Consider the following 126,746-nt stretch of genomic DNA (forward strand, 5'->3'; position numbering starts at 1 on the left):
GATTTCAATGCGGCGCAAAGATGTTAAATCCAGGAAGCCTTCCACTCCCCAAGCTCCGATGGTTTCTTCACCAAAGTTCGAGCTTATTGAGTCATCTTGACTGTGGAACTGGTCCCAGAGCAATTGGAGTCGTGTGCTGAAAGGTACTGCTTCCGGAAGGTGACATGGTCGATACAAGCCTAAAAGAGTTGCGATACGCGCTAAGTATTCTCACAAGCCTCGGTATCTTTACCTTGGCTTCACTCAAGTCGAGGCTCATATCTTGGAAGTATTCTGGACTAGACCTCGTGCCAAAGCCTTGGCATGGTTAGATCGAGGCATGCATACGTAAGAACTGCAGCTGGAAACGACTAAGTGTTGAAAGTACACCTCGGTGTAATGACCCCGGCGTGCATGCCGGACTGTGTTCTCCCAAGCACCTCGACATCATGACCCCTCGAAATTTTATCCCGAGGTCCCTTGTCACGAACCCAGAATCAAGAACAGAATGGCTCAAGAACATACACGTGAGGATAGATCAAAGACTAGGGTTCATGCATGTTCTTGACGTGTTCTTCACGAGATCTTCATCTGGATCCTGACTCACGTGCACGCCTCGGCATGAAGACCTCGGCTTCACTTTCCGACACAACGTGGCACTCACCCATCAACCCAAGAAGGCGGTTCAGTACCCGGTTTGTTCCGGGCTGACCCGCGACACTTTCCCTTTGCTATAATTACATTTTGAGACTAAAAACCTAGTTATCTTATCTCTTATCTGTTTTTAGCTCTAAGAACTTGCCTCTTTTGTGAAACTTGATTAATCTAATCCGATATCTCGTTTTTGCATCGGAATCTTGTTCTTTCTTTATTTCTTTTATCATCCAACATCAAACTCCTTATCATGACTAGCTACACGTCTTGCAAAGGACTTAGTGAGCTCGTTATGATCAGTGAGTAATCGTTTAAGCGGCTTTAGATAGGTAGATTAGGGTGCTTTCAAGGTGGATTAATGGGTTTAGGTGTCTAGTCTTGCATGTTTCATTCCTTAACCGACGAGATCTCTAAGCTGGATCCAAGCACATCACTTGAGGTTAAGATCTGAGACATATCTCGCATCAGAAGTGTTTGTAGAAATGTCTGAACCACTCGGTTAAGGGTTTAAGAGTCTTTCATCGCGAGAGTGATAGTTTGTTCTCTTAAATGACGTTTTTGAACCGATTCTTATTGCTGACTGATTCGTGCTTCTCAAAAGGGATTTTGGTATGAAAGAGGATCAGTTTAGACGTTTAATACTTTCATAAGAAGATTAACGTGCCTTGAGTTCAAAGTCAAATGAAATCGCTTGATAAAATGATTCATTAGCCCCTTAGTCTAACTTGGAAGCACCCGAGTCAAATATCCTGTCTAAAGCTTCTGCCTTTATCATTCATTACCATCATCTGAATCACCTGTTTGTTATTTGCATCTTGATTAGTTTAAATCTCTGCTTTTATTTAACTTTATTGCTCATTTACCTGTTAATCATCGTCACCAAACTTTTATCATTTTGTCTTGACTTAAGTAAACAAATGACATAGGCTAGTGTCTCGTTTACAAGCTTGGTTTGACACCCCTTATAATACTTTGACAAGGGGATTGATAACCCTTCTAAGAGCCTGAAAACTCTTAGTTATCAATTGGCGCCGTTGCCAACTTGTAGGAGTATTAGTCTCTTGTTTGTTCTTGAGTTCAAGCTTTTCTTTCCTTTGTTTTACTAACTTCTTTCCAAGTTCTTGTTTTGTTTTCAGGTGCATGAATACCAGGTCTCGGAGAACAGGATCGCTTTTCCCATACGACGATAACATCGACAGATTAGAAAGGCGAGCTCGCGAGAGAGAACGACACTTTGACAGACTTGGAATGGCAGAACAACAGAGAATGGAGCAACGGGCTCAGGCAGCCGAGCACCAGGCTCAGGCTAATCAGGCGCAGGCAGGAAGAAATGAACAACAAGCCTATGTTAATCAGCAACAAGCCTAAAGAAACGAACGGCTTGCTCAGCAAAACCAACACCAAGCGAATAGAAATGAACAACAAGCCCATCATGTTCATCCGCCACCGCCCCAAGTTCAGAGACAACATCCTCCAATCTGTGTGGGAGAGAATGACCGAGCTAATGCGCACCAATACCGAGCTGGGATTCAAGCTCCACCAGTTCAAAACAACAACTTTGAAGTTAAAGCTTCCCTGCTCAATATGGTGCAAAACTCAAAGTTCCACGGTCTGGCTGGAGAAGACCCTCTCGAGCATCTAGATCAGTTTGATCGGGTTTGCGACTTAACCAAGATAAATGGCGTCTCCGAAGATAGCTTCAAGCTACGCTTGTTCCCTTTCAGCCTCGGTGATAAAGCACACCAGTGGGAAAAGAATATACCGAGGGGTTCTATACAAACCTGGGAGCAGTGTAAACTGGCGTTCTTATCAAAGTTCTTTTCCACATCACGCACGGCTAAGCTCAGGAATCAGATCTCAATTTCACGCAGCACAATAACGAGAGCTTTAGTGAAGCTTGGGAACGGTTTAGAAGCTACACTAACCAATGCCCACACCACGGCTTCTCAGAGGCATCCCTCTTGAGTACTTTATACCGAGGTGCACTCCCCAAGATCAGAAACCAACTCGATACAGCTTCAAATGGGAATTTTCTTGGAAAAGAGATCACTGCGGCAATGGAACTAGTTGAGAACCTAGCCATGTCCAATGACACGTATGGAGAGGACTTTGATAGAGCAAACCGTACAGAGGGATCTAGTGATGAACAGCGCATGAAAAAGGATATAAGAGAGCTTCAGAGTAAGCTTGAAAAGGTTTTGATGGCGACTCAAAAGCCAATACACTTTGTAGGCGAGTTTGATGAGCAAGGGCCAAGTTTTGACAATGTCAATGAAGATGGTCTAACACAAGAGGAGCTGAATTACATAGGGAATCAGCAGAGGTATCAGCGGTTTAACAACTACAACAGTAACCCAAACCTCTCATACAGAAACCCGAATGTAGCTAACCCTCAAGACCAAGTGTACCCTGCTCAACAACAACAACAAAGCTATGCTCAAAAGGCTCCTTTTCAGAATACCTTCCAGCCCAAGCAACAGTTCAGTGGGCAACAGCACGGCTACACTCAGCAGAATCAAGCGGCTCAGAGTAACAACTTCAACAACCAACCGCAGCAACACAAGTTTCCACCAGGGTTCCATCCGCAGCCGATGGGTAATCAACAACAGATTCAGGGAACGGGTCAGAATCAAATGGGGAACGACGTCTGTGGGATACTACAGCAACTGTTACAGGGCCAGCAAAGGGTTGAGAGCCAGCACGCGACAATACAGCAAGATATCAGAGAGCTTAAGCAGAATCAAGCTTCTACATCATCAAGAGGCCCGGCTTTACCAGGTAAACCGGAGCCGAACCCTAAAGAGTATGTGAACGCCATCACATTGAGGAGTGGTAAGGAATTACAAACTCCAACGCCTAAGACAAAGCTCATTGAGCCCAATGAGCAATTAGAGGGGGAGGCAGCCTCAGACGATGCATGTAAAGAAGCGGTCTCAGAGAAGGAACCGATCAAGGACAAAGGAAAAGAGGTGGAAAAGACAACCGAGCTTGAAAAGCCCTATGTTCCACCACCACCTTATCAACCCAAGATATCGTTCCCAGGGCGTTTCAAAAAGAAAATCCTAGACAAGGCCAAGGCGGTCTTTGAGAAACACTTGGAGAACACACAACTCACCTTACCCATTATAGATGCTTTCTTAGCTATACCCCAGCTTGGGAAGTTTCTAAAGGACGCGAAACTCAACAAGACAAAGGAGCTCCAGGGTATGGTGATACTGAGCCATGAGTGCAGTGCCATAATACAAAGAAGATCTATACCAAGGAAGCTATCCGATCCGGGCAGCTTCACTTTGCCGTGTGCTTTTTAGGTCACCTGAAGTTCTCAAACTGTTTATGTGACCTTGGAGCTTCTGTGAGCTTAATGCCTTACACGGTGGCCAAGAGATTGGGATACAAAAGCTACAAGCCAGCCAAGATATCTCTTGTATTAGCTGATAGATCGGTTAGATTACCGGTGGGGTTGTTTGAGGATCTACCTTTGAGGATCGGTGAGATAGAAATCCCCATGGACTTCATAGTTCTTGAGATGGACGAGGAACCATTAGACCCTATCATCTTGGGCCGACCGTTCTTAGCAACCGCAGGAGCCATAATAGATGTGAGAGGAGGAATGATTGAACTACACATCGGTTCCGAGACTATGAAGTTCAACGTGAAGGAAATGATGAAGAAACCGACCATTGGAGGTCAGGTTTTCTATGTGGAGGTGATGGAGGAGCTGGCTGATGAGCTCCTTGAAGAGTTGAATGCAGAGGATCCGTTACAAGTGGTCTTAACGCGGGAACAAAGCGAGCACGGGTACTTGAACGAGGAAAGCGAGGTGTACAAGCGTCTTTTGGACCAACCGAGGGAACTTGGAGTTGAGGCGAGGTTTTTGGAGCTCCACACGAGCAGCCTCGACATTCTAGAAAGCGAGGAGTCAAAGGGAAAAGAAGAGACACCTCGGGATATCATGGCCGTAACAACTCATACCGAGGCCAATGGTAAACCGCGCGAGAATGAAGCAAAGGCCGAGGAAGCTGTTCTGGGCCAATGCAGCTTTGATGCCGATTGGAATGAGGTAGACGCACCCCCTGTTGAGCTCAAGCCTCTACCAACAGGGCTCAGGTGCATTCTTAGGTCTAAACTCTACTTTTCCTGTGATCATAAACGATAACTTGCTTGAGCATGAGGAACGTGCATTACTTAGTGAAATAAGGAAATTCAGGAGAGCCATAGGGTATTCCTTGGCTGACATTAGAGGAATCTCTCCTGATATATGCACCCACAGGATCCACCTAGAGGACCAAGCCATGTCCTCTATTGAGCACCAACGTCGACTTAACCCGAACCTCAAAGAGGTGGTTGAGAAGGAGATACTAAAGCTCCTTGAGGCAGGGATAATATATTCAATCTCTGACTCTCGGTGGGTATCTCCTGTACACGTTGTGCCCAAGAAAGGTGGGATCACGGTGGTGAAAAACAATAAGGATGAACTCATAGCCCAAAGAACTATAACCGGCCATCGCATGTGCATTGACTATAGGAAATTGAATTCTGCATCAAGAAAAGATCATTTTCCTTTACCATTCATTGATCAAATGCTTGAACGGTTAGCTAATCATCCTTATTTTTGTTTTCTCGATGGATACTCGGGGTTCTTTCAAATACCTATAGACCCCCGAGATCAAGAGAAAACGACATTCACCTGCCCTTATGGCACTTATGCTTATAGAAGAATGCCATTCGGTTTGTGTAATGCACCAGCCATTTTTCAAAGATGTATGATGCACATTTTCTCTGATCTAATTGAAGAGAAAGTTGAGGTGTTTATGGATGACTTCTCCGTATACGGCTCCTCTTTCTCCGAATGTCTTGCTAATCTTTCTTAGGTTCTCAAGCGGTGTGAGGAGCATAGGCTTGTCTTAAACTGGGAAAAGTGTCATTTCATGGTCCAAGAAGGCATTGTCTTGGGACACAAGGTATCAGAGAAAGGCATCGAGGTGGATAAGGCCAAGATCGAGGTGATGGTGAACTTACAAGCCCCGAATTCTGTGAAAGGAATAAGAAGCTTCCTTGGCCACGCTGGGTTCTATAGATGGTTCATCAAGGATTTTTCCAAGATAGCCAGGCCTTTGACCAGGTTATTGTGCAAAGAAGTGGATTTCAACTTTGATGAAGAATGTGAGGAAGCGTTCAAGAGAATCAAGGAGGCTTTGATCAGTGCACCGATTGTACAAGCCCCTGATTGGTCTTTACCATTTGAAGTGATGACCGATGCATCTGATTATGCTGTAGGAGCTGTCTTGGGACAGAAGAAAGATAAGAAGCTCCATGTGATCTACTATGCCAGCCGCACTTTGGACTCGGCTCAAGAAAAGTATGCCACCACCGAGAAGGAAATGCTTGCCATTGTGTTTGCATTTGACAAATTCAGGAGTTATCTAGTGGGATCAAAGGTCACGGTTTACACAGATCACGCGGCCTTGAGGTACCTGATGTCTAATAAGGACGCTAAGCCGAGGCTTTTGAGATGGGTCTTATTGCTCCAAGAATTTGACATGGAGACACTTGATAAGAAGGGCATTGAAAACAGAGCCGCAGATCACCTCTCAAGGCTGAGGATTGAAGAACAGGTCCCTATAGATGATGCTTTACCCGAGGAACATCTCATTTTAGTCCGGTCTTACTTAGAGGTGGAGGAAGCCAATACGATCAAGGAAAGAGGCCTTCCATGGTTCGCGGATCTTGTGAACTACTTGTCTTGCGGATTAGAGCCACCAGACCTTGATACTTATCAGAGGAAGAAGTTCTTTATAGATGTGATGAGGTATCATTGGGATGAGCCGTATCTTTACGTGCTTAACAAGGACCATCTCTATAGGCGATGCTTGGCCGAAGAAGAGATCCATCCAGTGCTACAAGAATGCCACGGCTCATCGTATGGTGGTCATTTAGGTGTGTTCAAGACAGTTGCCAAGGTTCTACAGAGCGGTTTCTGGTGGCCGACCATGTTCAAAGACGCCCAGGAAGTGGTCTCGAGGTGTGAAGCTTGTCAAAGGCACGGAAACATATCCAAAAGGAATGAAATGCCCCAAAACCCAATCTTTGAAGTAGAAGTCTTCGACTGTTGGGGCATTGACTTCATGGGTCCCTTTGTAAGCTCATATGGGAATCAATATGTCCTTGTAGCAGTGGATTATGTGAGTAAATGGGTTGAAGCAGTTGCATCTCCGACCAACGATTCAAAAGTGGTGGTAAAACTCTTCAAGAGTATCATCTTCCCACGGTTTGGAGTACCAAGAGTAGTCATCAGTGATGGGGGAAGCCATTTCATCAACAAGACTCTTGAGAGTCTTTTGAAGAAGCACGGAGTAAAGCACAAGGTGGCCACCCCTTATCATCCGCAAACCAGCGGCCAAGTGGAGGTTTCCAACCGTCAGATAAAGGCCAGTTTGGAAAGGACCGTGAACTCATCCAGGAAGGATTGGAGCAAGAAACTTGACGATGCTCTGTGGGCTTACAGAACCGCCTACAAAACCCCCATTGGAACCTCACCGTTTAACTTGCTCTATGGGAAGAGCTGTCATCTACCGGTTGAGTTGGAATACAAAACCTTGTGGGCAGTGAAACTTCTGAACTTTGACATCAAGACCGCACAAGAGAAGAGGGTTTTACAGCTTCATGAGCTTGAGGAGATCCGGTTAGATGCTTTCGAGAGCTCTAAGATCTACAAAGAAAGAACCAAGGCGCTCCATGACAAGAAGATACACAAGAGAGAGTTCAAAGAAGGGGACCAAGTTCTGTTGTTTAACTCAAGACTCAAGCTGTTCCCAGGGAAGCTGAGGTCTAGGTGGTCCGATCCGTTCACGATTCTTGAAGTAAGACCCTATGGAGCCGTGGTTTTGAAAGGAAAAGATGGACAAGGCTTTGTGGTAAACGACCACAGGGTAAAGCATTACTTGGCATCAGAAACAAGGGAGGGAGCTACCTCAGTTCCTCTACTTGAACCGGAATCAGCCTGAAAAGGTATGAAAAGTCAAACTTAGCGACGTTAAACAAAGTGCTCTTGGGAGACACCCCAAGCTTATCCATGTACATATTTCGTTTTTCATCTTCTTTTTCTTTTTATTTGAAGCTTTTTGAAGGGTTTGTTAAGTGTTTCATGAGTTAGACAGTGAACCTTGAGGGTGAAAGTAAGAGAAAGCTTGAAAAAGACACGGCCTGATGAATTAAGTCAAAGAGCATACATAGCCTCGGTTTCGACCCTCGGTATATTCATACCATGGTCATCTTTTACCTAGTGAAAGCTTGAGAACCTCAGCTAGATTCCTCGACTTAATTTCATCATGGTCGTGTCTGAGAAGTGCTATGGTAAAATAACTAAGTGTGGGGGAGGCTCACGGTGTAAACACCTCGGTATAAGTATACCGAGGGGCGATGTTCACTTAAAACGGTCAAAAACCTTGATCCGAAGCCGCGACCAGTTTACACCAAGGCCAGCTGTTTAAACCCCCAAGCCTCACGTGTTCTTTGCTAAAAACAAGTGACCTCGACATGATGCCCTCGTGGTGGAGCGTGCCGAGGCACTCAGTTTCAAGAAATGATCAAAAGCAAGAACACATGAAACACTTAGAACGAAGAAGAGGCTTTGCGAGGTCCAAAGAAAAGACGTGAAAGCTATGGGGATTTACTCGTTGGCATGGGCTCAGACAACTCGGCTTGGTACCCTCGAGGTGGAACAAGTCGAGGCAGCTCAGAGTAACACGAGAAAATTTGGCTTGGTCCATACAGCCCACATCATCCCCATACCGCGTCCATTTGAAGGGTTGCGCGGCATTTTGAATTTGAACACTCGGTCAAAGTAGTTTTTGGCGCGGTCAACGGCTGGAGCTGGAGCAGAAGGGGGGACCAGTCCCACAACAGTCCAAATGCCAGCTGGAAAGCGCGCTCCAGCCCATACCGACCTCCATACTTGGCCAAAACGCAGAGTTTGCCCTCTAGACTCTTTTCTCTGCATTTCACGAACACAACTCACTCATTTCTCGTTCATTTTGCGTGATTCCAAGCGTTCTAGACTAGTAAGGGTGTTGTCTACTCTGCATAAGCATCTCGTTCAGCTTAAATCTTGCATTCCCAAAGGTATTTGCATCTTAAAGAACTCATCTTTTTCCTTCATTCTTTGCGAGCTTAAATATTTGTAAAATGTGGAATCGATTCTTTTAGAGCATATCGGCCTTTGGGAACAATTTTGTAAATTCCACCAGGGTAGACCACACACGAAAAAACGGTCTTTGCATTTAAAATCACTTATTCTTGAATTTTTAAAATTCTTGAGAAAATGCGCTTGGAATCGGTCTTAATGATGATTTGTGTGTTTGAGCTGAAATGTTTAGATAACTTGTCTCTAATCGGTTGTTCTGGCTTGTTCTTACTTTCTTTGATGTTTAAAAAAGCTATGAATATCAGTTCTGCTAGAGAAAAAGTTTTGTACTTGCCAATCTTGAGATACATGTGCTTAACGATATACTTGGCTCTGACGGTTTCTTTGAGAATCTCCCTTGCAGATGACCGGAGACCGAACCGTTCCTACCCACGAGACAAACAGAAGTGCGGGCCAGAAGAGAGTTTTGAAGGGTAAAGCCGTTGCCGTGCCACGTAGTGGAGAGACCAGCAAGAAACCCTCGATGCGACCCGATGACGAGCCAACCCCCAAACGAGCAAGAAATACTGAGCTCACTCTGGCACCAGCTCTCGAGTCAAAGAGGAACGGGAAGAAAGCAGCCGTGGGATCTGATGACGACGAGCCCGGAGCCTTAGTCCCTTATGTAGACAACGGTGACAAAAAGTCCAAGAAAGAACCAAAGGCCGAGCCCGAGTATGAGCACTTCCCAACCACTGAGGAATACTTGGACCACTTTAACTCAATCAGAGTGGCTCAAGGTCGATTCCCTGACTTGGAGTTGCTGAAGAAACTCGAGATACTTGATGACGTGACCCTCATTTTTGAGAATATGGGCTTGGCAAAGTTCTTTGAGATGAGCGATGTTGCCTATGAAGGGATTACACAGCAGTTTCTTGCAACCTTGGAGGTCATCATCTACCCCAAGAGAGATCCAAAGCGTTTACATGGCAAAGGATTCGGCCACATTGAGTTTGAAATGGATAACGTGCACTACAAGGTCAGTTTCAAGGAGCTTGATGAAATCTTTGGGTTTGAAAGGAATGGAAGCTCGCTTGACAAGTTTGTGTACCCTCGTGATGAGTTGGCCGCCTTGTGGGAAACGATATCTTTTGGACCCTACCTCGGAGGCAAGAGCAAGACAAGCTGCATAAGGAACCCTGCGATCAGATACACAAACCGCGTCCTAGCATCAACATTCTTCTCGACCTTTAACCCTGGTGTTATTCACACGGCCGAGCTTGAACTATTGGGACTCGGACTGAAGCCGTTCATCACTCAAATGAAGAACAAGAAAGAGTTCCAAGGGCCGCTGCATGTACCATCATTGGGTGCATTCTTTGCCATTCAAATGCTCACTTATCGGCACAATGTATGGTGCGACCGCAAGAAGCGAGGAGCAAGAAGACTTCAGAACGGTTGGATAGTCACCAAGATCCTGAGGGCTCAAGGGTTTATATTCCCTGATTCACCGAAGAAGCCGAATCTCATTGATGAGTTATACCTAAGCAAAAGTGGTTTCTTCGGAGGCAAGTCAGGAGACAAATGGGTTTACAACTTCACCCTACTGCATAGAGACGGCACGCAGGTTCTACTGCCTAACCGAAGCCTCACCATGCTCGACAAGCAGTGTAACGTCTCATTCTACGTTCTCAAAGACCAGTTGTATAACCCAGCTCTCGACCCACCAACACGCAAATGCACCAAGGCAGCACCCAGAAAACCCGAGAACACTAATGGCCCAGAAGATTGTGATAACAAGGAGCAGAGACACTATGAGAGAAGTTAAAGCAGCTCACGAGGCCATCCTCACCGGATAAGAACTCAGCGACCTCAACCGCACCGATTACAGAAGAAGGAGTTGGAGAAAGCTCAAACGCGAGGAACCCGGAGTTTCCACCAGGCAAAGAAGACTGGATCGATCCAGCCACGGCTTTCCTGCCTGAACCCTCAGAAAGCAGCCCACCACGTCAGCCCACTCCATCCTGCTCAACAGCGAATCCCTCGCACTACTTGGGATCCGACCTCTCCGACTAAGGTATCGACTTCAAACCTTGTACATATGCATCTTGTATATATCATCTTGCATTCGTTCAGTTTGTCTTTTCATTTCTCTCACACGCTTTTATAACACAAGGGACTGTGTTATCTAAGTGTGGGGGAGGAGCTTTGTATTTTCTGATCTTGTTTTCTTTGTTCTTATTTGACTTTTTCATTCTTGAGTCTCATTTAGCTTAATACATGTGATAAATTACATCATTCTAGTTGCATCTCGCATTTTAAGATCGAGTCTAGTTGCATCATGTAGGATTGCATCAGTGCAAGGAGCAATGATAGATTTTTTCCTAGAGAGTAAATCACTTGAGAACTTGAACTAAATATGCTTGTGAAACTCATTATGTGCTTGTAAAGCTTGAAACGATTTGAATCTGAGAAGCAAGTCTGAATTACACTCAACTCTAGCTAAGTGATAACCCTGAACTTGAAATGAAAATATCTTTTGATGCATTGCTTAAATAGGCTTGTGGATACCGATATACATACTTGAGCTAGAATCGTTGTTTTTACCACCCTCCTTCCTTAGCTCAAGTAGCTGAATCCGCATCACTGATCAGTTCCCTCACCTTGAACCCATCTTTCTTTGGAGCCAATGTTTGTGTGAGAATTGTAAGGCCACCTTGGACTAAACTTAGCAGAAAGTGTTAGGTTTAGAGCGACAAGGGTTTGGCTCATTGAGTGGTATGTTCCAACATCAAGGAGCCAAGAGTATTGGTGAGAAATAAGTGTGGGGGAAAAGACTTGTTGGTGAGTGGAAAAAGGTGAGCTGAGTGGAAAAGTGAGAGTGGAAATAGCCAGGGGAATGAATGAAAATGAATTAAGTCTTGGATGTGAAAAGATAAGCTCTGAAACGAAAAGAAGCCAAAGGCTCAAGTGCTCTGAAATGAAAATGAAAGAGGCTATACGTTATGAAAGAAAAGAGCTGTGTGAATAAGTGAAAACCAAGGCTTGAAAATAAAAGAAAAAGGCGAGTCCCCTAGTGAAAAGAAAACGATTGTGAAGAGTGAGGATTCTGAGAGGGTGAGCAATTGAGAAACGCTTTGAGTGGAGTGTGGGGTGTGATGAGTCTTGCCCTTGTATGCATCGGTTGCTTTTTACCTTTAGCATTCTGCCAAAGTTCGGTCGTTCATAGAGAGATCCTTGTTGCATTGCACCCGCTTGAATATTGATGAGATCATTTTTATCTCATGACCTTACCCTAGCCAAGCCAGCCTATTTGAGCATTGCATCATTTGATTCACCGGTTACGAACTTAATGAATGTGAAAGAGTTGAATGTGATAATGACTTGTGGAGATTCCGTGTTTTAGTTGGAAAATATCCGAGTATAGCTTTGCATTGCATATTTGAGCATGAATCCGAGTTCTCTTGTGGTCACTTCTCTCTAAAAAGGAAATATGAGCTCCATCTGCATTACAACCTCTCTCTCTCATTTGTTCTTTTTGCTTGAGGACAAGCAAAGGACAAGTGTGGGGGAGTTGATATGTCTATATTTTACATCATTTAGATTGCATTATAGAGTCCTCATCATGTGTTTTCTCATGTAAATTGAGTCTTTAGGCATTAAAATAGGACTTAGGGCTTGCATTAGGTCCCAAAGAGTTTTGCATGTTTTGAAGTCTTTATCAGGAGCTTTGGAGACCAATTGGAGCCTAAGAAGAGGAACAGAAAAGAAAACGGTGAAGAAAAGGGTCAAAAATGGTGAAAACCGCTTGGAGGAATTTCTCGGCCAAATCTCGTACCGGCTGGTCGGAAACCTCGGCCAAAATGTTTACCGGACGCTCATTACCGGCCAAAAACCTTATCGATCGGCCAGAATCGAGTATCGAGTGCAAAAATACCACGGGACAAGTTTTTGACCGAGGCAAGAATTTTTACGACCAAAAAGCTTACCGCGGTACACAGCCCTCAGCCATTTTTCTTACCGCGGCAATCAATCTCCGAATTAAAGCCCATTTATCTGAAGCCCAAAGTCATTCTCAGCCTCAATTTCGGAACCCTAGAGATCATGGAGTATTGAAGACTATAAATACATGTCATTTAGGTCGTTTTTAGGGAAAGCAATACACACTTTACAGAAACCCTTTTCCTTTAGCCGTTTTTATGAGATTTTTGTAGAAGATTGTTCAAGTCCGAGTTCTTCAATAGAGAAGCTTTCTTTATCTCTTTTCTTTATTGTTTTTTATTACTTTTATTAAAACCGATGATGATGTCGACCTCAGCCATGTCTGAGTAGATTCCGAGTTGGGCTTAGGGTTCCCGAAAGGGGCTCTCATAATCGATTAAGACATCTAGGTTTATAGATCTGGATTTCGACCTGTTCTCTGTTTATTCTTGTTCTTATTGCATGTATGCTTGATTGATCACCTAGTATCTGATCTAGATAGTTAGTGTTGCCAAAGTTTTATCAGCCCTAGAATGAAACAGACGATTTTTCCGTAGGAGTGGAAACCTACCTGCGGCGAGATCGTGAGTATTGACGAGTCTTGTGCAGCTCTTGCGTTCTCTCCCTTCCAGGGCCAGAGTGGAAACCTACTGGTCAGGGTTGCGAGAAACAGTTGGTTATGATCACGACAGTGAAGTAGTCATACTGCCGTACTCTAGCTCTAGAACCCATATATCGTTATCTGTCAATCCCAATCTATTTACCCTAGTGTTAAAACCGATTATGATCCCTTAGAGTTCCCAAAAGCTCAGCGTTTTTAGCTATAGTTTACAACTCCATCGATTTTTATTGCTTTCTTAGACCTGCATTTCAATTCCCTTAGTTCGATATTTTACTTGCTTAATTTATCTTTCATGCGATATTTCACTTGCCTTATTAGTCTTTCATTCGATATTTTGCTTATTCTAATTGCATTTCATTCGATTTTCTTACTTGCTTTTTAGGATAGATTTATTTGCTTTCTTTGTTTTTAGTTTAATTCGAAAAACAAACAACCAACCTTTAAAACCAATTTAGTGTAGACATAAAGTTAAAAACCGTAGAAGAATACCAGGCACACAAATCTTTGTGGATTTGATCCCTAAATACTACAACCGATTAGCTGTGCACTTGCGGCTTTCATTTGTTTTGTTAAGGGTAAAACTTGTTCCCTCACGCAGTTGATACGACAATCAAGTTTTTGGCGCCGTTGCCGGGGATTTGTTTCGCTGCCTTTTGCTATTTTTCTTGTTTTAACTTCTGTTCTAGACACCTGATCTCTAGTTCTTTCTTAAAGTTTTGCTGAATTATCTTTCCCTTCTTTTGTTTTTCTCTGAATTGCATGAATACCAGGCGCAGACCTGTAGAAAACATTCCAATTCTAGACGAGATAGACAGACACGAAAGAGAACTTCGAAGACTTAGACGAACGCAAAGAATGGCCAACGACGACCAGCCTGGAGATCCTATAAACCAAACTTTAAATATGGACCAAGACGGGTCCAAACATGGAGAAAATGAAGAGAATGATCACAGAGGAGGTGATCATGCTCGACAAGATGAAGAGGAGGATGAGGTTCCTCCAAGAAACCACCAGAACCGAGAGAAAGAAAAAGAGAAGCGGAAAGCTTTTGCGAAGATCAAGATCATCATTCCACCAGATGCAACAGAACCTAGTGAGGATCAAATCCAGGAGCTGATCGAAACACACAAAAAGGGTTTTAAACAATGTTAAAGTCTAGAAGAAGAATAAAGGGAAGAAGACGGCTCCTCAAGGAGAAGAAGTAAAACCTCCAGCTACCAGAAGTAATAAGGGCACATCAAGTGGAGTGCCATTCAAATCAGCCTGATTCCTCATGCTTCTTAAAACAAAAGCGCTTAATGGGAGGCAACCCATTTAGGTACTCTTTCTTTTAGTTTTCTTTTCCTTTTTTACAATTTATACTTTCTTTTTCTTCTTAAGTTTTAGGTATTTTATAAAAAAAAAACACAAAAAACAGAAAATTAAGAAAACCAAGAAGAAAAAGGTAGGTTTTTAGCTGCTCGGCCCGGCAAAGACGAGAAGGTTGGACAAAGGCCGCAGGAGGAAGAGCCGCGGTCGCGACTGACCGACCCGCGGCAAAGGGAGCATCGACCGCGGCACCGTGAATGTGACTGCGGCCGAGCACTCGACCACCGCGGTCGCGCGTCTCCTGACCGCAGCCGTTGGTCGTTGAGGTGATTCCACGGATTTCTGCCGCTTTTCGGTGTTGCCTGGTGTTTTCCCGGTGTTGCCTGGTGTTTTCCCGGTGTTGCCTGGTGTTTGCCTGGTGATTCCCGGTGTTTGCCTGGTGATTCCCGGTGTTGCCTGGTGTTTACCTGGTGTTACCTGGTGATTCCCGGTGATTCCCAGTGCTTCCCGAAATGTTCCCGGTAAAACCCGAAAAGATCCTCCGTAAGTTTTAAACTTTCCTAATGTGCAAACAAGAAAGGTAAGTTCCCGTAAACTTAAAAATTTCTAGAAATTTTCTGTTTTTGCTACAAAAACGCTTTTTAAAGAAAAGAAACAAACTTTTTGGATCAAAACTCCTTCTTCTCTTCTCTTCCAAAAGATTTGGAGATTTAGGAGATAGAACACATTTTCAATTCTTAAGCTTTTTAAAAGATTTTTGGCTCAAACCTCACTCTTTTTCAAAGCTGATTCCAATTCTACAATCAAATCTCTCTATCCAGCAAGGTATGAACCTCAAACTCGCCATTTTTAATTGATTTCAGAACTTAGGGTTTTCGTAAAAAGCCCAAATCTCTGTTTATTGATGGTGGAAATAGCTTAAGAATGATAGATTATCCATTTAGGTTATCTAAAAATCGATTTTAGCACCTAGCTTAAGAGGAATTGAGATTTTTGAAATTTGGATTCTACATGCTTCATAAAAATCAAATTTCGAACAGCAAAATTGATGAGTTTGATTAAGTCTTGTGTGATTAGTGATTAGTATTGGGTAATCTTTAGAATTTACATGGAAATTGCTCATAAAAACCGATTTTTAGAAGATTTCTATGTTGAGAACATCAAAAATCCGAATCTGGTCAAGAACTACTTGATTTCTCTGATTTAATATCGATTTTGTTTGCTCATGGTTTTAATTAATCTATTTATGCTTGTATTAGTATAACAAATCTTAATGTGTTAAAATCAGCATCCATATTCACTCTTTTTCCAAGAACCATTTCGTTTTGCAGAAAAATGGACCAAAACAGATCCCGAAGGAGCCGTCGCACTGGTGGCAGCTCCGAGGACATACCCGATGATTTCTGCCTTCTGTACCTCGTCTACCATTCACCATTGGCCAATACATAGTGGCCAAGGCGAAGCGTGATGCAGCTGCGGCCCGTGCCCATTTTCAGCCATCTGTTTCGACCGGCCACACCTCATCATCTACATCATCTCACACTCATTCCGATCTGGAGCGCAGAGTTGAGAGACAGGGACGACGCTTTGAGCGCGTTGTCACCTTCTTACAGGAGCAGCACCAGTTCGCAGACGACACATCGGAGGATGAGTGATTGATCAGCACTTCACTACCATCACGATTCTATCATCATTTTCTTTTCTTTTATCTTATTTTATTTTGCTTTTATTCACCATCTTCTCACCAACTTTTTACACTGGGGACAGTGTGATTTAAGTCTGGGGGAGGATGTCTATCCGTACTAATCATTTTCTTGCTTTTGTTTTTAAATTCCAAGTACTTTTTAAATTTTAATATGTAACCTATTCGACATTAAGTATTTTTCAGGAATGTTTGACGCAAAACTATGATGATTTAGACCTGCATGCTTCTACACTATGCATGATAGGTCATTTGTGGTTAGCACTAGACTAGGCGGTAGCTAGAGTACTTGCACTACGAACTCCCACCAGAGGACTTCTATTCATGGAGATTCTTTCTGACAGGATATACTAGCTCATTTTATTTGGACTTAATATTGATATCTAATTTTCTCATCATTGATTTTAGGCAGGCATCGACATACACATCTAGGACGTCTTTTACCCTCACTTTTACCACTCTTTGTCGTCCTAGATGACCAGTTTATCTTTATCTGGTACCATACCCGAAACCCTTGTTTTCAATCCTCATGCATTCTCTCTTTAGTTTATATCAGCAGATATGTGCAAAAACGTCGGAGAGAAGAGGAGCGACACAGTTTTCAGTCACTCACAAAGGAGACTGAATGGAATTGGGAAGGAAGAGTATCAGAAACATCATGAAGCTTTACAAGACAGATATTGACTGGTAATTTCGTGCTCTCTAAGACTCTATATCTAAAGGTGTTCCCTTTCTCTAAAAAAAAAAAAAAAAAAAAAAAAAAAAAAAACGTGAAAAGAGAAAGGGAAACAAAAAGCCTAATGAGTCTTAGATTGTCAAAATTTGTGGGGCAATAAGCAACCACTATTCGGTTAAGGAGCTATGATTTTGAAAGATTTACAAAAATCTAAGTCTGGGGGAATTAGGAGAGAACCTGAGGAAGAAGACCAGGAATCTATGGCAAGAAGAAAGTGACTGAAAACTAAGGAAAGGAAATGAGAATCTAGAACCTAAACATCATAAATCAAACATCAAAGCACCCTAATCTACACACCTAGAAGCTTAAAAGAAGACTACTCACTAATCATGATGAACACACCATTTTCTTTGCAAGAAGTGATGTTAATCATGATTAGAAGCAAAGATAAGAAGATGAGATGATAAGAAACAGACTTAGATTGATTAAATCCTTGAGATATCTCTTAACAAACTCGTTTTTTAACAAAAGGGGAAAGAGAAACAAGAGAAAACAAAGCTTAAGTCTTGGAAAAAACCCTAAAAAGCATATATAGTGTCTCTTGCGGACCGGGTCAGCCCAGGACAAACTGGATACTGACCCGGCTTCAAATGGGTCATGTCTCAAGTGTGCGACATGGTCAGGTGCTTCCCAAGTCGCATGCCCAAGTCGCACAGCCATAGAAGCAGCCTTGTGCGCCATAAATCCCTAAGCCTTAGCCGCATGCCTATCTAGGTGTAAACAGCGAATGTTTGTGCTGCTCAGGCTTCCTTCTCTTCAACTCGCACAAGCAGGATGCATTATGGAGATAATATGTGTGCGAGATGGTCACTTCTTTGCCCAAGTCGCATGCCCAAGTCGGTGTAATTTGCGAACACATGTGCTACATGGTTCCACTTCATGTCCAACTCGCAGGTCTATCTCGCACAGCATTGTGGACTTACTCAAATTTGATTCTGGAAGTCTCTACCTTGCTCAGAGTCTCCTTACACTCATCTCTAAAGTCTCAACTTGTTTCCAGAGCATGAACGTTCAGGGGTGTGAGTTAATCAAGTCGCACACCCAAGTCGCATCATTTCTCATTTCCTCGGAGCACTCCACGTTTGATGCATCATAACTCCTGGAATACTACTACAAATGGCTTGATTCAAACTCCTGTGGTAAGGCAGCTCAATTATCTAGAATTTTGATGAAGCGTGCAAGTGCTTGAAAGGGATGTAAGGGTTCTTGGAGGATTGATCTTTGACGTGCATTGCACGGGTCCAAATTGGCTTCTAGACATGCGTCCATTCCGGAAACGTTATCGTCTTGCTCATAGCTCTAAATCGAATGATATTAAACGTTATGGAAAGAGGATTCAAATATCTTGAATCTTGATGAAGGCACTGTAAGCTGAATCGGTCTGGAAGTGCATCGTCCCTCGCAATCTTTGGAGCTCGTCGGGTTTCTCCGGAATTAGTGCGAGACCTGTTCGTCTTCTGGTTACCATATCTTTCAGCTCCGTGGTCCAAATGCCTTGATTCCAACTGTTCTAAACTCTTGACTCAATTATCTCTAACTTTTATGAAGACTACGACAGCTGAATTGGACGGAAAGACCTTCCGGTAATGTGATTTCCGAGATGTATCTGCACTCAAAATTTTTGGCCGAGAAACTTAACCGCGGTACGTGTTTTTGGCCGACAGATCTACCCGCGGGAAGGATTTTGGCCGAGAATCTTTGGCCATCAGTACAGCATTTTGCCGAGAAACCCAAAATTGCTCCTTTTCACCATTTTTATCATTTCAACTCCATTTCTTCATCTGAATCACATCCCCCACTCCAAATAAGCTCCAAAAGCACCTGTTAACACTCAAACCATGCAAAACTTTCTTGGACCTAATGCAATCTCCTAAGTCCTAAAACAATGCTTAAAGACCTAAAATATATGCAAATGAGACATAATTTGGACTTAAATATGTACACTAAATGATGCAATTTATGAATATATCAGATATACTCATATTTTGCAAAGATTCATAAGGGAGAGGAAGAAGAAAATGAAGCAGAAGAGGTGGAAGAGGGTCAATAGATATGGATAGTGATACTGTTTTGGAGCCAAAAACTAAGCAACATAGTTTCATATTTCGTGGCAAATCCAAAAACATCCATAGGCCGCTTATGAACAAGAGGGACTTATTAAATGCAAGGTCGATTACCAACAACAAGAAATCTTCATCTTAGAAGAACTGATGATGTCCGTCTTCTCTTAGAACACGCATGGGTTCAATAAGCCACATAAGCACAATATAGTTCACCAGTTGGGTATAAGCTACTAAGCCTTTTTTTTGGTTGTTTGATTGACACGAGAGTTAAAGAAGATAAGTATTGTTCTATTGTTGAATCATGTTTTCCTGGATGGGTCGTATTTAGGTTTGCTGGTCTGACTCGAGTTCAGTGAAACTGCTGCACAAAACTCCACAGACTGTTACCTGTGCAGTTCACATAGTTGACAACAATGATCATTTTTTATACTCATTTGTATACGCTTCGAATTTTTTACAAGAGCGACAACTCCTCTGGACAGATTTGCATGCAATTCTAGCTGCCTATGCGCATTTATCTCTCCCTTGGATTGTCCTTGGTTATTTTAATGAAACTCTAACCTCATCAGAGCACTCACGAGAAATGGAATATTCTGTAGATCAAAATGGTATGAACCAATTTCAAGACATGACAATAGATTGTGAGCTAAATGATCTTGCCTTTACGGGCCTTCACGACACATGAAGGAATGAAAGAGGTTTGAATCCAATTGGAAAGAAGTTGGACAGAGCATTAACGAATGGAGAATGGTTGTCCACCTTTCCTCACTCTTTTGCTTCTTTTGAAATTGGTGATGTTTCAGATCGTGCTCGCTGCTAGATTCAGTTGACTAGCCAATGTTCAGGTAATAAGAAGCCGTTAAGTTTTCCAACTACCTCATAGATCATGAGCTTTTTTCTATCCACAATAGCAAAGGTATGGGATGCAGCGAGCCTTTATTTCTGATATACTCATATTTTGTCATGTTTAGGATTGCATTTTTGTCCAAATATTGAGTCTCATGCATACATTTAGGTAGTTTTACATATATTTGTCTTTGCTTTTGTCTTTAGTTAGGAATTGCATTAGGTCCTAGAGTGTCCTGCATTTTTGGAGTGTTCTCAGGTCATTTGGAGACTTTTGGGAGCAACTTGGAGCTGGGATCATGGAGGAACCCTCACCTGTGTACAGCAACTCGGACAGATGGTTTGGTGCGGACAAAACCCTCACTTTGATCCCGTGGGACGAAGGACTTGAAATGCGATTCAACCTCCGGTGTCTTCATCAAGAATCAAGAGGAATGACTCTAGTTTCCCGAACACTTGGAATCCGACGATTTGGAGCCGTGAACTGGGAGATATCTCCATCGGAAGGAACACATGTCTCGGGGCCCGATCAGGTCTTATGCGATGCATCTCAAAGAACCGGTGGAACGGAGCCCTTTCAGACGTCACCTGAACCCAAACCCTTCACCAAAATTCGATATATTTGAGTTGTCTTTCCAATGCAGTTGAAATCATGCCATTTGGAGCCATATCCTGGAAGTTACTCTCCCCTCAATGCAAAGTTGTCCGAGAAGGCTTACGTTGTGCGATACGGTACTGCGACTTGATTAACTCGCACCCATGAATGTTCAACGCTCTGGAAACAAGTTGAGACTTTAGAGATGAGTGTAAGGAGACTCTGAGCAAGGTAGAGACTTCCAGAATCAAATTTGAGTAAGTCCACAATGCTGTGCGAGATAGACCTGCGAGTTGGACATGAAGTGGAACCATGTAGCACATGTGTTCGCAAATTACACCGACTTGGGCATGCGACTTGGGCAAGGAAGTGACCATCTCGCACACATATTATCTCCATAATGCGTCCTGGTTGTGCGAGTTGAAGAGAAGGAAGCCTGAGCAGCACAAACATTCGCTGTTTACACCTAGATAGGCATGCGGCTGAGGCTGAGGGATTTATGGCGCACAAGGCTGCTTCTATAGCTGTGCGACTTGGGCCTGCGACTTGTGAAGCACCTGACCATGTCGCACACCAGCCACCAGACCCAACTGAGCCGGGTCAGTACCCAGTTTGTCCTGGGCTGACCTGGTCCATTAGCACTTAGTATATATAGCTTTTTGGAGAAAACCCTAAACATCTTATCTTCTACTTAGTTTTCTCTCTAGTTTTCTTTTCCCCTTTTGTTAAAAACGAGTTTGTTAGAGATATCTAAGGGATTTGATAATTCCAAAGCTGTTTCTTATCATCTCATCTTCTTATCTTTGCTTCTAATCATGATTAACACCACCTCTTGCAAAAGATTAGGTGTGTTAATCATGATTAGTTAGTAGAGTTCTTTATAGTCTTTGGGCATGGTAGATTAGGGGATTTTGATGTTAAATCTTTGATGTCTAGGTCTTAATCCATAGTTTCCTTTCTTGTTTAGTGTTCTGAATGCTTGATTAGGCTAGAAATAGTTAATCAAAGGTCTTACGGAATTTCATGAACACAAGGTGTTTGATGAAATTCCCCAAAGAACTAAGCAAGAGTTTTTCATGATTAGCCTATGAGAATGGATGTCTAATGTGATTAATTAGTTAATGGAACTTGTTTATAATGCTTTTGATTGCTAATTTCACTAATGAGAGTTAGTTCTTGAATTTGGTAATTAACAAAGTGATTAGTGCCTTGAGAGAGGATTAGTTAAAAATAGAGTTCTAGACTTAAGGATGAGCACTTTTGTGAGTTTGTAGACATCATGGGTTATCATTAAACATCCCCTAATCAATTACCTTGCCCAAAGACTTGTTTTTTATTGGTTGATATTTGAATTTTCGTCATTGACTTTTGTTGACTTTTTATGTTGACTTTTGTTGACTTTTAAGTTGGTTTTTGTTGACCTCTTCTCTTTTTGATTTTTTTTTTTTTATTTCTTGTTAATCTTGGTTGAGTGTTTGATTGCTTATTTTAATCATTTGTTCAGTAGTTAATCAAACCAAAACCCCTGATTTGCTTAGCTTAAGTAATTTCTTGTATTCTTGGTGTGTTAATCTTAATCCCTTTGGATTGATACCTTAATATTGCAATGACATGAGCATATTAAGGAATTGATGTAGAAAAAAAAATCCTTTATCAATTTGGCGCCGTTTCCATGGGGATTTAGCATTAGCCATTAGGATTTAGATTCTACTTGAGACTAAGCTTTTATTTTTACCTTGTTTCCTCATCTTTGGTTGAGATGATGAGCTTATTTTTATTTATTGTTACTAACTTGTTTTCCTTAGTTCTCTTATGCTTTCAAAGGTACCAAAACAAGAAGAAGAGAAGTGAGAAGACAAGAGCATATGAGGTGTTGGAGGTGAACCATCAAAATGGTATTCAAGAGGATCCACAGCCTCAAGAGGTGGCTAATCATGGGAGCATAATTAATCTCCAAGCTCTAAAACCTCAAGAATTGCCACTACATCAAGAATTCGCTTCAAGTCTAACCCAAGCTCCAAAGAAAAAGCCAACAATTGGAAGCTATGACACTCCTTGTTGTCATGGAAAATGGTATGGAATCCACCCTCCTCCAATTGAAGCTGAGGCCTATGAGATCAAAGCAAGCTTGGTTAGGTTGATTCAAGACTCTAAGTTCTTGGGGTTAGGAATGGAGAACCCATATGATCATTTGGACTCCTTTGAGAGGTTGTGTGACACATTTAGAACTGGAGGAGTGCCCCAAGACAGTATCAAGCTCATCTTGTTCCCATTTTCACTTGCGGAAAAGGCAAGCAAATGGTAAAGAGCATTACCATCTCACTTGGTCAATTCTTGGGATGACTGCAAGATGATCTTCCTTCAAAGGTTTTACCCTATACAAAGAACTGTTCAAGCTAGGAAAGACATCTTGAGCTTCAAACAAGGAACCCATGAGAACTTTGATGAAGCATGGGAGAGACTTAAAGGATACACTAGAGAATGTCCTCATCATGGGTTCAAACAAGAAGCTATCCTTAGTATCTTCTACTGGGGAGTTGATATAGAGCATAAATGGACATTGGATGTAGCTAGCATGCGTTTTGAAAATCTTACCATAGAACAAGGAGAGCTACTTGTTGAGAATTTGGCCAAGAGTAATGAAAGATACAAGGAGCTTGATATTGAAGCTTGTAAAGATGGTCAAGGTGAGGTGGAGCTCTGTTTTCAGCAAGAGTTTGTTCCACAAGGGCAAGTTGCTTCAAAGCCTCAAGAAATGGAGTTGAACAGCATGTTCCAACAACTTCTCAAGGGACAAGATGAGATCACCAGAAGAGTGAAGAGTTCTTACAATGATCTCCACAACAAAATAGAGAGTTTAACCTCTCAAGTGAATCACATGGAGATCAAAGATCATGAAGCTGCTATAAATGAGATAGAACGTCTGCTCTATAGTCCACAACAAGACATTGCTCTTAAAGGTCTTTCTTCACAAGACAATGAGGACATTGAGCAACTCAGTAGGGAGGTGACCCTTGAAACTGAAGTTTTTGCTATAAAAGACGTCCATGGATCTTCTAGAAACAAGGTTCAGATTGTTGCTGAAGAGAAGGCCAAGCAAAAGCTCAAGAAGGAAGAAAAATCTATTGAGCGTCCAGCCTATGTGCCTCCAAGTCTCTGTGATGAGTTTCAACACTTTGAGATGAAGTATGTGGGGAATTGTGGAATGAAAGAGAAGGATCAGCCTCTTAGAGCTTGTGAGAAAAAGAAAGAACGCCAAAGAAAGCTTGATCTTGAGTTCATTGATGGTGAGAAGTTCTTTAGTGATGATGAGGATTGCTTGAAACTTCAATCTTCTACACAAATTAGGAAAGAAGTTTCTTGCAAAGTGGTTCAAGATAAAGGTGAAAGTCCTAAGTCTAAGATAAAGAAGCCTAAAGAAGCTCACTCTCCTATAATTTTCAAGAAGAAACCAAGCAAGACCAAGGAGGAAGAAACTTTGCTAGACAAATCCTCCACTATCACTCTCATTCCATTGACTCATCAAGATGGAGTGATTGAGTATAAGGTCAATTGTAGAGGAGGGTCTAAGCCATTTTCAAAGGTCAGAGCAGTTCTCACTCAAGGGCTGAAGGACAAAGGTGAAGATGGTATTGAGGAGCTCATGAGGAAAGTGGTGAGGCTTGAATTCAAAGAAAATCCAGGGAGTTTCTCTACTCTCTCTATCTCTCACTAAGCAAAAGGTATGGAAAGTCAAACTTAGTGACTTAAAACAAAGTGCACTTGGGAGACATTCACATGTCTATCATTGTATATACTCTTTTTATTTGATTTCCAATTTTAATTATATGTTTTGGGAGCCTTTTGATCTTTTTGTTAAGTGTGTGCAAGGTTATTTTTGAGAAGTGTTGAGAAGTGTTGGACAGAGACCAAGGACGTGCATCAGCTAGTCTATGGTGATGATTTAGTGTCCATCCCCGTCTCCAATTCCCTAAAAGGTCACACTCCAAACCTGTACATAGCATTCAAGCATCTAGTTTTTCATTTTCTTAGTCTATCTTTTTCATGTTTGTTTTTCCTTTTTCTCATGCTTTTATAACACAGGGGACTGTGTTATTTAAGTGTGGGGGAGGGGTTTTGTGTTTACTAATCATGTTTTTTCTTGTTCTTATTTTTATTTGCATCTTGAGTCTGCATCCAAGTGCGTATAAAAACCATAAAAATTGAAAAATCTGAAATTTTTTCACAAACAAATGCTCATGTAGTTGCATTCACATTTTAGGTTGAGTCTAGTTTGTATTTTCATATAGGTTGCATCATATGCAAATGGGAGTAATGATATATTTTTTTCTTGAAGAGAGCATCATTTTAAGAGCTTGGTCCCTTAAGGCATTGCAAAACTGGTATGAAATCAAGTGTGAACCATGCTTTGAACTGGTGTCTCAATACTTCTGTGCTAGCTGAATCAAGTTGTGAATAGCTTCAACCTTACTTAAGTGAGAACCCTTGAATTTGACATCTAGTTATCATGTTTGTGCATATCATTGTGAATTCATGGGTACCACATACATATTTGAGCTTTCTTATCCCTTTTTATCAATCTTGCTAGCTCAAATAGCTGATCTCTCATCTTGAGACAGTTCCCTGCCTTTAGCCAAACCTTTCTTTGAAGCCTAAACACCCTTCTTGTGTGCATGATTTGTGAGGCCTTGTTTCTAGTAGACTTGGTAAAAAGTGTTGGGTTTAGAGCGACAAAGATAGTGCTGCATGTAGATACTAGTCCAACATCAAGGGCTAGTCTAGGTTTAGGTGAAAGTGAGAGCATTGATTTTGAGTGTGTGAGCTGAAAAGAAAAAAAAATCTGAGTGATGAAAGTGGAAAGAACCGGATTGGTTAGGGGAATGAATGCTTAAATGAAAGAAAGTGAGTATGTGCTGAAATGTAAAGCTCATGTGTTGAAATGAAAAGAGTCTCATAAAAAGAAAAAAATAAAAAAAAGATTCAGAAAGAGGCTGAATTAAAGAAGAGCTTGTGTGTTAAAGAAAAGAAACTCCCTAAGTGGTTGTTAAAGAAAGCATTCTCCTAAGAGATGAAATGAAGAGAGTGATGAGAGCTGATTTGAGTGTCAAGGATAAAATGCCATTTGGGGTGAGTAGACTAGAGAAAGAATCTTGAGAGGTTTAAAGTTGAGTGTGAAAAGCATTTTGGGTGTGGGGTAGATGCAGTTCTATCTTTGTATGCATCCTTTGCTTTTTACCCTTAGCATTTTACTAAAGTCTACTAATTTTTGAGTGATCCCCTTGCATGGAATACCAGTTACTTGATTGAGATCATTTTAATCTCAAAACTCAGTCCCAAGCCAAATGAATTCACTTGATTTGCATGAACATGATCCACTTGAAACTTTAAATGAATGTCAAAAGATTGAAGTTAGGAATGCTTTCGAAGGTTTGTGCTTGAGTTTGGTTCATTTGGTGACAAGTATGGCTAATTTTTATGAGTAAACCAGTTTACATTGCAGTCTAGAATTGGTAACTTGAACAATGAGCTTTGAATTCTTTTAATGATGATCTCTCTTTAAAGAAATATGAACTCCCATGCATTCAACCTCTCTCTCTCATTTGTTCTTGTTTGCTTGAGAACAAGCAAAGGACAAGTGTGGGGCAGTTGATATACTCATATTTTGTCATGTTTAGGATTGCATTTTTGTCCAAATATTGAGTCTCATGCATACATTTAGGTAGTTTTACATATATTTGTCTTTGCTTTTGTCTTTAGTTAGGAATTGCATTAGGTCCTAGAGTGTCCAGCATTTTTGGAGTGTTCTGAGGTCATTTGGAGACTTTTGGGAGCAACTTGGAGCTGGGATCATGGAGGAACCCTCACCTGTGTACAGCAACTGGGACAGATGGTTTGGTGCAGACAAAACCCTTATTTTGATCGCGTGGGACAAAGGACTTGAAATGCGATTCAACCTCTGGTGTCTTCATCAAGACGATTTGGAGCCGTGAACTGGGAGATATCTCCATCGGAAGGAACACATGTCTCGCGGCCCGATCAGGTCTTATGTGATGCACCTCAAAGAACCGGTGGAACGGAGCCCTTTCAGACGTCACCTGAACCCAAACCCTTCACCAAAATTCGATATATTTGAGTTGTCTTTCCAATGCAGTTGAAATCATGCCATTTGGAGCCATATCCTGGAAGTTACTCTCCCCTCAATGCAAAGTTGTCCGAGAAGGCTTACGTTGTGCGATACGGTACTGCGACTTGATTAACTCGCACCCATGAATGTTCAACGCTCTGGAAACAAGTTGAGACTTTAGAGATGAGTGTAAGGAGACTCTGAGCAAGGTAGATACTTCCAGAATCAAATTTGAGTAAGTCCACAATGCTGTGCGAGATAGACCTGCGACTTGGACATGAAGTGGAACCATGTAGCACATGTGTTCGCATATTACACCGACTTGGGCATGCGACTTGGGCAAGGAAGTGACCATCTCGCACACATATTATCTCCATAATGCGTCCTGGTTGTGCGAGTTGAAGAGAAGGAAGCCTGAGCAGCACAAACATTCACTGTTTACACCTAGATAGGCATGCGGCTAAGGCTGAGGGATTTATGGCGCACAAGGCTGCTTCTATGGCTGTGCGACTTGGGCCTGCGACTTGGGAAGCACCTGACCATGTCGCACACTTGAGACATGACCCATTTGAAGCCGGGTCAGTACCCAGTTTTTCCTGGGCTGACCCGGTCCATTAGCACTTAGTATATATAGCTTTTTGGAGAAAACCCTAAACATCTTATCTTCTACTTAGTTTTCTCTCTAGTTTTCTTTTCCCCTTTTGTTAAAAACGAGTTTGTAAAGAGATATCTAAGGGATTTGATCATTCAAAAGCTGTTTCTTATCATCTCATCTTCTTATCTTTGCTTCTAATCATGATTAACACCACCTCTTGCAAAAGATTAGGTTTGTTAATCATGATTAGTGAGTAGAGTTCTTTATAGTCTTTGGCCATGGTAGATTAGGGGATTTTGATGTTAAATCTTTGATGTCTAGGTCTTAATCCATAGTTTCCTTTCTTGTTTAGTGTTCTTAATGCTTGATTAGGCTAGAAATAGTTAATCAAATGTCTTAGGGAATTTCATGAACACAACGTGTTTGATAAAATTCCCCAAAGAACTAAGCAAGAGTTTTTCATGATTAGCCTATGAGAATGGATGTCTAATGTGATTAATTAGTTAATGGAACTTGTTTATAATGCTTTTGATTGCTAATTTTACTAATGAGAGTTAGTTCTTAAATTTGGTAATTAACAAAGTGATTAGTGCCTTGAGAGAGGATTAGTCAAAAATAGAGTTCTAGACTTAAGGATGAGCACTTTAGTGAGTTTGTAGACATCATGGGTTATCATTAAACATCCCCTAATCAATTACCTTGCCCAAAGACTTGTTTTTTATTGGTTGATATTTGAATTTTCGTCATTAACTTTTGTTGACTTTTTATGTTGACTTTTAAGTTGACTTTTAAGTTGACTTTTGTTGACCTCTTCTATTTTTGCTTTTTTTTTTATTTCTTGTTAATCTTGGTTGAGTGTTTGATTGCTTATTTTAATCAATTGTTCAGTAGTTAATCAAACCAAAACCCCTGATTTGCTTAGCTTAAGTAATTTCTTGTATTCTTGGTGTGTTAATCTTAATCCTTTTGGATTGATACCTTAATATTGCAATGACATGAGCATATTAAAGAATTGATTTAGAAAAAAAATTCTGTTATCAATTTCCCTCACGAGATGCACTGTACTAGTTTAACAAGAAGTTAAAGTTGTTGATATTAGAACTGAGAGCGCTCAATCGATCTCACTTTGGTGATCTTCCGAACCGCACTAAGGCAGCCTTTGAGACTCTCCGCACATGTCAGGAACAAGCTCTTCTAAATCCAGATCCAGACACCTTTGTAGCAGCAGCGAAGGCTTCTAACCGCTGGCACCACCTTGCGTTAGTGGAGGTGCGCTTCTACATGCAGAAATATAGGATCAAATGGCTAATGTCTGGTGATCATAAAACCACATTTTACCATCGAGTAGCTCAGGTTAGGTAATAACACCGTATTTGTACTCATTTTCACTACTGATTTCAAATGCCTTTTCAAAGGTTTTAAATAGTTTTAGGAGTTCTTATTACCTTTTTTCTATATTCATAGTTTCAAGACTATTTTTAGGAAACTTGGGAAAGAACATGACAAAATGGAGGAATCCACATTTTTATCTCAGAGTCAAACCGTTAAAAGTTCTGTCTCAAATGACAACTTTCTCACCGTCTGATCCAGCTTAAATTTGTAGACATTCAAGAGGATCCAGCTGACTTTCCATAGCACTCTTCAGGACAATCCAATGGTGCAATCAAAAGATACATGAAGATCCGGGACTGGTGAAATGGTGCAATCGGTCCGAACTTCAGCTGACCCGCAGCAAAGCACCTTTTGGCCGCGCCCCACACTTCTCACCCGCAGTGAACCATCATTTCACCAGTCCCGGAAGACTCTCACCTAACATCAAGCCCATTTCGTCATTTCTCTTTGCAGAAGCCTTAAAGTAGACCTTTGATAGATAAGACTTTATGGGTCTCAGGGCTATCAATCCCCTTGTCAAAGTAGCACAAAAGAGGTTGTCAATCCAAGAATGTGGTGATAGACACTAAGCTATGTGATCAGTTTCTCAATTAAAGTAAACAAGTGAGGTTTTGATTGATTAATGACAACTAAATACTTGAAACAAGATTAATGACTAAAGAAGTGATCAAACAAGAACTAAGCAAATGACAAGTGATGAGAATGTATGTATGATGATGAGAAAGGTCTTAGACATGATAGTGGATTAGGGTGCCTTCAGTGATAAACTAGTGAGCTAATGAACCATATGATCAAGCAAACCATTCAACTTAAACATCATTAATTAAGTTAATTCTCTCATGAAGGTATCAACTTCTATGCCAAAACAGTTTCTAACCTAATCATCATTAGTGAAACATGAATTAACAAGCATTAAGAATCAGTTTAATCTGTCATTTAAGCATATAAACAATCATTCCCATGATGAATAACACTTAAACCTCTAACAACCTTGGTTCAGGCATTTCATCAAACACTTTTGGTGCATGAAATGCCCAGAATCTAGACCACATGTGATTTGTATGGATCTAGCATTAAGAACAGGTTGTAGAGAATGGAATATGCATGATCTAACCCCTAAGCCCACTAATTTACCACTTAAGCACCCTAATCTACATATCTAAGACCTTAATATGGAGATTACTCACTAATCATGATCAACACACTAGATCCTTTGCAAGATGTGTTGTTAATCATGATTAGAAGTGTGTAAATGAAGAGATAGATGATAGATTCAGAAGAAAACAGCTTTAAACACCAAGATCTCTCAAACTCTCTTGATTAAACACTTAAAAATCGATATTTCTCGTCTTAAGTGGAGTCTTTTCACAAAAAAGGCAAGAGACAAAGGGAATAAAGCTTAAGTTCTTTGGGAAAAAACCCTAAAATCTATATATAGTTCTCTAAAAACGAACCGGGTCTTGACCCGGCTTTATTGGATAAGGATGATGTTTGCCACGGGCTAGCAGGTTTTGGTCCAGCCGTGGCATGTGACCGTGTCAATTCCCGAAGCTTCTGTTCTTGGATGGATCTTGGTGCCACGGGTTCCCTCTGGTCGTGATGCATGGCCGTGTCAAACGCCGAAAGAACGTATAAAGTTGCCACGGCCAAGTCTAAAGCCGTGGTGTGTGGCCGTGTCAAGCGCTGAATGTCTGAAGGATCACAAGTGTTGTCTTGCCACGGTCAAGTGTAAACCGTGGCATTACCTCGTGGCAATTCCCGAATGAAAGTAAGATCCTGCCGCGGCCAAGTTTATCTTGACACGGTCAAGTGTAGACCGTGTTGTGGAGACCGTGTCAAACCCCGAAGAACTGCAATCAAGTGCCACGGTCAGATGTGGACCGTGGCCTTCCACCGTGCCATCCTTCCCTTAGCATAATTTCCATGCCCTTGATGCTCGCAGGATGTGTGTGTCTCTATTCTTCCGGAACTCACGCCTCGCAACTCCAAATGGAATGATCTCAACTGTTCTGGCAAGAGGACTCAATTTTCTCAAATCTTGATGAAGGACCTGTAGACTGAATCGGTCTGGAAATGCATCGTCCTTCGCAATCTTTGGAGCTCATCGGGTCGGTCTAAAATGGCAGCGATACGGGCGTGCCTTCCGACGAGCTTAACTTTCTGCTCACATCTCCAAATGGGACGATCTCAAGTGTTCCAGAAACTATACGTAATCCTCTTGGTTCTTGATGAAGACACCGGAGGTTGAATCGCATTGCAAGACTTTCGTCCCACGCGATCAAAGTGCAGGTTTTGTCTGCACCAAACCATCTGTCCGAGTTGCTGTACACAGGCCAGGGTTCCTCCATGATCCCAGCTCCAAGTTGCTCCAAAAAGTCTCCAAATGACCTGAGAACACTCCAAAAATGCAGGACACTCTAGGACCTAATGCAAATCCTAGACAAAGCTAGAACCAAGGACAAACTCTAACAAAACTAGCTAAATGTATGCATGAGACTCAATCTTTGGACTAAAATGCAATCCTAAATATGACAAATTATGAATATATCAACTCCCCCACACTTGTCCTTTGCTTGTACTCAAGCAAACAAGAACAAATGAGAGAGAGAGGTTGAATGCATGGGAGTTCATATTTCTTTAAAGAGAGATCATCATTAAAAGAATTCAAAGCTCATTGTTCAAGTCATCAATTCTAGGCTGCAATGCAAACTGGTTTACTCATAAAAATTAGCCATACTTGTCACCAAATGAACCAAACTCAAGAACCAACCTTCACAAGCATTCCTAACCTCAACCTTTTGACATTCATTTAAAGTATCAAGTGGATCATGTTCATGCAAATCAAGTGAATTCATTTGGCTTGGGATTGGGTTTTGAGATTAAAATGATCTCAATAAAGTAACTGGTACTCCATGCAAGCGGATCACTCAAAAATTAGCAGACTTTAGTAAAATGCTAAGGGTAAAAAGCAATGGATGCATACAAAGATAGAACTACATCTACCCCATACCCAAAATGCTTTTCACACTCAACTTTAAACCTCTCAAGACTCTTTCTCTAGTCTACTCACCCCAAATGGCATTTTACCCTTGACACTCAATCAGCTCTCATCACTCTCTTCATTTCATCTCTTAGGGGAATGCTTTCTTTAACAACCACTTAGTGAGTTTCTTTTCTTTAACACACAAGCTCTTCTTTAATTCAGCCTCTTTTTGAATCTTTTCTCTTTTTTTTTTATGAGTCTCTTTTCATTTCAACACATGAGCTTTACATTTCAGCACACACTCACTTTCTTTCATTTAAGCATTCATTCCCCTAACCAATCCAGTTCTTTCCACTTTTATCACTCAGATTATTTTTTTCTTTTCAGCTCACACACTCAAAATCAATGCTCTCACTTTCACCTAAACCTAGACTAGCCCTTGATGTTGGACTAGTATCTACATGCAGCACTATTTTTGTCGCTCTAAACCCAACACTTTTTACCAAGTCCACTAGAAACAAGGCCTCACAAATCATGCACACAAGAAGGGTATTTAGGCTCAAAGAAAGGTTTGGCTAAAGGCAGGGAACTGTCTCAAGATGAGAGATCAGCTATTTGAGCTAGCAAGAGTGATAAAAAAGGATAAGAAAGCTCAAATATGTATGTGGTACCCATGAATTCACAATGATATGCACAAACATGATAATTAGATGTCAAATTCAAGGGTTCTCACTTAAGCAAGGTTGAGGCTATTCACAACTTGATTTAGCTAGCACAGAAGTATTGAGACACCAGTTCAAAGCATGGTTCACACTTGATTTCATACCAGTTTTGCAATGCCTTAAGGGACCAAGCTTTTAAAATGATGCTCTCTTCAAGAAAAAATCTATCATTACTCCAATTTGCATATGATGCAACCTATATGAAAATGCAAACTAGACTCAACCTAAATTGTGAATGCAACTACATGAGCATTTTTTGTGAAAATTTTTCAGATTTTTCCATTTTTTTTATGCACTTAGATGAATGCAAAATGAGACTCAAAGTGAAAAATAAAATACGAGCAGAATAAACATGATTAGTAAACACAAACCCCCTCCCCCATACTTAAATAACACAGCCCCTTGTGTTATAAAAGCATGAAGGAGAAGTGCAAAGCAAAATCACAAAATGCAAAGAGAAAATAAGCTAAGTTATATGCATATTTACAAGGATGGAGTGTTTACCTCAATCGCTGAGGTCAGATCCCAGGTAGTGGGATGGATTGGAGGTTGAGCAGGATGGAGTTGAGTGTCTAGGTGGGCTGCTCTCAGGTGAGTCTGGTAAGAACGCTGTGGCCGAGTTGATCCAGTCTTCTTTTCCTAGCAGGAACGCAAGGTCCTGAGCTGCTGAGCTTTCTTCCACCTCTTCTATTGTATCTCGTTTTGGTGAGATGGCTGGAGCTGTGAGTTTCTTCACCTTCTTCTTTAGTTGCCTTGAGAGAGGATTAGTCAAAAATAGAGTTCTAGACTTAAGGATAAGCACTTTTGTGAGTTTGTAGACATCATGGGTTATCATTAAACATCCCCTAATCAATTACCTTGCCCAAAGACTTGTTTTTTATTGGTTGATATTTGAATTTTCGTCATTGACTTTTGTTGACTTTTTATGTTGACTTTTAAGTTGACTTTTAAGTTGACTTTTGTTGACCTCTTCTATTTTTGCTTTTTTTTTTATTTCTTGTTAATCTTGGTTGAGTGTTTGATTGCTTATTTTAATCATTTGTTCAGTAGTTAATCAAACCAAAACCCCTGATTTGCTTAGCTTAAGTAATTTCTTGTATTCTTGGTGTGTTAATCTTAATCCTTTTGGATTGATACCTTAATATTGCAATGACATGAGCATATTAAGGAATTGATTTAGAAAAAAAAATTTGTTATCAATTTCCCTCATGAAATGCACTGTACTAGTTTAACAAGAAGTTAAAGTTGTTGATATTAGAACTGAGAGCGCTCAATCGATCTCACTTTGGTGATCTTCCGAACCGCACTAAGGCAGCCTTTGAGACTCTCCGCACATGTCAGGAACAAGCTCTTCTAAATCCAGATCCATACACCTTTGCAGCAGCAGCGAAGGCTTCTAACCGCTGGCACCACCTTGCGTTAGTGGAGGTGCGCTTCTACATGCAGAAATATAGGATCAAATGGCTAATGTCTGGTGATCATAAAACCACATTTTACCATCGAGTAGCTCAGGTTAGGTAATAACACCGTATTTGTACTCATTTTCACTACTGATTTCAAATGCTTTTTCAAAGGTTTTAAATAGTTTTAGGAGTTCTTATTACCTTTTTTCTATATTCATAGTTTCAAGACTATTTTCAGGAAACTTGGGAAAGAACATGACAAAATGGAGGAATCCACATTTTTATCTCAGAGTCAAACCGTTAAAAGTTCTGTCTCAAATGACAACTTTCTCACCGTCTGATCCAGCTTAAATTTGTAGACATTCAAGAGGATTCAGCTGACTTTCCATAGCACTCTTCAAGACAATCCAATGGTGCAATCAAAAGATACATGAAGATCCGGGACTGGTGAAATGGTGCAATCGGTCCGAACTTCAGCTGACCCGCAGCAAAGCACCTTTTGGCCGCGCCCCACACTTCTCACCCGCAGTGAACCATCATTTCACCAGTCCCGGAAGACTCTCACCTAACATCAAGCCCATTTCGTCATTTCTCTTTGCAGAAGCCTTAAAGAAGACCTTTGATAGATAAGACTTTATGGGTCTCAGGGCTATCAATCCCCTTGTCAAAGTAGCACAAAAGAGGTTGTCAATCCAAGAATGAGGTGATAGACACTAAGCTATGTGATCGGTTTCTCAATTAAAGTAAACAAGTGAGGTTTTGATTGATTAATGACAAGTAAATACTTGAAACAAGATTAATGACTAAAGAAGTGATCAAACAAGAACTAAGCAAATGACAAGTGATGAGAATGTATGTATGATGATGAGAAAGGTCTTAGACATTATAGTGGATTAGGGTGCCTTCAGTGATAAACTAGTGAGCTAATGAACCATATGATCAAGCAAACCATTCAACTTAAACATCATTAATTAAGTTAATCCTCTCATGAAGGTATCAACTTCTATGCCAAAACAGTTTCTAACCTAATCATCATTAGTGAAACATGAATTAACAAGCATTAAGAATCAGTTTAATCTGTCATTTAAGCATATAAACAATCATTCCCATGATGAATAACACTTAAACCTCTAACAACCTTGGTTCAGGCATTTCATCAAACACTTTTGGTGCATGAAATGCCCAGAATCTAGACCACATATGATTTGTATGGATCTAGCATTAAGAACAGGTTGTAGAGAATGGAATATGCATGATCTAACCCCTAAGCCCACTAATTTACCACTTAAGCACCCTAATCTACATATCTAAGACCTTAATATGGAGATTACTCACTAATCATGATCAACACACTAGATCCTTTGCAAGATGTGTTGTTAATCATGATTAGAAGTGTGTAAATGAAGAGATAGATGATAGATTCAGAAGAAAACAGCTTTAAACACCAAGATCTCTCAAACTCTCTTGATTAAACACTTAAAAATCGATCTTTCTCGTCTTAAGTGGAGTCTTTTCACAAAAAAGGCAAGAGACAAAGGGAATAAAGCTTAAGTTCTTTGGGAAAAACCCTGAAATCTATATATAGTTCTCTAAAAACGAACCGGGTCAGCCCGGAACAAACCGGGTCTTGACCCGGCTTTATTGGATAAGGATGATGTTTGCCACGGGCTAGCAGGTTTTGGTCCAGCCGTGGCATGTGACCGTGTCAATTCCCGAAGCTTCTGTTCTTGGATGGATCTTGGTGCCACGGGTTCCCTCTGGTCGTGATGCATGGCCGTGTCAAACGCCGAAAGAACGTATAAAGTTGCCACGGCCAAGTCTAAAGCCGTGGTGCTTGGCCGTGTCAAGCGCTGAATGTCTGAAGGATCACAAGTGTTGTCTTGCCACGGTCAAGTGTAAACCGTGGCATTACCTCGTGGCAATTCCCGAATGAAAGTAAGATCCTGCCGCGGCCAAGTCTATCTTGACACGGTCAAGTGTAGACCGTGTTGTGGAGACCGTGTCAATCCCCGAAGAACTGCAATCAAGTGCCACGGTCAGATGTGGACCGTGGCCTTCCACCGTGCCATCCTTCCCTTAGCATAATTTCCATGCCCTTGATGCTCGCAGGATGTGTGTGTCTCTATTCTTCCGGAACTCACGCCTCGCAACTCCAAATGGAATGATCTCAACTATTCTGGCAAGAGGACTCAATTATCTCAAATCGTGATGAAGGACCTGTAGACTGAATCGGTCTGGAAATGCATCGTCCTTCGCAATCTTTGGAGCTCATCGGGTCGGTCTAAAATGGCAGCGATACGGGCGTGCCTTCCGACGAGCTTAACTTTCTGCTCACATCTCCAAATGGGACGATCTCAAGTGTTCCAGAAACTATACGTAATCCTCTTGGTTCTTGATGAAGACACCGGAGGTTGAATCGCATTGCAAGACTTTCGTCCCACGCGATCAAAGTGCAGGTTTTGTCTGCACCAAACCATCTGTCCGAGTTGCTGTACACAGGCCAGGGTTCCTCCATGATCCCAGCTCCAAGTTGCTCCAAAAAGTCTCCAAATGACCTGAGAACACTCCAAAAATGCAGGACACTCTAGGACCTAATGCAAATCCTAGACAAAGCTAGAACCAAGGACAAACTCTAACAAAACTAGCTAAATATATGCATGAGACTCAATCTTTGGACTAAAATGCAATCCTAAATATGACAAATTATGAATATATCAACTCCCCCACACTTGTCTTTTGCTTGTACTCAAGCAAACAAGAACAAATGAGAGAGAGAGGTTGAATGCATGGGAGTTCATATTTCTTTAAAGAGAGATCATCATTAAAAGAATTCAAAGCTCATTGTTCAAGTCATCAATTCTAGGCTGCAATGCAAACTGGTTTACTCATAAAAATTAGCCATACTTGTCACCAAATGAACCAAACTCAAGCACCAACCTTCACAGGCATTCCTAACCTCAACCTTTTGACATTCATTTAAAGTATTAAGTGGATCATGTTCATGCAAATCAAGTGAATTCATTTGGCTTGGGACTGGGTTTTGAGATTAAAATGATCTCAATCAAGTAACTGGTACTCCATGCAAGCGGATCACTCAAAAATTAGCAGACTTTAGTAAAATGCTAAGGGTAAAAAGCAATGGATGCATACAAAAGATAGAACTACATCTACCCCACACCCAAAATGCTTTTCACACTCAACTTTAAACCTCTCAAGACTCTTTCTCTAGTCTACTCACCCCAAATGGCATTTTACCCTTGACACTCAATCAGCTCTCATCACTCTCTTCATTTCATCTCTTAGGGGAATGCTTTCTTTAACAACCACTTAGTGAGTTTCTTTTCTTTAACACACAAGCTCTTCTTTAATTCAGCCTCTTTTTGAATCTTTTCTCTTTTTTTTTTATGAGTCTCTTTTCATTTCAACACATGAGCTTTACATTTCAGCACACACTCACTTTCTTTCATTTAAGCATTCATTCCCCTAACCAATCCAGTTTTTTCCACTTTTATCACTCAGATTATTTTTTTCTTTTCAGCTCACACACTCAAAATCAATGCTCTCACTTTCACCTAAACCTAGACTAGCCCTTGATGTTGGACTAGTATCTACATGCAGCACTATTTTTGTCGCTCTAAACCCAACACTTTTTACCAAGTCCACTAGAAACAAGGCCTCACAAATCATGCACACAAGAAGGGTATTTAGGCTCAAAGAAAGGTTTGGCTAAAGGCAGGGAACTGTCTCAAGATGAGAGATCAGCTATTTGAGCTAGCAAGAGTGATAAAAAAGGATAAGAAAGCTCAAATATGTATGTGGTACCCATGAATTCACAATGATATGCACAAACATGATAATTAGATGTCAAATTCAAGGGTTCTCACTTAAGCAAGGTTGAGGCTATTCACAACTTGATTTAGCTAGCACAGAAGTATTGAGACACCAGTTCAAAGCATGGTTCACACTTGATTTCATACCAGTTTTGCAATGCCTTAAGGGACCAAGCTTTTAAAATGATGCTCTCTTCAAGAAAAAATCTATCATTACTCCCATTTGCATATGATGCAACCTATATGAAAATGCAAACTAGACTCAACCTAAATTGTGAATGCAACTACATGAGCATTTTTTGTGAAAATTTTTCAGATTTTTCCATTTTTTATATGCACTTAGATGAATGCAAAATGAGACTCAAAGTGGAAAAGAAAATACGAGCAGAATAAACATGATTAGTAAACACAAAACCCCTCCCCCATACTTAAATAACACAGCCCCTTGTGTTATAAAAGCATGAAGGAGAAGTGCAAAGCAAAATCACAAAATGCAAAGATAAAATAAGCTAAGTTATATGCATATTTACAAGGATGGAGTGTTTACCTCAATCGCTGAGGTCGGATCCCAGGTAGTGGGATGGATTGGAGGTTGAGCAGGATGGAGTTGAGTGTCTAGGTGGGCTGCTCTCAGGTGAGTCTGGTAAGAATGCTGTGGCCGGGTTGATCCAGTCTTCTTTTCCTGGTGGGAACGCAAGGTCCTGAGCTGCTGAGCTTTCTTCCACCTCCTCTCTTGTATCTCGTTTTGGTGAGATGGCTGGAGCTGTGAGTTTCTTCACCTTCTTCTTTAGTTGACTAACACAGTCAACTAGCTTGTGGATCGTTTTGTCTTGCCATCTGCACCATTTCTGAAGGCTGTTAACTCTTGAATACAGCTTCTTTGTGTGATACTCAGGTTCACCCCAAACATAAGGATCAAAATGATACCGGCCTGCTCCCATCCTTCTGTCAAGATCCCTTGGCTCCTCATTCTCACAACCGGCAGCCCTAGCTGTGCTCTGCTCTTCAACTGGTTCTTTACCCTTGGATCTTGCGGTCCTCTTGCATTTGCGAATTGGAGGGTCAATGGCTGGGTTGTAGAGCTGATCCTTTAGAACAATAAAGGATACATTGTGCCTTTCTATGAGAGTGGTGATGGCTGGGTGTGGCAACAGAACTTGGACCTTCTCATTTTGTAAGAGCTTGAAGGTGTACAAGAAGTTTTCACCATTGCTTTCTGTTAAAAACCCAACCTTGGTGAGGGTTGCTTCATCAATCAACTCAGGCTTGACCTCAACATCATCAAAGACAAAACCTCTTGCTTTCAGAATCTTTGTCACTAACCATCCATTTTGCAACTTAGTGAGCTTCTGCCTTTTACCCTTACTCCAAGCAATGTCTTTGTATATCAGCATATGGCATGCCAAGAATGCACCATTAGAAGGGATGTAGTGTGGGAGATGAAATTCTCTCTTGCTCTTCAAATGACTGATGAGAGGATGTAGACCTATACCCAGTAGCTCCATGTCAGCTAGATGCACTACACCATCATTGTGTTTGGTAAAAAACATTTGGCAAAGCACTTTGTGAGCATAGCAAAAAACATTCTTATCCATGAACTCTTGCATCTTCCTCCTCCGAAGATCCCAAAAGCAATTGTATCCCACGGGTCAGTAATCATGTGATCAGGGTATGTGAACTTCAGTGTCTCATCCTGTGCAGGTCTTGGAAAGGCAAAGATCTCATCTAGTTCCTTGAAGCTTACATGGTATTGTGTACCATTGACTGTGAACTCTATGTGCCCAGGACCATTTCCCTCTTTGATCCTCTGATCTCTGGGGCCATATCCACAAACTTCAAGGGATGCAAGAAACTCTTGTGTTACTCCATCATGAGCCACATCTTTCATCTCAAAGAATCCACCAAATCCCATGTTGTTAAAAATGAGCTGAACTTCTTCAAGTAGGCCCATCTTTTTCAGCAGCTCCATATCAGGGAACTTGGTTTGCAACACCTTAACATCCTTGAACATAGCAAAGTAGTCATCAAAAGTTGGTTCTTTGTCTTCAGGTTCTGGTTTTGTCTTTGCTTTCTTAATCGGCTGCAATGCTACTTCAGGATCACTCTCTGTTTCATCTTCATCCTCAGCCACAGCCACCTCTTTTCCTTTCCTTTGAACAGCTCCAACCAGCGCCAGTTCTTTACCAGAATTCCTTGAAGCAGAAGCCTTGGTTTTCTTTGGTGCAGCCACATTCTTTACTTTCTTCTCAGCTGGATTCTTTGGCTTTCTTTGTTTCTTCTGTTTCTTAAAAACTTTATGCCCAAAAGGTATAATCTGATCCTCTGAAGCTCCAGCTCTTTCTTTTTTTCGATTTCTCCATGGCCGCTGTTCTTTTTGTTCCTCCCATCCTGCATTTTCTCAAACAGCTGTGAGCACCAAGGCAAGAAAACAACAAAAGTTTTCCAAAAGTTCACCAAGTACAGGGGTGGTACAGATCGATCTCACTAGAAAAGAATGTGTCTTTAGCTGGTTAAAAACTCAATAAACCCAAGGCAATGGCAAGAAGCAATGCACACAAAGAGTTCAGCTTGAAACACAATTTCTAGAAAAAAAAAATCGAAATAGAGTATGAATTTAAAGAAATTTCTCAAAAATTCCAAGAACAGGTCATTCTCAAGCAAGATCCATGTATTTCCTATCCATTCTACTTGCACAAAATGATTCAAAGGTATCAAGCGGCCTATTAAAATCGATTCCATGTATTTCAAGTTCATGAACAGTACATTAAGACATGGAAAAGGTTAGTTTTAACAGACAAAAATACCTTGGAATCTTCAAAGTTCGAATGAAAAACGAATGTGCAGCAAGAAACTAGACAGGATTACGAGTTCAATGCAGTTGGTATTCCTCAATTTGGTTCAAGAACGAGAGAGATATGAGTGTTTCAAATTCAAGAAATGAAGAGAAGAAGGCAAACTCGTGTGAGGAAGAAGACCACGGTGGGGAACAGCTGTAAAGGGTGCGTCTTTGACCGGTCAATGTCCGTACGGTCAAGGCTTTTCAAAATTTTTGCTGCGCCTTGTTGACCGTGGCACGTGACCGTGTCAAACACCGAAGATCTGCTTGTTTCTGCCGCGGTCTGGAGCGTCCCGTGTCATCTGACCGTGGCAAACCCCGAAGATCTGCTTCTTTTCCAACATGTGCCACGGCCAGGTTTTCTCCCCGTGCAAGCTGATCGTGTCAAACACCGATCCTTGGTTCCTTCATCTATGTATTGCCACGGCCAGCCTCAGGCTCGTGTCTCTTGGCCGTGGCAAATGCCGAAAAATGTGTCTTCTTGCCACGGTCACACTTCAAATCGTGATTTCTCTACCGTGGCTTAGCTAAAAAGCTTGCCACGGTTGAAATTTGACCTTGGCCGGCTACCATGCTCAGGGCCAAGCATAAACCTTTGCCCACTCCTTCATTCTTTTTCATCTTGGATTCATTTTCCAGGGTTTCAGACTCAAACCTGTAACCTGTAGACACTAAACAAACCCATCAAAACATCCTAAAACATAAAAAAGAAAGAAAGGAAAAGATTAAAAGCATATTTACAAAGGATAAGCTTGGGGTGTTTCCCAAGATCACTTTGTTTAAAGTCTCTAAGTTTGACTTTGGAAACCTGCTTAACAGGCTGGTGGTGGATCAAGAAGGAGAACTGATGTAGCTTCCTCCTTCCTTTGTGAAACTAGGTAGTGCTTGATCCTTTGGCCATTTACCACAAACTCTTGACCATTCTTGCCCTCTAACACAACAGCTCCATATGGCCTGACCTCAAGAACTTTAAAGGGACCAGACCATCTAGACTTAAGTTTTCCAGGAAACAACTTAAGCCTAGAATTGAACAGCAACACAAGATCACCTTCCTTGAACTCCCTTTTTAGAATCTTTTAATCATGTAGAGCTTTGGTCTTTTCCTTATAAATCTTGGAGCTCTCAAAAGCCCCAAGCCTGATCTCTTCAAGTTCATGGAGTTGAATGACCCTTTTCTCTTGAGCTGTCTTGATATCAAAGTTCAGCAACTTCACAGCCCACAAAGCTTTGTACTCCAACTCAACAGGAAGGTGGCAGCTCTTCCCATATAGCAGATTGAAAGGAGATGTCCCAATTGGAGTTTTAAAGGCAGTTCTATAAGCCCACAATGCATCATCTAGCCTTTTGCTCCAATCTTTTCTGCTTGAGCTAACAGTCCTCTCAAGAATGGCCTTGATCTGCCTATTAGATACTTCAACCTGGCCACTAGTTTGAGGATGATAAGGAGTAGCTACCTTGTGTTTCACTCCATGCTTTCTCAGCAATCCTTCCAAAGTCTTGTTCACAAAACGAGATCCTCCATCAGAAATGGCAACCCTGGGTACTCCAAATCTTGGGAAGATAATGTTCTTGAACAATTTTACTACTACCTTGGAATCATTGGTAGGGGAAGCAATAGCCTCAACCCACTTGGACACATAGTCCACAGCAACTAGTATGTACTGATTCCCATTAGATGAAATGAAAGGCCCCATATAGTCAATTCCCCAGCAATCAAAGATCTCAACCTCTAGTATTGGGTTTTGAGGCATCTCACTCCTCTTTGAAATGTTCCCATGCCTCTGACAGGCATCACATAATGAAACAACTAGCTGAACATCTTTGAACATTGTGGGCCACCAAAACCCACTCTCAAGAACCTTGGCCACAGTCTTGAATGCTCCCATCTGACCCCCAAAAGCTGAACCATGACACTCTTGCAACACAGGTTGCATCTCCTCCTCAGCAAGACACCTTCTATACAGTTGATCTTTGTTCAGGACATACAAGTAGGGCTCATCCCAATGGTATCTTTGGACATCTCTGAAGAACTTCTTCCTGTGGTAAGCATCAAGTTCAGGTGGTTCCACTCCACAAGCAAGAAAGTTCACAATATCAGCAAACCAGGGCATTTTCTTTTCTTGGATGCTATCCACTTCTTCAAACTCCAAATAAGAGTGGAGCACCATCAATGATTCCTCAAGAAGACTGTCATTAAGAGGGACTTCAGAGTCTACTCTCAACCTAGAGAGATGGTCTGCAGCTCCATTCTCTATACCCTTTTTGTCCTGTACTTCCATATCAAACTCCTGAAGTAGAAGAACCCATCTCAATAGTCTTGGCTTAGCATCTTTCTTGGTCATCAGATACCTGAGGGCTGCATGATCAGTATATACAATGACTTTTGATCCCACCAGGTAGCTTCTGAATTTATCAAAAGCAAAGACTATTGCCAGCATTTCCTTCTCAGTGGTAGCATACTTCTCTTGGGCAGAGTCAAGTGTTCTACTGGCATAGTAGATGACATGAAGCTTCTTATCCTTCCTCTGGCTAAGTACAGCCCCAACTGCAAAATCAGATGCATCTGTCATAACCTCAAAAGGAAGAGACCAGTCTGGGGCTTGGACAATTGGTGCACTGACTAATGCATCCTTAATCATCTTGAAGAACTCTTCACATTCAGCATCAAAGATGAAATCAACTTCTTGACACAACAGCCTTGTCAAGAGCCTGGCTATTCTTGAGAAGTCTTTGATAAATCTTCTGTAAAACCCTGCATGCCCAAGGAAACTCGTTATCCCTTTGACTGAAGTGGGAGTTTGCAGATTCACCATCACTTCCACCTTTGCTCTGTCAACCTCTATGCCCTTCTCAGATATCTTATGCCCAAGTACAATTCCTTCCTGCACCATGAAGTGGCATTTCTCCCAATTCAACACCAAGTTATGCTGCTCACATCTCTCCAAGACCTGTGACAAATTTGAGAGACAATCCGAGAAGGAGGAGCCATAGACACTAAAATCATCCATGAACACCTCCACCTTCTCTTCAATGATGTCAGAGAAGATATGCATCATGCAACGTTGAAATGTTGCAGGGGCATTACAGAGACCAAAAGGCATGCGCCTGTATGCAAATGTGCCATAAGGGCAAATAAATGTTGTTTTCTCTTGATCTCGGGGATCTATAGGGATTTGAAAGAAACCCGAGTACCCATCGAGAAAACAAAAGAAGGGGTGGTTTGCAAGCCTCTCTAACATCTGATCAATGAAAGGCAAAGGAAAATGATCCTTTCTAGAGGCTGCATTGAGCTTTCTATAGTCTATACACATTTTGTGTCCTGTTACAGTCCTAGTAGCTATCAGCTCATCCTTCTCGTTTTTAACCACTGTGATCCCACCTTTCTTGGGCACAACGTGTACAGGAGATACCCACCTTGAGTCAGAGATTGTGTAAATTATCCCTGCCTCAAGAAGCTTGAGTATCTCCTTCTTAACCACCTCCTTGAGGTTTGGGTTAAGACGTCGTTGATGCTCAATAGAGGACATAGATTGGTCCTCTAGGTGTATCATGTGGGTGCATATGTCAGGAGAGATCCCTCTAATATCAGCCAAAGATTATCCTATGGCTCTCCTGAACTTTCTTATCTCACTAAGCAATGCACTCTCTTCATGCTCTAATAAGCTATCATTGATGATTACTGGATATGTGGAGTTTAAGCCCAAGAAGGCATACCTGAGCCCTTTTGGTAGAGGCTTGAGCTCAACAGGGGGTGCATCAGCCTCATTCCAATCCTTTTCCAAGCTGCATTGGCTGGTATCTGATCCTTTGATAGCCAAAACTTCAGAGCCACTTTGTTCCAGTTCCAAAAACCTTGTTTCAGGACCAAGATCTCTAGCATTGTCCAAATACAGCTTGTACCCTTCACTTGCTTCTGCTAAGAGCCCATTGTCTCATTGTTCTTGGGATAGAGCAGCTTAAAGAGGGTCCTCAGTATTCAGTTCCTCAAGCAACTCATCAGCCAACTGATCCATTGTCTCCACATAGAAGCATTGACCTTCAATGGTGGGTTTATTCATCATCTCATTCACATCAAACTTGAGCTTCTCAGACCCAAGTTGAAGCTCTATTATCCCACCTCTCACGTCAATAATAGCTCCTGCTGTGGCTAGGAATGGTCTGCCCAAGATAAGAGGATCAACTAGTTCCTCATCCATTTCCAGCACAACAAAATCAGTTGGAACCTCAAAACCACCAATCTTGACAGGTAGATCTTCCAACATACCAACAGGCAATCTAACTGATCTATCTGCAAGGATAAGAGAGATCCTTGCTGGTTTGAAGACTCTAAAGCCCAGCTTCTTTGCTATGGAGAATGGCATCAAGCTGACTGATGCTCCTAGATCACAAAGACATCCAGAGAATAGTAGAGGTCCAATGGCACAAGGGAGTGTGAAACTCCCTGGATCAGTCAACTTTCTTGGAATGGACTTCTTCTGAATGATAGCACTGCATTCATGACTTAGTACCACCATGCCTTGAAGTTCTTTAGTCTTGTTCAGAATGGCATCCTTCAAAAACTTACCCATCTTTGGCATCATTAGAAATGCATCAATGAGAGGCATTGTGAGTGGTGTCTCATTAAGTGCCTTCTCAAATACAGCTCTTGCCTTGTCTACAAGTTGCTTCTTAAATGGAAATGGGAGCTTGGGTTGGTATGGAGGTGGTGGCACATATATCTTCTCTGGTTCAGGTTCCTTTGCTACCTCTTTACCCTTTTTTTTCCTTGATTTCTCAGCAACTTGATCATCTTTGAAGGCTGCCACCCCCTCAGTTTGATCATTGTCCTCAATGATCACATTGTCTTGCTCAATACCAGGTAACTCCTTTCCACTCCTCAGTGTAATGGCCTTAGCATATTCCTTGGGGTTGGGTTCAGGTTTTCTAGGTAGGTGGCCTTGGTTCCTTGAGCTTGAAGCCTGGTTTTGCTTCAATTCCTTGATTTCCTGCTGCATGGCTGCATTCTGGCTTGCAAATATCTGTTGACCTTGAAACAGTTGTTGCAGAATCCCAACCATATCTGACCCCATATGTGGCTGCTGCTGAACCTGTGGTGGCTGAAACTGGTGTTGAACCGGCGCTTGCTGCTGGAACTGCGGTGGACCAAACCCTGGTGGTGCCTTTTGCTGTTGCTGTGAACTGAAACCAGTACCCTGAAATGATTGCTCTTACTGACCAAAACCCTGATTCTGAGCAAACTGATTCTTGGGTTGAAATGACCCTTGGAAGTTGTTCTTGGGAACAAAGTTCTTTGGAGCTTGAGAATTGGGATAGACCTGGTCTTGTGGGTTAGCTACATTGGGATTCCTGTAAGAGAGGTTCTGATTGGCATTGCCATACTGATATTTCTGGAACCTCTGATTCCCAATGTAGTTAAGTTCCTCCTGGGTTAGGCCTTCTTCACTTATGTTCTCAAAGATTTGAGAAGGTTCCTCATATTCTCCTACAAAGTGCATTGGCTTTTGAGTGGTGAATTTCAACTTTTCCAATTCACTCCTCAACTCCTTAACTTCTCTGCTGAGCCTCTGTTCTGAGCTTGAACCTTCAGATCTATTTGATCTGTCATAGTCTTCACCATAAGTGTCATTGCTCATTGCTAAGTTCTCCACTAGCTCTAAAGCAGCATGAATCTCCTTGCCCAGAAAGTTCCCATTGGAAGCAGTATCCAGCTGGTTTCTAATCTTGGGAAGAGCTCCTCCATAAAGTGTGCTGAGAAGAGAAGCCTCACTAAACCCATGGTGTGGGCATTGGTTGGTGTAGCTCCTGAATCTCTCATATGCTTCACCAAAACTCTCATTGCTGTGCTGAGTGAAGCTAGAGATTTCATTCCTTAGTTTAGCAGTTCTAGAGGTGGTGAAGAACTTAGATAGGAAGGCTTGCTTGCATTGCTCCCAGGTTTGAATGGAGCCTCTTGGACAATTCTTCTCCCATTGGTGAACTTTGTCACCAAAACTGAAGGAGAATAATCTTAGCTTGAAAGTGTCTTCAGAAACTCCATTTATCTTTGTCAGGTCACACACTTTATCAAATTGATCCAAGGGTTCCAAGGGATCTTCCATTGCTAAATCATGGAACTTTGAGTTCTGGACCATATTCAACAAGGATACCTTCACTTCAAAGTTGTTGTTTTGCACAGGTGGTGCCTGAATTCCAGCTCCATACTGATGAGCATTTGCCCTGTCATTCTCTCCAACATAGACCTGTGCTGCTCATATCTCCTTTGCTGGTGTTGGAAGGGCTGATGTTGGTGGTGCACCTGTTGTCTTTGTTGTACATTGGCCTGATGCCTCTGCTGATGAGCTGGAGCTTGTCCCTGGTGGACATAAGCTTGCTGTTGATGCACCTGTTCCTGATGAACATTACCCTGATGTAACCCTTGACCAACTCCATTACCAGCTCCATTACCCTGAGCCTGTTGCTCCTGAACCGGTTGTTCTATGTCCACCACATGCTCTCTTTGGTCTTCCATATCGGCCTGATCAATCTGTCTTCCACGCCTGTCCCTTCTCCTCCTTGGTACCAAAAGATTAATGTTGTCGTTTAAGGGGAAAGGTGGACGACAGCTTCTTGATCTGGACCTGGTGTTCATGCACCTGAAATCACAACCAGAACTTGAAAATAATCAGTAAAAACAAAAAAGAAGAACTTGATCTCAAGAACAGATCAGAGCCTAATGCTAAACACTCCACAATTTGGCAACGGCGCCAATTGATAGATAAGACTTTATGGGTCTCAGGGCTATCAATCCCCTTGTCAAAGTAGCACAAAAGAGGTTGTCAATCCAAGAATGTGGTGATAGACACTAAGCTATGTGATCAGTTTCTCAATTCAAGTAAACAAGTGAGGTTTTGATTGATTAATGACAACTAAATACTTGAAACAAGATTAATGACTAAAGAAGTGATCAAACAAGAACTAAGCAAATGACAAGTGATGAGAATGTATGTATGATGATGAGAAAGGTCTTAGACATGATAGTGGATTAGGGTGCCTTCAGTGATAAACTAATGAGTTAATGAACCATATGATCAAGCAAACCATTCAACTTAAACATTATTAATTAAGTTAATCCTCTCATGAAGGTATCAACTTCTATGCCAAAACAGTTTCTAACCTAATCATCATTAGTGAAACATGAATTAACAAGCATTAAGAATCAGTTTAATCTGTCATTTAAGCATATAAACAATCATTCCTATGATGAATAACACTTAACCTCTAACAACCTTGGTTCAGGCATTTCATCAAACACTTTTGGTGCATGAAATGCCCAGAATCTAGACCACATATGATTTGTATGGATCTAGCATTAAGAACAGGTTCTAGAGAATGGAATATGCATGATCTAACCCCTAAGCTCACTAATCTACCACTTAAGCACCCTAATCTACATATCTAAGACCTTAATATGGAGATTACTCACTAATCATGATCAACACACTAGATCCTTTGCAAGATGTATTGTTAATCATGATTAGAAGTGTGTAAATGAAGAGATAGATGATAGATTCAGAAGAAAACAGCTTTAAACACCAAGATCTCTCAAACTCTCTTGGTAAACACTTAAAAATCGATATTTCTCTTCTTAAGTGGAGTCTTTTCACAAAAGAGGCAAGAGACAAAGGGAATAAAGCTTAAGTTCTTTGGGAAAAAACCCTAAAATCTATATATAGTTCACTAAAAACAAACCGGGTCAGCCCGGAACAAACCGGGTCAGCCCGGAACAAACCGGGTCCTGACCCGGCTTTAGTGGATAAGGATGATGTTTGCCACGGTCTAGCAGGTTTTGGTCCAGCCGTGGCATGTGACCGTGTCAATTCCCGAAGCTTCTGTTCTTGGATGGATTTTGGTGTCACGGTTCCCTCTGGTCCTGATGCATGGCCGTGTCAAACGCCGAAGGAACGTATAAAGTTGCCACGGCCAAGTCTAAAGCCGTGGTGTGTGGCCGTGTCAAGCACAAATGTCTGAAGGATCACAAGTGTTGTCTTGCCACGGTCAAGTGTAGACCGTGGCATTACGTCGTGGCAATTCCTGAATGCAAGTAAGATCCTGCCGCGGCCAAGTCTATCTTGACACGGTCAAGTGTAGACCGTGATGTGGAGACCGTGTCAAACTCCAAAGAACTGCAATCAACTGCCACGGTCAGATGTGGACCGTGGCCTTCCACCGTGCCATCCTTCCCTTAGCATAATTTCCATGCCCTTGATGCTCGCAGGATGCGTGTGTCTCTATTCTTCCGGAACTCACTCCTCGCAACTCCAAATGGAATGATCTCAATTGTTCTGGAAAGAGGACTCAATTATCTCAAATCTTGATTAAGGGCATGTAGACTGAATCGGTCTGGAAATGCATCGTCCTTCGCAATCTTTGGAGCTCATCGGGTCGGTCTAAAATGGCAGCGAGACGGGTGTGCCTTCCGACGAGCTTAACTTTCTGCTCACATCTCCAAATGGGACGGTCTCAAGTGTTCCGGAAACTAGACGTAATCCGCTTGATTCGTGATGAAGACACCGGAGGTTGAATCGCATTTCAAGACCTTCGCCCCACGCGATCAAAGTGCGGGTTTTGTCTGCACCAAACCATCTGTCCGAGTTGCTGTACACAGGCCAGGGTTCCTCCATGATCCCAGCTCCAAGTTGCTCCAAAAATTCTCCAAATGACCTGAGAACACTTTAAAAATGCAGGACACTCTAGGACCTAATGCAAATCCTAGACAAAGCTAGAACCAAGGACAAACTCTAACAAAACTAGCTAAATGTATGCATGAGACTCAATCTTTGGACAAAAATGCAATCCTAAATATGACAAATTATGAATATATCAACCTTAGGACCTAAAAATACATTTCTTATCAGTCCTAATCGGGTGTGTGCTCTTGTAATGAGTTTTTGAGCCACCAAACTTTGTTTCTTAGGGTTAGGCGAAGGAGATAGGGATTCTTCCCTTGAACCTTTGACCTATCTCCTTCTTTCTTTTTATCTATCTATTCTATTATCAGTTTATGCATCTTTCATATTTGTTTATCTTTTCTGCATCATGTTAGACTAGTTTAGTAGTCGAGTTTTAAGGACCCATCGAAGGGATCAATATGTTCGACTAGGATTTCTAGTTTTTCTCAACCATATTCTAGATCTCATCTCTTCTAAGTTAAATCTAATGCATGAGGTTAGATTCATGAACTAATCTATGAACCTACGATTGATTAGAGCCACAAGAGTGATGTATCAGATTGCCAGACTTTGCTTCAGAAGAACATAGTCAATGTAGGAGACGAAAGCTACATATAGAGAAGATGTGACCAAAAACGAATTCTATTAGTAATGCATGATCTTACTTGTGGCAAGAGACGAAAGCTATTTGTTGAGTTTAAGTGATTAGTTGGTTAAGATGACGAGAGTTGGTTAGCCATACAAGTGCCTATTCTAGTTCCATGCAGATCCTAGAAACATATTAAGATATTCTACCTGAGACTAGTCGAAAGATACTTAGGTATCGATAGGGTAAACAGGGGAAGTCTGCGTCAACCTCTCTGAGTTTAGAATCATAGTTTAAATCGAGCGTTGAGAACACCGTATTTGTACTCATTTTCATTAGAGTTTTCTTATGCTATTTCAAAAAATTTTAACTACTTTCAAGTGCTTTTATCTATTTTTTCTCATATTTATAGTTTTAAGACTCTTTTCAGGTTACTTATGCAAAAACAGTGCAAATTGGAGAAAAATCCACTTTTGGCCAATTTCGGACCGTCAGAATTTTCACATCCGATGAAGATCTTCTCACCGTCCGATCAAGCTCAAATTTTGATAAAAACTAGAGGAGACAACCAGCTTTCTAATGCAATTGAATTGGACGTAATACAACGGTTGGATTATAAGTTATACCCAATTTACTAAATATTTGTCCTGCAGTCTCGTGAAAGAAGCAAGAGAAGGAATGAAGTTTGGACATCATAAGCCAACCACCGCGGTCCAGGAGCTCGTGACCGCGGTGAACACTATCCTGGCTGCGCCTCAGAACCTTCCAACCGCGGTGAACCATCATTTATAGCCCTGGAGAGACTTCATTCTGCGACAAGCTCATTTTCGGCTCAATGGCCCGTTTTCAAGCCCAACTCATTCTCTCTTCAAAGAAAAGCCTAAGGACGGCCAGAAAGACTTGGAGACCTATAAATATGTATTTTTGAAGACCTAATTCGTGTGTGCTCCTTTCCCCTTGTTAGGGAGGCACCCAACTTTTGTTTCTTGGGTTTAGGTTAGAGAGATAGAGATTCTTCTCTTGAACCCTTTTTATTTCTTTTCATCTATCTATTCAGTTTATGCTATCTATTTCTGTGCTTATGCTTTCTTTAATTATGTCAGAGTAGTTTGGGTTTAAGGGATCCATCGAAGAGGGTTCCATATTCGATTAGGATTGTTGCTTTCTTAGCCATATTCGATATCTCAAGTCTTCTAAGTTATTTATACTGCATGAGGTCAGATTCATGACCTAATCTCTGAGTCTAGGATCGATCAGAGCCACGAGAGTGTTGTATCAGATCATCTGTACCTAGCTTCAGAAGAACATAGTCTCTGTATGAGTCGAAAGCTACCTATAGAGAAGATGTGAGCAAACGAATTCATTTGTGATTGCATGATCTTATCACGACATGAGAGATAGTAGGTTTTTAGCCTACTAAGATTAGTTAACCTCTTGTGTTGTAGCACTTGAGTGTCGATCCAAATGGAGAAATTCTAGACACTATAACTATGATGGAACTATCTTAATCCAAGTCTAATTAAACAGATCAGACTAAGTGATCTAAAACATAAAACAAACAAGAAAAAGCAGTAATTAAGAACAAGCAAACAAGAGAAACTAAAAAAAAAGACTCAAATTCAAATAAACATAAAGCTAAAACCTCTAGATGTGATCATTGATCAGGGTGCTTTCAATGCTTAATTCATGATTCTAAGCAAACAATGCAACACTTGCAATTCTTTAGTCTAGACTTCTAATTCATATTAATTCATTGCCATGATAAATATCTCTTTGTTAACTACCTAGTCAAGACTAATTCCCATCAGTGAATAAGCAATTAACAAGCATAAGGTTCCAAGTCTAATATGACCAAACAGACTCTTTGTGCATCAAAATAAGAGCTAAGATAGACTGAATCTTATATAGAAAGACATAGCAAGCATTCGCATGCTCTCAAAATCCAATCAACTTAGAACTCAAAGCAAGATCATTTCTTTCCCAAGATAATGATCACTATATTAATCAGAATTCAAATCTAACTCTCATTAGTGGTAATGATGATCAATATGCACTAGTAAAAAGTTCTTAAATGTCATTTATATTTTAAACAAACATTCCCATGGAATTCAAAACATAAACCCTTAAGTTAGTTCTTTCACACATTCCATCAAACACCTTGTGGGTGGAGAAATGTCTAAGTTCTAGATCAAGCTTATAATGAGAGATACAGCATTAAGAGCAGCTAACTAAGGAAAGGAAATGAGAATCTAGAACCTAAACATCATAAATCAAACATCAAAGCACTCTAATCTACACACCTAGAAGCTTAAAAGAAGAGTAATAACTAATTATGCTTAACACACCTAATCTTTTGCAAGAGATGATGTTAAACATAATTAAAAGTAAAGATAATAAGATAAGATGATAAAAAACAGCTTTAAATTGATTACAACCCAAATACATCTCTTAACAAATTCGTTTTTCACTAAAGGGGAAAAGAAAACAAAAAGAGGAATCAAAGATGCTTAGGGTTTTAACCCCAAAATGTATATATAGTGTGAGCTTTGAGCCGGGTCAGCCCAGGACAAACTGGGTACTGACCCACCCTTTCTGGGTTGCTGGAGTAAGGCCTCGGCCTCCTGAATAACATTCATACCGAGGCCACACACTGAGGGGTATTGAATCTGGGTTGAAATGTGACGATTATTTCAAGAACATGTGTGAGTTTTGGTTTTGATCCAGCTAAGGTGTTTGAACCGTGGAGCTATCTGTTTATTGGTCTGGTATGTCACAACATGAGGACTCGGGGTCAGGTAGGTCGAGGCCAGAGGTCGAGGTGTTGATTCATTTCATTTGGTGAAGACATGTGCAGGAGGGCCTTGGGGTAGTGTATGTCAAGGGTTAATGCCGAGGCTTTGGGCATTTCATTCGTGTAAGTGTGCCTCGGTGTGGAAAAGGTCGAGGCGTTACACCAAAGGGATGGCCAAAAGTTTCGTAAATCTGCCTCGGTGTCAAGATATACCAAGGGGTTACAACGAGGCACAAGAAAATACTTAGTACCCAGCAAGCTCTTTTGAACCCGGAGTGATATGCTTGTATTCTGTTCTTAGTAACTCTCCGCTCAATGATCTAAATGACTCAGGACAAAGTCCACAGGATAGATGACTTAACCAGTTCAAACTTTGGATATTTGTCCTGAGTCATTTGACTCAACCAGCTGGTTATAGATTTCCTCCATTGTGTCATGTTGTTCCCTAAGTTTTTTAAAAAGAGTCTTGAAATTACAAATATAGAAAAACAGTAATAAAATATCCTAAAACTAATTAAAACCTTTGAAAAAGCATTTGAAATTAATAGTGAAAATGAATACAAATATGATGTTATCAAAATTTATACATTTCCTGCCACAAGGTGTCCAAACTCCTGATAGTTTCTACAAAGACAATTACGAGGAAGGAGAAGGGACAAGATTCCCTGGATGCCCAAAAACTTTTATACTCAACACGCAAAATCCAGCTAAGTCTTCTTTCACTTTTATCTCATTCTTCTTTTACTTTGTAAATTATAATACTTCACCTCCTTAGTCATACAAATATGCTCGCTACGATTGCTCTTATTAATCGCAAACAAAATAATTTTGTTAAAACGCTATAAACACGCATTTGGACAACCAAATATTTAGGGTCGTAGCTTATAAGGCATAACAACACATCATAAGTAAGGATAAAACCCCTTTCTGCCAGGGAGGAGCCTAAAATCAGGAATAATAAAATAAAATGGGACATACGAGAAGAACATAATGTTGAGAAAGCATCCAGACTGGAAATGCAGCAAATCACCATGGACATGAATTTAATGCCTTATGCTTACACCTGATAGGAGAAAGTGGCAATATTTGTGTTATAGGGAAGAGCAACAATATATGAGATGCCCATACCTCGCTTAACATTGTACTCTGAGAAGGATAGCGACACAACAAGGCGCATCAGGAAACGGGCGGATACTGCCAAGGAAAGTAGGTGAGAAAGTCAGACGAAGACAGGCGTATGTCATAATCATCAAACCCGAACGAGATCGAATCCGACCCAACAACCAGACAACCAGGATCTGACCCGATATACTAACCTGAGCCACGTAAAACTCTATAAATACTTCCCATCCTCAAACGTTAAAGGAAATTTGATTCCACTCTCTTGATTCACCCTTCTTGACTCATATTATCACATATATATATTTGTGAGGAAGTAGAGTACTTCTATACACTTAACACTTCTTATTTATGAGATCTCAAGTCTCTTCTCCGGCCAAATTCTGATCATCTTCATGGCGGATTCCTAACTTTCATATTAACATATAGATCACTGTGAGACTAAGGAGCTTTAGAGATATTTTCTTCTAAACACTCAGCTTTCCTCACTTCCGAGACTAAGTCTCATTTTCTCATGGGTCACCTTCATGGTTGCTCATATGCCGTAAAGCTCATCTAACCCCAAACTCTTACACTTTTTCTCTTTTCTACCTAAAAAAATCCACTAAACTCAGGTCCGAAAAGACTCACCCTTTTTTAAGAGCTTTTGGCCGGCTTTCCTTTTCTGTTTTCTGATCTTCTTTCCATCTCTCCAATTTGCCACTTATGGTCATTTCTTAAACTGTTTTTGACTTGAACTTCGGAGAGACATCGGAAAACACCATTCCATCGTGTTTTCCGGGCTTTCACGTCTTTTCAGAGCATACTTAAAACATAACTAATTGGCTGCCTACGCCATACGCAGACACAAATGTTTTAACTACTTTTAAATATAAAATGGCTATTTATATGAAAAATACATAATTATAATTACATATTGAATTTATTGATAATTAAATTATACAATTATATGTTAAAATTTCAATATTTTGTAGATTTTTAAATGATGATTTTTTAAAAAACTTATATCACATGTTCCTAAACAATAATAATTTTAATATTCTGTAAAAAGACTATAAACATTCGCTATAATAAATTATTGATCTAATAGGAGTAATTTTTTAAATACATATATCACATTTTCTTAAACAATAATAATTTTAAACATATATTAAATATATCATCAATTTGCAGATAAAATTAGAGAATACGTCATTAATCCTTGGAACCTTCTCTCGCAACATCCCCACACACACTAGACCTGAAATGAGTTTGGACCGTTTTACTCCATACCCAGTTATGATCTACGACTGGGTATTTTAATTGTTAAAGGGGAAAATTTCTTTTTTATTTATTTATTAAATTTCCTGTTAACTCACAGAATAGTTAAATAAAAAATACCAATTAAAAATTTCGTTTAAGGAAAGTAAGAATTGTCTTCTAAGTCGTTGGCTAAGATTCATCAATTTTTTATAGGACTGACAATAAAGGATGCTAAAAGCTCTATCACTTCTAATACACAACAATATGATTTGCAAAACTCTAATTCAGCTTCTAAAAACGGAAAACTAATTTTAAAAGTAATTAATATGTTGTCTACAAAAAATTAATTTGATTACCTATAACTATATTACCGATAAATTTCTAGAAGCTAAAGCAACTGATCCTATATACACTTCAGAAGGAGGGAAAAGTAATCACAAACCTTAAAAATGATTGGACGTGGATAGTTCGTTCTTCATCCGAATTGATTCCGCCGGGGATTGCATATTTCGTTTATATAGTGGAGGATGAAAGGGTGGTGCAATTTGAAGACCCATTACATTTCTCTGCAGTTTCGATTTAGACATAGTGGCATTTACAGTAAAAGAAGGTGGAGAATTGATATAGTGTACGTGGTGTGATTTAAGGCTACCATGTTTTTGTAACGGCAGCTGAATTGGAGAAGGGAGGAAGGGGAGTGGCTTCAAGGTCACATGGATTGTAAGTTGGGCTGTTATGTAAACTTTTGGGTTTTTCTATTGGGCCTGAATCCTTTCACCTTTTGTTGGGCTGTAGTTTGTGGTGGTTAGATATTTGCTGTAACGTTTTGATAGAGGATTTGGAAAAGTAATTTCTGAGATGTCTATTTGAGAAACTCTGATTGGAGGAATATTTTGGTGATTATTTTTGCTGATGTGGCATAGCTGAGAGACTAGGAAATCAATCCCTTTTATATAAAGGAGATTCATATATAAATATATCACTCATATATATATAGCCAAATACTAAAGATCAAATTATGACTTCATCTAGCTCAGTTTTTCATATAATCAAAATTACCAAAAATATGTAAAGAAAACCCACGCGTAGTGTGGGACGACACCTAGTGAAATTAATAAACCAAGAAGATGGTCAGGTTTGGTTTCTCCGCTACAAACTGTAAACAATCATCCAAAATTTTTTAATACACATTCACTTCCCAAAGGTTCAAGGCCATCAACCAAATACTCGTATGGAAAAATATCTATAGAAATTAAGAAAAAATCAGAGACGCACATCATAAGCTGTGAGAATTTCCAACCAAAATTGCATACAATGCCAAACACACAAACGAAAACGAAATACCTCATAAGTAAAAACATGAGCCAATACCCGAGTCTCTCCAAGGCCAGAGTTTCACTGAAAATGTATAATAAGCAAAATTGCTTAAATGATAAAGCTAAATTATTCCATTGCATAAATTTTGTTCAATAAAACGAAGAAACATTGACCAAAGTTAACAAAGTATGTATAGAAAAATCAATCCATTGCCAATCACAATAAACCATACCAATGATGACTCCGCCATTTAAAATCAGTAACCGACATTTTTTTTTCTTCAGCCACCTGTACGATCAAACACAAAAGATAAATTATTCATTCATATGTTTTACTATGAAAAAGTGTGCTATGTGATAGTAAATTTTTTGGCTTAAGACTCAACATTAGTTCTTAACAATGAGGCAGTTGATGAAATGATAAGCATCTTACATTTTTGCAATTCCATAAACTTTTCATTGGTAAGCTTTTCCAAAGATAACGCAATTTCATAGTAAGATGGAATATCAAGGGTGGAATATTTGGAACACCATAGCTATATAGACGTAACTTACTAAGATATATATATATATATTACTTGCAATATTATTAAACTCCTACTACAGTAAAAATGCATCTCCCCATGCATCTCCCTTCTCCTCGTGATCAAAATCGAAAAAGGGCATCAAAGTAGACTATAGCTTCACTATTCCATCATAATTGTTCTGAATCTGTCTATAACCTGATAGATCTTAATTTGAAACTACATCTGGAACTCCATAAATTTTTTGATCTCGCTCTTCAAGACTGAAATCATTAAAAAAACTTAAATATGACTTTATTGTTTGCCAAAATATGACTTTATCATTTGGTTTTTAATATATTTATAACTTTTTAATTTTAATATATGTTAATTGGTTTTTTATTTAGTATAATTAGAGGAAATAATAAATTTAGAGAAGGTAAATATCAAAACTTATTTTTGATATTTTTTCTATAATTGGATAATAGATAGGACTTGATCATTCTGCTCTAAAATATTTACTTACACATAAAATAAAATATCTTTTTCGGATTTGAACAAACAACAAAGTCAGTTTTCTTTTTTTATACATGAAAATCCATTTTCTAAATATGATAATTGAACAAATGTTTTTTTATTTTTTATTAATTAAATCAGATAAATTGATTTCAAAATAGAGGAATGTGAAAAAAAAACTTGATTAAATTAGTTCAAGGTTCAAACTTGCTACCTATGATATAAGAATTCAAATCACTAACCAACGCAGCTTGTGTTATTTTTTTGTTAACCAATCAACAGCTAAGTATATATTTTATTATCGGCAAAACTGGTATTTGACCATTTATTTTCTGTCATGAGTTCTGGTCCATATTTTGTTGGGTCTAAACTAGATAAGATTTCTTTTAATCAGATTTCTTTTTTTTAATATAGAATAATCAACTAACCAATCAAAATAGAGTATTTTCATTAGTGGCATAAGTATAATTTAACACACACAGAAAATAATAATTAATTAACATCAATCAATTAGAATATAACGTTAACTGATCAATCAAAACATAAAAATTTTATTAATCAAAACGACATTCATCTGAATTTTGGACCATAGTCCAACTCACTTCACAAATGAAATAATATAATATATTACTTTAGTTTGAAGGCTTACAATATGGATAAAATATCCTCAAAATTTAAAATCTCACTGAAAATTACTTAAAAGATTTTTTATGCGATTTTCCTGTAGAATCACTTTTGTTTGTAATTGCTATGCAACATTATCCAACAATGATCATATATGTCAACAAGGGCTATTAACAAAGCATAAACCAAAAACAAATTAAAAAAAATATATATTGATTCAATTTTCACAATCCTCAGCTATTTGCTCACCGTGGACCCGACACTTCCTGAGACGCCACGTATGAAGAAGAGAGCCTAGAGCCACCACTATTAGAGCTTTCTCGCCGGTGAAAAACCATATTTTCACTCTCCCCATTTTGACCTTCAACCATAGAAGACTCAGCGAATCTCAGCCCATAAAACCTCAAAAAATTCAGTGATTCCATCCTCGGATTCCCCAACGGTATGGTCCCTTCGAACATCCCGACAACCGCTGCCATCGTTGGCCTCAGAGCCGGCTCCTCGTGAACACAACATAAAGCTATCCGAACCAACTTCCCAATTTCTTGGCTCGTCACCCGACCCTCTAGCCTTGGATCCGCCAATTCCATATACCTCCCTTGTTCATGCATATCCAAAGCGTACAACGGGAAATACACCAAGCCAGAACTCGAAGTCGTTGTCGACGAGCACTGTTGATGATTCTCCTCCGTCACACTATTGCTCCGAGACCGGAACGAACAGTTTTTCCTACCACTCACTAGCTCTAACAACACCATTCCATAGCTATACACATCAGCTTTCTCAGAGATAGCAGTGTTTGTTATCCACTCGGGAGCTAAATAGCCTCGAGTACCTCTCATAGTGGTGAACAAACTTGACTCTTCTTGGCTCAAAAGCTTTGATAACCCGAAATCAGATAACTTCGGCTGGAAATGATCGTGCAATAAGATGTTTTCGGGTTTCACGTCACAATGTATAATCTTTTGGTCGCAGCCACTGTGGAGATACGCGAGCCCACGAGCCGTCCCGAGAGCTATATCGAACCTTTCTTGCCACTCAAGAACCGGACCGTTGGCTCCGAACAAAGTCTTTTCTAACGATCCATGGTTCATGTACTCATAGACTAAGAGTAATTGCCTCCCACGAGCGCAGAAGCCTCGAAGTTTCACTAGATTTGTGTGTCGGATATTTCCAATTACTGCGATTTCCGTGCAAAACTCTTGTCTACCGTGAAGTCCATGGTTTGTGATTTTCTTGACGGCAACAAGTGTTTCGTCTGGGAGAGTTCCTTTGTAGACTGCACCAAATCCTCCTGATCCTATTTGCATCTTGAAATTATCGGTTGCTTGTTCGAGCTCTTCAAATTCGAATTTCTGAGGTAAACCCGGGATATGGAAAGATCCTAGATCTCCTGATCCGAAAGAACCAGGTCTAGTTACTTGCTTCTCACGTATGCTGCTGTATCTCATTACGGCGCATCTTCGCCACCAGAGAAACCCCAATGCGATCAGAAGGAAGAAGCCAGAGCAAGGTAAGAGCACAAGTGCTATCAAAGGAAAATTAGATCCTCTGTTTTTGTTTCCAGGAGATTGAGCAATCGAATTTTTGTTGAAAGACAACTTGACGTATCCGATAAGGTCGTGATTATCTGGTGAGTTCTTGACTAGAGACAAAGAACCAAACGAGTCCTTTACCAAATAACAAGACCGAGACGTGTTCTCGTAGAAAACACCGACGCATGAGCAATTCTTACTGCAAAGATCATGACAAGCCGATAACTCGAAACCGTGTTCCACAGGATCTGTGAAATGAGTAGCGAAGTAAGACACACCGAGCTCGAGTTCCAAGTACGAAAATTTACTTTCTTCACAAGAAACAGGTAAACTCAATGATTGGCTAACAGGAACGCATGTCTTCTTCCCCGCATCCAATTGCATCTCATCCGGACATGAACAACTCTTGTTTTCTGAATCATTATCAAGATGACAAATCCCGAGCGTACCGCACACGAACGGAATCTGACATAGATCCGTCGGACCAGAGAATTCAGTCACCATTTTCTTACCGGAGAATCTTCTAATGATGAATTTCCCAGAGGAATCCATTTTTGCTAAACGAAAATCAGACGACGGTGGTAACGCCACGCGGATTATCACCGTCGTCCCGTTCTGACCCATAAGAGCCAAACCAGAAGTAGTGACCGTTAGAAACTCAACGGGAAAATTGGAATCGACGTTAGCTCGTGTATGCATCCTTAGCTTCCAATAATTATGTCCCTTCCACATCATAAAACCGCCGGATTCAACAACAACAAATTTATAATCTCCCGTCGAGAAATTGTACAGTGAGGTGGATCCCGACAAGGACATCCCGAGCGGGAGTTTTTGTCCAAGAACGATCGTGTCGGTGGGAAATCTGAAGCTTTCCCATATAGAAGCGTTGAATCGATCGAGCAAAAGCAGATTTCCGGCGTCGGTTAACCGAAGAGAGTAAACCGGAGAGGCTAAAACCGGCGTTGACCAAACGGGTATTTGACCTTTACCATCTTCGATAACGGAGAGTCCTAGAGGGGAAAGATTCATTTTCCCTGAGCTTGAAACAGGAGAATCGCTATTTGAAGACCAGATTGTGGAATCGGAATCGACGTGGATGATTGAGAAGTAGAAATGGGTAGAGGAATCGCCGCCGGGACTGAACAAACCGGCTTTGAAGATTGAATTACGGGAGAAGAGGAAAGCTCCATTGGAGCTGTCGATGAATCTGAGGTTAGAAGCGGTGAAATTTGGATAGACAAACTCTGTGAAAGAGGCACAAGAAACAGAGACAAGGAGTAGATAGAGACAAAGAAACAACACCAGAAACTTCGATCTCATAGAGAACTTTCTTTGTTTCTGTTGGGTTCAATTATTACATGAATAGGATCATCGGAGATGAGTTCTTGTTGTTTTACTTCTGAATCTCTTTGTGTTCTAAAGAAATCGTGGGTTTGACCAAAAGCTGTCTCTTTCTCTCTCTCTCGAGGCATGAGAACCTTATTGGTGTGGTGTCAATTATCGCCTTTATTTGACTAGCTAGATTCATATATTATTGTTTATTGTTTTTTTGTATCATCAATTTACTTTTGTTTAGACTTTAGTGTTCAGTTTTTAAAATTATTTATAGGATAGTATTTACGGATAATGAAGTGAATAACTAATCTCAATAAAGTGTAAAGAATATATTTATGGATATACTAAAATCAAACAAGTAACAATTGACCAGTTTTTTGGATGATTTTATTCTCTTTAACACACACATAGACAGTCTATATACAACATATATTATTATCCCATAAATTTTATTTTTTTTTCTGTTAATTAATTCAATTTTGTATATTTACACAAAAAATACTGATTTATTTTCACATTTAACATAATTTAAATTTTTAAAAACTAACACATTTTTTTTCCATACGTGAATAGTATCACCAATAACATAACAAATCTATTTTTATCAATAAAAAGTTTATATTTTTTTTTAATCAAATATGCCGATTCACTGAAAATCCAAAATTTGTTGTTTACTCGACAGTAAATCTTAGAATCCACTTTTTGGAGCTTTTCTAGTTGATTGAGAAATAGCTCACCATTAAACAAATAAACTGATTTTTGATGATACTAGTGATGGAGCTAGTCACTAAATAGTTTTTCTTAAGAAAATAAATGTTCTATACATATTTAAAAACTAGCAAATAAAAAATAGCAAAATTGCAAGTTATATAGATTTTCCAAACAAAGAAAAAAAATATGTACATAAATTTTTGAACATTTTGTTCATCCATATATTAAATCATCATTTACAATGTACCAATATATTATTCTACAAAAAATTTGATTTAATGACGTGATAACTTAGCTAATAACGGACAATGTTCTATACATCAAAAATAAATTTTCTATAAATAAAAATAGAATTTCTATACAAAATATTTTTCAGCTGCTTCTTGAAGAGCTAACACTGCTTGTCTGAATATTAGATCCGTCTACAATTCAATTTGATTCAATATCTAGATCCATATATTAAGGTCCATCAATTTAAGAATCACCAATTGCATAACAAGGGTTTCATAAGAGGGTTAACGTCTTTGTCGATGGAAAGAATCAGGAGAGAACGAGCGAGGCCGTAAACGAGTTGAAGATTATCAGAGGAGGAGGCAGATGAGGTTGATGATGGATTTTTTTCTGGAAAAGGATCAATGGATTTAATGAATAAGAAGAAAAATAGTTTGAAGGTGGAGCCCCACATATACAGAAGGAATTGGCTCAATCGGGACCTTGGATTTAAGGGAGGATGGAGCTGCCAGACGATTTGAGTCCACAGTGAGGAAACTTGACAAGATGCAATGGAACGGCAAGATGCTAAGCAGCAGTGGCGAGACAAGAGAACAACTGATTGGATGAAAATAATGATGTTCATACCAAAATCGATTACATTTCCGTTATTTTCTCTCTTTTCATGGTTGGGATCAGAGAAATTAGTGGAGGTGGTGATAATCCACTCTTCTCATCATCAGATGCCTTAATATTATAATTGAGATCCAACTGAGTTTTATTAGAACCTAGCATCGCCCGTATCTGTGTGAGGGAGAAAAAAATATAACAGAAGAGATGAAAGAGAATGAGGGTATATGTGTGGTTAAATTTAAAGTTGATATTAATAATATTGGTTTCAGTTTATTTTTTGGTTAGTTTATTAATTGTAATTTTTTTATGGATATTGAATGCAATTTTCTTAGTATTTAATGTGCCGTAAGTGAAAAAGTATTTACAAGAATCAACGACATACATTGAAAAATCGTCTGAACAGTTTATTTTAATAACTTCTAGTGAATAATTCAGATAGGTCAATTTTATTAGTCCATATTAATACCTAAAATTAAAATATTCAAATAGGTAAAATATTCAGTTTTAAGTTGTTCAATTTGTTATTTTATTTTTTTAAATTTGTATGTATTATATTGTACCGATTTTGCCTACTTAATTATAATTAAAACAAGTAAGAATAAATATATTGAAACTGAATATAATCATACAAAAATAATTAATATATATATATGATATATTCATTGGAAAATAGATATAACAAGAATAAAAATGAACATAATAATTTTTTTTTTTCATTCTTATTAGAATAGATGATGTATAATCATTGAAAAATTATTTAATTAAAATTTTACACAACCAATTGACAAAAATATATTAAATTCACAATTTTTGTGTGATTTTTCATTTATTTTATATTGAGCTATTGTTTTAGTTTCAAATTTAATCTTGTTATTAATCTCAAAGCAAACATTTTATTTATTCATTTTTTAAAAATTAATATATCAAAATAAAAATTTGTACTGGTTAAACAAGAGAAGAAAAAGATTAAATTTTAAATTTCTTATTTTTATTATTTTTTAAGAACACATATATAATTGGAATAAAAGTGAAAATGATAAAAAAATTATCTTCATGATTCAAAGAAGTGTATGTATAATATTTTATCATCATGTCAATACTATATTTAAAAATTAGTATTTGATTAATTTCTATAATTTTTAGTTGGTTTGGGTATATTAACTTATAAGTATTTAACCAAATAAAATGTTTTTAAAATATGACATAATGTATATATAGATTCAAAACAAAAACCGTTAAAACCTCACAATTTACATAAAAATTATTATCCATAATATTTTATATTTTTGATATATTATTAAAACACAAATATACAAAATTTCTATATTAATAAATAAAATTGATTGTATATTATTTTTTATGAACAAAATACCTACGTATAACGTAGGTGCATAATCTAGTGATACTAATAAAAATAAAATAAAATTCGTCATTGACCTTTTCGTTCTGATGACTAGTGAATATCTTCACTTTATATACTACATGTATTCGTACTTTTAAAGAATAAAAGAAAAGAAAATCTTTAACACAAAAAAAAAATCGAATATTGTGAAAACTTGTTTTGCCTAACAGGCTAATAACAGCAGACCCATTTTTGATTAGTGAAAATGTGTTAGACATCTTCCATATTATTTTTGATATATTACTAAAACACTAATATATCAAATTTCTATCTTAATAAATATTGATTGTATATAATTTTTATAAATAAAATATCTACATGTAACGTGGGCACAAAACCTACTAATATTAATACAAATAAAATAAAATTAGTCATTAACCTTTTTGTTCTGATGACTAGTGAGTACCTTCACTTCATATAATACATGTATTCATATTTAAAAAAAAAATAAAAGAAAAGAAAATCTTTAACACAAAAAATCTAATATTGTGAAAACTTGTTTCACCTAACAGGCTAACAACGGCAAACCTATTTTTGATTAGTGAAAACGTGTTAGACATCTTCCATCCACGTAATATCTAATTCTATATGAACTAGAATATATATACACATTTATAATATTGTGTTAATAAAAAAAATATTCAAATATAAAAATTATAAGTTCAGATTTTATTAGTACAAAAATTCAAATTTTGATTGGTAACCCATATGTTTATTTTGGATTGATAACTCTTCTAAAAAACTGTATTGCACCATCATACACTCTATTTCGTAAAACAATCATACTATCTCTTCCATCATACCAAAATCAATCTATTATATTAAAACATAAGCACATTTAGTACTTGCTTCCAAACACTCCCAAAATTTTTTAAAAAATATTTTGAAAAACAGTTTTAAAATTATCCTAAATTATTGTAATATTATTTGAAAACATTTTTTATATTAAAAAATTCGAAAATTAGATATAAATTTAGATAACTAAAGATTTCCTTAAATATAAGTCATATTTAATTTAAAATTCAAACTATTTTTGTAATTAAATTTAATTCTAAAAAATGATATTAATTTAAATTATTTTATACTTCTTTAATTATAGGTCAGATTTAATTTAACATTTGAAAATTTAAATAATAGTTTTAGAAAAACAAATATGATTAAGAGAAGACATTATTGTATTTTTTAATTATATTCAATCAGAATAAAATTTCACATATTGAAAACTAATAAATATTAATATTATATAGTAATTTGATAGGGTGGATTAGTTTTTTTTTTTTATAATTTCAGTCTTATATTCAAAATATGCAAGATATTAAGATAAATATTATTTCAAAATTAGTAAATAATTATATTATATAATAATATGACGGACGGGTTAGAATTATGGTTTAGTAAAATCTAGTATATCTTTGAAACAGATTATATATTTTTTGACATGCTTGGTGAGAAATCGAGAGAATGAAAAAAAATTTATGTAGAGGTGAATAATTTTTTTTTCTCCTTAGAATTTCACAACGTATTTTTTTTATTTTTAGGTTCCTTTCTTTTATGTTTATTAGATTTATTTTTTTTACCTTTGTTTTCTAATCAGATCATTATTAATTAAAGATCAGGGGTTTAATCCTATTCAAATTTTCATACATTATTAATTAAAGTTCATGAGTAAAATATGTGATTCGTTTAACAAGCCTACGGAATGTGCAAAGAGAAAGTGGACCAAGCAATCGAAGATCTTTTATTAGTATGTTTCGTTTACAACAGTTAAGAGAATGAGCGGTCAAGATCTTAGAGGTCTAGGGTATAAGGACGTTGGTCGCTGCTGCTAGGGTTCTCGCTTTGAATTGCTGGAACTTCTCTCTGTTGTAAACTCTTTTAATGTGTCTGTTGGGTTCTTCCTCCCCGTTATTTATAGGGTTCGCGTTTAGGTTTTCCTATTCTTCCTTCGTGTAGGAATTAGCATCTTTATCCTTTTCCTCTTAGGAATATTCTCTTTTTTGTTGAATGTTATCGCTGCGTGCGATTTTTACGGCCAGCCCTCGATGCGTATCTCGCAGACCGTCTTAGTTATTTCTAAACTTTAATCATATTGGACCAAGCCCAAATAACTAGATTTTTCCCAACAACTTGCCCCCCACTCTCTAATTTTTATTAATATAAACTAGAGAGTAGCAAAACATAATCATTTTGGTCAGGATAACACGTACCTCGGCATTCTCGTGAACTTTTTATGGGAATGAAGTTCAATTTAATCCCATTAATATTATTTCTAAATGTTATGACTTTTTGTGAGCTAAGCGCATGATGAACGCTCTTGCTAGTAAACTCCACACATGATCGGACCGTGACTTTATCGGAGATGTTATTTTTTGTCGTTATTCTGAATTTGTCAGGGACGTTCTTGGCATGTTGTGGTTACTTCTCTTATTATTGCCATTATTTCCACTTTTTCCATTAGCTTTAGATGAGGTAATTCATGTTGTTTTACCATGACGGTCATGAATTGCATTGATGGTTCATTTCTCATGCTGTTTTAGCTTTCCGCGTGGAGCCCATGGACTCACTGCTTGATTTGCATGCAAGCCAGAGTTTAACATCCTGTCAAGTCACTCATGCAGCTTTAACCAATTGCCGTTTCACACCGCAGTTAGCATCCTACACGCCTTTCGAACGTGGTGTTTTCTGCTGCATTCAACATAGAAAGATCAACGCACCTTTTTATCCTTGTATGGATGCTTGAGTAATTCGCGAGATCCTCTTCTTGTGGGTTGCCCCGAACAACTAGTGGAATTAAGTTTCGCATAGGCGTTTTGATACCTCACGTAACTAATTGTTACATGAAAGATGTACATCAGGTGCTGTACGCAGTCCGAAAAAATCCACATACTCAAGCAGTCTAAAATTTAGCATGCGTTTTAGCAATCAGAAAAAATAACATGCTGCTTGAGTAGTTTGTAAAACCAACATGCTTTATAATCAATCCGAACAATTAATTAGATGCTTAAGCTGTCTGAAAAATTAGCATACCGTTCAAGCAGCATACGAAATTAGCGTGCAGTCTTTTAAAATTGTACGCTGCTTTTTGCAGCATATTTAATTGTCATGCTGCTTTTGCAGTCTATTTAATCTTGGGCTCGATGTGATCTATTAATTTACCGTAGCAGTTTGAAATTTTGTGCAGCTCTTTGGCAGCCTGTAAAATTTTGTATACTGCTATTGTGCAGTCTATTAAATTGATGTGTTGCCGTAGCAATCTGAAATTAAAATTTTGCGCAGCTGTTTGGCAGCCTGCAAAATTTCTAGGTGCTGCTTTCTGCACTCTATTGGATTGATACGCTGCTATAGCAGTCTGGAATTGAAATTTGCGCAGCTGTTTGGAAGCCTGCAAAATTTCTGGATGCTGTTTTCTACAGCCTATTGGATCGATATTGCTGTTATAACAGTATGAGATTTTAACTTCACGTAGCTGTTTGGCAGCCTGCAAAATTTCTATTTCATCATGATTTTCTTTGAAAATCACCTTTATTAAAACATTCTGTGTAATCATACGGAAAAGCCAAAAAGACAGTAGAAAACCAAAACTAAAACTTTGGACTGCGTGTAGAAAAACCATAAATTCCTAATTGAACGCCTATCAAAGCTCTAAAGCCTAACCAAAGAAAAATAGCATATAAAAGTAATAGGTTTTTAGATGCAGTGCATCCAGCTGTTAGGGGGGGATCTTGTCCTCCCTATCTTGCAGCTTATATGCTCCTGATTCACATACCTCTACGATTTGATATGGTCCTTAGCTGTCCTTTCGTTTCTCATCACGCGCGAGTCAAAACGATGTTAGTGTCGTTGATCGTAGGCAGGATCTTCTTCCCACCTAATTTGTGCCCACGCTCTAGAGAGCACGTCCTCCATTGTTCTGCATTGGTACTTCGTTAGTTCCTTGTACAGATCGCCATTTTGTAGCAAGCCTCTTATGAAAACTGAGATTGCCGTAGACGTCACACACGATGGTATAGACACTTTTTCCTTATTGAATCATCCCACAACTGCGCAACGACTCTCCTTTTCTCTGTATGACTTCGTAAAGATCATCAGCCGTTTTTTCTAGATATCTGCTGCTTCCAAACTGCTCAACGAAGCGGTCTGTTAGTGACGCAAAGGAGTCGATCGAAGCGTTTGGTAAGTTTGTAAACCATTGAAGAGCTGCTCCCGTGAGACTCGAACCGAATCCTTTGCACATGGTAGCCTCACGAAGTTCTTTTGCAATGGCTGTTGTAAACATTCTCTGCTTGTATTGTGCTATGTGGTTATCCGGATCTGTGGTTCCGTCGTACATCTTCATTGTGGGAAGTGTAAACTTCCTTGGCTTCTCCACCAGCGCGATTGGGTCAGTGAAATGTGTATCAGCGTAAGAGTTAGGAGCCCTTTTCGTGATTGGGGGAGCTACTCCTGGAAGCCGTCCGATTAAGGCTTCCATAGCTTCAAGTCGCTTCGAAATCATGTGATTTAGCTGGACGTCTTCTGTTGGATGAGATTGATAACACCGGATTTTGACCATTTTTATGGATCACTTTAATATCTTATACAGGTGCTTTTACTCCATTTTCAAAGGTTTTCAAAGGATTTCTATGTTTTCGGATTTTAAAAGACTTTTCAGGTAATTTGGGATAAAGAAGCACAAATTAGAACAAAAAAACTCTTTTGGATAAATGCAGACAGTCAGAACTCTCATGGAGAGACGAAAACCTTCTCACCGTCTGATCACCCTCAAAATTGGACAACTTATAGAAGAATCAACCAGCTTTTAAAATGCACTTGGTTTGGAGACATTCCAACGGTTGGATCTCAAGATATTCCATTAGCCCCGGAGCCACTCGAAGACGGCCAGCAAGTTACGCGATCGCGGCCAACAGCCCATTTCCCGCGGTCAAAAGCCTCCCGACCGCAGCCAACCACCTATTCCCCGCGATCACGTCACTCCCGACCACGGCCGTCAAACTCCGAACTAAAGCCCATATTTCTGAAGCCCAAAGTCATTCTCAGCCTCAATTCCGGAACCCTAGACACCGTGGAGTATTGAAGACTATAAATACTTGTCATTTAGGTCCTTTTTAGACAGGACCCTACATACTTTACAGAAACCCTTTTTCCTTTAGCCGTTTTTATGCGATTTTAGTAGAAGATTGTTCAAGTCCGAGTTCTTCAATAGAGAAGCTTTCTTCATCTCTTTTCTTTACTGTTTTTGATTACTTTTATTAAAACCAATGATGATGTCGACCTCAGCCATGTCTGAGTAGATCCCGAGTTGGGCTTAGGGTTCCCGAAAGGGGCTCTCATAATCGATTAAGACATCTAGGTTTATAGATCTTGGATTTCAACTTTGTTCTCTGTTTATTCTTGTTCTTATTGCATGTATGCTTGATTGATCACCTACTATCTGATCTAGATAGTTAGTGTTGCGAAAGTTTTCATAAGTATCAGCCCTAGAATGAAACATGCGATTTTTCCGTAGGAGTGGAAACCTACCTGCGGCGAGATCGTGAGTATTGACGAGTCTTGTGCAGCTCTTGCGTTCTCTCCCTTCCAGGGCGAGAGTGGAAACCTACTGGTCAGGATTGCGAGAAACAGTTGGTTATGATCACGACAGTGACGTAGTCATACCGCCGTACTCTAGCTCTAGAACCCTATATATCGATATCCGTCAATCCCAATCTATCTACCCTAGTGTCAAAACCGATTATGATCCCTTAGAGTTCCCAAAAGCTCAGCGTTTTTAGCCATAGTTTACAAACCAATCGATTTTTACTTGTTTATTTAGATTTGCATTTCAATTGCCTTAGTCCGATATTTTACTTGCTTTACTTGCTTTCCATTCGATTTTTCTACTTGCTTTCTAGGATAGATTTATTTGCTTTCTTTAAGTTTTAGTTTAATTCGTGATAAACAACCAACCTTTAAAACCAATCTAGTCTAGACATAAAGTTAAAAACCGTAGAAGAATACCAGACACACAAATCTCTGTGGATTCGATCCCTAAATACTACAACTGATTAGCTGTGCACTTGCGGCTTTCATTTGTTTTTGTTAAGGGTAAAACTTGTTCCCTCACGCAGTTGACACGACATCAAGTTTTTGGCGCTGTTGCCGGAGATTTGTTTCGCTGCCTTTTGCTATTTTTCTTGTTTTAACTTCTGTTCTAGACACCTGATCTCTAGTTCTTTCTTAAAGTTTTGCTGAATTATCTTTCCCTTCTTTTGTTTATCTCTGAATTGCATGAATACCAGGCGCAGACCTGTAGAAAACATTCCAATTCTAGACGAGATAGACAGACACGAAAGAGAACTTCGAAGACTTAGACGAACGCAAGGAATGGCCAACGACGACCAGCCTGGAGATCCTATCAACCGAGCTTTAAATATGGACCAAGACGGGTCCGAACATGGAGAAAATGAAGAGAATGATCACAGAGGAGGTGATCATGCTCGACAAGATGGAGAGGAGGATGAAGTTCCTCCAAGAATCCACCAGAACTGCGAGAGAGAAGAACGTGAAGACCTTGATGCACCTATCAATGCAGCCGATGGTGACCACCAAGGAATGCAGCCGAATGGACGCGTTAACCGCCCTGTACAGCCTGCAAATCAACACCGAAGACAAGCCAGGAACCATCGCATAACTGATTTCGATGCACCTACTCAAAATTTTCAGAACCGATCTGCAATCCAAGTTCCATTTCCGAACCGGAATGAGTTTGAAGTCAAGCCTCAAATCATCTCATTGGTGAAACAAAACCAATTCCATAGAGTTCCTTCCGAACACCCAATGGACCATATCGAGCTCTTTGAAGAAATCTGCAGCATGATGAGAACAAACCAAGTTCCAGCAGACTATTTAAAGTGTAAGTTGTTCCCTTTTTCATTAGCAGACAAAGCTCACCGTTGGTTGAAATCTTTGCCTGCAGGATCGATTACTAATTGGGAAGAATGTAAAACTGCTTTCCTGAATCACTTCTATACTAAGTCAAGGTCAAACCAGTTGAGAACAAAGATCTCAAGCTTTCAACAAGGCCCGACTGAATCTTTCTATGAAGCCTGGGAACGTTTTAAGGAGTATGAACGTGATTGCCCTCACCATGGATTTCCTGGATCAAGCCTGCTGAGCACATTTTACCGAGGTTTGCAACCCAAATACAAACTTTCACTTGATACAGCTAGCAATGGAGATTTTGGGAAAAAGACGATAGCCCAAGGGAGAGCCCTCATCAAAAATTTGGCTCAAGCCAGTAGCAATGATTGTCCTGAATACGATCGATCGACGAAGCAAACCGGAACAGACAACAAGGAGATAACTGAATTGAAGAACATGATGAGCCAGCTTCTGAAGAGCAACAATCGCCAAATCCATGCTTGTGAGACCAACAATGGCGCAGAAGATGAAGGACCTAGTGATATTGATCACACTAATCAAGCCTTTCAAGAAGAAGATGTGAACTATGTAGGAGCACTAGTACCGTATCAAAATCGCTTCAACAATGGCTTCAACAACAACTTCCGGAACGCAAATTACAACAATCTCTCTTACCGCAATCCAAATGTGGAGAATCCTCAAGATCAGTACTACCCACCACAGCAGAAATCCTTCCAAAGCAAGTTCCAAGGTGGGAACTTCGGAGGGACAGGACCATATCAACCGTGACAGCCATATAACTACCAAGGTACGGGTTTTAACAATCAATTTGTACAACAGCAAGGAGTCACGACGAACCAGCTAGCTTCACAAATCGGTAGATTTGAACAGTCCATCCAACAGCTCGTTATGACGAACGAAAAAACATCTAAAGACATGAACGTGAAAGTTGACTGCATGTACAATGATCTGAACGGGAAGTTTGAAGCTTTATCTTCGCACGTCAAAAAGCTAGAAGTGCAAGTCGCCCAAACAGCCGACTCTATGAAGAGGCAAAGTGGAGTTCTTCCAGGAAGAGTTGAAGATAACCCTAAGAGGTTTTGCAACGCCATAACCACATTGCCCGAAGAAGAGGCCAGAACCGATGGAAAGAAAGAAGAAACCCCAATCTTTGTACCACTGTACAAGGATGTCGATGCCAAGCAGCCACCATTTAAGGTACCTGAACGATCACCGTTTCAAAGGCTTACAAAAGCCGACGATCCGGGACGTTTTGTTTTCCAATGTTTTATTTCAGGAATCAAATTCACAGACTGCCTGTGCGATTCCGGAGCCAATGTCAACATCATGTCGAAGACATTTGCCGAAAAATTGGGCATAAAAACTTTAAGGACATCGACGGTTAAGGTTATCTTTGGAGATTCATCTCAAAAAGATACTGAAGGGGCAATTCATGATCTACAAGTTCTAGTGGGAGACAAGATTGTTCCAGCAGATTTCCAAGTCCTGGAGATGGATAAAGACAAGGAGAGGCCACTCATTTTCGGGAGACCATTCCTAGCCACCGTAGGAGCAGTAATCGATCACGCAAATCAGCATGCTGTTTTCCTCAATGTGGATCGCAGAAGGTACTACCCGACTATCCTAGACGATTTTCCAAGCAAAGGGAACAGGCCAAAAGAGAAAGAAAAAGAGAAGCCGAAAGCTTTTGCAAAGATCACGATCATCATTCCACCGGATGCAACAGAAACTAGTGAGGACAAAATCTAGGAGCTGATCGAAAACACAAAAAAGGTTTTAAACAATATTAAAGTCCGAAAGAAGAGTAAAGGAAAGAAGACGGCTCCTCAAGGAGAAGAAGTAAAACCTCCAGCGACCGGAAGTGATAAGGGCACATCAAGTGGAGTGCCATTCAAATCAGCCTGATTCTTCCACTACAAGAAAGATCGGGTTTTACGTCGGCAGATATCGACGTAAAATCGACGTAAAAGGGCATTTACGTCGAATAAGCGACGAATGAAAAATCGTCGTAAAAAAATCGTCGTAAAATAGAATTCGTCGTAAAATCGTCGTAAAATTACCAACCCAGAAAAATTGTCGTAATATCGTCGGAAACTATTCATCGTAAAGTCGACGTAAATTTTCCAACGAAAGTACAACGAAATACGTCCATCATAACAACGATTTAACAACAATTAAGAGACGACCTTTTTCAATTAAAGGAAATTAAGTTTTTAGTTATCGATGTTAATTCGTCGTAAATGTTCGACGTAGATTCGACGTAAACATATTCGACGTAAATTCGTCGTAAAATGTTTGACGTTAGTTCGACGTAAAGTTACGACGAATTTACGTCGATTTATAAATTAATTATTTAAATTCGATTTTAATTTAATTAATGAATTTTTAAAATAATCAAATAATTGAAAATAGAAAAAAACATTTTAAATTAAAATTAAAATTCGAAAATAATTTATAAAAAAAAAAAATTAAATACAAATTGTTTTTTACAAAACAAAACCTAATCTACAATGTGATTTCATAATCGTCGAGGTTGAGATTGACGTCTCGAGGAGGCTCTCCGTCTTGGCCCTCCGTCGCTGCTGGACCGTCGTTTCCCATCTGCACTACCGGAGCCGAAGTCTGACCCTGCGTCTGCTGGTTTGATAGTCCACCGGAAGTACCACCCACAAAGATCCCTCGTGCTCGCCGTGCTCGCCGTTGCCTCTCTCGGATTGCGGTGGCCAACTGCGGAACCGCTTCCGCAATGATTGTCGAAGAGGCCGTGCATCTCGGTGAGCTCCTGCTTCTGGGCCACTTTCTCATGCCGTAGAGTGGTGATCTCAGCGTTGGCCGTAGCAAGCTCCTGGCGAAGATGACTCGGATCCTCCTGCGTGCGGAATCCGGAAGCCGAGGCGGCGGGACAGTCTCTAATAGAGCCCATCCCTAAGGTGCGGCCCTTCTTCTTCGGAGCGACCTACAAATAAAAATAAAACCGTTAATTGGATCATATATATACGTACAGATAATTAAGTACTAAATATAATAAATTTTAAAAATTTTGAAATCGATCATTCCTCCTCGAAGATCTGGTCTTGCTCAGCGACGGTCAACTGTACTTGGATAGTACCGTCACGTGTGACCTGAGTTTCCCGCTCGGCGATCCGCTGAATAGCGGCATTGTAGATCTCCTCTGACCCAGCATCTACAAAGGTCCCGTTCCTCTTCCGGTGAGTGGTCTCGAAGAGCTTCGTCATTGGAGAAAGTTCTCCTCCGTTCTCCTCGGCCTACCAAATAATATTATTCAATTAAACATTAGTAAAAATATATTTAATAATATCTTACGTAAATAAAAATAATTGAAAAATAGAAATAATTAAATAATTAAGATTACTTACCATCATTAGACGTCTTCCCGCAAATGATATTTGGCCAGAAGTGTGCGGGGTCACTAACTTCTGACCGTCAGGACCGACCCGGTTTCGGACGGCCGAACACTTAGCACAGTGGTTTGGGCATGCGGGTCCAGCCAATATGCCTTCAACCCGTTCCAACAGGAAGTGGGCATCGGGCTCGGCTTTGCGTCGTCGCCGTCGGTCTCCCACTTCCGCTTCCAATCGGAAACGGCGTTGACTAGGCGTTATTGCGCCTTCAGACGGAATGCTTCCCGGACCGTCTCGTTGATCCCGATGTCCCAGTTCCACCGTTGCTGCAAAATAAAACAAAAAATTAAACAATATAAAACTAAGATTAAATTTAAAATAATTTTAAAGGATAAAAAAAGATTTAAAAAACATTACCGCGAAGCATTTGTACCAGGTGTCGAACGTCTCTTGCGACACCTTGCTCCAATTGTAGTGCGGCTCGACAAAATGGCTCTTAATTGTGTCGGAAACGCTCCGGCCGACACAATTATCCAAGTTAAACCTATGAAACAAAAAAAAACATATTATATTAATAATTAAGTATATTAATGCATTAATTTAAAAAATATAATATAAACAAAAATTTCACTTACTAATAAGAGCCTGGTTCCGCTTTTCTGGGGACCAGACGTCGTAAAGCCCCCCGTCCCGGTAGGGCTAGTAAGTCCTCAACCGTAAATTGGGCATACGGTTGAGGAGGGTGGGGTTCAGGAGCCGCGGCCGGTGGTGGACGTGGTGGTGGAGGCGGTGGTGGAGGTGGTGGAGACTGCTCCACTGCAGTATTCGGAACCTGGGAGGCTCCGGAAGATGACGGGATATCGGTATTTCCCGAGGAAGACGCCCGGGAAGAGTGTCCGTCCGCCATGAAGTTGATGTAGTGCGTCTTCCGTCGAGGCATCGTCTGCAATACGGAAAACATTAATAATAAATCTAACAAATTCCGAGCCTAAACTAATTCCGATCCTAAATCTAACAAATTCCGAGCCTAAATTAATTCCAGACCTAATCCGTTTGAATTTCTAAATTAATTAAGAATAATTAAATATTAAATAATTTTTAAAAAAATTTACCTCAATTTAGGAGGAAGGCGAGAGAGATAGAAGATGAATGAGCGACGAAGTGAGGAGGGGGTGCGTCCATATACATAGAATTTATATTCGTCGTAAATTCGTCGCAGAGGTCCCACCGAGCCAAAAACCAAATAAGACAAACACACGTGTCTGTATTTGGGTTTTGCGACGGTATTACGACGACCTGTGTTATTCGTTGTAAAATCGTCGTAATATTACGACGATTTTACGACGACATTGTATAAGACATAAAATTATATCGGCTGCGTATCTACATTTCGTCGTAAAATCGTCGTAATATTACGACGATTTTACGACAATTTTTTCAAAAAATGATGAATTGAAAAAAGTATACATCCATAAGCACCTACAAGCATCCTTAAACATCATATATGTGTTCTGTAAAACTTCTAGCATGTTTAGACAATTAAATGATGAATTTGGTAAGATCTAAGATAAATCCTTACATCTTTCCATAAATGTATATAACCCCTTAAGATTACTTGATAAACACATATATGTCAAAATTGGAATTTTTTTTTTTTTTTGGTTTAGGAAGGTGTATTACCTTATGAGATGGTAAGCCATATCATTCTCTTGATCTAAATTCATCATGAACCTCAGAAAAATTGATTATAAGATTTAGGGGTTACATTTCGTCGTAAATTCGATGGTATATTACGACGAATTTACGACGAATCATACCCATTCGTCGTAAAATCGTCGTAATATAAATTACATATCTACAAGTTCTTTAATCTTATACTACTAAACCTTATATAATACATGAGCTTACTCAGGAAAATGCACCAAAAAACCATTCTATAAGTTGGGAAAGCGAAACCCTATAGGGTTTAGGGTTTGACCTTTACGACGAATTTACAACGAATCACACCCATTCGTTGTAAATTCGTCGTAATAGTCAACATATGTCCAAGTCAACACTTAAACAAATTTTCTTTTGAATAATTGTCTTCCCTTTTTAAAACATTTAAAGTTTAACAAATTTATCAAATTTAACAAATGTTACATTTAAACGTTTAAAACATGCAAACAAATGTCATCGTGTTTAATCTTCAACATTTCCTCGTTGTCCTCATTATCTTCATCACTGCTTGTTTGAAATTCGTCAGCATCTTCTTCAGTTTCGTCCCCATGGAGATCTTCAACTTTTCGATTACGTGGATCAATTAAAAGAACATGTTCTTCAACCTCAGGTTCCGTAATGTCGACACAATCATCTTGTTGCATTGGCGGGAGATCCACACCATCAATTATACCCCTTGGAGCAACTTTGACAACCGCCAGCCATGAAATTCCCGTACTTCGAACTCGAGGATATGGAACAAAGGTGACTTGTTCTGCTTGAGATGCAAGTATAAAAGGCTCGAACTTATTGTATCGCCGAGATGCGTTTACATCTACCACTCCGAATTTGTTAATACGCACTCCACGACCCACCGTTGGATCAAACCAATCACAGTTGAATAGAACAGTTTTCATTCTTACTAATCTGGGGTATTCCACTTCAATTATCTCTTTTATGATCCCATAAAAGTCCACTTCACCTCGTACACAAACTCCATAGTTCGTAGTTGCCCGTTGAGTGCCATGACTGTAAGTATGAAAAACATAGCCACGTGTGAAATACATAGCTGCAGTAGTTATCTTCGATATAGGACCATGGAGCAACTCATGAAACCATACTGCATATGTCATGTCATCATGCTCAACCTGAGCTTTTAACCACATTGCATAATGTTGGTATATCCGCTTGTTAATTTCATCTTCTGAAACACCGTCAATGCATTCTCGGACTTGACTGACAAAAGTGATGAAATTTGAAAACATTGTTAAGGACATCGTCTATTCAATCAAAATATAATCATGCATGCTTATTTGTATGTACCTCTAGTAAGGTGCCAATTCCTCGCAATTCAGAAGTATATATGTATGTGCGCTGTGGAGGTCCTGTTCGTTTGACCAACAAGTTTCTTTTAGTTTCCCACTTAGACGTCCAATTGGTGAGAATATATCAGGCACACCTTCTACTGCGTAACTTTGTCCTACACCCCCATCGTCGTAACGTCTTGGAGCCCGTTTGCGTGTACGAACCTTCGGAGCAAAATAATAAGACGTGAAATGAGAAGTTTCTTCTGTCAAACTTCCCGCCACGATAGACCCTTCAACTTTTGCTAAGTTTTTGGCCTTACCCTTTAAATGCTTCATAAAGCGTTCAAACGGATACATCCACCTAAACTGAACAGGTCCTCACAACTCTGCTTCATGAGGGAGGTGTATAGGTAAATGTTCCATAACATCGAAGAAAGCAGGTGGGAATATTTTCTCTAAATTGCAAAACAATATTGGAATATTTGTAGACAGTTGGGCAACTACATCTGCTGATAATGTCCTTGTACTTAGATCACGAAAGAAAGCTCCAATGCCTCCTAGTGCCTCATGGACATGTCCCGGTAGGAGTTCAGCAAACGCAAAAGGAAGTAGCCATTGCATAAACACATGACAATCATGACTTTTCATCCCTGAAAATTTTTGTCCTTTATCCACAGATTTAACCATTTAGATACATACCCATCAGGAAATTTCACGGCTGATGATACCCAATTAAACAATGCTGATTTTTGTTCAGCACCCAACCGAAATACAAGAACTGGTGCTTTCCCATTAATCACCATATTCAACTTAATTCTGTTACATATATCGGGCAAATCCATCCGTGATTTAACGCTGTCTTTGGTTCTTCCTTGGACGTTCAAAACCGTATGCATGATGTTATCGAAAAAATTCTTCTCAATGTGCATAACATCAAGATTATGTCTCAGCAAATGATCTTTCCAGTATGGCAGATCCCAAAATATACTTTTCTTGTGCCAATTATGATGAACCCCATATCCTTCAGGCATATTCGCTGGAGTGTGCCAATTTCTCGGGGGACCATTTCAAGTCCACCCCAATGATCTATTTGCGCTTCAATCTCTACCCCAGTTAGGTACACTGGTGGAGGGAGACGAACCAAATTTTTCTTTATAAACAAACGCCTGTTTCTTCTATATTGATGGTTTGGTGGTAAAAACCGACGGTGGCAATCAAACCAACAGGTTTTCCGACCATGTTTAAGCTGAAATGCATCAGTCATATGAAGACAACAAGGACATGATAACCTCCCATGCGTTGTCCAATCTGATAGCATTCCGTATGCCGGGAAATCGCTTATTGTCCACATAAACACCGCTCGCATCGTAAAATTTTTACCATTCGAACTGTCATATGTTCGTACTCCAACATGCCAAAACTGGTTTAACTCATGTATGAGTGGTTGCAAAAACACATCAAGGGACCGCTTAGGGTGATTTGGACCAGGGACTAATATACTTAGAAACAAAAACTCCCTTTGCATGCACATATCTGGAGGAAGGTTATATGGCGTAAGAATCATAGGCCATAATGAATATTGCCTACCGGACATACCAAATGGACTAAACCCGTCAGTGCAAAGACCAAGATAAACATTTCGCTTAGACCTAGCAAAGTCTGGATGTACGCTGTTAAAATGTTTCCAAGATTTCCCGTCAGACGGGTGAGTCATTTTGCCATCTGTTTGTGAATATTCTGCATGCCATCTCATCAACGCAGCTGTCCGTTCAGATTGATATAGTCTTTTTAACCTATCAGTGATAGGAAGATACCACATTCGTTGGTAAGGAATCTTCTTACGCCCAACAATTTGCGGTCTATATCTTGGCTTTTGGCAGAAACGACATTCTTCAAGCTTCTCATCATCTCTCCAACAAAGCATACAATTATCAACACAAACATCAATAATCTCAGAAGGCAATCCAAGACTAAAAACCAGCTTCTGAATTTCATAATACGTTTCAGCAGTTAAATTATCATCTGGAAAATACTCTTTAATAAGATCTGCGCAATCGTTCATGCAAACTTCAGATAGATTGTGATCAGTTTTTATTGTCATCATCCGAGCTGCCAATGATAATTTTGATAAACCTTCCCTACATCCCTCGTAAAGAGGCTGTTTTGCTGCGTTTAACATATCATAAAAGCGTTTCGGATCTGCATTGGGCTCCTCAACAGTATCAGCATGTGTTTCATGAAATGCATCAGTAACCATTTCATGCATCCTTTCATGATCTTCACCCTGAACTTGACTATTTTGATAATCATTTGACGCTTCAAAATCCCCATGTTCTTGATGATTACTACTACTCCGTGCAGCCATCTGACCACTACTTTGACCATATCCCTCTCCATGCTGATACCAAATAAAGTATTGGGGCATGAACCCTCTATTCAATAAATGCTGCCAGACAGTGTCAATAGGAATATGTTTTCTATTTTTGCATTTCACACAAGGAAAATACATTTTGCCGCTTTCAATTACAGTTTGCATAAGGCTGGCCTGGTACATGAATATTTCCAATCCGTTTTTGAAGTTTTCAGTCAACGACCCATCACCATTTTTGGGCGTATACATCCACTTTCGTAGATCGTATATAGACATTTCAAAAACAAATAAGTGACTTTTTGTTTTTGAAATTTGATATAAATTTCAACTACTAAAAATTTTACTTAAACATTCAAAGACTCAAAAAATTTGAGTCTTTATATGTTTTTTTGGGTTGATGGAATAATGAGAGAAGAAAGGGTATATATAGATTTTTTGTTTGGTTACCAACATATTACCATTGCATATTTACATCAAATTTATGTCGAAATAAAATTTACATTATATTTACATCGATATTACGTCAATTACGTCGTATTATCGATGTCAATTTTACAACAACATTACGACGAAATATAATTCGTTCTTTATTCGTCGTAATGTCGTCGTAAATTTACGACGATTTTACGAAGGTAATTTTTTACGTCGAATTTACGACGAAATTTGTGGACGTCGTACATACGATGTACTTTCGTCGTAAATTTACGACGACCGTAAATCGTCGTAAATTTACGACGACCGTAAATCGTCGTAAATAATTCGTTGGAAAAGTCCCTCTTTCTTGTAGTGTTCATACTTACGTCGAGCTAATGACTTAAAACAAAAGCGCTTAATGGGAGCATCCCATTTAGGTACTCTTACTTTTAGTTTTCTTTTCCTTTTTACAATCTATGCTTTCTTTTTCTTTTAAGTTTCAGGTATTTTATAAGACAAAAACACAAAAAAAATCAGAAAATTAGAAAAACCAAGAGGAAAAGGATAGGTTTTTAGCTGCTCGGCCTGGCAAAGACCTGACAGTTGGACGAAGGCCGCAGGAGAAAGAGCCGCGGTCGCGACCAACAGACCCGCGACCAAGGGTGCATCGACCGCGGCACCGTGAATGTGACCACGGCCGAGCCTTTAATCGCTGCGGTCGCGCGTCTCCTGACCGCGGCCGTTGGTCGTTGAGGTGACGATGCAGATTTCCGCCGCTTTTTGAAGTTTCCCAATGATTTCCGGAGCATTCCCGGTAAAGCACGTTAAGATTCTCCGTAAGTTTTAAACTTTCCTTGTGTGCAAGACAAGAAAGGTAAGTTCCCGTAAACTTAAAAATTCCCGGAAATTTCCCGTTTTTGCTACAAAAACGCTTTTTAAAGAAAGGAAATGCACTTTTTGGATCAAAACTCCTTTTTATCTTCTCTTCCAAAAGACTTGGAGATTTAGGAGATAGTACACCTTTTTCAATTCTTAAGCTTTTTGAGAGATTCTTGGCCCAAACCTCACTCTTTTTCAAAGCTGATTTCAATTCTGTCATCAAATCTCTCTTTCCAGCAAGGTATGAACCTCAAACTCGCCATTTTTACTTGATTTTAGAACTTAGGGTTTTCTTAAAAAGCCCAAATCTTGGTTTATTGATGGTGGAAATAGCTTAAGAACAATAGATTATCCTTTTAGGTTATCTAAAAATCGATTTTAACACCTAGCTTAAGAGGAATTGAGATTTTTGAAATTTGGATTCTACATGCTTTATAAAAATCGAATTCGGAACAGCAAATTGATGAATCTGATTAAGTCTTGTGTGATTAGTGATTAGTATTAGGTAACCTATAGGTTTGACATGGAAATTGCTCATTAAAACCGATTTTTAGAAGATTTCTATGTTGAGAACATCAAAAATCCGAATCTAGTCATGAACTACTCGATTTCTTTGATTTAATCTCAATTCTGCTTGCTCATGGTTTTAATTAATCTCTTTATACTAGTATTAGTATAACTGATCGACATCATCGCACACATTCTGATCTGGAGCGCAGAGTTGAGAGACAGGGACGACGCTTTGAGCGCGTTGTCACCTCCTACAGGAGCAGCACCAGTTCGCAGCAAACACATTGGAGGATGAGTGATTGATCAGCACTTCCCTACCATCACGGTTCTATCATCATTTTATTTTCTTTTATCTTATTTTATTTCGCTTTTATTTTCTCACCAACTTTTTCACACTAGGGACAGTGTGATTTAAGTCTGGGGGAGGATGTCTATCCGTACTAATCATTTTCTTGCTTTTGATTTTAAATTTCAAGCACTTTTTAAATTTAAATATGTAACCTATTCGACATTAAGTATAGGAATGTTTGACACAAAACTATGATGATTTAGACCTGCACGCTTCTACACTATGCATGATAGCTCATTTGTGGTTAGCACTAGACTAGGCGGTAGCTAGAGTACTTGCACTACGAACTCCCACCAGAGGACTTCTATTCATGGAGATTCTTTCTGACAGGATATACTAGCTCATTTTATTTGACCTTAATATTGATATCTAATTTTCTCATCATTGATTTTAGGCAGGCATCGACATACACATCTAGGACGTCTTTTACCCTCACTTTTACCACTCTTCGTCGTCCTAGATGACCAGTTTATCTTTATCTGGTACCATACCCTAAACCCAAACCCTTGTTTTCAATCCTCATGCATTCTCTTTTTAGTTTATATCAGCAGATATGTGCAAAAACGTCGGAGAGAAGAGGAGCGACGTAGTTTTCAGTCACTCACAAAGGAGACTGAATGGAATTGGGAAGGGAGAGTATCAGAAACCTCATAAAGCTTTACAAGACAGATATTAACTGGTAATTTCGTGCTCTCTAAGACTCTATATCTAAAGGTGTTCCCTCTCTCTTCAAAAAAAAAAAAAAAACCAATGAAAAGAGAGAGGGAAACAAAAAGCCTAATGAGTCTTCAATTGTCGAAATTTGTGGAGCAGGAAGCATCTACTAAGCGTTTATAGAGCTATGTTTTTGAAAGATTTACAAAAATCTATGTCTGGGGGAGTTAGGAGAGAACCTCAGGAAGAAGACCAGGAATCTATGGCAAGAAGAAAGTGACTGAAAACTGTGGATACCAAAGCTTCACTCTCTCTTGCGGTTTTGCATAATATCCTACATCCTCCAGATCTTCAGGTAACCCGTAAACACTTTAAGCCTTACCCATAAAATAATCCTTTTTGACACCTAGCCTAGATTTTCTTTGATGAGAACCACCGAGATTTTTAATGAATGTTAAGAGCTAGTTGACTGGAAGTTAGATCTTAGTGCATAGATTTCTGCATGGCGGATTAACGGACTAGTTATGCCTGTATTGCTAGTGAGAATTTTCTAGGCTATTCCCGATTGATGCATACTGATTGATATTGGTCTAGAAGTTTGGTCTCTGAGATTTTGTTTAGTTCCTACGTTTTCAAACCTCTCGCCGAGATTTAGCCTTTGTTTTGTTTGAGGACAAACAAAAGACTAAGTCTAGGTGATTTGATAACACCGGATTTTGACCATTTTTATGGATCACTTTAATATCTTTTACAGGTGTTTTTACTCCATTTTCAAAGGTTTTCAAATAATTTCAATGTTTTCGGATTTTAAAAGACTTTTCAGATAATTTGGGATAAAAAGGCACAAATTGGAACGAAAAGACTCTTTTGGATAAATGCAGACCGTCAGAACTCTCATGGAGAGACGAAGACCTTCTCACCGTCTGATCACCCTCAAAATTAGACAACTTATAGAAGAATCAACCAGCTTTCAAATGCACTTGGTTTGGAGACATTCCAACGGTTGGATCTCAAGATATTCCATTACCCCTGGAGCCACTCGAAGACGGCCAGCAAGTCACGCGACCGCGGCCAACAGCCCATTTTCGCGGTCAGAAGCCTCCCGACCGCGGCCAACCACCTATTCCCCACGGTCACGTGACTCCCGACCCGCGGCCGTCAAACTCCGAACTAAAGCCCATATTTCTGAAGCCCAAAGTCATTCTCAGCCTCAATTCCGGAACCCTAGAGACCGTGGAGTATTGAAGACTATAAATACTTGTCATTTAGGTCGGTTTTAGACAGGACCCTTCATACTTTACAGAAACCCTTTTTCCTTTAGCCGTTTTTATGCGATTTTTGTAGAAGATTGTTCAAGTCCGAGTTCTTCAATAGAGAAGCTTTCTTCATCTCTTTTCTTTACTGTTTTTGATTACCTTTATTAAAACCAATGATGATGTCGACCTCAGCCATGTCTGAGTAGATCCCAAGTTGGGCTTAGGGTTCCCGAAAGGGGCTCTCATAATCGATTAAGACATCTAGGTTTATAGATCTGGGATTTCAACATTTTCTCTGTTTATTCTTGTTCTTATTGCATGTATGCTTGATTGATCACCTAGTATCTGATCTAGATAGTTAGTGTTGCAAACTTTTTCATTAAGTATCAGCCCTGGAAAGAAACAGGCGATTTTTCCGTAGGAGTGGAAACCTACCTGCGGCGAGATCGTGAGTATTGGCGAGTCTTGTGCAGCTCTTGCTTTCTCTCCATTCCAGGGCCAGAGTGGAAACCTACTGGTCAGGGTTGCGAGAAACAGTTGGTTATGATCACTACAGTGACGTAGTCATACCGTCGTACTCTAGCTCTAGAACCCTATATATCGATATCCGTCAATCCAATCTATCTACCCTAGTGTCAAAACCGATTATGATCCTTAGAGTTCCCAAAAGCTCAGCGTTTTTAGCCATAGTTTACAAACCAATCGATTTTTACTTGTTTATTTAGATCTGCATTTCAATTGCCTTAGTCCGATATTTTATTTGCTTTACTTGCTTTCCATTCGATTTTTCTACTTGCTTTCTAGGATAGATTTATTTGCTTTCTTTAAGTTTTAGTTTAATTCGTGATAAACAACCAACTTTTAAAACCAATCTAGTCTAGACATAAAGTTAAAAACCGTAGAAGAATACCAGGCACACAAATCTCTGTGGATTCGATCCCTAAATACTACAACTGATTAGCTGTGCACTTGCGACTTTCATTTGTTTTTGTTAAGGGTAAAACTTGTTCCCTCACGCAGTTGACACGACATCAGAGATCCATCAGTTTCTTGCGTGCCGTTTTTATTGTTGCTGTATGGATCTGTTATCCGTTATTCGAACAGTGCCATCCAATGGTAACATTGGAGGAACTCGTGTCCGAAACCTGGCGCGAGGATCTACATTGGTGTCACCATTCAAGGCAGCGTTTGCTTCTTTCAATGAAGCGTTTTCTGCTTCAAGTTGTGCAAGTCGTTCTTCATTATGCCTCATCTGGGCGGTGAGTGCCTCCAGTTGAGCAGCGTAATTAGCAGGGATGTTGTCAGTAGGATCTGCTTGGTTACCTTCGTCGGTCATGTCTCACGTAGTTAAAACTAGATCCCCTCTCCGAAGCGCCAAACTGTTTGGGGTAAAATATGTGATTCGTTTAACAAGCCTACAGAATGTGCAAAGAGAAAGTAGACCAAGCAATCGAAGATCTTTTATTAGTATGTTTCATTTACAACAGCTAAGACAATGAGCAGTCAAGATCTTAGAGGTCTAGGGTTTAAGGATGTTGGTCGCTGCTGCTAGGGTTCTCGCTTTGAATTGCTAGAACTTCTCTCTGTTGTAAACTCTTTTAATGTGTCTGTTGGGTTATTCCTCCCCGTTATTTATAGGGTTCGCGTTTAAGTTTTCCTATTCCTCCTTCGTGTAGGAATTAGCATCCTTATCCTTTTCCTCTTAGGAATATTCTCTTTTTTTGTTGAATGTTATCGTTGCATGCGATTTTTATGGCCAGCCCTCGATGCGTATCTCGCAGACCGTCTTAGTTATTTCTAAACTTTAATCATATTGGGCCAAGCCCAAATAACTAGATTTTTCCCAGCATAATTTGCATTATTTTTGATGGTACAATTTTTATTTAATTGATTGTACAGTTTCTTTATTTAATCAATTGTACAATATAATTTAGAACTATTCAAATGTACATAAGTCAAAGTTTTGTAAAATTTTTTTTTGTGTGTTGAAGTCTTATCAACTGATTTACAAGTTACAAACTTACAATCATGTTAACATGACACTCTATTTCATAACATAGCTGTTTTTCTATATTTTATTCTTTCATTCGAAGAACTGTGGAATACAATATATCAACTTCAAACAGAAGCATGCAATCCCAAAATAATTTGGATATAATTGAAAGATAAAATGTGCGAGTCTTAGAAATAATATAGAAAAGTTGTGAAAAAAGCAAAACTTTAACAAACATCGAACCAACTTTGAAGGAGATCATGGAGTCTCGAGTCTCGGGTTGCTGGAGTAGTTCAGCGAAAATATTATGTTTCGAATGAGCTTATCAATGTGCTTATTCAACTGAAGGATGTCGCAAAAACCAGTTTTGTGGATACACGGAGTTTCACACTTTTCAAACATATTAGATCATAGTTTGAAAAGCAAGCCATATGAGAATTGTTATATTTGAATTTCTAGAGAAACTTACAATATCATGTAGTGTATATGTCCAATCCAGGACTTGCCTATTGCCATGGAGCTTCCCTGCTATGCTAGACAACACGGTGAACAAGTATAGACATGCAAATAATAGGTGGTCGTGTGTCTCATCTGGTTCTCCACAAAACACACAGGGCTGATACGCTCCCTACTTTCTTATTTGATCTCTCGTTGTGAGCCGATTTCAAATCACTAGCCAAGTGATGAATTTGCATCGTAGTATTCACTGATTAAACAAAATTATTCTCCACCAACTCACTGTCGGGTTATGCTGTCTCACATAGTCCCAAGTGTGATATGAGGAAAGAAGTTTTTTTTTTAACTCATCTGAATTTTGTGGCCATAGAAATCTGTCCATTTCTTTACGGCTGTTTGGAATCGGCTGAGCTTTGATCATCTCAGTTAGACGATCAAGATGGCTAACTATATGTAGTAAGACAAATGAGATGTGGTTTTCTATCAACCAAGTGTTATGACAAAGGAGATGTGATTTATGTCAACATATCTCCATATTGTCGTTACTACAAAATATTTTAGGTTTTCTCAAACTAAGCCAAAAGAATATATATATATATATATATATATATATATATAATTTGGTTTTAGTTATTCCAACTATATACTAGGAAAATTTTTTTGATTAAGAATGCTTTCATAAACTAGTAAGAATTTGTAATTAATAAAACCGTATTTGTTATAAAATATTTTTTATGCTATTTTATAAATTTTAATTAATTTTAAGTATTTTTATTATGATTTTCCTATATTTATAGTTTCAAAATTTTTTAAAAAAAATATTTAAAGAAAAAATTGTAAAATAGAGAAAAATCATATTTTCAGCTTATAGTCAAATCATCAGAAGTTCAGTCTCAATTGAAGACTTTTACACCGTCTGATCCAGCTCAAATTTGGAGACATTCAAGAGAATCCAGCTATTTTCATTGCATTTCACTTGAGGACAATCCAACAGTTCAATCATAAGATAAATGAAGATCAAGATGTCCACTCAACCAGCCCGAAATTCAGCTGACCTGCAGCAAACAGCCTTCTGGTCATGCCTCACACCTCTCACCCGCGGTCGACCATCATTCCACCAGTTCTGGAGGATTCTCACCCGTGGTGCACGTTATCTCGGCCTTGAGGCCCAACATGAAGCCCATTTTGCAATTTACCTCGCCCGAAGGACTTCCTAGAAGACTTAAAGACCTATAAATACATGTTTTAGCAGCCTTATTTCGGATGTGTGCTCCTGTAATGAGTTTTTGAGCCACCAAAATTTTATTTCTTACGTTTAGGTTAGGGAGATAGAGATTCTTCCCTTGAACCGTTGTTATTTCTATATATTTATCTATTCAGTTTATGCATCTATCTATTATGCTTTTTTTTTTTTTGGCATCATGTTAGAGTAGTATAGTAGATAGGATTGTTATTTTTCTTAACCATATTATAGATTTCATCTCTTTTAAATTGTACTTAATGCATGAAGTTAGAGTCATAAACTAATCTTTGAACCTAGGTTTAGTCAGAGCCACGAGAGTGATGTATCAGATTGTCATATATAGTTTCAGAAGAACATAGTCGTTGTAGGAGACGAAAGCTACCTACAGAGAAGATGTGAGAAAGAATGAATTCAGTTCAGTTAATGCATGATCTCACTCGCGGCCAGAGACGAAAACTACTAGTCGAGTTTGAGTGATTAGTTGGTCAAGGTGACGAGAGTTGGCTAGCCATATTAGTGTCTATTCTAGTTCCATGTAGATACTTAGAATTTGATTAGGACATCCTACTTGTAGGATAATTAGAAGATACTTAGCTAATGATTACGAAGTTTACGAAGAGTCTGAATCAAAACCCTATGAGCTTTAGAGCCCAAGCATAAATCAAGCACCCCCTAGATATCTTTGTCATCCCAACTTCTCTTTTATTTTTAAGCCCATATCGGTTAGGTCTAGTAAGTTTCTTTATTTTTATTTTACTTTTTCTTTTCCATAACACCAAAAAAACTATAAAAATCCCTTGATTTTATTAATCCGTTTACTAGTCACAATTTGAAATTTTTCCAGATAAGACAACCTTCCTGTGGGTCGATACCCTAAGTACTAGACCACACATCCTCACATCCCATGATCATCTTACATGGAACATGGAGAACGTATTCTTCTAGGTCTTGTCCAGTGTTTGAAACTTGATCTCCTATGTTGACAAGGACACCTTCTTTAATGTTGTCTCTTTCAAGATCAAAGGAGGAAAACGCCCAAAAACAAGTGCTTTTGAAGAAAAAAAACTTTGGAATGATGAAGAATCTGCTAGAGAGAAGAAGAGGATCTCGAAAAAGACTTGTCTTAGGACAAGATCTTCACTAGACTAAACTAGTCACTTTGCCAAAAGTCTAACTTACAACTATAAACAAAAGCGCTTGATGGGAGGCAACCCATTTTTAGGTGTCTATCTATTAAGTTTTTTTTTGTTTTTCTATTGATGTTTTTTTCTTATTTTTATTACATGTTTTAGTATGCATTCAAAACTAAAAAAAAAACAGCGTTACCGTGGCTGCGAGCTTTCCACCCAGCTTCCCACCCACGGTCGAGCTTTTTTTTCACCGCAGCCACACCCGTTTCACCCATAGCCCGCCTCACTTCCACTGCAGTTGCGACTCCTTCACCCGCGGGCGATCACCTTTGGCCAACATTGGCCAACTCACTTCTACCTTGGCTAAATCAATCAGCCAATCAGCCAAGTACCACTTCTACCTCAACCATTAGACATCATTTCACCACCATATCACCTCCATTACGGGTCCACAATCCATCTACCACCCAAAATACTATGTAAGTTTTCTTTTTATTTATCTTTTCAATTCATACATACTCTATTTCTTATCCTTACTCGAAGTATTTCTCATCGGGGACAATGTGATTTAAGTCTGGGAGAGAATTTCTGTAACGTCTGCGTCCGGCGAACTTACAATGGGCCGATTTGTTTTAGGGAAAATAATGGGCTTGGGTCATATCATGGTAATGATCATGAACAAGGAACTATATTGCAAGAATGATAAGGCTTATTCAAAGTCGAGAAATGGACCGAATGACTTAGCCGGGAAAAATGGGCGAAAAAAAATTAAGCAAAACTAGCTGGACAAGTTGAAGTAGCTGAAATCCTTGTATATACAATAAAAACTCAATAAATTAGTATGTCAGGAAACAAGAGAAAAAAATAGTAATTTGTTACAAACCGCTTTATCTCTCTCATTGACGATTCTCCAGGCGTTTAAGAGAAAATTGCTTTTTTTGTCACAATCTCCGACGCTGGCTCCGGCATCAGCTATACTCTTGTTTCTCCTTTTTAAATATTATTAGGATTTCTGTTTTTAATAAAGTTCAGATAATGATTACCAAGGATATATTTTTGGTGATTCATCTTCAATACCTCTGCTTTCTTCTCGCTCTGAAACAGAGTGATTCTCCAACGGTTAGATCTTCAGATACTCCCGGTGCACTAAAAACAGAAAATGCAGTCTCAGAGGAGAGCACAAGCCGGGACCGCGGCCAAGCTATGTTTCCCCGCGGGTACAAGCACCCGACCACGGCCAGTAGTCACTCACCTCCCTAGATGACCTAATTAAAGTCCAAGTTGATCCTGTCATTATTTTTGAAGCCCTAAACGTCCAAGACAACTCAAAAAGCTATAAATACCCCCTTTAGGTCATTCTAAAGGGTAAGAAGTGTGTGTGCACGAATTTTACAAAAACCCTAGAAGAGAAGCCGTCTTCAAAGAGGAGCCGTCGAGGAGAGCATCATCACGCCTCCATCTGCAACTCTGTTCTTTGTTTCTTTTCTTTGTTTTATTTAATTTCCAGCAACTCTAAATACTCTATGATGCTTTGTTACAATATGTTTGAGTAGTTTTCCAGTTGGGTTTAAAGGGATTTTTCAAAGGAAATTTCGTGTGTATTTATTATGAATCGCTAGATTTAGGATTAATAGTCTTCTAGGTGTTCTTTGTTTACCTTTATTCTTACTGCGTGATTCTCTGCTTGCCACTTAGAATTCGATCTGGAATGATATGTTGCAAAAGTTTTCATTGATTGCCTGACCTAGGGTGAAGCGAGCAATTCTACCATAGGAGTGGACACCTACCTATGGGTGAGCTGTGAATGTTCATGAGTCTTGTTCAATCTATTGCATTTACTCCCTTCCAGGGCCAGAGTGGAAACCTACTGGTCAGGGTTACGCGAGATAGTTGGTTAGTGCTGCGAAAGTAGGCTAGTCATACTACTGTGCCTCAAGTTCTAGAACATATGTAGTCGATAACCTTTATCATTTATTTTTGTCATAGTTTAGTCCATGAATCCCTGCGAATACCTTTAAGCCCAGCGTTCGTTTTTAATTGTAAACAACCTTCGATTTTTACTTGCTCTTACCTCCTTACATTTTCAATTGCCTTTTACTTGCTTTCTAGTTTAGATTTGGTGACATCCAAAACCAAAAACCCAAATTGTTTAGTTCTAATCTGATTTAGGAATTAGCATGGAGTCGTAATGAAACAACTAAGTCTCTGTGGATTAATACCCTAAGTACTACAACACACATCTGTGCACTTGCAGACATTTAGGGGTTATAAATTTAGAACCTGAAGCTTAGTAAAACCAACACCCCATTTCTTTGCATCAGTAGACTTCACATCTTGACTTCACATGTTGACTTCATGAGCAGACTTCATTATATTTGGATTGTGGTTTTCTAGCTTCGTATACAGAGCTGTGTTATTTAGGCATTGGCGGATATGTTTGTAGTGTGGGATGATGAGCAACAAGATGACAAGATTTTTAGTATTGTCAACGCATTGTTTAACCCTGAGTTCAAGTGGAAAAGAGAGCATTGGGCTCTGGAAGGTGTTCTGAAATCACACACTGTCAAGGCAGTTTTGAAACATCTGAAACACATTCACACAGTTTTGAAAAAAAACCATTCCCATGAAGCATCTTCTTCACCGTCTAAAATTCCAAAGCCAAAGGAAATATCTGAAAATTACCATGTTATGCGGTTGCCACTAACATAGTATCTTCATATTTCACAGTTAGATGACACCATCCACCACAACAACTCTTCTAAGATACTGAAAACTAGCTGTCGATGTTGCAAAGGCCACAAATAGGTATTTATTCCCTGAATCAACATGAAGAGCTGTTACAGTTCCTGGATTGGCTTTTTTAAGTGAATGTAGATAGGCTTGGAGACTCGCATATCCATCTTTATCTGTTCTCCTCACCAATTGTTGGGCATAATACCAAAAATCTGTATGAAGTAGTATAATCCGTCTTGATGCCAAACATATGCTTCATTGAGTCTTGGACATGTTTGGTGTAATTCCATCAATTATGTCCAAATGGCTTATAAACAGCCTCTCAATATACTTCGGAGTAGACGTCCCACGGTGAGCCATCCGCTCTGCTACAGAACATGTGTGGACTTTCACATACTTTGTCACCCAAAACGTGTTTGCTTCATTCTTCACACTCGCTCTAACCATCCACCCAGATCCTTCCACCTGACATTTAGCCACAAGCAGGATCTTTGTAGACTTATGTGTTTTAAAAGCAAATTTTAACATTATCACTGTCAATCGCAACTCTGATAACAGCTTTTTCTTGCTAGTAAAACTTGTCCTAACATAGATATTGTCAGACCATGACATGGAAATTATTCCTGTTGACCAGATCCATTTATGATATTATCAATACAGACATCATCTTCATCTTTCACTTTACCATAGACACTGTAATCTTCCTCGTCAGAGTAAACTATTGGATCTGCTACATCTGCTCCATCAGCTGGATCTTTAGTATCTACATTCGTCATCAGTACTATGTTCTGCATCTTCATCAGACTCCTCACCCTACACCTTCAGCTGAGTCTTCCTGGATCTCTTCAGTATCCATCTCCACTTGACTGAACACACAAAGACGTACCATATGCACTCTACTTAACTCAATCAAGCTTCGAACTTGTCTCTCATTAGTGACATGCATTGGAGGGGTATCTAGAGCCATATTTTGCAACATTGAACCCGGTAGTGAGTAGGATAACTCCACCAGCTCAGTCTTCTTGTCTAGATTATAATCATCTTGTGCCATTTCAGTAAGTTCTCCAAAGGTGCAATCAACCCTCAAAAAGAACATTCTTCTTCTTTTGCCACTATCCACCACAAAATGCCATGATTTCTCCTCCATCTTCCATTCTCCGTAAACAATAGGCATTTGAACCATTTTCTGAAAAACACAGAGAAACCATATTAGCAAACACATACAACATAAATGTTTCTAGTTATTAGACTTTGTTCACATACAACATTCATAACTGCAAATGAAGTCTACTTTTATAAGCTAACTAACTTATAAATAAAAAAATTGGATTCCATAATAAATATCGATTTAAATCAAATGAAAATCATTGAGTAGTTCTACCACTTGCTAACACGCATGTCAAAACCTAAAACATAAAAAAAATTAAATATATTTTTAAAAAAGCATTTTTAAAATAAATACAAAAGGTAGACTTTCCAATTAGACTTCATAAGTAGACTGCAGGAGAAGTCTATTTTTTTTCACTTGAAGTCTGTGAGAGAAGTCTCCTTATAAAAATGGTTATTTTTGCATTTGACCAAAAAGTTGACTATGTCATATTAGACTTTACTAGTAGACTTCCACCGGAAAATGTTAGTTTTGCATTTGACCTTTGGAATAGACTTCAAGAGACTTCTAGAGAAGTCTACTTATATTAGTAGACTTCTCCTGCAGTATACTCATGAAATCTTCTAGCAACAATAGAAGTCTACTAGAAAAATAGGTTAGTTTTGCAATTGATTGTTCATAGTAGACTTCATTGGAAAGTCTAGTAAAAAATTTTTACTTTTGTGTTTGACTTAAAAATTTCAAAGTAGATTTCTCTACTTTATTTTTTCCTAAAAGTATACTGAAGTCTACTTCATTTTTTGGAAATTTTTTTAATTTGAATTTTCGTCAAACACAAAACTAACCTCAATAATATTGGTCCAATACAGAAATAACTTAAAAGAAGACTTCTTGAAGTAACTTCTAAACCAGACTTCAGGAGTTAGAAACTATTAAAAAGTTAAAAATTTGGTCAACTACCAAAATAATTTTTTTTTTCTGGACACTTTGCGACGTCAAAAAAGTCTACTAGGCTTTTTGTTCAAAGGATAACGAGTAGACTTCTCTTGAAGTCTACTCGTTCCAAATTTAGAAAAACGTCAATTTCCAAACTAATGTTGCGTTGACTAGTAGACTTTGCGATACAAAATGGAAATGGGAATAAAATGAAGTGTATCATTACCTATATCGGTTTTGAGCTCGATTTCAGTTCTCTCAAGCACCCAGAACTCAGAATTTCACCGAAAAGATGCAAACCAGATCGTGGTTATGCAAAAATCACCGAAAATGCATAACCCATGACATTGTAGATGGGTTATGAGTATATGAGCTCTGATATTTAGTTATTACATCTTTAAAATCGGTTGAGAAGCATTTGAAGCATTTTCGTGGTTGTTAATGGTGGTTGGAAGTATTGAAGAAGATGGCATTTTTGTTATTAAGAGGGGTTTTCGAGGTCGGTATGTGTGATCTTTGTGTTATAATATAAAAATCAAAAGAATTGATGTATAATGGAACTTTCGTAAATATATATAAGTGAGAACGATAAAATTGTGAGAAAATGGAAAAATAGAAAAGAGAAAAAAAGTTATTTTGATGTTTGACTTTTCAAATTAGGTTATATCAGCAACTCTCCTTTAAAAAATTCACAACCAAAAACACTTTAGCTAATCCTTTTAGTTCATAAGCTACCAGTAGTTTTTAATTTTCTGTTACTCATGTTTAGTTAATACTTTTTTTTTTGTCAACAACCTAAGTACTTAGAACGGTTCAGTGATCCAAATCGGTGGTACCGAGTTAACATACATAACATCATAAGGATAGATTCGTGCAATTTGTGCCAAGTTGTCGGCCTTCATGTTCTCTGCGCGTGGTATATGAGTTATCAAAAAATAGGTGAAAGCTTCCCTGCTTTTCGCAAAATCCTCCAAATGTAATCCAAAGGCTGGCCATTCGTCAGGTGTTGACACCATCTTCATCAATTCAGAACAGTCTGTTGCGAAAGCTACCTCCGTCTTCTGATTCGCATTCATGCAAAGCATTGCCTAGTTAAGAGGTTCTAGTTCGGCATGAAGTGGAGTTAAGCTACGCCGTACATTCCTTTCTCTTGTTATATTTTCTCAATTCCATCTTTAAAATAGTACCACCCTAGACCAGATGTCTTGTCCGTTGCTTTCCAGGATCCATCTATATAACACCACCATCCCCCATAGTGGGGGCTTGTGGAGGGGATACTTGTTAGTGGGAAATTTGTTTCCACCTCACTTTGTTGTGCCTCTTCCCAAAGTACTGCTTATGTTTCCGCAATTCTTAATGCAACTTGTGGGTCTTTGTCCGTATTTGAATATAATTTGTCATTCCTTGCTTTTCAAATACACTACACTGTCCATGGAAAATGTGAATTTTTGTATTCTTTTAGAATTCTCCAAAAAGATGGTCAAAATTTGTAAATACCGACATTGTTGGGAAAACCCCTGTAGGAGTAGGTATCTGTGATAGGGCCCATACTTGTAATGCTAGTGGATATTCAAAAAGAGCATGATTAATTGTTTTCTCCTCTGCACCGCAACGAAAACATTGTGTAACACATTGAATTCCACGATTTTTAAAAATTTTGACATAGGCAAGCATCCCGTTATTGCTTGCCAAGTGAAATGCCTTAGTTTCGGAGGACATCTCAGATCCCATGTATGTGCTTGTAGCTTTTTACTGTCCAGTCCATAAGCAAGCTCTTTATCTGTTCTTAAGTCTTGATTTTAGACTTGATAATTAGATTTTACCGTATATCGTCCTGATTTTGTATAATCCCACCCGAGAAGGCCGGGTTTATACGTACTACTTATAGGTATACCGGGAATTAGTTCCACATCTGCAGGCTCTATAATTGCGTTGATTAAGTCCAGATTCCATGTATTTGTTGCTGGGTCAATCAGGTAATTAACCTTTAAACTCGGGTAGTAATTGTAATCCTTACTAATGGCAGACCTCGGGCAAGAAGAAGGTATCCTAGGATCATTCCATACAGAGATGGATGTGCCTGAACCGACTCTTTTGATTAGCCTTTTTAACCAGAGATCGTTTCGAAAGAATGCTACGCCATCCGTATGACGGAGAGTACAATCTGATAGGATCGAGAGGATCAGCATTCCGAAAATACCGCCTTTTAGAAACTTTTGCGAAAAGAGACTGCAGTTTGTCTATTAATTTCCACAACTGTTTTGCTAGTAATGCTGTATTTACATCAACCGATTGTGGAAACCCATTCCTCCTTCCGACTTAGGTCGACACATTTTATGCCACGCCAACCAATGCATTCCTTTTTGATTACCACTTGACGACCACCAGTATCAAGATACCATAGTATTTAATTTTGTTGTAACTACTTTGGGGAGACGGAAGCATGACATAACAAAGGTGGACATTGCCGATGCCACTGATTTAATTAAAACTTCTTTACATCCTTTTGATAAGAACTTCGATTTAATTAAAACTTCTTTACCTTGTCTTGTTGCCTTTCTACTACGTAATTAAAGATCTAGCTCTTTTCTCCACCGAGGCTTTCCGGGAGTCCTAGGTAGTATCCCATTCCTCCAACACATGATATTCCTAAATGGTATTTCAGCTTGTTTTGCACCGTATCAGGAACCTTATGGCCAAATTGTACTGACGACTTATCAAAAATATTTTTTTTTGTCTTGAAGCCTTCTCATACTGACTAAGTATGTTTAGTTAATACATAGAATGTTGTTATAATAGAGTAGTTATGCAGAACAGTAATGCTTTAATTATTGTAGTCATATTATTTTGTTTTTAAATAAATTTGATAAGAAAACGAGAAAAATCTATATTTCTGTAAATTTTATTAGACAAAATTCTATAGTTGCTTCATAATCCTAAAAAGTAAAAGAAAAAGTTATGTTTAAAAACAGATAATTAGTACTTCTCACATTTATGTTTAAAAAATTTACAAACCATAAAACCAGTTTGATAGTTCTTCAAATTTACAATAAAAAATTACTATAATATTTGGTCTAATTTTGTTTTTATTTTTTTCACGGGTTAAAACTATAACTTACAAATCGGTTTATATGCGGGTACTTATCTAGAAAAAATAGTAAATGAGAATAATTTCAAAAATTAGAAGAAATTGTGGCAACTAGTATTGGTGATGAAGTTGGGGATACTACTAAAGATGCATATCTAGAAAAGATGCATATCTAAAATTCACAATTAAAGATGCATATCTAGAAAAGACCACTATGAGTTTTTTTATCTAATAAAAAGTTAGAAATAAATTTTAGGAAAAAAACTCAACTCTAGACTCATACTTTAGTAAATCGTCTTAGACATATATGCATAACTTTCTAGAATTATTTATTTATGATATGAATAAGACCACATATTTATACAGATAATGTTTTTTAAAAAAAATATTATCTTAATATTTAATCAATTTTTGCAAATATTTATACAAGCCCGACTCTAGAGTACTAGAAAAAAATTATTCTTTAATTTTGTTTATTAATTTACTGGGTATGAATTTATAGGTATTTTACTGTATGTAGAAAAAAAAATTTCTAAAAAAAAACATATATTTATAAAAAAGGTTTATAAAAAAGTAATCATCCAAATATCTCAAATTATTATGGCTATAAATAAAATGTACAAATGAAAAAGTTAACATGAATATAAGATGGCTGATTCTCTCCAGCAGGTTTTCATCTCAGCATTAGAGAGATCACCACATGTCACTTAAAAATATATATATTCCACTGGTCCATTGTTCACTGTGAGTATCTCTGAAGATAACATTAGATTTGATGTTGAAATGACACTAAATTTGGTGCTTTGGTATTTCACTTTATTTTTATCTCTAATCACAACACCAAATCTCACACAAAAAACATTTACTATTATTATATAGAATTTTCTTTATTTTTTAATAGTTTTAATAAATACTAATAATTATTATGACTAACTAATTATAATTTAAATATAGGATATAAATTACAATAGTGAAAAGATTACATTGTACTACTTAGAATTATTATATTCAGACAACAAATGTTCAGTTAATGCATTGTGGAGTTCAATATGAGCTTTCTAGTCCTTGATTTGTTTGTGATATGCTACAAATTCTTGAAATCGAGCATCATTGTCACCCACCATCTCAACTTCTGCAACTAGAAATTTGTTCTTCTTTAATTATTACATCAATATCGTGTTCATCCTCTATAATCATATTGCGTTCATCCTCTATGATCATATTAAACACTGTGATACAAATTGTCATTATATCATGTAATACTCTCTTACTCCAAATGTGTGCTGGTCCGGCTTGCAAATCTTGATTGCAATACTCCAAATGCATGTTCTTCATCTTTTCCACATGCTTCTTGCTTCTTTGCAAATAATTATTTTTGGGACCATGTGGATCATGAATTGTTTGAACAAGTGGATATATACTATCAGATAGATAATATCTCGTATTAGAAATTTTCCAATTCATAACATAATAAGCGCCTAGAGCAGTTCTTTGAGCTAGACTAGAAAAAAGATGAGATGTCTCTAGCACATTAATATCATACTAACATCATACTAGAGCAAAATATGTATAATAGTAGGTGATCCACTACGACCTGTATTGTCCTGATTTCATTGCATACAAGATGCACAAGAAATTCAATTTCAATGAGTACAACTTAACATACAAGAAAATACAATAGTATAAACTCCTAGAAATACAAAGACTACTCACTACACATGATAAATCACTTGTAGACTTTTCAGACATGCCAAACTTAGAAATAAATATGATGAACGAGTTTCAAAACTCTTTACTATAGCATAGTTAAGCTACAACACTGATGAGCAAGAAAGAAAGCATGGTAGACTATAACAACCTAGTATTCAGAACAAAAGCCAGCACATATTGTGATAATGGCTTCGATAAACAATGCAGAAGACAATCTTCTCTTTGTTTATGAGCCTGTAGGAACATAGAAGACATATGTGTACAAGAAAAAATCTTCATACTACCATTTAAAAAAAAAAAAAATCATACTACGAGTAGCTACTTTGGTATAGCTGCAAAACTGTACTAGGTTGTAAAACAACTTACTTCCGCTTCAAAATTCTGATCGATTTTCACGAACATTCAATGTGAGATATGAAACCAACACAATGCGCAGAATTTATAGAAAAAACATCATTGATTATCTAGGAAGAATTATGAAGAGATATCACCATATATTAACCGTACAATTTAAAATATCATGAGCAACAAAGACCCATTTTTTCAGAGAAAATATCTAGAGGAATTAAAGTGTTGCTAGGAGGAAATTTTTACATGTAATCTCACAAGGTTGTAGGAAAGATACAGTAAGAGCAGCAATAAACCGCTCTTACCTTAAAGAATAAACGAAATATTTCTATCCTCAAGCAAAACAAGCGATTACAACCAGAAGAGAAAATGTCGTTAAGTATGATATTGAAAGTTGGTGATGGAGTGGCAAAATAAATACAATCAACATCTACACATAGGTATGAAACTATGTTGTAGAAGTTTAAAAGGAACTTTAGTTACCTACAACATGACTACTGAATCATGAACTACACATAAGGCACAAAACCCCAATTAATACTTTTGTTGCTGAACATCTACCAGAAAGAAGGCTTGTGCAATGGTACATGGTTGTTGTTAGCATGGTTAGGAGAATGAATCCTAAAAGCCGAAATTATAATTAGGGTTTGCATTGGAAAAAAAATTATAAAACTCATGATAATTATGGTTACATCAAACCAAAATACTTGAACAAGATTGATAGGCTTCAATTCCTATTGCGTGCTTGTTACACAATGATGAGTAACAAAAACCAAGGAAAAATCTTGGAAAAGATAGGCTTATATCTAGCTAAATCAATTTTCAGTTATGGACAATTGTGTTTTGTTTTATCAAAAGTGATAAAAGTAGAATGCTTGAGAATCTTGAATAGTGAATCTAAAGCAAATGCAAACACTAGCGTTACATGTTCTACAAAGAACAAATTCACCAATATTTCTTCACAAGTCAGAGGTAAATTAACTAACTACATTTTTGTCGATGAGTTTGATGATGTTTAATGGCAGTAGAGGCTGTTTTTTTTTTCTCTCCAAATATGGTATATTGCTACCTCAAATACATATTGGAATAAGAACAGATTGGTGCAATCAAGACATGTGTTGTGCAATTGTGCTATATTGTAATCCCAAAGCATGGTGTGGTTGATGTGGATAAGCCCATTTGCATGATATCTTAATATTTTCGATGAAAAATTACATTAAAAATAATGAATTCTGGTGGTGAAATAGTGCGAAGGAAACTTTAAATGCAGTAAAAAAAATGGAGGAGATAAAATGTAATATTCTTTCGTTGCAAAATTTTCATTTTTCTCTATTTACCGATTATGTTTCTTTAAGTGTTTCTCTTTATCACCCCATAACCTTATGTGGCCTCATATCAGTTTGTTGTGGTGTGACAATCTTGCCTCTCGGCTTTTTCATACTATCAACAGGTTCTATTTTTCAAATGTATGAGTTTTTCTCTGGTTATAGAAGCTTTATATTCAACAAAACATTTATGACAACCACTATGCATAACTATTACGATTTCCGACGGAATTTTTGATGGGTTTTATTGCCTTCGGAATTTTTCGACCGAATTCCGACGGAAATCGTCATTTTTGACGGAGTTCCGACGGATACTTAAAATTGTTGGTTTTTTAATATTCTGTCAGGAATCCATCGGAAAATTTCTGACTTATTTCCGACGGAAATAATATAAATATTTAAATTTTAACATTATATTATTTCAGTCGGAAATCCATCAGAAATTTCGGAAAGAAATAATATAAATATTTAAATTCAACATTTGTATTATTTCCGTCGAAAATTTTTCAGAGATTTCCGATGGATTTCCAATGGATTTCTGATTGAAATAATATACGAAAATAATTTTTAACATTTTTATCAAATGAGTTGGAAATTTGTCGGAAATTTCCGACGGATTTCCGACAGTAATAATATACAAAATTAAATTTTAAAATATTTATTAAATGAGTCGGAAATCCGTCAGAAATATTATCAACTTCCCGACGGATATGGTAGATTCTATATTATAGCCGTTAATGTATCCGTTGAACTAGCTATTTATAGACGTTTGAAATTTGGTCGAAAATCGGTTAGAAATCAATCAGAAATTGGGGTCAGATTTTTCTATAAGTACTTCCTCATTTTCATTCATAGCTTACAAAACAAGGGTAAACCCCGTCTTCTTCGAACCCAAACCCCTACAATTACTATGAATGGATAAACCCTGTCTTGATCCAACATCGAGAAAACCAACTGATGAGTATGCAAGTGGTGTTCAAGAATTAACTACCCTTGCGACAAAGAATAGTGAGAGATCTGACAAAATATTTATTGTCCTTATCTTTAATGTCAGAATAACGGATTAGGCTCTGTTAGAGGACTATGAAATCACTTGTATAGGAATGAGTTTATGCCGGGATACAAGATTTGGTATATGCACGGAGAAACTTATTCAATGGTACATTATCATAGTAGTGCTTCTGGTGCGATAAAAGAACCAATTCCAAAAGTTCAGATGGTGAATGATGCAAACCTAGTTAGTACTGTTGAGATAGTGAATGACGTATTTCAAGAAAACGTAGCATCGTATGTTCAGGATGGTAATAGAATAGAAGAACCTAATTTTGAAGCCTGGAAATTTTTTGATATGCTAGATGCAGCTAAGCAACCTTTGTATGGAGGATGTAGAGAGAGTATTTCACATTTATCATCTGCAAGCAGGTTGATGACTATAAAGACGGATTTTAATTTGGCTGAAGATTGTGTGGATGCAATAGCTGATTTTGTTAAATATATTTTACCTGTAGATAATATCTCACTGGCGTCATATTACGAGATTAAGAAACTTGTAGGCGGGCTTGGATTACCGTATGAAATGATAGATGTCTGCATCGATAATTGTATGATATTTTGGAGGAACGACGAACATCATTTGAAGTGCAAATTTTGTCGCAAATCTCGGTATCAAGAAACAAGTGGTAGAGTACCTGTTCCACATAAAATGATGTGGTATTTTCCATTAAAGGAGAAGTTGAAAAGGTTATATCAATCTGAGCGAACAGCAGCTCCTACGAGATGACATGCACAACACAACTCAGATGGAGAGATTGCGCATCCTTCAGATGTTGAAGCGTGGAAACATTTTCAAGAGCTCTATCCTAGTTTTGCGGTTGAGCCGAAGAACGTCTACCTTGGGTTATCTACCGATGGATTTAACTTATAATTTGCCATATAGTTTATGCATAAAACGAGAGTTTTTGTTCCTCACGATACTTGTTCCTGGACCAGAGCACCCTAAGAGATCTCTTGATATTTTCTTGCAGCCACTAATTAATAAGTTGAAGTTGTTATGGAAACATGGCGTTAACGCGTTCGATGTTTCTCTACAACAGAATTTGTAATAAGAGCGGTTCTTATGTAGACGATAAGTGATTTTCCGGAATATGGTATGCTATCTAGATGGTCCACTCACGGATGATTAGCATGTCCGTAATGTCAAGATAACACTGATGCATTCCAATTACGACATAGACGAAAGACTTCTTGGTTTGATTGTCATCGACGATTTCTACCCTCCGATCATCCATATCAAATGAGCACGACATTGTTTAGGAAGAATAAAAATTTTATGATGCTCCACCTCTAGAGCCTGCAGATTTAGATATAATCCAACATTTAAGAGATTTTGGTGCTGACAAGATGGTTTCATGTGGTGGGAATGGTCATGTTCCTATTCAAGGGTGTGGAGAGTACCATAATTGGAACAAGAAAACTATTTTCTTTGAGTTTCCATATTGGAAGGAACATCTACTTCGGCATAATTTTGATGTGATGCACATTGAGAAAGAAATTTATCAAATTAAGACTGTTTTCAGCATTTAACAAACATATATCCTAAACCCTTAAAAGATAACCTTAACTTCTATATATATGTATGATGGTTATATGTTTGTCATTTGTATATTTCGAAAAACCATCAGAAATTTTGTTTTATGTTGAGTTATAAGGTAACAGTTGTTATATGAACATAATCATGTATTTTAAAGAATACTCCCATTAAATTTTTGAAATTTCATACTCTGATCAATATAATTTCCTACTGATTTCCGATGGAATAAGAAAATTTGATGATTTTACAATTTTTTGGTACATACTAGATTAATACGATATATTATGATGATTTTTTAATCTAAATTTATGAAATATGATGTATTACTATGATGATTTACAAAAAAAAATCATCATTTTCCAATTTCCGTCAGAAATCTGTCGAAGTTTTTGACGAATTTCCAACGGATTGTGAAATTTTTGCATGTATATACGTGGGGAACAAAAAAAAATATTTCTAGTAAACCGTCGGAACCGCATAATATTTCCTCACAAAATATTTCCTAAATTTTTTAAGATTTCTGACCGCATCTTACAGATTTCCGACTGAATCCCGACTACATCCTTTTTAATTAATCCTTTGATTCTTCGTGTCCCTTATCTATTCTTCTTCTTCATTCTTTATTCTTCTTCTTCTTCACCTTGCAGACTTCGACGTCCAGATCCAAGATCTGCTACATCTTGCCGTCGATCTGCTATTCAGCTCTGAGGTAATTTCTTTTTTCATCTCCTCAGCTTTTATTTTCTTCTTTCTTATCTTCTCCTCACCTTTTTCCGTGGTTTTATTTGCAGGTTCAGTCCGCCGCCGCCGATCCTTCTTGCCATGCCACCGGTTCTGGTCCACCGTCGACCCGCCGGACCTCCCTCAATAGCCACCGATCTGCTTCCACAGCCAGAAAATGTAAAAATTTTATTAATAAAATTATTTGATTTTTAGGATGTTATTTCTGAATTTGTGAATTTAGGATGTTATTTATGAATTTGTGAATTTAGGATGTTATTTGTGAATTGATGAATTTGTGAATGTGTTAAAATTTTATAAGAATTTATTCTAGATTTTGTTAAAATTTTGGAAAAAGTTAGATTTGTTTGTTAGAAATTATTCTAAACTAGAATTTGTAAATTTATTTTTTAGAATTGTTAGAAGCAAATTGTTATATTTTTCTATGATACATTTTAAAATTAAAATTGTAAAATATTATCTATTAAAATAATTAGATTTCTTAGATATACTGGTATATATTAAAAAAAGAACAATAATATTTTAATATGTATATAAGCAATAGAATCTGTTTTAATTAAATTACAATATATATATTTTTTAATAAATCTGTTCTTATTTAATTATAGCTAATTAAAACAAATTAATTTTGAAATTTAAGTTCTTATTATGTTAGATTAAGAATTATTTTAATAGATAGTATCAACAACTTACTTCTACAGCCTGGACGAGAGTTATGCACGATGCTTGATCCTTTCCGAAAAAGAAACGTGACATGGTAAATCAAAAGTTTAAACTTTTTAATTTTATTTTAATTTATTTAATGAAAATAACAATTTTTTTTTTGTAATATAGGTTTGGATATTCAAACAATGGGATCAGCAAATGCATTTTATGAATGCTGCTGCATTCAATGCTCGATAAGCCCTACCCAGTGTTTTCTGATTTTCCTCTCGAAGAGAAAAACATTTGGTTCAAAAAATTTGCGGTAAGTTTTTAGTTATCAAAATTATAACTAACAAAATTTTTTAATAAGTACTATTTAACAAGAACATGTTTTAAATTATTTTTAGCAAGAGTTTAGTTGGCATAGGAGTCGCACGGTAGCTATCGAGAAGTTGTTTCTAGACTAGTGTGCTACGCAATACTCTAACCACATGTACGAGTGAAAACAGAAGTGAAGGAAAGGTCAACGAAAACCAAAAGGTTGAACCTCTCTGTCTGGCAAAAATTCATCCCATATTGGCTACAGCCAAAGATAGAGAAGACGTCGCAAAGACAATCCAAAAAACAGAAGAGTCAACGAGATGGCAAGGAGAAATTGATAACACCGTATTTTGACCACTTTTATGGATCATAATTGTATCTTATGCCGGTGTTTTAACTCTATTTTCAATGATTTTTAAAGTTTTTTCAATGTTTTAGAGTTTCAAAAGACTTTACAGGAAACTTGGGCAAAAGATATGCAATTTGGAACAAATGAGCAATTTTGGATAAATGCAGACAGTCAGAAGTATGGCAAGCGGTGAAGACCTTCTCACCGTCTGATCACCCCAAAAATTTGAGACAACATAGAGGATCCAACCAGCTTTCTAATGTACTTGGTTTGGAGACAATCCAACGGTTAGATATTCAGATACTCCCGATGCAAGAATGACAGAAAATGCAGTTCCAGAAGAGAGCCACGAGCCCGGACCGCGGCCAACACCTATTTTCCCGCGGGTAGAGCCACCACGACCGCGGAACTTGGTCGTTAACTTTCCAGACGACTTAATTAAAGCCCATATCAATTCCTTTCGTTATTTTTGAAGCCCTAAGTGTCCAGAACCACTCCAAAAGCTATAAATACCCTCTTTAGGTCATTCTAAACGAGGAGACGACATAAGATAGAAAGAGAGAGAGATTTCGTGTAACCCTAGAGAGAAGGAGCCGCCATCTTTGAAGATGAACCGCCATCTTTGAAGATGAGCCGCCGCAGAAGTGACCATCGCACCTCCTTCTGCTTCTCCGTTCTTCGTTTTTCTTCCCTCTTTTCTTTAATTTCCTGTAACTTTCAATACTCTGTGATGATTGTTTACAATATGTTTGAGTAGTTACCCAGTTGGGTTTAAAGGGATTTTTCAAAGGGAATTTCGTGTGTCTATGTTTATGAATCGATAGGTTTAGGATTTATAATCTTCTAGATGTTCTTCGTTTGCCTTTAATCTTACTGCGTGATTCTCTGCTGGCCACTTAGAAGCCGATCTGACATGATATGTTGCAAAAGCTTTCATTGATTGTCTGAACTAGGGTGAAACGAGCAATGATTCTTTAGGAGTGGAAACCTACCTATAGTTGAGTTGTGAATGTTGATGAGTCTTGTTCTGCTATTGCATCTTCTCCCTTCCAGGATCAGAGTGGAAACCTACTGATCAGGGTTGCGAGAGATAATTGTTTAGTGCTGTGAAAGTAGGCTATTCATACTTCCGTGCCTCGAGTTCTAAAACATACGTAGTTGATTACCTTTATCACTTGTTTAAAATCGACATAGCTTAGTCCATGAACCCCTGCGAGACCCCTTGATGCCCAACGTTTGTCTTTAATTGCTTACAACCTTTGATTTATTTTCTTTTCATTCGCTTATTACTTGCTTCCATTCTACTTTCATTCGCTTATTACTTGCTTTCATTTGCTTTCGTTTTTCAATTGTTTTTAATTGCTTTATAATTTTGATTTAGTGACAACCAAAACCCAAAACCAAAACCTAAATATTTAGTTATAGTCTGATTTAAGCATAGCCTTAAATTCGTACTGAAACAACTAAGTCTCTGTGGATCGATACCCTAAGTACTACAGCGCACATCTGTGCACTTGCAGACATTTAGGGGTTATAAATTTAAAACCTGAAGCTTAGTAAAACGAAAACAACAACCCCGCTTTTGCTCGCAATCAAGTTTTTGGCGCCGTTTCCCGGGACTTTGATTTGTTTCATTGCGAATCCCAGTTTAAATCCATTAGAACACTTGTTTACTTTTACTTTTTCTTTTGAATTCTTCAGGTTTCTCTGCGATGAGAGACCGGGAACATGTTCCCGGGACTCTTGGTGATCCACCATATCGTGTAGATGGTGATCCAAGCGACGATGACCTGACTGATGATGAGTTTGAAGAACCGATCTATGATGACAATGAGCTGATCGGATCGACAAAACATGAAGATGATGATGAACTGATTGGAAGTTTCTATTCACTCGAGAAATTCTTGGGAGATCGAAGAGCTATTCAACCAGCCTTACCAGAGGATGGCGAAACCAAAATTAAGGTACCCTATATCTATTTAGTTCAACAAAATCAATTCCATGGTTACAATTCCGAACACCCGATTGACCATATCGAGACGTTCGAAGAATTATGTGCAACCATTACAGCAAATGGAAATTACCACAAGTGTAGTATTTTCCCATTCTCTTTGAGAGACAATGCCAGTAAATGGCTAAAATCTTTGCCACCTGCTTCACTAAAAACGTGGGCAGCGTGTAGAACTACTTTCCTAAATCGTTTTTACCCTAGAAATCGTTCAAATCTCTTAAGAAACAAGATAAGAACTTTTAAACAAAAAGAAGATGATGATCTTTTAGATACTTGGGAAAGATTTAGGGAATACCAAAGAGATTGTCCACACCATGGATATACCGACGAATACCTGCTGGGTATCTTCTATCGCGGTATAACTCCAGAGTTACGGCACTCTTTCGACACATCAAGTAATGGAGACTTCTCAACTAGATCTGTAGAAGATGCTCATGTTTTCATCACAAATTTTGCAAACAGCATCCATAATCAAGCAACCTTTGGTAATTCTGCACTTCCTGAGAAGAAGGAAGAGATCTCACAAGTTATAAAGTGTCTCCATCACATAATGAGTCATCTTGGATTGCAACAACCAAACAAGACACACAATACATGTAACTTTGACGGTTGGGACAACTCAATGGACTCTTATGATCAAGGGATGGTGAACACTGCAGAAATCTACCAAATTCAAAATTTTCCATTCGTTTCTGATCACCGCGGGTCCATTCATTCAAACCGCGGCAATCAAAGCTTTCACCGTGGTCGCGGCTGTTCTGACCGCGGCCAAGATCTGGTTCACCGTGGTCACGAGCCTTCTGACCGCGGGAAACCGTCTTCCGAGCTTGACTGGAAACCATCTTCCGAACCTATCTTGGCTATTCAATTTAATCCCATTCCTATATTCTAGTTTTCCCTCTTCTGAAGCTGAAAATCTAAACAAAAGAATTCTAGAGCTTGAAAAATCTAGGTCACAAGAGATTATTGATCTTAGATCTGAGCTAAAAATGATGCAAGAGGATTTCAATGAAAAATTTTATACCCTCCTTAGCCTGATGATCAAAACTAACTCTAAAAACTTAGATAAACCTGAGGAGGAGCCAAGTGAAAATTCTTTCGAAAACTTAAGTGAAGCAGATCCCTCCGATGATGTGAAAGCTATCACACTTAGCAGTGGATTAGCTTACAAAGAGCCTGAATTTCCTAAAGATCTCGAAGTTGAGAAAAAGGGTAAGGAAAATGAAAGGGAAAGAGAAAGAATCACGATTGAAGATGTTGAAAAAGAAGTAGTAGGAGAGAAGGATGGAGAAGAAGTAAGAGAAGATACATCCCGGGGAATCCTCGGAGAAGACCCTATTCCACCTCCACCAACTCGTGTTTACAAGCCTAAACCTCCATATCCTAGAGCCTTAAGAGCCCCTAAGAAAGAGAAAGAAAAAGCTAAGCTGAAAGAGCTAATCGATCAGTTAAATGTGAGATTACCTTTCGTAGAAGCCTGTGCTATGATTCATGCTTTAAGAAAATACATGAAGGGTATTCTAACAAATTCTTTGACTCTTGAAGAAGGCGTTATGATGATAGTCCATGAATGTAGTTCTATCCTGCAAAGCCGAAACCCTGAAAAGAAAAACGATCCTGGAAGCTTTGTACTTTCTTGCACCATCAATGATGTCGCTTTTGAGTGTGCTCTCTGTGATTTAGGATCTATCATAAACATGATGCCTCTTTCAGTAGCAAAACATTTAGGACACCACACTTTCCATCCCACTAAAATTTCCTTAGTATTAGCTGATCGTTTAGTTAGACAACCCGTAGGTATCCTAATAGATGTTCCCGTAGAAATCAAAAAATGTTCCATACCAACTGAATTCATAGTTCTAGAACTTGAAAGAGAACCTAAGGATCCACTTATTCTTGGACGACCATTCCTATCTACAGCCGGAGCCATAATCAATGTCCCGGAAGGAAAAATCGACCTTTATCTAGCCGGTCTAGTTATGCAATTTGACATGAACAAAAGTTTCGATAAACCTACTTTGGATGGCAAAATTTGTTGGATTGATGAGTTAGACGGAATTAATGAGGAAGTCTATGAAGATCTGCTTCTAGACGACCCTTTAAGTGTCACGCTTTCACCCGAAAAAGATGAACGCAATTTCCTTGAAGAGATTTCGAGTGAGTGCGCACGTATGCTTGATAAATCCAAAACTTATAGGAAACCTCTAAACTATCTAGATCTTAAGGACCAAACAAACATTCCTACACCTCCTAAAGACACCGCTGCAGCAATTAATGATCCTTGGAGCGAGCTTAAAGCCCCTAAAGTCGAGCTTAAACCTCTTCCCGTCGGACTTAAGTACGCCTTCCTTGGACCAAATTCAACTTATTCTGTCATTATCAACTCTGGTCTGACAGAAGAAGAAACCACAATGTTGTTGACTGAGCTGAGAAAGCATAGAAAAGCCTTAGGATATTCACTTGATGACATACTTGGAATTTCTCCAGATCTTTGTATGCACAAAATTAATCTAGAGGATAATGCTAAAAACTCAATCGAAAGTCAAAGGAGACTGAACCCTAATCTCATGGATGTTGTCAAGAAGGAGATTATGAAGCTTTTAGAAGCTGGAATAATCTTTCCTATCTTAGATAGCACTTGGGTTAGCCCAGTTCATGTTGTTACAAAGAAAGGAGGAGTCACTGTCATTAAAAACGATAAAGATGAAATGATCGCTACAAGAACAGTAACTGGACATCGTATTTGCATCGATTACCGGAAACTGAACACAGCAACTAGGAAAGATCATTTTCCACTTCCCTTCATAGATCAAATGCTAGAAAGGTTAGCTAATCACCCTTACTATTGCTTCCTTGATGGATACTCTGGATTTTTCCAAATTCCTATTCGCCCGGAGGATCAAGAAAAAACGACATTCACTTGTCCATATGGCACATTCGCTTACCGACGTATGCCTTTTGGATTGTGTAATGCACCTGCTACCTTCCAGCGGTGCATGATGTCGATCTTCACAGACTTTATTGAAGATTTCATGGAAGTATTCATGGATGATTTCTCTGTGTATGGATCTTCTTTTGAAAAATTCTTAGCCAATCTTGGTAAAGTTCTGCAAAGATGTGAAGATAAGAACTTAGTATTAAATTGGGAAAAATGTCACTTCATGGTACGAGACGGAATCGTGCTTGGGCAAAGAAATTCAGGAAAAGGAATTGAAGTTGACAAAGCTAAAATCGAAGTCGACCAGCCTAGAACCCCATACAAACGTAAAAGGCATCCGTAGTTTCTTAGGACACGCAGGATTCTATAGGCGCTTCTTAAAAGATTAGACCTCTTACGCGTTTGCTTTGCAAGGAAACGAACTTTGAGTTCGATGATGAGTGCTTAGCCGCGTTTCATAAGATCAAAAAAGCCCTTGTTTCCGCTCCAGTCGTGCAAGCACCTGATTGGGAACTCCCATTCGAAATCATGTGCGATGCAAGTGACTATGCAGTCTGAGCAGTGCTTGGCCAACGAAAATATAAGAAACTGCACATAATCTACTACGCAAGCAGAACTCTAGACGAAACTCAATGCAATTATGCAACAACAGAGAAAGAACTTCTAGCTGTCGTATTTGCATTTGAGAAATTCCGTTCTTATCTCGTATGATCTAAGGTCATAGTTCATACTGATCATGCTGCAATAAAGTATTTAATGTCTAAGAAAGACGCTATACCTCGGTTGATAAGATGGATCCTCCTACTGCAAGAATTCGATATCGAAATTTAAGATCAGAAAGGTGCAGATAATGGAGTTGCAGACCATCTTTCACGAATTCGAGTTGAAGAAAGATTGCCTTTAAATGATAGTTTGCCAGAATAAAATATCTATGCAATAGATACTACCCCCACCAATGCCAATACCGCACCACCACGTCAACTCATGCGACGAGCAGATGCTTTCAACATCCCATGGTTTAGGCACATAGCAAATTACCTAGCAGCTGATGTAGAACCACCACAATTCTTTGGTTATAGGAAGAAAAAGTTTCTGAAAGACGTAAGACATTATTTTTGGGATGAACCCTATCTCTATAAGAGATGTGCTGATGGGTTATTCCGAAGATGCGTGGCTGAAGAAGAGATGGAAGAAATTTTATTCGGATGCCATTGCTCGTCTTACGCAGGACATTTCACAACCTTCAAAACCGCTTCAAAAATTTTACAAGCTGGTTTTTGGTGTCCTACTTTGTTCAAAGATACTCAAGCTTATATATCGCGATCCGATAAATGCCAAAGAACATAAGAAAAAGAAATGAGATGCCTCAGAATTTTATTCTCGAAGTCAAAATTTTCGATGTCTGGGGAATAGATTTTATGGGACCCTTTCCTACTTCTTTTGGAAACCAATACATCTTAGTAGCAGTAGACTACGTCTCTAAGTGGGTTGAAGCAGTTGCTAGTCCCACCAATGATGCAAAAGTCATCATGAAGCTGTTTAAATCTGTTATATTCCCGCGTTTTGGAGTTCCTAGAATTGTGATAAGCGACGGAGGATCACATTTCATCAACAGAGTTTTCGAAAATATTCTTAGAAAGAATGGAGTTACGCATAAAGTTGCTTCTTCATACCATCCCCAAACCAGCGATCAAGTAGAAATCTCAAACAGAGAAATCAAGTCGATTTTGCAGAAAACAACTGCAGTTCATCGCAAGGATTGGTCTACCAAGCTTGACGACGCATTATGGGCATACCGAACAGCATTCAGACACCGTTAGGAACAACACCATTCAACCTAGTTTATAGAAAAGCATGTCACCTTCCAGTAGAACTCGAGTATAAGGCGCAATGGGCTATAAAGGAGATGAACATGAATCTGAAAACAGCTGGAGAAAGAAGACTACTTCAACTTAACGAGTTAGAAGAAATCCAACACAATGCTTACGAAAAATCGAAGATCTACAAGGAGAAGACTAAAGCATATCATGATAAGAAGATTATTCATAGAACTTTTGCTCCTAACGATAAAGTTCTTCTTTTCAATTCTCTGTCTTAAGCATTTTCCAGGAAAATTACGAACGAGATGGTCAGGACCCTTCACGATAAAGGAAGTAAAACCATACAGACCCATTGTCCTGTGGGACCAAACCGGAAATTCATTTACAGTGAATGGACAGCGTGTAAAGCCATATCTGGCTGAAGAAAGAGAAGACGAGAGAGAAGTGATGTTTTTGATTGATCCATCATCGACCAATGATGAGACCAAGGAGTGTTACGACCCCGGTTAAGTCTAATCGAGCAACAATGTCAAGCTAACGACTTGAAACAAGCGCTTAGTGGGAGGCAACCCACTTGGTATTTTATCTATTTCCCTTTGACCTTTATTTTCTATTTCCATTGCTTTGCTTCTGTTTCATTTAATTTCAGGTTTTCAATAAGGAAGAACAAACACAAAAGACGAGCAACACTCTCCAGCACGATAAGTTCCCTTAAACATTTCAACTTTTTTTATTTTCTTTACCATTCTTTCCAAGATTTATCACACTGAGGTCAGTGTGAAATAAGTCTGGGGGAGGATGTTCATCTGTTATTAATGAAATTTGATTTGTTTTGAGTTTGTTTTGGACACATAAAACTTTCCCATATATTTTTTCAAAATTTTTCAAAAATTGTTTTCAAAATGTTTTTCAAAAAGTTTTCAAACCAGGAACACAATAAACAATACTAAGATGAATTAGACTAGTGTGCTTCTACGCTATTTCCTCATTTTTTGCTCTTTTTGTGATTTAGGCCTAGACTAGGAGGTAGCTAAGTACTTGCATTACGAAATCCCACCAGAGAACTTCTATTCATGGAGATTTTTTCTGACAGGATATACTAGCTCATTTTATATGGACTTAATTTTGACTTAATTTTCTCATTGAAGCGTTAGATCAGGGAAACAAATCATACATTCAGGACTCCTTCATCCTTTTACCACTATTTGTTGATCCTGAATGGCTAGTTCATCTTTAGCTAGTTCCCCACCGAACCTAATCTCTTTCAAAACAACATGCACTCTTGTTTTTCATTGTCCTATATGCAGATATGTGCAAAAACGTCGGAGAGAAAGAGGATCAACGCGGTTTTCAGTCACTGAAGACGGAGACTCGCGATTTCATTGGAATGATTCAACAAAAGGAGAAAACTCAGTTTGCCTTCGAAAAACTCCAAAATCTTGGTACAATTTCGTGCCTTAGACTCTCTCTCTATAAAAGGTTATTTCCCTTTTTTTTTAAAAAATCCGAAAGGACAGGAAATTTAAACCTTAGAGAGTCTAGGAGGATCAAATTTTATACTTGAGGCAAGCTTGAGTCCGATTTTATGGAGTTTTGGAGATTATCTTTATGATTCCCGAAAAAGACCTAAGTCTGGGGGAACAGCTGTTTACAACAAAGGAGGAAGATTATGCAACAACAACTGGCAAAGGAGAAGTGACTGAAAATCTGCGGTCATCAACAGGTCCTTCTCTCTCTTGCGGTTTTGCATAATATCTTGCATCCTCCAGATCTTCAGGTAACCCGAAACACCTAAACTCCACCACTTAAATAGCCTTAATGCCAAACGCCGTCTACCCTGAATAATGTCTTTGATGAGAATCCACTATTACACTTAATGAATGTAGAGAGCTAGTTGACTGAAAGTTAGATCCAAGAGTGTAGATTTTCGCATGACGGATTAACGGACTAGTTTAGCTTGTATTTTGGTAAGAATTTTCTAGACTAGATCCAAATAGATGTTTCACGATAAGTTATGGTTTAGAAGGACAGTCACTCAGATATTGTTTAGTTCCTGCGATTTTAAAATTCTTTCCTGACTTAAGTTTGTTTGAGGACAAACAAAAAGGTAAGTCTGGGGGAGTTGATAACACCGTATTTTGACCACTTTTATGGATCATAATTGTATCTTATGCCGGTGTTTTAACTCTGTTTTCAATGGTTTTTAAAGTGTTTTCAATGTTTTAGAGTTTCAAAAGACTTCACAGAAAACTTGGGCAAAAGATATGCAATTTGGAACAAATGAGCAATTTTGGATAAATGCAGACCGTCAGAAGTATGGCAAGCGGTAAAGACCTTCTCACTGTCTGATCACTCCCAAATTTTGAGACAACATAGAGGATCCAACTAGCTTTCTAATTCACTTGGTTTGGAGACAATCCAACGGTTAGATCTTCAGATACTCCCGATGCAAGAATGACAGAAAATGCAGTTCTGGAAGAGAGCCACGAGCCGGGACCGCGGCCAACACCTATTTTCCCGTGGGTAGAGCCACCACGACCGCGAAACTTGGTCGTTAACTTTCCAGTCGACTTAATTAAGGCCGAGATCAATTCCTTTCGTTATTTTTGAAGCCCTAAGTGTCCAGAACCACTCCAAAAGCTATAAATACCCTCTTTAGGTCATTCTAAAGGAGAAGACGACATAAGATAGAAAGAGAGAGAGATTTCGTGTAACGCTAGAGAGAATGAGGCGCCATCTTTGAAGAGGAGCCGCTGCAGAAGTGACCATCGCGCCTCCTTCTGCTTCTCCGTTCTTCGTTTCTTCCCTCTTTTCTTTAATTTCCTGCAACTTTCAATACTCTGTGATGATTGTTTACAATATGTTTGAGTAGTTACCCAGTTGGGTTTAAAGGGATTTTTCAAAGGGAATTTCGTGTGTCTTTGCTTATGAATCGATAGATTTAGGATTTATAATCTTCTAGATGTTCTTCGTTTGCCTTTAATTTTACTGTGTGATTCTCTGCTGGCCACTTAGAAGCCGATCTGACATGATATGTTGCGAAAGCTTTCATTGATTGTCTGAACTAGGGTGAAACGAGCAATGATTCTTTAGGAGTGGAAACCTACCTATAGTTGAGTTGTGAATGTTGATGAGTCTTGTTCTGCTATTGCATCTTCTCCCTTCCAGTATCAGAGTGGAAACCTACTGATCAAGGTTGCGAGAGATAGTTGTTTAGTGCTGCGAAATTATGCTATTCATACTTCCGTGCCTCGAGTTCTAAAACATACGTAGTTGATTACCTTTATCACTTGTTTAAAATCGACATAGCTTAGTCCATGAACCCCTGCGAAACCCCTTGATGCCCAACGTTTGTCTTTAATTGCTTACGACCTTCGATTTATTTGCTTTTCATTTGCTTATTACTTGCTTCCATTCTACTTTCATTCGCTTATTACTTGCTTTCATTTGCTTTCGTTTTTCAATTGGTTTTAATTGCTTTCTAGTTTTGATTTAGTGACAACCAAAACCCAAAACCAAAACCTAAATTATTTAGTTCTAGTCTGATTTAAGCATAGCCGTGAATTCGTACTGAAACAACTAAGTCTCTGTGGATCGATACCCTAAGTACTATAGAACACATCTGTGCACTTGCAGACATTTAGGGGTTATAAATTTAAAACCTGAAGCTTAGTAAAACGAAAACAACAACCCCGCTTTTGCTCGCAATCAGAAATACGTTCACAACTCCGGTTCAACGAGTTTTTTAAGTCGAGAAGACCAAATGGTAATATTATTTTCCCTTTAATACTTTTGTAAATTAGTTCTTTCCTTTAAAATTATTATTTATAAGTTTTTTTTTTTATAGACAAAGGCAGCAGGAGGAGAGCCTCCAAATCATCTAGACCTGGTTAAGGCGTGTCACACAAACAAGAACACCAAAGTAATTCAGGATCCTCTTGTAGCTGAAATTTGTTACAAGTTGGATGAAGAGATCAACCAAGAGTCACAAGGTGATTCTTCCTCTAGCGTCATTCTCCTGCGCGAGGAAATCAACCGCTGGATTCGCGAAGTAAGTTTATTATTTTTGTTTCTCCTTTATAATTAAATTATACTTTGTTTTATAATTTTGTTAATTAAAAACATTTGTTTGATTTTTGAAGGTACTTCCAATAAAAAAGAACGTCAACGTGTTCTCGAGAAAGTACTATACAAAGAGGAAACATTGGGCGTTAGCCAGGTTCCTGAAGATCTTATCGAGCAGAACTATGTGCTCCTGGAGAAAGTAGAGGCTTTCCAGGAAAAAGTAGAGGCTTTCCAGGAGAAAAAGTGGCGGCTTTGGATAAAGCTACGCAAAATACAGAGATGAAGCTAGGCACTACGCAAGAGGAGCTTGCGACCATGTTGAGCTGGATGAGGTCGAGGTTCCCTGATTTTCCGGGAGAAATACGGGGACAGGCGGAAGTACTGGAACATGAGGAAGTACGCGAGCAAAATTATAAATAATTTTTTTATTTTTGTAATTTGGATATTTAATATTTTGTATGAATTTTATTTTTATTTATAAATTTCAATTTCGAATTTAATTTAAATTTAGCATTTTAATTATTTACAATAATTGTTTTATTAAAATACAGGAGCGATCGGAAATTAGTCGAAAATTAAAAAAAAAGCATTTCGTTGGAAATCCGTCGGAAAATAGAACAACTCTTCGTTGGAAATCCGTCGGGAAATTGAACCCGTCGGGAATCCGTCAGAAAATGACAAAATTGGAAAGCTATCCGTCGGAAAACATATGGCCGACGGAAAACCGTCGGGAATACTATATCCCACAAAATTTGGTCGGAAACGTTACGCCTGTCAGAAATCCGCCGGCGTATAGATTTTCTCAAGAATACGTCGGAAATTTCTGACGAATATCCCACCGATTTTTTTTCTGACAAGGTGATTCCGACGACCATTTTTTGTCGGAAAGTCATCGGAAAGGCAATTTCCAGACCGATTTTTGACAGATATGGTCGTAAGAAATCACATGTTTTCTTGTATTGAACACAGACATTCACCTAGTAGTTATAATAAAGGGATGCAATCTTTAGTTTAAGGGCCAAGAAGAAGAATATATGGAAGATAGTTTTTGGGTTAGGTATCGTTATATCATGTTAAAGTTGGTCTAGGTTTGGGTTTGGTCCGGTTTTGTTACATTAATCAAGTATTCTGAAATCAGTGAGGAATTAAGGTTGAAAACTATTTTTTATATGGAAATAGATTAAGAACTAATACTGGATGTGATTTAGACAAAGACTCAAACTTCAGATGAACTGAGTGCTATAATATATTATGAATTTTTTCGAGGAGAAAATATATCTTCAAACTATTTTAAAGGAATTTGTATAAGGGGAAAATATATCTTCAAACTATTTTAAAGGCATTTGTATAATATGGTAATTGTAAATAAAATAAAATTTGTTGTCAACAACAGTTAAATTGAAACATATCAAAACAGATTGACATAACAAATTGCAAAAAAGGAACAAGAACAGTGGACAAAATAAACCTAGACATTTGAATATTCATTCGGATTCAAGTGGGTTTTATCGATTTTTTGGGTATTTTTTGTACTAAATGTCTTTAATTCATTCGTATATTTTTTTTATCGGGTTTAGATCAACTTTGGGTACTCAAATGTTTTCCCAAAAATCCAAAATATAATAAAATATGGTCTAATCTAAATGTATTGGTTAATTTTTTAGAAAAAAAAATTGTTTAATTTTGACAAAAAAACTAACTAAAATTTTTAGGATATTTCAGCTATTTTAGTTATTTCAGTCTCAATATAATTAATATATTCGGTTTATAAATGTTATTTTGATTGTTTTGATCATTATAATTCTAAATATAAAAAGGGTTTTCTGCAAATAAATCCTTCAAGTGGTTTTTTTTTTCAGGACAAACCACCACCTCAGAAAAATGCAGGTCAACCCCCACGTGAGAGTAAAACCGCTAAACGACATTGTCGTTAACCTCTGTCATATAAGAAACGAATATTAAAACGCTGTGCATTGGAAGGTGCATTGTGATATACTCATAATTTACATGTTTAGGATTGCATTTTTGGTCCAAATATTGAGTTTCATGCATGCATTTTAGATAGATTTGCATATTTTTGTCTTTGCTTTAGAGTTTTAGGATGTTGCATTAGGTCTTAGAGTGTTTTGCATGTTTTGGAGTGTTTACAGGTGATTTAGAACCTGTTGGGACTTGAAAAGATGAAGCTAGGAAGAGAAATGGTGAATGGAGCTTTAAAAATGGTGAAATCAGCCTTTTGGAGGTTCTCGGCGATAGCCTGTACCGCGGGAAGCTTTTTCTCGACGATTGTCATGTATTGCAGGTAGATTTCTCGGCCAAAACACGTACCGGTTGTTCAAGATTCTCGGCCAAAAATCTAGGGTGCGGATACATCTCTAAAATCACGTTACCGGAGGGTCTTGTCGGCCGATTCAGCCTACGGGATCTTCAGCAAATATCAAGATAATTGAGTTCAGATTTCAGAAAAGTTAGAATTGATGAATTTGGAGCAGCGAGCTGAGAGATACGATCACCGGAAGACAGACCTGTCTCGCATCCATTCCAAAGCAATCCGATACGTCTGAAAGATTACCTGTCCGGGGAGTTTTAACCACCGATTCAGCTTACAAGGTCTTCAGCGAAGTTGGAGATGATCAGGTCACGGATCCAGAAAAGGTAGAATCATTGGATTTGGAGTCGTGAGCTGAGAGTTAAGCTCACCGGAAGACACACATGTCTCGCTACAGTTTCAAGACCGATCCGATGAGACACAAAGATTGCGTGGGACGATGCCTTTCCAGTCTGATTCAGTTGCCGGGGTCTTCATGAATGTTCAAGTTCTTTGAGTGCTCTTTTCAGAACAGATGAGATCATCCAGTTTGGAGTTATTTGCTGAAATATACCGTCTCCGGAGTAAACACTAGTCCAAGAACTTCTCTTTGATCGTTTCAATGCACTGCAGAGATGAGCTATCCGGGGAACCTTCCACTCCCCAAGCGCTGATGGTTTCTTCTCCAAAGTTGGGGCTAAGTGAGTTATCTGTATACTGGAGCTAGAAAATCGGGATTCTGAACAGTGGTCAGGAAGTTGTGATGGTTTATGTATGGTGAGTTCCTTGACACCGGGATGAACACCGGGAAGATTGAGCTCGGTGTTGGACTTACCTTGAGAGTTCTGTGCTTAGAGATCAACACCGAATCCCACACCGACCAAAGGTACCTCAATGTATTTTTTGCTCGTTCAACACTTTAGCAACACCGGGCACAACATGGAGGAAAAGCTGCCCGGTGCATTTCCACTCGTTCCAGCCTATCGAGCAACATCGACTCCAGCCTCGACCATTCAAGCCTCGGTGTAGATTCCACTTGTCCCATCCTCTGCACAACACCGGGCACAGCATCGACCTAAGGCTGCCCGGTGCATTTCCACCCATTCCAGCTAAAACTCCAACACCGGCCACAACATTGACCAGAAGCAAGCCGATGCCAGCTTCATTGTCAAACCCATACTTTCAACACCGGCCATGACATCAAATTTACAGGCCCCGGTGCTAGCATCCACATCCAAGACAGGCTTTACAACACATCCACATCGAGCACAACATCGGGCAAGTGAACCTTGGTGTAGATGTGTTGACGTTTTTAAGTGTTTTCTCTCCTGGTCAACACCCGGTTTGTCCCGGGTTGACCAGAGACTTAGGGAATGACTATAAATACTTTTTTAGGGTTTTACCATAGGGACAAGCTTTATTCTCCTAATTTCTTTTCGTCTTTTGTGAAAGACTCATTTGAAGAGAAATATCCCTTTTTGTGAGTGTGAATCAAGAGAAATCAAAGACCTTTTGTGTGATTAAAGCTGTTTTCTTTCTCATCTATCATCTCTATCTTCATTCCATCCATTAATCATGCTAATCTACTCTACTTGCAAAGGTTTAAGAGAGATTAGTATGATTAGTGAGTAGTCACCTTAATGAGGTTCTAGATGTGTAGGTTAGGGTGCTAAAGTGCTAGTTTAGGAGTGCTTAGGGCTAGATTCATGATTTGATCTCTCTAAAAAGCTGTTCTCTAAGCTAGATCCTTGCACATCACTTGTGATTTAGAATCTGGGAATTTCATGCACCAAAAGTGTTTGATGAAATTTCTGAAAGAGCTGTATTAGAGGTTTATGCATTAGCTGCATGATGATTTCTTGTTATTTGCATAAATGATGATTGGGTATGTGAAATAACTTGATTTATGTCTTGATGCTTGGGAAAGATTAAGGCTTGATTAGAGTTCTAAATAATTTGAATCATGTTTCATCATTGTCATTAGCATTTCTAGTTAAGCACCAAAGCACCCTAGCCAACTATCATGTCTAGAGTCTCATCCTTCCATCATTCCATATTCCTAGTTTAATTGCTTGCTTGTTTAGGTTACTTAATCACTTGTTCTTGTTTTAGTTTTAGTCTTGTCTTAAGCATTAGTCACCAACAATCTCCACCATTTGCTTGAATTAAGAAACTGTCTTATATTCTAGTGTCTACCACACATTGGATTGATAAACCCATTATGCGCCGTTGCCAAAGTGTGCTAGCATTAGTCTTATATACTTTCTTGAGATCAAGTGCTTTCTTTTTGTTTACTGATTACTTTGTAAGTTCTGTCTTTTTTTTCAGGTGTATGAACACCAGATCAAGGTCTAGAAGTTGTGGTCCACCATTTCCCCTGAATGACAACATCAATCTGTTAGTGCCAAGAAGAAGAAGAGATAGACGTGCAAGGGAAACTGATAGAGCAGCTGATATGGAACAACAGAGAGAGCACCACGTGGTTGACATTGAGCACCATGTTCAAGAGGAGCAACAGGCTCAACATGTTAATGGAGCTCAAAGGAATCAGGCTCAAGCTGAGAGAAATGAGCAACAAGCCTATGTCAATATAAACATGGCACAAAGGAATGAGAGGCAGGATCAGCAGAATCAACAGCAGGCTAATAGAAATGAGCAACAGGCTCAATTCATTCCTCAGCATCAAGCTAAAAGGAGACAAGATATTCCACCAGTGTTTGTTGGGGAAAATGATAGAACCAATGCACACCAGCATAGAGCAGGAATCCAAGCACCACCACTTCAGAATAATAATTTTGAGGTGAAGGCTTCCTTGCTCAACATGGTTCACAACTCCAAATTTCATGGTTTGCCAATGGAGGATCCTTTGGAGCACTTGGATCAGTTTGACAGGGTTTGTGACCTCACCAAAATCAATGGTGTCTCAGAAGACAGCTTCAAGCTCAGGTTATTCCTACCTAGAGGTTCCATTCAGCTAAGGAGATAAGGCACACCAATGGGAAAAGAACCTACCTAGAGGTTCCATATAGACTTGGGAGCAGTGCAAACTTGCATATTTATCAAGTTCTTCTCTACTTCTAGGACAGCTAAACTGAGAAACCAGATATCAAGCTTCAAGCAACATAACAATGAAAGCTTTGGGGAAGCTTGGGAGAGGTTTAGAAGCTACACCAATCAATGTCCACACCATGCTTATTCTGATGCTTCTCTCCTTTCTACACTGTATAGAGGAGCTTTACCGCAGATAAGGAATCAACTAGACACAGCCTCCAATGGTAATTTCTTGGCAAAAGAGATTACATCTGCTATGGAACTTGTGGAGAATTTGGCCATGTCTAATGACACATATGGTGAGGATTATGATAGGACAAACAGATCAGAGGCTTCAGGCTCAGATCAAAGGCTTACTAGAGAGGTTAAAGAGCTGAGGAGTGAACTAGAAAAGCTGAAATTGGTTTCTCAAAAACCAATTCACTATGTTGCTGAGTTTAATGATTCTCCAAGCTTTGAGAACATCAATGAAGATGGCCTAACAGAGGAAAAGATCAACTATATTGGGAATCAACAGAGGTATCAGAGGTTCAACAACTATGGAGCCAACCAAAACCTCTCATACCGCAACCCCAATGTAGCAAGTCCTCAGGATCATGTGTACCATCCTCAGCAAAACCAACAATGCTATGCTACTAAGACTCAGTTTCAGAGTTCTTTCCAACCTAAGCCACAATTCAGTCAGCCTCAACAGCAATATACTCAGCCACAGCATCAGATTCAGGGTACAAACTTCAGTTCTCAACATCAACAGCTCAAGGCGCCTCCAGGTTTCAGTGAGCAGCCGATGGGTTAGCAGCAGTTCAGTCATCAGCCGCCGGTTCAGAGTCAACAGATGGGACCAGATATGTGTGGTATACTACAGCAGTTGCTACAGGGTCAACAAAGAGCTGAGAGTCAGTATGCTTCCATACAGCAAGAGATAAGGGAGCTGAAACAGAATCAGGCCTCCACTTCAAGAAGCCAAGGTGTTCTACCTGGTAAGCCTGAACCAAACCCAAAAGAGTATGCTAAAGCCATTACATTGAGAAGTGGCAAAGAGCTACCAGGTTGAGAACATAACAATGTGATCATTGAGGAAAATGATCAAATTGGTGGGGAGGCAGCCCCAAGGGATGATCAAGAAGCTGAAAGAGCAATGAAAGGGAAGGCCAAAGAGGTGGAAAAGACACCAGAACCAGAGAAAGTCTATGTTCCAACACCTCCCTATCAACCCAACTACCATTTCCAGGCAGGGTTAAGAAGGAGCTTGTAGATAAGGCAAGAGCTGTCTTTGAGAAGACTCTTAATGAGACACCACTCACAATGCCTCTCATTGAAGCATTTCTGATGATGCCTAAGGTTGGAAAGTTTTTAAAGGATGCTATCTTGAACAAGACTAAAGAGCTTCAAGGTATGGTGGTGCTTAGCCATGAGTGTAGTGCCATCATTCAGAGAAAGTTAGTCCCAAGAAAGCTGTCTGATCCAGGGAACTTCAATCTCCCTTGTGCTTTAGGACCATTGATGTTTGCTGGATGTCTTTATGACTTGGGAGCATCTGTCAGCTTAATGACAGGCGATTTCAGAAATGTGTCTGCACCCGGAAATTTTGGCCGAGAGATTCATTAAGCCGGTACGCGTTTTGGCCGAGGAATCCACCCGCGGTACACGAGAATGGCCGAGAAAATCTTCCTGCGGTACGCGAGAATGGCCGAGAACATCCAAAGACCCATTTTCACCATCTTTCAAGCCCTAATCACCATTTCTCCTCCTGGATTCACCTTTTCAACTCCAAACAGCTCCAAATGCACCTGATAAACACTCCAAACATGCAAAGACTCATTGGGACCTAATGCAACTCCTAAGTCCTAAAACAACCCCTAAGGACCTAAAATGCATGAAATAAGATATGATTTGGAATGAAATATACAACCTAAATGATGCAAATTATGAACATATCAACTCCCCCACACCTGTCCTTTGCTTGTCCTCAAGCAAAAAGAGCAAATGAGAGGAAGAGGTTGGATGCATTGGGAGTTCATATTCCTTAATGAGAGAAGTGATCACAATGAGAATTCAGGTTCATGCTCAATCATGCAATGCAAAGCCATACTCAGATATATATCAACTCAATAAAGAATCTCTACAAGTTCTTCTCTCTCTCAACTCTTTCACATTCATTAAGCTTTTATCAGGTGAATCTAATGATGCAATGTTTAAACAAGCTGGCTTGGCTAGGGAGAGGCTATGAGATTAAAATGATCTCATTAGTGTTCAAGCGGGTCTAATGCAGCAAAGGGATCTCTCTATGAATGATCAAACTTTGGCAGAATGCTAAAGGTAAAAAGCAACCTATGCATACAAGGGCAAAGACTCATCACACCCCACCCTCTACTCAAAGCTTTCTCACTTGCTCACTCTCTCAAGATCCTCACTTTTCACACTTATTTTCCTCTCACTAAGGGACTTACTTTTCACTTTCACTCTCAAGTCTTGGAGTTCAAACTTTACACAACTCTTTTTCTTTTGCAATCTCTAGCCTCTTTTTTCTTTCTTTTCAAAACATTTGAGCTCTTTGGCTTCTTTTCTTTTCCTTTTACTTAGAGGTTAGACTCTTTCTTTTCAACACACCAGAGCTCACTTTCTTTAACTCAAAACTCACCAACAAGTCTTTTCCCCCACACTTATTCCTCGCCAAAACTCTCAGTTCCTTGATGTTGGAACACAGCACTCAATGAGACCTGCCCTTGTCGCTCTAAACCTAACACTTTCTGCTAAGTTTGATCCAAGGTGGCCTTTCAATTCACACACAAACATTGGCTTGAAAGAAGGATGGGTTCAAGGTGAGGGAACTTATCCATGATGCGGATTCAGCTACTTGAGCTAAGGAAAAAGGGTGGTAAAAACAATGGTTCTAGCTCAAGTATGTATATCGGTATCCACAAGCTTTTTCAAACAATGCATCACAAGATATTTTCAAGTCAAGTTCAAGGTTCCCACTTAATTAGAGTTGAGTTCAATTCAAACTTGCTTCTCAGATTCAGATCGTTTCAGACTTTGCAACCATAGAAAAAGATTCACATGCATATTCAGTTCAAGTTCTCAAAGTGATGTACTCTCTAGAAAACCTATCATTACTCCGTACAAGATGCAACCTACATGAATTGCAATCTAGACTCAATCCTAAAAATGAGAATGCAACTACATGATCATTTTTTTTTTGTGAATTTTTTTTTGATTTTTCCATTTTTTTGGTTTTTATATGCACTTATATGAGACTACATGAATATGCAACTAGAATGTGACTCAAGACTCAAAGTATAAAATAAGAACAGAGAAAACATGGTTAGTAAAAGATGAAACTCCTCCCCCACACTTAAATAACACAGTCCCTTGTGTTATAAAAGCATGAGAAAGGAGTTAAAGCAAAGCAAACAAGAAAAATGCAAAAGAGAAAAGAAAAATCTACATGCATATGTACAAGGTGTGGAGTGTTACCTAGGAGCTATGGAAGTCTGACCCCAATGAGTAAGAGGGGTTTGAAGTGTGACCGGATGGTGTCTCCCAAGAGTGATGGCTTGCCTCATCAGAATCGTCGTCAAGATCCACCCATGTTGTGCCATATGTGACCAGGGCTCTCATTGTGATCACTTCTCTCAAAAAGAAAATGTGAACTCCCATTGCATACAACCTCTTTCTCTCATTTGCTCTTTTTGCTTGAGGACAAGCAAAGGACAAGTGTGGGGGAGTTGATATGTTCATAATTTGCATCATTTAGGTTGCATAAATCATTCCAAATCATGTTTTATTTCATGCATTTTAGGTCCTTAGGGTTTGTTTTAGGACTTAGGAGAATGCATTAGGTCCCAATGAGTCTTTGCATGTTTTGAGTGTCTATCAGGTGAATATGGAGCTGAAAAGACGAATCCAGGAGGTGGAATGGTGAGCAAAGCTTGAAAAAGTGGAAAACTTGGGTTTATGGAGGTTATCGGCCATTCTCGCTGGCCAGGAAGGTTTTGTCGACCATTTTCACGTACCGCGGGTGAACTTTGTCGACCAAAACACGTACCGCGAGTGAAGTGTATTGGCCAAAATCTCCGGGTGCAAACATGTCTCAGAAATCGCCTGTCCGGGGAGCCTTCCGGTCCGATTCAGACGGCGGGTGCTTCATAGAAGTTGGAGAGCATTGCATCACGGTCTCTTAGCAAGTGGAATCGTGGAATTCGGACGCGTGAGCAGAGAGATAAGCTTGTCGGAAGGAACCCCAGTCTCGCAGGTATTCCGGACCGAGCAGATCAGTCCTAAAGAATGCGAAGGACGGTGCACTTCCAGGCCGATTTAGTTTCCGGGTCCTTCATGAGAACCAGAGACATTTGAGTCTTCTTTCCAGAACGTCCAAGAGCATTCAATTCGGATCTATGAGCAGAAAGATACGGTCTCCGGAATGGACACATGTCTAGACGCCTCTCTCTGGTCGTGTACACGCACTGCAAAGATGTGCCCTCCAGGAAGCCTTACACTTCCCAAGCACCGAAGCTTCCTTCACAAAAGTTGGAGATAAATGAGTCCTCTGTCTTCTGCAACTAAAATCATTCAATTCGGACAAGCCTCATAGGAGTTACACTCTCCGGAATGCGAAGTGGTCTAAGCTGCTCTGGATGCTGCGAGACGGTCTTGCGACTTGGTTAGCCCGCAGGCCTGAAGATGAACGCCTGAATGCTGATGCTGCGAGTTGATATGTGCGGGTAAACTATCACTGGAAGAGGTCTGAAGCTCAAGAGCAAGAGAAATGCTAAGTCCACAATCCTGCGACTTAGGCATGCGAGTTAGCCGCGCCTGGAACTATGCCGCACGATCACTCGCAAATCACTCCGACTTGAGCCTGCGACCTAGTTGCAATAGAGACTAACCCGCACAGTTTGTACATTCCCCAGAAACCGCCTTAGCCCTGCGAGTTGGAGAGGAAGGAGACCAAGCCGCAGCAACACTCGCAAAACACTCCTACTTAGGCGTGCAGCTAAGGCAAGGCGATTGAGGCTTCACAAGACAAGTCTTCATCTGCTGCGACTTAGGTGTGCGACCTGGGACATACTGGACTGACCCGCAGTAATTCTCACTTTATCCACTAAAGCCGGGTCAGGACCCGGTTTGTTCCGGGCTGACCCGGTTCGTTTTTAAGAAAGTATAAATACTTTTTAGGGTTTTTTGGGGAGAGTACTAAGTTTTATTCCCTTTGTCTCTTGCCTCTTTGGTGAAAAAAGACTCCATTAAGAAGAGAAATATCTATATTTGAGTGTTTAATCAAGAGAGTTTAAGGAGATCTGGGTGTTTAAAGCTGTTTTCTTTTGAATCTATCATCTCCATCTCCATTTCTCATCATTAATCATGCTAATCTTCTCAACTTGCAAAGGTTTAAGAGAGATTAGTATGACTAGTGAGTAGTCACCTTAATGAGGTTCTAGATATGTAGGTTAGGGTGCTAAAGTGTTAGATTAGGAGTGCTTAGGGCTAGATTCATTGATTCATTTCTCTAAACAACTGTTCTCTATGCTAGATCCTTGATAATCGCTTGAGATCTAGATTCTGGGAATTTCATGCACCAAAAGTGTTTGATGAAATTCCTGAAAGAGTTGTATTAGAGGTTTAAACATTTTTCTGCATGATGATGTATTGTTATTTGCTTGAATGATCATTAAGAGCTGTTTGTTAATGCATATTGATTCATGTTTCACAAATGGGAATTTGGTTTGAAAATGGATTAGTATAGGGGTTAATACCTTCATGAGAGGATTAACCTAGATTAGAGTTCTTAATCACTTGAATCATGTCTCATCATTGTCTTCAGCATCTCTAGTTTAACACCAAAGCACCCTGACCAACTATCATGTCTAGAATCTCATGCCTCCATCATATCATATTCACATCATATCATTTGTCATTGTCATTAGTCTTTAATCCTGTTTATGTTTATAGTTTTCTCTAGATTAATCAAAACCCACTCTTGTTTGCTTGAATTAAGAACTTGATCATATAGCTTAGTGTCTAACACCACATCTGGATTGATAAACCTCTTTGTGCTACATTGACAAGGGGATTGATAGCCCTGAGACCCTAAAAAGTCTTGTCTATCAATTGGCGCCGTTGCCAAATTGTGGTTTGATTAGCATTAAGCTCTGATCTGTTCTCTGTTCCTTGGTGAAACCGGTGTTGGAGATCCACTTTTGCAAGGGTTTTCAAGCTTCTTGAATCTCTTCATCTCCTTGATGCACTTTGCCATCTTGTGGATCTTGAATCTCTTCAAGATCCACCCATGTTGTGCCATATGTGACCAGGGCTGTGCAGTTCATGGAACTCTCTCCAACTTCCTCTCTGTTCCTTGGTGAAACCGGTGTGAGATCCACTTTGCAAGGTTT

The 126,746-nt window shown here is 38.8% G+C and overlaps 2 protein-coding genes and 6 non-coding genes across 8 annotated transcripts; 2 read left to right on the forward strand and 6 right to left on the reverse strand.

The window, feature by feature from the left end:
- Nucleotides 1–2,472: 2,472 nt before the first annotated feature.
- LOC112088796 lies at nucleotides 2,473–2,578 on the reverse strand. Its single transcript, XR_002900732.1, has one exon. It is a non-coding gene; the product is annotated as a small nucleolar RNA R71 (small nucleolar RNA).
- A 20,423-nt stretch (nucleotides 2,579–23,001) lies between these two features.
- Nucleotides 23,002–23,107, reverse strand: LOC112088666. The gene has a single exon (XR_002900611.1). It is a non-coding gene; the product is annotated as a small nucleolar RNA R71 (small nucleolar RNA).
- Nucleotides 23,108–46,262: 23,155 nt separating this feature from the next.
- On the forward strand, nucleotides 46,263–46,369 carry LOC112088792. Its single transcript, XR_002900728.1, has one exon. It is a non-coding gene; the product is annotated as a small nucleolar RNA R71 (small nucleolar RNA).
- An 11,579-nt stretch (nucleotides 46,370–57,948) lies between these two features.
- Nucleotides 57,949–60,875, reverse strand: LOC18022410 (G-type lectin S-receptor-like serine/threonine-protein kinase At5g35370). The gene has a single exon (XM_006405200.2). It carries the CDS (start codon nucleotides 60,751–60,753, stop codon nucleotides 58,144–58,146), a length of 2,610 nt encoding a protein of 869 aa, XP_006405263.1. The 5' UTR covers nucleotides 60,754–60,875; the 3' UTR covers nucleotides 57,949–58,143.
- Nucleotides 60,876–70,751: 9,876 nt separating this feature from the next.
- LOC112088695 lies at nucleotides 70,752–70,857 on the reverse strand. Its single transcript, XR_002900640.1, has one exon. It is a non-coding gene; the product is annotated as a small nucleolar RNA R71 (small nucleolar RNA).
- A 35,528-nt stretch (nucleotides 70,858–106,385) lies between these two features.
- Nucleotides 106,386–106,493, reverse strand: LOC112088733. The gene has a single exon (XR_002900675.1). It is a non-coding gene; the product is annotated as a small nucleolar RNA R71 (small nucleolar RNA).
- An 11,607-nt stretch (nucleotides 106,494–118,100) lies between these two features.
- On the forward strand, nucleotides 118,101–121,150 carry LOC112088549 (protein kinase 4-like). Its single transcript, XM_024158943.1, has 3 exons — nucleotides 118,101–118,189; nucleotides 119,632–120,249; nucleotides 120,385–121,150. Exons 1-3 carry the CDS (start codon nucleotides 118,101–118,103, stop codon nucleotides 121,148–121,150), a joined length of 1,473 nt encoding a protein of 490 aa, XP_024014711.1.
- Nucleotides 120,392–120,497, reverse strand: LOC112088645. The gene has a single exon (XR_002900591.1). It is a non-coding gene; the product is annotated as a small nucleolar RNA R71 (small nucleolar RNA).
- Nucleotides 121,151–126,746: the final 5,596 nt, after the last annotated feature.

The sequence above is a fragment of the Eutrema salsugineum genome, unplaced genomic scaffold (genome assembly GCF_000478725.1).
Source record: "Eutrema salsugineum unplaced genomic scaffold, Eutsalg1_0 scaffold_14, whole genome shotgun sequence".
Classification (NCBI taxonomy): domain Eukaryota; kingdom Viridiplantae; phylum Streptophyta; class Magnoliopsida; order Brassicales; family Brassicaceae; genus Eutrema; species Eutrema salsugineum.

Excerpts from the sequence above, each read along its gene's own strand:
- LOC18022410 (XM_006405200.2), bottom strand. The coding sequence starts at position 60,753 with ATGAGATCGAAGTTTCTGGTGTTGTTTCTTTGTCTCTATCTACTCCTT.
- LOC112088549 (XM_024158943.1), top strand. The coding sequence starts at position 118,101 with ATGAACACCGGGAAGATTGAGCTCGGTGTTGGACTTACCTTGAGAGTT. Across the intron at positions 118,190-119,631 it reads GAATCCCACACCGACCAAAG|GTGTATGAACACCAGATCAA; the intron begins GTACCTCAATGT and ends CTTTTTTTTCAG. Across the intron at positions 120,250-120,384 it reads GAAGACAGCTTCAAGCTCAG|GACAGCTAAACTGAGAAACC; the intron begins GTTATTCCTACC and ends CTCTACTTCTAG.